This window comes from Centroberyx affinis, unplaced genomic scaffold, assembly GCF_046629955.1.
Source record: "Centroberyx affinis isolate AG114_WGS23_722 - 3 ecotype Tasmania unplaced genomic scaffold, CSIRO-AGI_Caff_v1 ptg000499l_1, whole genome shotgun sequence".
In the NCBI taxonomy this organism is placed as follows: Eukaryota; Metazoa; Chordata; class Actinopteri; order Beryciformes; family Berycidae; genus Centroberyx; species Centroberyx affinis.
In genome coordinates, this window is record NW_027279152.1 from 30001 (window position 1) to 155000 (window position 125000).

The following is a 125000-nucleotide window of genomic DNA, read 5'->3' on the forward strand; positions in this document are numbered from 1 at the left end:
ATGAATATCTGTATCTGTAAAAGTTAGTTTTAAACAAACTTTTGCAGAAACAGATATCACCAAATTAAATAAAACTAATTAAGGATACAAAAATGTCTTTATATTATCACAGTCTATGGAAAAGCCCAACTAAACTCCATGTGCAACATCTTTATCTTTCAAAAGTGAAGTGTAACTGCTCGTTACACATCCCCATATATCCAAATGAATATCTGTATCCATAAAAGTTAGTTTTACAGAGTGAAGGAAGGAAAGCTTATTTTCTCATTGACGACTATGCATTTTTGTCAACAGAGTTTTAATAATAATAATAATGATAGTAATAATAATAAATTCAATTCAAGAGCGCCTTTCTCAGACTCAAGGATGCTTTACATAGTTCAAAAATCTGAAAAATCAAGTTCAAAAAAATCAGGTAAGAAATGAAAACAGCTACTGGCATGAATCTGCCTCAACAGAAAGTTTCAGTTCAAGTCAGAAGAATAAAAGCAGCAGCAGAGAGTCGGATGAAATCTGCTGTGTATAATTCAGTAACTGTAGCAGACTGGACATCTGCCGCTTGAACTCAGTGACCGGCTCAGTCTCTAAAACACTTCAGACCCAAAACACCGACTCAACGCTGCAGCTCAACACTGAATAAACTCTCATCCATAATCTGTTATTTCTATATTCTGCATTAACCCAGTATTAAACCTGAAGAGTGTTTCCTTACCTCGCTGTAAAACACACATCGCTGCCAGGCTGAGGAGAGCAGTGAGCCGCTACTGTAGCAGTACATTAACCCTGACACTGACACACACACACACACACACACACACACACACACACACACACACACACCCACCCACACACCCCTCCCTCCAATAGGCTGTCACCACTATGTCTTCCTATTGGTGTGTATGGTGTCCCGGTATTGATTTTAACACACACACATGCACGCAGACACATGCACACACGCGCGCACACACACACACACACACACACACACACACACACACAGATGGTAGTGTACATATGTTAACATGGTGTTTTCTATGGTAACACCATATGTTCCATTGAAAAACTCATTTAAAATTCAATAAAAGTTATTTTCAAGGATTTGAAGCCATCTGAGGAAACTGTACTCCTGATTTAAAAATATATAATAATGATACAAAGCAAATATTTTATATTTATATAATTTGTATAATTTATTTATTTATTTAATTTAGTTGGTATATTTACTTACTTTATTTACTACTGCTAGTACTACTACTACTAGGCCTACTACTACTACTACTACTACTACTGCTACTGCTACTGCTACTTGGGTGGAGCATGAGGAAAACAAACAGTACAATAACAATAATAATAACATATAATAAATAACCATAATACAACAACAATAATATTTATTTCTACAGCACTTCAAAACAGCTTTAAAAGGTAAATAGAAATGTGAGCAGTAAATATGTTAACATACGTAAGATAAGATTGCACTTTATTGATCCCCTAGGTGAAACTGAGGTGTGACAGCAGTAATTGCATGTTAAATAGACAGTAAGAAGCCAGTATGTTCCATAAATTCATTTTACTTCCATGTTAACAGTCATCTTGTCACTTTTTCAAACAGATATCTCAATTTGGAATGAAATCTGACTCCTTCAGATTTACCAGTAACTGACTTTCGTTCACCACAATAAGAAAATGACTGAGTGACGAGCACATTTTAGTCATTAATTAACTGCTTTCTGGTGAAAAAAGGTGAAAACATCTCGGTAGCCTTGGTGTCGGAGTGGTTTCCTTATCAGGCAGCCGCTGGCCTTCCCATGTTCGGATGTTTGTGTCGAGTTTCAGCAGCAGCTGACGTCTTCCCAGCATGTCACCGCTGTCAGAGGGGAAACATGGAACTGAATGCTGCTTTTTCTATTTCTCTGCACTCAATTTGAAGTTTCCATGGGCGTTAATGTGCTGAGTGAGTTAAAACCACATTGTAGAATTAGAAATGACATGGCTGTCAGTGAGGAAACAATCCTTTTCTTCACTTCTGCAAAACTTTAGATGTGGAGATGCATGGTTTTTGTGTGACAACAACATAATAGTGGTGATGATAGCACTCTCTCCCCTTTCATATAAAGTATTTGGCTTTTGATGTTATTGGATAAAATAACATCCTCTAAAGTTGCAGTCAGACTTTGCACCAAAGTGCACAACAATCTGCTTCACCTCTCATTCACTTCCACTGAAAACCATCATTTCCAGTCATGAATTTCGCCCCTTGGTGTTCATACAAAGTTCACTCTGGCCGATAGAAACACTGCTTTGGGCATGTTGACCTCTGAAAGAAAATCCAACATGGAGGATTCTCTAATGATTTTAGTGTGACATCATCCAGTTTGATGCAACAGGAGTTGCAGCGAGGATTCACTCAGTCTGAAGGACCAGATAGCCTACTCATAAGAATCTAATAGATGTTTTTAAGTTATTGTAGCAATACTCGCTAGCATGGTAGCAGCTAATATCTGACAGATAACTAATTACCACTTGGCACTGAGCATAGCTAGTTAGCCATTAGCAGCCTCCTCAAGTTTTGAAACACCCTCCCTGTCACAGGAACTAATGAAGTAAGTAACCAACTAACATTAACTCACAGTAACTAACCAGTAACAATCTGAACATTTATACCAACATACTGACTTAATGACTGGTTAACTAACTGACCAGCTTTGGCGGCCAAAACTTCAAGGAATAGTTCACCCAAAAATGAAAATTCAGTCATTATGCGCGAGTTGAAACTCTAGTGAAGTTTGTTAGTCCATAAAACAATTCCGGAGCTTTCCAGCACAACTCTGAAGCAGCGTTCTCCAAAATAACTGAAGTCGTTAGGTAGCGATCTTTAGAGTTCCGAAAAGAGCAGAAAAAGAACAGAAAATGTCCATAAAATTACTCCATACAACTCTTGAAGCATAATCCAAGTCTCCTGAAGCCAACGATCACACAGTGTTGAGGAAAAAGTTCTGGAGTCAGGGGTTTGTCTTACTTGAGTATATATTTATTAAAAGGAGTCTCATGAGAGGAAGAGATGCACACAGCTCAGAGGCTACATACACTTCTTCGAAAAGGAATAGAAAGACCAGGCCTTTATGTACAGTATCTTCCAAGGACGTGCAGGATATGCTGACATTAGAACAGATAAGTTAGGGCTTCCGCAGACATCTCGGAGACATCCAGGAGCCACTCTGATAACAAGACCTCGGGCACAGAAAGTTATGGCACAAGGGTTACAGTGAGGTGACCATTCATCATGAAACTTTACATTCCCTGAGTGGGCCCCAGTTCAGCTGTTAGCACATGTAGGTTAAATTTTTTTACACACACAGTGAATGGAAAAGACTGATATTGACACCGTTATGAGTTATAATATATTTCTCACTGTGAAAAAATCTGTGAAAATAGGCACACACAGTATAGTACTAGTCACACATCATAACTCAAAAACTACATATCCCATGACTTAGATATTTACATTGTGAGTGACAGGAGAAGTAGCTGAACATTTTGATGTGTAATATGCGTTATGTAGTGTGAGGAATTGTGGGAACTATTACAGTTTAAATACTGTATGTGCAAAAAGAAAAAGCTGTTGAGAAGAGGCAAAATTACTCTAAAGCACTAGTGTTGAACGTCCAAACGTCCCTAACTCAAAAACTATAAATGCTATCACTTAGATATGTACATTGTGAGTGGCAGAATAGTAGCTGAACATTTTGATGTGTAAGATATATATATATGGAGTGTTAAAATTGATCACTGTTTAAAAATGTGTAAAGAGACAGAGGTAAAACTACTGTCCAACTCAGTTTTGCACTAGTGTTGAACAAACGTTCTTAACTCGAAAACTATAAATACTATGACTTAAATATTTACATTGTGAGTGGCACAAGAAGAAGCTGATATTGGTGAAATTGTGGGAACAATCACAGTTTAAAAACTTTGAATATTTAGTAAAAATCACAGCCTCTAGAGTGTGTAATGACATCATCCACTCTAGCAGGCTGAACATTCCTCCATTCATTTCTATGGGGCAAAAATATTATGTTTAAACATAAATTGCAAAAAAAAACTATGAATCAGAATGCTTAGAGAAGTAATAGCTCACAATTCCCGAACATGCTGAACATTTGAGAGTTGGAATGGCGCCGATAGCTCAATAATAATAAGATAATAAGATAAGATTATATATATATATATACTCCTTCACAAATTTAAGAGTTAATATCTTCAAAACTACAGTAGATATCAACAATCTATGAACAAAATTTAAAAAGTGTAGGACCATGGATGCTACTGACCGATTTTGGTGGCAATTGGTCAAACGGTGTAGGAGGAGACGTTAAAATGTGTTTTTCAAATAATTCAAAATATCTAAAAAAAAATTCCAGGCAAACCCTGAACGTCCTTATGGCAAAATACCGAGTTTCATATAAATCGGACAAACGGTGTGGGAGATACAGCCCTTTAAACTTTTTATTTTTGACCTTTAATTATAGCGCCACCATCAGGCAGACGGGGGTCATGTTTCTTTTGGGTCTAATTGAAGCCATACTAGACCAGGGTACAAAGTTTCATGGCTGTAGCATGTACCATGTCACAGGAAATTGAGCCCAAAGAGAAAAACAATAATAATTTAAAAAAAAGTAACAGTACAGAAATGTATTGATTAATTTATTAATAATAATCACAGAAAGTGCAAACTTCATACAAATCTCCATAATTGCCTGAACAATTCTCCTGACAAATTTCAATACAATATAATGCACCATTGGTGAAATATGGGTCCAAATAGCATGGAGATTAATCAGTTAATTAATAATAGTTATTATAATCATAAACATATAAAAATCAATACAGTTCTTCGTCTAGAGGTCATCAATGTCCATGCCAAATTTGAAAAGATTCTTATAAAAACTGTTCAAGTTGTCACATTCACACTAAGGATCTGCGGTGGATGTGGCGACGGCGGATGTGGCGACGGCGGATGTGGCGGCGGGTGGGGTGAATCCATAATATCCCTGAAACTCATTTTGGCGATATAATTATAAGTAAGACGAATAACAATAATGTTCTTGCTGTTGTGTTATTGATCACATGTCGTTTAACAGAAGGATATTTTTAATCTCATTGTGAATAAACTGGTTAAATAGGTTAAATAAATAAAAAAAGTCTTTATGCATCAGTTGGCTGAGAATAGATTTATTTAAACATAAACATGTGAATCTGAGTCTCTCACATCTTGGTTCAGCCTCTTTTCCTGTCAAGTGTTTCACTCAGATTTTATCTGGATCCATTTTTTTTCACCTAAGACCAGAATTCTGTTCTGGGGTGTCCTGGTGGCTCAGTTGTCTAACGTGTGCACAATGTAAAATATGATGTGGGTTTGACTCCGACCCAGGACCTTTGTCACATGTTATCCTCCTCTCTCCCTATCTTTCCTGTCAGTCTTTACTTTCAACTGTCAAATAAGATCTTACTTTAAGATGTGTATGTACGGGTGTATGTGTGTGTGAGAGTGAACTATCATTTCAGCAGCAGCAGCTTTAGTCAGCAGTGTGAGTGTTTCTCTCTCCCTCCTCTATCTGACACAGAGACACTGAGGAACCAGACTCAACCCCAAACGCAGGATAGAGTGGTTCAGTGAATGTGGAGTGGAAGGTGTGGATGTGGATCAGTGTGTCAGAGGAAACTCTGTAGAAGGACAGAGAGCCAGCAGGCTGGTCGAGATACACTGCTACTCTGTTAGAGACAGAGGAGAGGGGGGGTTGTATGACTGTTGATATACTACCGTGCCAGGCAAAGTAACTATCATCAGAGCAGAACAGACTCCAGGACTTTTCATTCCCTCCAAGCCTGCAGTCAGAACTGTCTCCTCTCCTTCTGATTTCTCTGTAAGTCACTCCTATAGAAAACTCTCCTTCCCCCTCGGCCTCCCAGTAACAGCGACCAGTCAGACGATTTCTACACAGCAGCTGTTTCCAGTAGTTAAATCTCTCTGGATCATCAGGATATGGCTGCTCCTCTCTCACTGCTGTCACCTTTCTGTTGTCTTCAGACAGGAAGAGCCTTCTGTTTGCTGTGTTTGTGTCCAGTGTGAGTTCACAGGCATCTGATGAGAGAACAAGACTCAATACAGCAGCAGCTTATCATCTAATACACCTGATCTGCTTATTTGTTGATTTATTGACAGTTTGAGAATTATTTTGCAGTTTCATTATAACAAATGATGCCAGCCATCATCCTGATTCACAGTAGGGTTTGAATTATTATTATTCAAATGTTTTTATTGTTTGTTTTTTTAGAAATGAAAACATACATAGACAATAGACATACAACATCAAACAATAAATAAAATAAAGAAAGAAAGAAAGAAAGAAAGAAAGAAAGAAAGAAAGACAAAAACAAAAGGTTATTACATGGATTTGGTTATGGTTGTACATCTCTAGAGGGAAATTCTAGGTCAAAGTAAATCAAAAATGGTTGCCAGACCTTGTGAAACTTCCTGAGTTTTAGGTGTGCCATCACATCCCCAACCTTGCACTTGTGTGATGGAGGGGCAGCTGCTTTCCAATTAAGTAGAATAAGGTGTCACGCCAAAAGAGAGGAAAAAGCTATGGCATCTGATTGTGCAACAGAGACCGTCACCCCGTCAGGGACCACACTGAATATGCCAATCATAGGATTTGGGCTGATGTCCTTATTACAAATATAAGAGAATGTCTCAAAGATGGCAGCCCAAAATGGAGCCAATGCTGGTCATAACCAGAACATATGGTATAGGCTGGCTGGGGCCTGATGACACCTGGAGGATCTACATCTGGATATATTCTGGCAAGCCTGCTCTTAGAGAGATGAAGTCTATGGAATACCTTGAATTGAAGTAAAGCATGTCTGATGCAAATCGAGGTTGAATATATTCTCTCAATCGCAAATTGCCAGGCTACATCCGAGAGCTCACAAACAAAGTCTTCCTCCCACAACACTTTGAGGTGGTTAAGGAATGGAGAGGCGAACATTTGAATAACCCCATACAACCTGCTCACAACTCCCCTTTGCTCAGGATTCCAATACACTACTCTATCCAGCCACTAGGTGGAAGCGATGGAAATGAAGGGAAATGTTTTCTAACAAAGGCATGGACCTGTAGATATCTGAAAAAATGTGAGCGTGGGATATTGTATCCTCTCACTAATTGGTCAAAGGACATGAACACATTGTTCTTAAAAAGTTCCTTTACCTGCTTAAGTCCATTCCGGTACCATAGCTTAAATGCAGCGTCTATGAGTGAGGGTGGAAAAAGTGCATTTGCTGTAACTGGCAGAGAGGGCAAGGCCTGTCCATGTTCAAAATGGGTTCTGATCTGGGACCATATTCTAAGTGAGCCTTTCACAAAGTGGTTACGTGTGAGGCATCATTTACTAAGTGGTAGTGGGGCACACAATACGGCAGGTAAGGACACAGGGTAACAGGAATGTTGCTCCATCTCGGCCCACACTGTTCCACCCCCTCATAGGATGCAGAGATCCAGTATAATAACTTATGAATGTTAGCTGCCCAACAGTATTGTAGGAAATTTGGTAGCCCTAAACCTCCCTCCTCTTTCTGTCTCTCCAGATATGCTTTCCTTATCCGAGGGAAAGTCTTATTCCAGATAAAGGTAGAAATACACTTATCTAACTCCTTAAAAAAAGACTTTGGGATGAAAACAGGCACTGTTTGAAAGAAAAATAAAAACCTGAGCACGATTGTCATCTTGACAGAGTTAATTCTACCAGCTAGTGATATAGGAAGCCTTGACCAACGGGTAAACTCCTGCTTGGCCTTTTCCAGGGCTGGCTTCAAGTTATGACTGAATAGATATCTGTATCTACGAGTGACGGTATCATGAGTGCACAAGCTCAAAGGCTGGTACACGCGCTACTAGCCGAGATCAATGAGAAGTTGCGATCTCTCCATTCCTCCGTGTTTACACTGCTACGCAGAAGCCAGTGTCACACACAACAGAGAGAGATCTGCTGAAATTGCAGCAACAAGTGCCTCTGTCGGATCTAACGTTCGATTTTTGGTCTTTGATCTGTTACGTAGACGTAGCATCTTTCTCTAGCGCCAATATATAAAAAATGGTTTGAGTGTGTGCTTTTCCTGGATGCTTCAACAGAGAGAAGCATGTGCGATTTCGTGTGCGTTCTTCATCGCGGGACGTATCGGTGACTTTTCACAAACTACCACTATATGACCCAGAAAAACTATGGCTGTGGCTAATTGCTCTTCGTCTGGATCTCAACTCCTCCGTTAAATCCCTCCGTGCAGTCTGTGTGTGTAGAACCCCTTTTCACCAGAGGATTACTGTCCAAAAATCCAGGGAAGAAAAACATAACTACTTCTACAGAAGTCCACCGCTGTGCTGGCCACGTCACTACAAAGCACTGAGGTATGTACAGTAATTTATTGTATAGTGTGTATTGTAGAGTGTCCAGACGGTCCGCGGATTTTGTGACAATGGCAGTAGCATAAGAGAGCAGATGGGGCAGAGAGGGAAATATGCGGCGATGGGCCACAGTCAACGTCTAACCAGTTCTACAATTGACTGGATGTGGATGTGGTAGCTTGCAGAAAAACTTTAGAGGTGTTTTTCTTGGTAACAGTACTCCCGCAGAGACTCATCACATGAATCACAAATAAATTTGATAGGGAAAGAGAATGAAATCAGTGTTTCATTCAGGTAAAAATACATTACCAGATGTCCTGCAAACGCTGTCCAGACAGGGTCTGTAAGCTCGGACGGTGCGTGCAAATGTGAACACCGCTTTCAATTCAATGGCTACAGTGACGATTTCGGCTAAAAACATGGTGTAAATGACGTCTTTTCAAGTCAACTTGGGATCTCTTGCCTTCCGGAGACTTGGATTACGCTGGACGAACTGTATGGAGTCATTTTATGGTTATTTTCTGTTATTTTTTTAAGTCTGAACTGAAGACAGGTCCCCGGCGACTTTGGTTGTTTTGGAGACTAACAAAATAATAAACTTCACCCGATGTTCCATTGGCATGGGGGTGAGTAGGTGACTGAATTTTCATTTTTGGGTGAACTATTCCTTTAAAGTCCCCCCCGAGAATCAATTGGTGGCTATTCAATTCTGGCAGCTTTGAGAAAAATAGACTGAAAAATTTTCATTCATCCCAGTTAGGGGCATAAATGCATGCAAGTACGACTGGTAAGTTGAACAGCTTCCCTTGGACAATAATAAAATATCCATCCTTATCCGTACTGGTCTTTGATTCCATAAAATGTACTATGTATGAGAATGGCTGTACCACGACATCTAGCGTTAAATTTGGAATGGAAAATCTGGGAAAAGCCCCATTTGAATGAATGGACGTCACATACTGTGGTGTAGATGGACTTTCTATCTCAGTAGTTGAATGTGTGTTGCTTTGTTTTCATGAATCAAACTAAATACACACTTACACTTCCTCAGACCTGGTTTCAGCCTCTGCACTCCACCATGGTCCACACTGGGGAATAAACAAAGTCAGTCACAGTTGATGATGGAAATATGGACATTTAATAACCTTCAATATGAAGGATTTCCACTCATATCCTCCATTAAACCTTAAACAGTATTCCTCATCTTCTCAGTGTGACAGAGAAAATGTGTGTGACTCTCAGCCTTCTAGCAGACGTTGTCTCTCCATACCTGAGAGAGTCCAGTCTCCAGTGTGGATCCTCCAGTCCAGCAGAGAGCAGCTTCACTCCTGAGGCTCCTGGATGATTGTAGCTCAGGTCCAGCTCTCTCAGATGGGAGGGGTTGGAGCTCAGAGCTGAGGCCAGAGAAGCACAGCCTTCCTCTGTGAGCAGACAGCCTGACAGCCTGCACGCACGCACACACACACACACACACACACACACACACACACACACAGACACACACACACACACAAGCAGCAGCTACATGTTGTTGCATTTTCTTCCAATGATAAAATGATGAAACAATATCAATAATTATCCGGGTTAAATTTTCCTTGATTTTGAAATAAAACCAGCTCCATAACTTTCAGTAACGACCACCGCAGCTTAAAGAGAGGCTTAAAGCTGCAATAAGTGATTTTCCGACCACTAGAGGGTGAGAGAAACCACAACACATTATGTAAATAAAGCACAGCAACGCTGCTGGACTGCTGAGGCCCGTAAGGGCAAAACTAGTGAAGGGCCGTGCATAAAGGCTAATAGCTAAGCTAAACATACCTACTGAGAAGTGTCGCCGGTTACCAGTCTCGCTTTGCCAGATTTTTTTCCCACTGAAGGTCACATGTCCCACAATGACAAGTGAATAGGCAGGTTGCAAGTTTACTAATCTAACAAGTTTACTTGCTCACTTCATCGATTCTGCCATTCATGTTTTTTCAGGAATGGGAAGCAGAGAGCGCTGCTTTTAAACAGCGAGGGAGGAGACAAGCTAGTTTTAAAAAAGCTTTAGAAAAGAGGTGAAAACAGCAACACAGCTGGATATTGGTTTATATCATTATGTCTCAAAAAAATCTCCATATAGCATACATTAGTTACAGGATTGGTTATAGGGTCTGAAATCACTTATTGCAGGTTTAAAGCATAATTCTGGTTATTTTCAACCTGGGCCTTATTACCTCTCCGCCAAGGAGGTCATGTTTTCACCTGCGTATGTGTATCTGTGTGTTTGTCCGTCAGTCTATCTGTTAGCAGGATATCTCAAAAAGTAGGGCACGGATTTGCACAAGACTTGAAGGTATGAAGGTTGGTTATGGAACAAGGAAGAACTGATTAACTTTTCATGTCAATTGGCCAAAAGGGGCCGTGGTGGTGGCCGTGGCATATCACCAAAAAGTGCATAACTTCTGAACAAATTCAAGTACTAAATTATATTTACAGCCTTGTCACAGGGCAAGGAACAACTGATTAGCTTTTAACACAGATTGGACAAAAGGGGGCATGGTGGTGGGCGTGGTCTTCCACAAAAAGGTGCATTTTTCTGCATTTCAGAACCGATTCACATAATATTACAACTTTGACAAAAGGTTGTGTAGGGAAGAACCACTGGGCCTTCTTATGGCTTTTGGAATGTCTCTGGATGAAGCCTTGCAGGGTGTTGTCAGATATGGAGGAGGTCTGTGCGCTACTGAGCACATTTTGTAGTTTTCCTAGTTTTTGCCATCGTGGCGATTGATTACCTCCACCAACAGATTTGGACGGGGGTTTGGTTTTCACCCCATTCCATCTGTTTGTCTGATTGTCTGTTGGTGTGTCTGTTAGCAGGATTTCTCAAAAATGTATCAATGGATTTGCATGAACATTTGTGGAAATTTTGGTCATGGGGCAAGCAAGAACTGATTAACTTTTCACACTGTTTGGCCAAAGGGGGTGTGGCAGTGGCCGTCTATCGAACAGTAACAGTGATCCTGACCTGAGAGTCTCCAGTCTACAGTGTGGACTCCCCAGTCCAGCAGAGAGCAGCTTCACTCCTGAATCCTGCAGGTCGTTGTTACTCAGGTCCAGCTCTCTCAGACTAGAGGACTGGGAGCTGAGAACTGAGGCCAGAGCTTCACAGCTTCTCTCTGACAGCTGACAGACACTCAGCCTGAGGAAGAATGTGACAGTGATGAGAAAAAAAACAACTTTGAAAATATTATTTTTTCTCTCCTGTATAAAACATCACATCATATATTGAATCTAATCAGTTTTCTATGCACTTACGCAGATTTATTGGAGGCTTTGACCACTGGCAGCAGCCTCAGAAGAGCCTCCTCTGAAGCAGAGTATTTCTTCAGGTCAAACACATTCAGCTCTTCTTCTGATGACAGTAAGATGAAGACCAGAGCCGACCACTGAGCAGGGGAGAGTTCGTCTGTGGAGAGACTTCCTGATCTCAGGTACTGTTGGATCTCCTCCACTAGAGAACAGTCATTCAGCTCATTCAGACAGTGGAACAGATTGATGCTTCTCTCTGGAGACGGATTCTCCCTGATCTTCTCCTGGACGTACTGGACTGTTTCCTGATTGATCTTTGAGCTACTTCCTGTCTGTGTCAGCAGGCCTTCTAGGAGAGTCTGATTGGTCTGCAGTGAAAGACCCAGGAGGAAGCGGAGGAACAAGTCCAGGTGTCCATTTGGACTCTGTAAGGCCTTGTCCACAGCACTCTGGTAGAGATGATTTAGTTTAGATTTGTCTCTGGAGGTTGATTGAGTTTCTGACAGCAGATCGACACCAGAATTGATGAATGAGACGATGACATGAACAGCAGCCAGAAACTCCTGAATGCTCAGATGGACAAAGCAGAAGACCTTGTCCTGGTACAGCCCACGCTCCTCTTTAAAGATCTGTGTGAACACTCCTGAGTACACTGAGGCTGCTCTGATGTCAATGCCACACTCTGTCAGGTCGGCTTCATAGAAGATCAGGTTGCCTTTCTCCAGCTGCTCAAAAGCCAGTTTTCCCAGAGAGCGAATCATCTTCCTGCTCTTTTTATTCCAGAGTGGATCTGTCTCAGCTCTCCCATGATACTTGACGTTCCCCACTTTGGACTGAACCACCAGGAAGTGGATGTACATCTCAGTCAGGGTCTTGGGCAGGTCTCCTCTCTCACTGGTTTTCAACACATGGTCCAGAACTGTAGCAGTGATCCAGCAGAAGACTGGGATGTGGCACATGATGTGGAAGCTTCGTGAAGTTTTGATGTGGGAGATGATTCTTCTGGCCTGCGTCTCATCTCTGAGTCTCTTCCTGAAGTACTCCTCCTTCTGTGGGTCAGTGAAGCCTCTCACCTCTGTCACCATGTCAACGCACTCAGGAGGGATCTGATTGGCTGCTGCAGGTCGTGTGGTTATCCAGAGGCGAGCAGAGGGAAGCAGTTTCCCCTTGATGAGGTTTGTCAGCAGCACATCCACTGAGGCTGACTCTGTAACATCAGTCAGGATCTCGTTCTTCTTGAAGTCCAGAGGAAGTCGACACTCATCCAGACCGTCAAAGATGAACACAACCTGGAACTTGTCAAACCTGCAGATTCCTGCTTCTTTGGTCTCAGTAAAGAAGTGATGAAGAAGTTCCACCAAGCTGTACTTTTTCCCTTTCAGCAGATTCAGCTCTCGGAAAGTGAATGGAAATGTGAACTGTACATCCTGGTTGGCTTTGTCTTCAGCCCAGTCCAGAGTGAACTTCTGTGTTAAGACTGTTTTCCCAATGCCAGCCACTCCCTTTGTCATCAGTGTTCTGGTTGGTTTCTCTCTTCCAGGTAAGGGTTTAAAGATGTCTTCACATCTGATTGTTGTTTCTGGTCTCACTGGTTTCTTGGATGCTGCTTCAATCTGTCTGACCTCATGTTCATCATTGACCTCTCCACTCCCTCCCTCTGTGATGTAAAGCTCTGTGTAGATCTGATTCAGAAGTGTTGGGTTTCCTGCTTTAGCAATCCCCTCAAACACACACTGAAACTTCTCCTTCAGATTGGATTTGAGTTCACATTGGCAGATTGCAGCAAGAGTTTCTGAAAGAACAAAGAACAAATAACATCAATGAGCAGATGTTTTGGTAAACATGAGAAATGTGAACATTTCCTGGTAAATTTATATCTCCACTCCATGGCATCTATTCAGCTCATCACTGGTGAGTGGACAAACAGGTCCTGACTGTGTGTGCAGGTCAATGTGGAAGGCAACTGGTGTGGTGCTGATTTTCCCATGGCGCAGTCGAGGGCGTCACAAAGCAAATTCACTTCAGGCAGGCAGTCAGTCAGTCAGGTAACGCTTAGTGAGATGATGCAGTTCGTGAGATGGCCTCTAGAGGGCGTCTTTGACTAAGGGATGCAGTGTTTCCATACAGAAGCACAAAATCAAAAGTTGGTCAATGGAGACAAATTTATCTAAATCGACCTCTAATGCGCCTGGTGTCACATCACGTCATGTCTGTAATTTGGAGATGCACAGGCAGCAGACCGGCAGCACTGAGCTCAATCCACAGAGTCTCCTGGTGTGAAAACAAAAGTGAAACTTAACATTCCACCATTTGCTGAACTCGCCTATTTTACTAATGAGATTTGTAAACAGTAATCATTTCCAACGTCTTCTGCTGCCCTTCAAACATTAATGCTAGGTAACGTATAGCCCATCTTGTGCTATTTAACTAACATTAGTGGAATTATTTAACTGATAACTGTGTCACAGTGCTTCAGTGCATTGTATTGAATTGAACTGAATTGAACTGAGCACGTGCCGTGTGTCTGTACAGGATCTGTGCTTGTTTTCCCAATGTGCACCACTGTGTAGTAACTGCACCCACATCATCATTGACTGTGTTTACATGGACTTGAGTATCCCGGTTATGAGGCTTATCCCGGTTTTGATCATATTCGGGATATGGCGTTTACATGGAACACAGAGAAATCTGGTTATTCATATCCCCGTATACGTGATAAATACTAGTATCCCGGTTACTGATTACTGCATGCTATTTGCGCAGGCGCCTGTGATGTTTACAACACAAACCGGCAATTTTGAAATCGTTAATCTGATATTCCTCTGTAACTGTTCACCTTAAATTAATTTGACTGTTTTGTTTTGATGTTTGGCTGTAGTATTATTTCTTTAGTATTTTCCACCGTGAGCTGACATGCTCCACTGTTGGGAAACCGGCGTCCTGTAGTCTCCCACTGAGCAAAAGACAACGTTGCATCTATGCTTTAGCTCTCTTATAGCCCAGGATAATTTTGTCTATGTATAGACAATAATAAACTTTCACTTTTAAACCCCATTTAAACTTAACATAGAGCAGCCAAGCTAGGTGACTAACGTTAGGCTATATGCCATTGTTCCAACGGCCCATTATTCCGAAACCCCAATAGTCCGAAAAATGTCCCACTGGACCGAAAGCCCATTTGTCCGTTATCCCGAAAACAAACGCCCATTGCTCCGAAAATACACACTCTCCCTGCAGTTAGAAAGATTCATGGCCTGCAATCAGTCGGCCCTGCTGCCTCCTAATGTTTCACACCCTCTTTCCCCCGGTTGATTGGGAGCATCTGTGTATATATAGGCTACTGTATATGGCTGTCAGAACTGACGTCCAGTAACTTACCAACTACACCACTCGGCTGCTCCAAACATCAGACCATGTGCTCCATGAAGAAAACGTGAGCAGCTCATTTCTCTTAGGGGATTAAGCCTCACTACCATTGTAATATCACTGCTGCATGGAACGCTGCATAATTCCAACCAGGGAAAAAAGATTGTTAGAGTAAATATCCGACCGCGAGGTCCGACAGCCAGCTTCCTCCGTTGCACCTGGCTAATTATTATGCAGATGACGTCATTCTGCATAATAATTAGCCATGTGCTTCTGTTTGTTTGACAAACGATGAAAGATTTAGTGTGAACAATGGACAGATAAAGAAAGATAAATTTGCCTAGATTAATTTCATTATAATTATTATTTGGAATGTTTGTTTAAATTATAGTTAACCTAATTTGTCTGTCGGATCTTGCGATCGGATATTTACTCTATCAAACCTTTTTTTTTTCTTTTCCTGCGACTAACTGACCAATGAAAACTTGGTCGACTAAGACTGTTTTGATGTTTGGCCACGTAATAATGATTCTTCAGTATTTTCCACCGTGACCTGACTTGCTCCACTGTACATGTTAGGAAACCGGCGTCCTGTAGTCTGTATACTACAGACTTGAATAGGTCAGCATTTCGATGCTTTCTCCCATCTAAACTGCCAAGTATATTTAATTCTTTCATCACCGAAAGACAAAACTCTGTTTCCTCATCGCAGAAGTGAGACGCTCTTGTTGCCGCCATTGTTTGTGTTTTTCTGTTACGTCACTTGGCTGAAGCCGCGCCTGTGCAGGTAGTCGGCAGCGATCAGAAACCGGGATCAGATGTTTATATGCAACAGTATCCCGGTTTCTTTCAGAGTACTCCAGCTAGCATAATCGGGTTTCTCAAAACCGGGATAAGGGCTTATCCAGGTTTCTGAAATCAGGATATGATGTTTACATGCGCAAACACAAAAACGGGATACTTCAAAAACCCGATCATAACCGGGATACTCAAGTCCATGTAAACGCAGTCATTGTCATCTCACATCTGGAAAGGCCCTGTGCATTTTTTGTGAGCCTCCTCCCTGATAACAGATCAGTATGGTGGGGGAAGACTGTGAGATCGAAAGGAAAGGGCACTGACCTCAACGTAAATTACCTAATTTCCACCCCTAAGAGCTGGTATCAAGGAACAGACCTGGTAAATAACCATAAAACTCCAACACTCAGCCCTGTCTTTGTTAAAAAAAGTTAGAGAGTCTGAGATGACACCCATTGGAATGTTGCCAAAATCAAGAGAAATCTTTGATAGACTCATGAAACCTTGGGTATCATATTGTGGTGGACTCTAATGTATATGACTAATTTTATGTGTAACTGTGATGTTTTATATAATAGTTATTTACGTTATTCAATTTCATTATCTTTACATAGGGCTTCGATAGCCATGTTTGATATTAAAGTGTTCAGGAATTTGTGCTGAGTTTAATAATGTTAATGTTACGATGGTCAATTATATTGGATAGATCTGGGAATGAAAAATTAGGGTTTCATGCATATGTAATGAGCCGTAAAACTAGACATGCCAGCCCACGCACACACCCCTCAACTGATCACAACAAAACCAAACACTCACATTTCCAAATTCAAATTATGTGATTCAAATTCAAATATAAATAATTCAATTTCAGTTTCTGGTGACACATATTTCTGCCCATACCCCGTTCTTAATTCTCATTGAAGCTAACTCTAAATTATATTGATATCAGACACCATTAATACCTACCACCACTACAACTGTATTCAGCATATTACACTCAAATTAAATAATCCGGAGGGATTGTTCTCATTTACCTTTCAATCTTGAATTGAATAGATCTTGTTAGGCAAAGTTTGGAAATACATTTCCCATTTTCCACCATCTCCTCTTTCCATCATGTTAAACCTGTTAAAAGCCTCTTACTGCTCTGCAGACAGTCAGCCAGCTCCTCCTGCTTCATTCTCCTCAGGAACTGCAGTGTGATCTTCAGAAAAGCCTTTCTGCTGCTCCTCCTCTGCTCTTCCTCCTCACCGTCCACCACCTCCTCATCCTCCCTCTGCCTCTCTAAGCATTCTGGGTAATCTGCACTCAGAACCCTCTGGAACCTTTTCAGCTCGTTCTTCACAAAGGTGACGATGTTCTCCTCCAGCAGCTGGAACAGAATAATATATGAATTAAACTTTCTGACTAAAATCATGGAACACAACGTCAGATCCATCACAGACTGAAAGTCCGCTGGTCTAAAGAGTGCAGCATGGAGACTGAATGTTTGTTTTGCATTTCACTTGTTGGTGAAGTAAAAGGTGTTGTTGTTCATTTACACACCATAAATATGGAGTCCAGGTCTGTCTGATGCTCCTGGGCAGCCTGACCACTGGGAACCTCTGACCTCTCCTGGTGAACTCTGGGAAAAAACAAAACATCAGATATTAGGTCATAGGTCATATTTTAAATACTATTTGAATTAGCTCATTCACATAGGAGCACAGGATTCAAATGTATCATTGTTCTACAGCGATGGACACTTACAAGTGATTTTCTCCTAGGTAATCACTTGTTCTAAGTCATGGTAGTAATAATGTATGGAGTGTCACGGAAAGGCTAAATGGAGAAGCTAAATGACGCAAATCAAATAGCTAATAGGAAAAGGAAAAGGAAAAGCAGCGGGGAAATGGAAACGCAAATGGAAAAGGAAATTGCCCTTTTAAATGCCTGATTAAAATCTGTATTTTTATTCAATTTGTGAATCCAGTTATTTATTTATCTTTTTAAACTGCATTTTCAAATAGTTTTTTAAGTTCCATTATTTATTTATGAATTCATTAATGTATTTTTAAATGATGTACTTATTGACTGTTTTATGTAAATCCCATTTTAATTTGAACTATTTATTGATGGATTAATATTTCATTTATAAATTCTTTTTATAATTCCTCTTTTTATTGCCCATTAAAATATCAAATAATGAATTACTTTGTAATTTAGTCTATTTATTCATAGATTAATAAATTAATTTGTAAACAAATTTATTAATGCCTATTTTTATTGCACAATTAGTTATTAATTAATGAAATGCTTTATTACTATTTCCGTGACACTTGTGGTCCTCCATAATAGCGCTCTAGTGGAGTATACCATTAAAAGTATAAATATGATGGAGTAGTGTTTTAGCAGAATATGCCTTTAAACATAGAGTAGCTGTAGTAATAATAGTGCTTTCACAGAAAATACCTTTAAAATTACAAGTAGTAGCAGAAGTATGTTCCTTTAAATGTTTACAGAGCAGTAGTAGGAGCAGCAGTGTTTTAGTGGAATAAACCTTTAAAAGTATGTGTTGTAGTAGAAACATGTTAGAATACAGTGAAAGTCTATGAAGTGCATTAAGCAGCATGTATCTCATCCTCCTGCTTTTATTGAAATATAAAGTAACTGGATGGAAAGATGATCAGATCACATATCAATATAATTTTGATAAATACAGGTCTTGACCTGAATAAACCTGAACAAACAGCTGATATAAAATAAAATCAGGATCAAAGTCCAATCTGAAGTCTGTGGCAGAGAATCAGGAAGTAGTTTTATGATGCGTCTATCAAATGGTGAAATTTAACCTCATCATCTACAGTGAACTAAAGAGCCTTCCTGCTCTGATTAAAACAGATTAAAAACATTACAACTAATTTACATGTTCAGGACGTTAACGTTAACACTCAAACACTGATGTGTTCACAAACTGTCGCAAAGTGTTTTATGTTTCCAACCGAAACAGAGTTTCACCCTCCTGATCACAAACAGAGGCTTCTTCTGTATGATCGTCTTATTACAGTTAAATCAGTCAACAGCAAGAATTAACAGATTGAAGAATCAAACACTATAAACTGTAATGTAAAGTGTTTGTACAATACCTGGGGGATAAATAAAGTTTTCTGAATTGAATTGAATCTTCACCAGTGTTTCAACTGACATGAGGGGGAGGAGATAATGGCCAAATTTTCATTTTCATGTGAACTATTCCTTTAAGGATACAGGTGGCCCCGCCTCCACCACACAGTGAGGCTACCAGTAACAGCCTAGATAGAGCAGTATCTTGCCAGCTGCTGTCCTCCTCCTGGCAGACCTGAAGTCCTCAAGCCTCTGACAGACAGCTCATGGACCTGACCAAGGCTGCCAAAAATCCAAACCACAGAGCGTCCCAGTGGCTCAACTGGTAGAGTGTGTCCCATTAAGGCTAAGTCCTAACTGCAGCGGCTCTGGTTTGAATGCAGCCTGTACCCTTTGCTGCATGTCATCCCCTCTCTCTGCCCTGTCTTTCTAACTGTGACTGTCCAATGAAGCACAAATGCCAAAAAAAATGTCTATAAATAAAAAACATGAGTCTACATGAGAACCCAAGTCCATATACAGGAGGCTAATGGCTGATATGTGAACAATTTTCTGGAAAAGGCCTGATCCATATAGGTCAGAGATGCAGGCTGTTTACATCAGGTGTGTTGTGGGCACACTGGAAAACACAGAAGATCAGACCAGTTTTACATCTCATGACTGAGAGTCTGATAACAACAAACCCATCTGTTTTTAGCATCAGCTTACTTTTTTTTTTACCTTTTATCAATAGAGTGGTGTCCATGTTTGAAGGTGATAAGACGATCAAAAGACCGGTCACTCTTCATGGACACACAGCTGGGTACAGGAGAGTCTGGTCTGTCCTGCTGGATCCTGATAGAAACACAGGATGGACAAAGCAGAGCTGATGGTAGAAAACAGTCAGACAGACCGGCTTTTGACCAGCAGGCTGACAGTTGCTGGAGAGAAAATGAGAAACACTCTTCCCTCCGTCCACAACTTCCTCCAAAGATCCTTTAGACAAGAAACTGAAGCCACAAATTGATCCGGTGGAGTTCTTAGTGTCCATCAGTAGAAGACTGTGGTTATACTGGGCAGCTCCCAGTGTCTAACAGGAACAGACTGGTTATACTGGGCAGCTCCCAGTATCTGACAGTAACAGACTGGTTATACTGGGGAGCTCCCAGGTGTGAATATATTACTTTATGTGAAGAAGAGTGATGCTGAAATAGATCAGGTATGCTCAACAAACCTCTACATAAGTAATAGTTGAAACATGAATACAGGAACATTTTAATGCTTGTAAAAACCTACGTCTTTTCAGAAGAATGCTGTTCATCTTTAAAATCATTAAGGCGACCCTTTGACCGGTCTCTCTTCATGGACACACAGCTGGGTTGAGGAGAGTCTGGTCTCTCCTGCTGGATCCTGGTAGACAGAGAAGAAGAACACTAAGGCAGGAAATTCACTTTTTAGTGAAGCAGCCACAGCAGCAGGTGGATACACAGAAACCACCAGCTAGGTCTAAACACAACAAGTATTAGCACACCAACATAATAATAATAATAATAATAATAATAATAATAATAAAGTTTCCCTCTTCCAACTGAGTGATTTCTCATCTCTCCTCATGCTATTTGCTCTCTAAATAAAATCCCCTCTCTCTCTCCTTAACTCTTATTCTACTCTCTCTTACATGATTGTTCCAGGCTAACAGGAATATTGTAAGGTCACAGCGGCCCTGACCTTTGACCTCCTTTATTTAGTTCTCTTGTAATTTTGGGTGATTGAAGCTTATTCTACTGATACACTCATAAGTGAAGGAAGTCACTCTGGATAAGAGTGTCAGTGAAATACCTCAAATAGAGCTAATTGTAAATGTAATACTGAGAGTATTTGAAAGGTTGAATGGCGTTGCAAGCTTCATGCATTTATGTCCTAAAATGTGAATGAAAGAATAATAATAACTAGAAAAGTTTAAATTTTCTGAATATTTTTTATAAGTGTGTTTGCTTCAGCGTGAGAGTTAAACAACTGAACTTATTAACTAAGTTAATCTTTTAAAGTTGTTTACAATTTGACCACCAGATTTCACTTTTGACTCTCCTACATTCAACTCCATAGATCAATATGTAGCAATAGAAGTACCTTAAAAAACAGTGTAGTAGTGACAGAGTTCTAGCAGAATATACCTTAAAAGTATGACTTGTAGTTGAAATAGTGTTTCAGTGCAGTACACCTTTAAAAATATGAGTAGTGGTAGTACTTGTCATAGTGCTTTAGTGGAGTAGCCTATACCATTAAAAGTAAGTATTGTTTAAGTGGAATGTTCCTTTAAATGTTTACAAAGCAGTAGTAGGAGCAGCAGTGTTTTAGTGGAATAAACCTTTAAAAGTATGTGTTGTAGTAGAAACAGAGTTAGAATACAGTGAAAGTCTATGAAGTGCATTAAGCAGCATGTATTTCATCTTCCTGCTTTTATTGAAATATAAAGTAACTGGATGGAAAGATGATCAGATGACATATCAATATAATTTTGGTAAATACAGGTCTTGACCTGAATAACATGAACAAACAGCCATATAAAATAACATCAGGATCAAAGTCCAATCTGAAGTCTGTGGCAGAGAATCAGGAAGTAGTTTTATGATGCGTCTATCAAATGGTGAAATTTAACCTCATCATCTACAGTGAACTAAAGAGCCTTCCTGCTCTGATTAAAACAGATTCAAAACTTTACAACTAATTTACATGTTCAGGACGTTAACGTTAACACTCAAACACTGATGTGTTCACAAACTGTCGCAAAGTGTTTTATGTTTCCAACCGAAACAGAGTTTCACCCTCCTGATCACAAACAGAGGCTTCTTCTGTATGATCGTCTTATTACAGTTAAATCAGTCAACACTAAGTGTTAACAGGTTGAAAAATAAAACACTATAAACTGTAATGTAAAGTGTTTGTACAATACCTTTTCATGTTGGAAACAACGTGCTGCCACACCGGTAAGAGAAAGTAGACTACTGAACTGATACTGTGTGTGTGTGTGTGAGAGAGTAAGAGAGAGAGAGAGAGAGAGAGAGGGAGAGAGAGACAGAGAGAGAGAGAGAGAGAGAAAGAAAGAGAAAGAGACAGAGAGAAAGAGGGAGAGCGATATAGAGACAGAGAGAGAGAGAGAAAGAGAGATTAATCATTAAATCATTTAAATCTAGACTTTGTCCACACATTACTGTCTCACAAACTCAAACTGGTTTATTGTGTGTTTCAAATTAAAATCCCATGACCAGGGTTTAGCTTTCCATATAAAAAAAACATGATACCCCTAAATGCAATTCAGTGATATATAGTCCATTTTTGTATCTACATTGTTGGGCAGGAGATGCAATGTAATTTTTCTTAGTTTCATTACTCATGAAGTTACTGCTCTTTGACTTCAGTTGGACCCAAGGAGGAAGAACCAGAGTACTACCAAACACTTTCTATCAAACTACTTTCATCATTTACATTTAATTTGATTTTCTCCTTTACATTTGAAGCAGCCGTGTCTAAATGTTAGACTTTATCTAGCAGATAGCTAGGTGATAACTGAATCTCCCTTCATAGGAATCCATAAAATAAGTCTACAAAAGACAATTGAAATCATGAAAAGTTAAGATTTATACAATCAATATTAAGTGATGTTCCCAGAATTAACTGCTGTCATATTTTCAATACAGCCCATATTTCCTATGAGTGAAAAGTGTAGTGGTCTCAGCTATAGTCCTATTTATGTATTTATATCAGAGCCTTACATTTTTCTAGACCAGACCCCTAAAGCTAGTTACCGATACCCCTGCTCTGACTTTCCCACAGAAATAAAAAAAAATAAACAAACACAAGGACCATAATAGCTTATGATTTCAATTACCCAGGTTCAATTCCCAACTCAAAACAAGTTTACTGGGAGGGAAATTTTCATTTATATAACCATCCCAACCTAACTTTAACCAAAGTTGTTGTATTTGCCTAGACTGATCCGTTAGCTAAACTTTTCACATGACAAACAGGTGAATGGTGAGTCCAATCCTAGCTGTTGTCACATAACCCAGTTTCTGGTGGAGGAACTGTGGAGCTCCAGGCCAGAGAGACAGATCCACTGTGTTTCAGCATCAGGGACAGCAACCATTCTCACACAGGAGACAACTGGGCAGAGTGTGGGAGGGTCAATACTTTCCCACCAGGTGTGGCAGAGGTAGAGAGCCCAGGTGTGGCTCATCAACAGTCAGGGAGCTCCCTACCTAAACCCTGCCAGTGCACACAGTGGAGAGGAAGGTGGTTACCCTGGAGATGATACAACAGAGGAGGGACGTGGCCCAGAAGAAAAGCTCCAGGGGCTGGAGTCGATGGCAGAACTGAGCTGATGGACCCCCACTGTCCCCGAGCCCGGCGCCCCCCCCCCCCCCGTCAACCAAGACGGCAGAAAACGCCACAGCCCAACGACCCCGACCGCACACCCCATCAGATACAGGACCTCCGAAACCTGACGCAGTTTGGGGATGTGATCTGACATACGGCACACCAATGCCATTGTGAGAGCCACTTAGGCACAGATCAATATTTGGTAAATTGTTTCTGTTGTAATCACATGCTATATATGTTCTAGCATTGTTTAAGTTCATTTAACAGTTAATCCACAGTATATGTACAGGTCAAGTGTATTTCGAGGATTATTGGTGTAAATACTTGCAATTTTTGTGTTCTTGGGAGCTAGAATGCAATAACACATTTATTTTTGTTGTTTGCGACAGTGGATTGTGCCGTAAGGTCATTTATTGCGCATGTGCAAGAATGCTGGCCCAGTTTGGTTTTAGCCTCCCAACAAAAAAAAAAACACTGAGGCGAAGCTGCAGGACTTGAACCTGAGACCTTCAGACTACAGGGCAGTCTAACAGCTGGACCAGTAAGACTCTGCAGGTTCTGTCACTGATCATCTCTGTTGAAAAGAGCTGGGTTCAATACCAAGACTGGAAAAGCAAATGAGCAGTTCAGACCTGATCTGTCAGCAGGCCGGTGGTGAACAGAGATTGTGTAGAGGTAAGACTCTCCACTCTGGAGTCACATGTGGCCCGGGAGCCTGGGATCCAATCCACCAGAGAGCAGCAGCAAGGAGAGTCAAGACACAAGGTGAGACCTTAACAAGACTTTAAAGAGTGATGAAAAAATCCAAAGAAATTACTGATAAATGGAAAAAAACCAACCGAAAACTTACAAAAGCACAAGACAATTCCAAAACAATAAACAAATACTAAACCTAGTTTAGTATTTTTAGTTAAATTTTTAAACAAATCTGTCATTATAACCAGGTATTTAAACCATTTCCAGAAATAAAGACTCAAATACCTTTTATATTAAATTTTCAGTTAAATTTTTCAGACTTTCAGTCTGGTAATGTGATAAAATATCTTCTTAATGGGGCAATTAGAACATTAGATTATTACATTAACAAGTTATTATTACTTCATAAGGGATGTAACATATTTTAATTGATGTGATAATATTGATGATAATGTTGACTAATATATAATATCTCATGTTATTACGTTCTTATAATTGTTACAATTGATTACAGTATGAGTCAGTCTTATATCATCAGTTAAAAATATGTTGAAGTAATATTCACCAGCTAATGTAATAATGTAATAATCTTATTACATTGTCCAGGAATTTGTCAAACTAGATTGTATTGAAATAGCAGATTTCACACAGCAGTATAAAAACATCATGAAGGAACAGGAGAACAGGATGAGTGTCGTTTAAAAAGTCTAAAATGAATTCATGTGTCTGTTAAAGGTCTGGTTACAAAATATAAACAACAAACTCCATGTTCAAAAGCAGCAGTAGAAAATGTGTTTTCTGAGTTCTGACATTTCCATCCCATTCAGAGATTTTATTATATTTGACCACTTATTACATTTATCACAAACATCAAAACATCATTATGAAAACACTACAGCTGGAAACATCAACACATAAATCAACAGAAGAAGAAGAAGAAGAAGAAGAACTATTAGACTACTATAGCTGAGAGTAAAAGTGTCATACTGTCTTGTTCTCTGGCCTTCAGTTTGTGTGTGTGTATTTGTTTATGCGTATGTATGTGTGTCCTTGTGTGTATCCACACTTGTGCGTTTGGATGGAGAGATTTTTTATTTTTGCGTGTGTGTGTGTGTGTGTGTGTGTGTGTGTGTGCGTGTGTGTGTGTGTTTTCTCTTTCTACCCGCTCTATCCAACAGACATATTAAGATTCAGAAGTGCAGCATTCATTAAAGTGATATAAACTCTTACTCTACACTTTCATGTAAAGTTCGATCTGTTTTTAATTGTATCTCTGTTTGTTTGTGTGTTTTTAGTTGTACCTGTCTCTCATATATTACCTTTTATGCCTATTTTCTTTTATTGCTGCTTTTGGATTTTATTGTATGTAAAGCACTTTGTAAACATTGTTTTTAGAAAAGTGCAATACAAATAAAGTTATTATTATTATTATTATTATAAAGGGAAGACAGGAGGATTTAGTTCAATGTAAAGCAAACATGAGCATTTAAATTCCCGGTCCAGTCATTGGGAGCGCAGTAACTTGCTTTACCTCCAGCTCGACCGCTCCGATCTGTTTTTCCGCGCCAGCCCCAGCGGCACAGGTGAGCGGTGCACGGCGGACGCACCTGAGCCTGTCACGTGGTTCAGGTGGTTCAGGTGTTTCAGGTGAACGGCAGGGGGCGCCGCCGCTCCGGAGACAGGCAGCACGCAGAGCTCCGCCTCCCTGCAGCGTCTCGACTCAATATTAAACATCAAACTGAGATAAAGTGCAGAGAGGCTCCGCGTGCAGCTGCTGCCGTCAGTCTGCAGGTAAGAAACAACAAACTGTGTTTTCCTGCAGAGACTGAGAGTGTCTGCCGCGCTGAATAACGAGTTTACAGTGAACTGATGGTTCTTCGTGGTGTTTTGATCTGCTGTATGACTGTAATACTTTATAATATTACTACACGGAGTTACAGTGTGTGCACGGTACTCAGTAATGAGTTTATAATGATATCATCGTACGTTATGGTGTTATTATCTTCTATGGTACCTCTGTAATACTCCTATAATATTACTATAGAACTTATATGGTTTCTGCGGTACTTAATAGTGAGTTTTTGGGTCCTTGTTGTACTTTATGGTGTATTCATCTCCTTTGAATTAATATAATATCACTATAACATTCCTATAATATTCTATGTTCTGTTATTCTATGTTCCATTCTATTCTAATGTGCATGTTACTCAGTAGTGAGTTTATAGTGACTTTATAGTAGGCTATTTAATGGTGTTTTTCCCTATGGCATCACTGTAATATCCCTATAGTATTACTATGATATTGAAAAATCTCTATAGTATTCCTACAATATTGCAACAAGGGCTCAACGTGTTTGAACACTGAACGGTATTTTTTTATGGAATCACTATAACATGCCTACAGTAGGCCTATTCATACTTATCGTTTTACTGTGATTTTATCCTTCTAAAGTTATTATAGGATCACTGTAGTTCTTTTCATGAAGGCTGTGTTGTTTTCTAAACAGATCCACAGACAGTAGCTGTATTATCTGGGTTTGCATCATTACATAATCTCATTACAGACTGGAAACTAATTGCTTTCTAACTGCAGAGCAGCAGATCCTCCATCGCCTTTTCTACTTTTTCTCTTCTTGTCTCACTGTGTTCTGTAAAATTGCTTTGTATCATTTTACACATTTTTCAAACTGAGCTTTTTAAAGTTCCCCACTAGAATATAAATGTGATTCAGTTTATTTCAATTCTCTAAGTGAGTTAGGAGATGATTGAAAGGTTCCATTTACAAAATGTATCATGGAAAAAAATACCTGACCAACAGGCTTCAGATGATTTAATAACTTTAAAAACTATTCAGTATAGTGAGTTTCTTTGTTTCTTTACCAGTAATCATTTAGTCAGAACTGGTGTCACATGTTTCACATGGAGGATTAGGAGCAGGAGTACATGGAGTAGAGCAAGGCACTGCTACTGCCAAGGTTGGGGGTTCAATTCCCTGTTTAGCTGAGGGTAACTGGAGAAAACTGGAGGTAGATAGAGGTAATTGAAGGTAACTGGAAGTGACTGAGGTGAGTTCCTGTGTTTCGTCTGCAGGAGAATGGCGATGCTCCAGGTCCTTGTCTGTCTCAGTGTTCTGGTCTCCACGGTTCTGTCCCAGCAGGTAGAAGAACCCGTCACCTACTCGGTAAGAACCAGCTGTACCTGAGGTTCTCCATCCTGGTCCTGAAGCTCCAGCAGTCTGACCAAACACTGCAGCAGCTCAGTTCACTGGTTTCAACCTTCTACAAGAGGAGGAGCTGGTTAGTGATGGTCTGCTGTGTTTGGTTGGAGTGAAACTTGCAGACTGTTGGAGCTTTGTGATCCAGGACTGAGAACATCTGGACTAGAAGAAACTGAACACAACATGCAGATACACCAGTCTGGCTAGTGATGGGTCAGTTTCAATCTGTGTCTATCTAGTTTGGGACAACACACACATTTGTGTTACTTTTCAACACAACATCAGTTAGAAGCTAATGCTGACTCGACAGATTGCTGCTGCTGGGTGGAAAAACCTTGTATCTCCTGTTCTCTCCCGTCCAGCTGTTTTGGAAAAACAGTTCCATAAACATACAGTAGTTTAAGACTAGTTTAAGCCAAGTATTAGTAGTAGTAACCTAGTAGTAGTAGTAGTAGCCTAGTATTAGTAGTAGTAGTAACCTAGTAGTAGTAGTAGTAGCCTAGTAGTAGTAGTAGCCTAGTAGTAGTAGTAGTAGTAGTACTTACTCTTGTTGTTCTCTCCTGACTAGATCCTTGTGTTGTATTAAAATCTCATGTGTACGTCGCTTTGGATAAAAGCATCTGCCAAATGGGAAATTGTAATTGTAATTGTAGTAGCAGTAGCAGTAGTAGAAGCAGTAGTACTACTAGTAGTACCAGTTGTAGTAGTAGTAGTAATAGTAGTAGTAGCAGTAGTAGTAGTAGTAGTAGTGGCAGTAGCAGTAGTAGTAGCAGTAGCAGTAGTAGTAGTAGTAGTAGTAGTAGTAGTAGTAGTCGAAGCAGCAGTAGTACTAATAGTACCAGTTGTAGAAGTAGCAATAGCAGTAGTAGTAGCAGTAGTAGTAGCAGTAGTAGAAGCAGTAGTAGTACTAATAGTACCAGTTGTAGTAGTAGCAATAGCAGTAGTAGTAGTAGTAGTAGCAGAAGTAGAAGCAGTAATAGTACTAGTGGTACCAGTTGTAGTAGTAGTAGCAGTAGTAGTACTAATAGTACCAGTTGTAGAAGTAGCAATAGCAGTAGTAGTAGTAGTAGTAGAAGCAGTAGTAGTACTAATAGTACCAGTTGTAGTAGTAGCAATAGCAGTAGTAGTAGTCGAAGCAGTAGTAGTACTAATAGTACCAGTTGTAGAAGTAGCAATAGCAGTAGTAGTAGTAGTAGTAGTAGTAGCAGTAGTAGAAGCAGTAGTAGTACTAATAGTACCAGTTGTAGTAGTAGCAATAGCAGTAGTAGTAGTAGTAGTAGCAGAAGTAGAAGCAGTAGTAGTACTAGTGGTACCAGCTGTAGTAGTAGTAGCAGTAGTAGTAGTTGAAGCAGTAGTAGTACTAATAGTACCAGTTGTAGAAGTAGCAATAGCAGTAGTAGTAGTAGTAGTAGTAGCAGTAGTAGAAGCAGTAGTAGTACTAATAGTACCAGTTGTAGTAGTAGCAATAGCAGTAGTAGTAGTCGAAGCAGTAGTAGTACTAATAGTACCAGTTGTAGAAGTAGCAATAGCAGTAGTAGTAGTAGTAGTAGTAGCAGTAGTAGAAGCAGTAGTAGTACTAATAGTACCAGTTGTAGTAGTAGCAATAGCAGTAGTAGTAGTAGTAGTAGCAGAAGTAGAAGCAGTAGTAGTACTAGTGGTACCAGTTATAGTAGTAGTAGCAGTAGTAGTAGTAGTAGTAGTAGCAGTAGTAGAAGCAGTAGTAGTACTAGTGGTACCAGTTGTAGTAGTAGTAGTAGTAGTAGTAGCAGTAGTAGTAGCAGTAGTAGAAGCAGTAGTAGTACTAGTGGTACCAGTTGTAGTAGTAGTAGCAGTAGTAGTAGTAGTAGTAGTAGCAGTAGTAGTAGTAGTAGTAGTAGTAGTAATACCATTTCTCTACAGGGAGAAACAGAGGAGCACAACACTGGAGAACTTTAGAGTATGACCGAAACAGAAGTGTTGCTCTGTCAGTGTTAGCAGTGGGAGCAGACAGTGTGTTTGGTGCAGTGAAGGAAAGCAGGTCAACGTGTCCAGACTTCCCCCGGCCCGCCTGCATGTCGTCAGGACAATAGCTTGTAAAAGAGCAGAAACGAAAGCAGCTAATGTAAGTAATGATTATGTAGCGGCTCTGTCTCCACAGGTAATGACAGTATATTAACTTCCTCATACAAACACTCTTATTACCGGATAGAAAATGTGCTGCTATGTGATCTGCTTGGCGGAGAGCGACTGTACTGAATGTGTTGAAGGACAGGCTTCGTGTAAAAATGCACGTCAGCACAGATTCGCACAGTAGAGCACGGCTGTGTGGGTTTCAGTGGTTCTGGAGGTTTGCAGTAAAAAGTTGTAGCTGTAGTCCCATAGCTCTGATGCAGAATTCTTTATTGTCTTATAACATAAAAAAAAAAAACATTTCGACAGCAGCACTGTCTTCATCAGGGTCTAAAGCAAGATGTCACTGTCGACGCCTTTAAATACAAGACAGGCATCAATAATCACCACAACACAGGTGTACTAGAATGTCCTACTCAAGTACTGTTACTTTACAGATATTTTACTCAAGTAGAGGTAAATGTACTGTAAAATGTCCTCAGAGTAAAAGTTCCTGAGTTCCTCTTTAGAACAGAGAACGTTGTCAGCTGTGATCTTTTCCATGTGATTCTAAAAGGAGAGAGGACAGAGTTCACACTAGATTCTTTTCACTGGAAACATTAGAAATGACAAAGTAAATGTAGTAAGTGGAGTAAATGTAATTAGTTACTCACATGGTCTAATTAGTAGAGAGTACCTGGACATAGAAATAGAGCACAAAGAAATATCATCCATAGTACCATCAATAAAAACAACAGAGAAACAATTATAGTATTTTATCAATACAAAAATCAAGCACCAGCACAATACATAAGAATTCAAAAACAAATATACTATATATATTAATATGTCTCTAATATATCTATGGTAGAGATACCCACACATAGAAAAAGGGGCACATAGAGAGGCCATCCATACACTGTCAGTAACAGACACAGCAGAGCCTTCATCCTCAGTCAGTTCTGTAGTGAAAACCTTTTATGACAAAACGTTCAGATTTTGAGGTGAATCCACTTCCTGAACGGACTCTGGATCCTTCATCTGATCAATCAGTCAAATGATCCGCTAACCTGAATGATCTTCCCTGACAGTGTACAGACGGCTACGAGTTCAACGTGGAAGAACAAGAATGCAAAGGTGAGGCAATGCATGCAAACGGCTCAAATTACATTTTAATATATAATCCGTCATGGCTGTATGGAACATGTTGATATCAAAGTCTGAAAAAGTCTTAAATCTAGAGCTCCAGTGGGCGGGGAGTTTTTATTACAAAGCAAAATTTGGGCAGGAAACTGATTTTCTAAAGCCAGAAATCTCAGCAGCTGGCCAAGTAATCAATGAGTCCTTGGTATTGATCAACAACCCTATCAACCTCCACAGATATATTATGGTCTGTAAATTCTGAATTATTGCCCCTTTCAATCTGTTTCTGAGTGCAAGTTTTTCAGGTGTTTCCTGATTCCAAGTCAGCTGAGGAATTAGAATTAGAATTTGAAAAAAACAAAAGGAAACAAATTGGAATTGAATTGGAATTTCAGGAAGTTTAATTTAATTCAATGAAATTCTGTGAAATTCTATGTTTTTTGTTTTTTCTTCCCACATATCTGAGATTACACACAGTGTTATATATTATCAATACTGAATATCATAAAATGTTAAAGGAACCTTTCAGGTTGGATTTGATAATGGTAATCCATACATTATGATTGAATGTGTTTGATTTGTTGAACTGTCTTGTATCTGATTCACAATGTTTGATTTATAATGAGATTATAATGAGATTTAGAGTTGAGACAAACTCTCTTAGAAGTGGAATTTCATGAAATTTAATGGACTCCTGTCGTTCCAGTTCAGTTCACATTCTGTTTCCTCACAGCCGGCTGACATTCACACTCACACTGCAGGAGCTGAACTGCAGTTTATCATGAATTCTCACTGAATGTTCATGACTGGCCTCAACCCTGATTTGAATCTTGTTGGACTACATTTCCCAGACATCAACGAGTGCGCCACGGTGCCGGACGCCTGTAAAGGAGGGATGAGGTGCATCAACCACTTCGGCGGCTACTTCTGCCTGCCGCAGAACGCCCAGATCACCTTGAACGACGGGGCGGAGGAGCCCACGGCGGCCCCCGTGGTGGAGGAGCGTCCCGCCGCCCGCCCGCCGCCGCCGCCCGTCCCGCCGAGCCGCCGCACCGCCCAGAGCCCCGGCCCCGGCCCCGGCGCCGGACTGACCATCGTCCAGAGCGTCGGCACCGGACTGACCGCCGTCCAGTGCGCTGTCGGATTCACGCCCGACGAGTTCAACTACTGCAGAGGTAAGGAGGGGGGGGGGGGGCGGGGTTAGAGAGACCAGGATCACAGGTTCAATCCACACATCAGTTACTGCGTCCTGTCCGAGTGTCTTTGAGCAAGGCACTGAACCCTACCTGCTCACCCAGAACAGACTTAAGGTCAAATTACACTGTTGGTGATTCTGAGCGTAAAAACAGAAGAAGAAGAACTGTTTCCGTTCTCTGAAGCTCATGTTGTGGATCTCTCAGCTCATCTGGTGTCTTTATAAGGCTCAGGGACGGCATGAAGCATGAACCGGCCTTCAGCCCACTGAGCCACCGGGACACACGGCTGTTAGGGGATTGAACCTGCGGCATTTCAGTTACAGGACAGTCTCCATGCCACCCAGTCAGTGTTTAGTAGGTTGAGAATCAAGGTTATTATAGTTTTGCATTTTTCATTAGTTTTTATTTTTATTTCGTTTTGACTTTTTGTTTTCAATTTCAGTTTAGTTTTAATTAGTTTTTAAAGCGGGTTTGCTAGTTTAGTTTAGTTTTTATTTTTTGAAAATGTTTAGTTTTAGTTTAGTTTTTATTAGTTTCAGTGTTAGTTTTAGTCTTTTTTTGTAATATGGGGTATTTGTCAGGGGCGAGATTCAAAAATTCAAAACACCAGGCTTATGTATGAAATAAATTGACAAAGACGAAAACTAAAGACATTTTCTCTATAATTTTAGTTTATTTTAGTTAGTTTTGTAAACACACAATACAGTTTCAGTTAGTTATCGTTTTTTTGTAAAGCCTCTTTTTATTTTTATTTCAGTTAACGAAAATGTTTTTTCACACCTAGTTTTCGTTATTTCGTTATTAACTATAATAACCTTGCTCTCTGCTCTGGTTGGTTTTGTAGGATCTGCAGTAAGCTCCACCCACTGAGGTTTAACTCAACCAATCAGATTATTTCTGCCTCCAGAGAAGCTCTGATTTTAGAACTAAATCGACAATCTGCTATTGAAAGGAACAGAGTCATAGAGTTAAACAGAGTTACTCCCACATGACTGAACAAGACAAACTAATCCAACTAATCCGATGTATGTTTCCCGACAGTCGGTTGTTCTGGCTCCTGTTCCTTCATGAGGAATCTGACTCCCACTGAGCACAGATGAGTCAGGGAGGTCAGTAAATTACTTTGGAAACAACCTGCTGGCTGGAATTTTTCCTCAACTTGATTCATCATCCACTCAGCAGTCATCAATCATGTTTCCATCAAAAGAATTTTGCACCAACTTTCTAAATGCCACCAAAACATAAATGTGTATTCAGTGTGTTTCTGTCAGCTAGAATGAAGTGAATCACAAGTACAGAGGAGCAGATGGTTATACAAACATTTCTCAGAGGTAGAAATAATCTGATTGGTTGAATCAAACCTCAGTGGGCGGAGCCAATGAGAGTTTTTCTGTCTAAGTAATGTTAGACTGAAGCTCAGTGAAAAAGACAAGAGGTAAGAGAGGAGGAAGCTTATATTATGAAGCCTAGTGCTCTGCTGCTAACTGAAACAATACAATCTACCATACTGAGTTAGCTAGGTTAGCTAAGTTTCAAGTTCTACGTATATCTTTTTTTTTTTTTTTTTTTTTTTTTTTAATAATGGTATATATCAAACAAATTTGACAAATATATCTTCTACGGACACACTCCTTATATGAGAGAATATAGAGTGATAATGGCTTCAAACTGCAGAGGAGGTTCTGTGTGGATGTCTGGATGTTTACATACTTCAGTCTGATGAGGTGAGACAGCAGCTCAGCTCCTCCGTCTGCCAGGAGATTTTTATCTTCTGCTGTGGTTTTACTGGTTTTAGCTGAATTGATTGAGGTTTAATGTGAATCACAAAATGCTTATTCACATTATAAAACCACCATAAACCAGATAAAAGCCATTCAGAGGAAGTGGACCAACACCAGTAAACCTGCTGTTTTCCCTCAGAGGATGAAGGGTTTTGGGGGCGGAGGTCTACAGGTTGGAGATTCGGGTTTGTGACCAGAAGGTCGGCGGTTCAAATCCCCGGACCGGCTGAGGAAATGTGGGTGAGGAAAGTGAACGAGGAACACTCTCATCTCCCTCAGTGCTGTTGAGCAAGCTGAGCATCCAAAGTGCCTCACAGTATCATGAGGACATACGGAATTGAACCGACAACCCTGGCAGTGTCAGTGCCTGGCTCTACTTTAGTCGGCACTATGGTAAAAAGTAGAGTAATCCACATAAACACACAGAAATTCACCATAAACTGATTTTAACCATGATTTTGGGACTCTAATGGACCTTTGCTGAGTGTGTATTTTGTCCTGGTTTGTGTTTCAGATCGACACGCTAAAGGCAAATCTTCTCACCAATAGTCTCTCGTTCATTTGTGATAATTAAACAGAAGTCTCAAAATGAATATGCTGCTGAGTGTTTTTTCTTCCTCATGTGTTTCACTGAGCTTCACAGATAACAGAGTGAGTTTGTTCCTGATGTGTTTCAGATGTGAACGAGTGTGAATCCAGTAACCCCTGCCAGCATCAGTGCTACAACATCCTGGGCTCCTTCATCTGTCAGTGTGAACAGGGCTACCAGCTGGCCTCAGACCAGCTGTCCTGCCAAGGTCTGAACACACACACACACGCACACACACACACACACACACACATATCCACACACACAACCACCCTTAAAGTTGGTCTAATGACTGTAAACCAATGAGAGCCCGGTCGATTGTTCTCCTCTAGCTCACAGCAGCAGTATTGTTAGTTCTAGTGTTTCTCCACATTAAGACTACATTTCCCATCAGCCCCGTTGCCTCCTGCCCCCCCCCTCCCCCTCCATGAAGAGGATCAACATGTTGGAAGTGATTTCTCCATCTTCCTTTCCCTCCTTCCACCATCTGCTGCCAGAAACTCTTTCAGCTTTAGCTCCGTTTGCTCTGAAGAACAGAACCTCTTCCTGTTTTGTGCCGTAAAGCGATCCAGCAGATTTCCCTCCAGATCCAAACATTTACTGTAATTATACGAATGTCTGAAATTAATGTGATGATGATTTATTGATGGGAGAATGACACACAGCCGACACAGAGCAGGAGAAGTGGAAGAACTCTGGATTTATGGAAATTAAACTGATTATGTTTATGTGATTATGTGTCTGTGTGTGTGTGTGTGTGTGTGTGTGTGTGTGTGTGTGTGTGTGTGTACTTAAGTCACTTTCAGGGACACACACCAGACTTCAGACCAGTTGATTGGGGACGGCTTGTGCAACTGGGGACAAAAGCCGTGTCCCCGATTGGTAAAAAGCTGATTTTTGGGTCAGCGGTTAAGGTTAGGGTTAGGGTAAGTCTCCAGGAAATTAACGTATGTCTATGTAAATACCCCAAAAGTGACTTAAGTAAGAATGTGTGTGTGTGTGTGTGTGTGTGTGTGTGTGTGACAGCACTAAAGAGGGCGGGGCCGTGAAGCTGTGGGACCAGGAGATGAAGCGATGCAGAGCGTTCTAAACACAAACAAACATTATGAACATCCATTAAAGCTGCTCTGTGTATCGTTTTAACATCAATAAATCATCATCACATTAATGTAGAGACATTAGCATAATGACAGTAAACATCCTCCATTGTTCCTCCACCTGGTGGATCTGGAGGATCCGGATCCACGCAAATAGGTACCGGAATGCAGGTAGTCCAAAACTGCGAGGTGTATACACTGCATACACAATACGTAATCTTAATGTGTAATAATTGAATCTGTATATCATCATAGTAATCGCCCTGGTGACCACATGTTATTGTATTGCTTTTCTAAATAAAAACAAAGTATAAAAAACAAAACAAAAGTTAGTAAACTGGATTTCGCCTCCTGGTCATCAGTATCTAACCCAGTGAAGGACTTTCTTCAGACTCCAGCCCGTCTGGGTTGGACCTGCAGCCTGTTGATGTTTGCTGATGTTCCTCCAGACGTGGACGAGTGCTCCTTCTCCAGCTACATGTGTCAGTGGCAGTGTGTCAACCAGCCTGGGGGCTACGCCTGCGTCTGTCCGGACGGATACCAGCTCCAGGGAACACGCATGTGCCAAGGTACAGCAGATCCACCGTCTATACCTGATGAGTCTCTTCCTCCTGTAGGTCTTGGACCCACAGACAGTCTTGTCTCCAGTCAGCTGTCACTTGAAGCTCCGCTGCCTCTTGAGTCCAAACTGTTTGTCAGAATATCTCCAGAAAAGCCGTTTGTGGCTCCACAGACTCGAGAGGAAACAGACTCAGTTCCTCCCACAGAACTAGAACAGATAGAACAGTCATTCTCATTAAAATCAACGGGGCAGGTCTACCCCTGAAATCTGATTGGCCACCCCAGGTGCCACCCAAAATCCTGAGTTGTGATTGGCTGATGGCCATGTTAGAGGCGGGACCGTCAAATCGGTGCATTTCTTTTTCCCCAAAAAACTACACTCCTGTGTTCCAAGAAACACTCCAAGGGGAGCAAAGAGAAAACCAAATTAGGGATCTTTTAATGTGGAAAAAAATATGTCTGACCAAACTGAATGGCAAAAATAAATGCAGCACACACCTGAAGATAAAAATGAAGAGGTGATGTGAGTAGCCTACATTTTTTTATATATCCTTCATAAAGTAGAAAGTGATGCCTGATAATTCTGGTTGTTTTCATCCTGGGCCTTGTATGGAAGAGGACTAGGGCCACATGAAAAATGTATTTGAGTTCTGAGATTAATCTTAGAATTCTGAGAATCCGAATCAGAAGTCAGAATACTGAGTTTAAAGTCAGACTTCTGAGAAAAAATTCTGAGATTAATCTCAGAACTCAAATTTTTCACATGGCCCTAATCCTCTTCCGTAGCCTTGTGTTCAAAAGCTTCCACACCTCCAGACAGCCGGAGCGCTGCTGTCCAACAGGTCGGCTGTAAACACACAAGACAAACACACTCTCCAACAGCTGAATCCAAAAAGCGATTAGAACACTTCATTTCAACAAAACACCCACACAGCAGTGGGACCTGCCTACATCCTTCCTAAATGCCACTCAGTGCCACCCTGGCTTAAGTCTGGGGCCACCCAGACTGTCAAAATGGCCACTGAGCAGCTTCTCTGTCTCCTTGCTGCCATGGATTGCTAACATGCTAATGTTGACTAGAAGAGCTAGAGAGAGAAGTCCAGTCTGTGATGAAGCTACGTTAGCCTCGTCGCTAACGTTAGCTGTCAGTTGAGTTTTGACAGTTTGCTAACAGACTCATCTGCTCAGTTCTCTCAGTGAGACAGACTGTACAGCCTTAATGTCCAGACTGTGTTGTCACCATAGCAACTAACATTTACATTTTAAGGCCTTAAAAAGTATTACATCCAGTTATTAAAGGTGATTAAAGGTTATTTTTTCATCATGTATTGTCAGGCTGCTTAGATGAATCCAGAGCAGAGTCAGTAGTGTCGTGGTTTCCCCAGGAGACAAAAGAATCTTCTCTCAAGGCATAAGAATGGTATAATATGAAGATCTTTATTGGCAACAAAGACCTGAGTTTTTCTGCAGAAGAACTGGCTTCATGCCAGATTACAATAGCTTTTATACACTTTGATCAGTATGACACCCCTTTAAGTTAACCACTCCTTCCCATGGGCTTTCTTCCATAAGATCTCTCTCTATTCAGTGTCCCTTCTGGGTGAGGGGGCATCATGTGAGGATCGTACCATATTGATAGACAGTCTTCTGACGCTCCTATCAAGGTCTCCTCGTACCCTCCCAGACGTCTAGCGGCCTTGTGGGTTATCTGGGGCCTACTTGGAGCTGTTCATTCTGTTAGTATATGGCTTCTGAGATCTCCTCTTTTACAGGCCTTTAACTTGATCTTATGCGTATTAGAATATATGTTTACTATATGTATTTATAAGCTATAAGCATGATTTTCCACTACAGTAGTCCAGTCTGCATCCTGTCTGCTTTACTAAACACAGTTGGACTTCGTGTCTCTTAACTATTAATTTCCTGCCGTCCTTTTTCTTATTCTGACCATTTATAGTTTCACAACTTTCAGTAACTATGTTCAGTCAGTAACAGGCTGGTTTTGTAAGCTGTTGTTTCTTTATTTTGGTCTTTATGTTGGTCCTAAATTCATTTCCAGGCAGCAAAGTAAAGGCCTTAAAACAGACTTAGCTGTTGCTGTAGAGCGGCGGGCGAGTTGGGACTGGCAGCCGACCGATCCGTCTGCTCACAGCGGAACTAAACATCCAGCTCAGGAACCAGCTGCAAGAACTGTTACTGATTCACCTGAACAAGAAAAAAGTTTTCCACAGCTCACTGAACAACAAGTATTATTATTATTAGTATTACTATCATTATTATTATTATTATTATTATTATTGGATAGCACTTTTACTGACAAAGTTATAAAAAGCTGTAAATAAATGAAACAAAACCAACAAACAAAACAAAGAGTTTGCTAAGGCCCAGAGTTCGTTAAGGCCCAGAGTTCGTTAAGGCCCAAAGCTTGTTAAGGCCCAGAGTTCGTTAAGGCCCAGAGTTCGTTAAGGCCCAGAGTTCGTTAAGGCCCAGAGTTCGTTAAGGCCCAGAGTTCGTTAAGGCCCATAGTTCATTAAGGCCCAGAGTTCGTTAAGGCCCAGGGTTCGTTAAGGCCCAGAGTTCGTTAAGGCCCAGAGTTCGTTAAGGCCCAGAGTTCGTTAAGGCCCATAGTTCGTTAAGGCCCAGAGTTCGTTAAGGCCCAGAGTTCATTAAGGCCCAGAGTTTGTTAAGGCCCAAAGCTCGCTAAGGCCCAGAGTTCGTTAAGGCCCAGAGTTCGTTAAGGCCCAGAGTTCGTTAAGGCCCAGAGTTCGTTAAGGCCCAGAGTTCATTAAGGCCCAGAGTTCGTTAAGGCCCAGAGTTCGTTAAGGCCCAGAGTTCGTTAAGGCCCATAGTTCGTTAAGGCCCAGAGTTCGTTAAGGCCCAGGGTTCGTTAAGGCCCAGAGTTCGTTAAGGCCCAGAGTTCGTTAAGGCCCAGAGTTCGTTAAGGCCCATAGTTCGTTAAGGCCCAGAGTTCGTTAAGGCCCAGAGTTCATTAAGGCCCAGAGTTTGTTAAGGCCCAAAGCTCGCTAAGGCCCAGAGTTCGTTAAGGCCCAGAGTTCGTTAAGGCCCAGAGTTCGTTAAGGCCCAGAGTTCGTTAAGGCCCAGAGTTCGTTAAGGCCCAGAGTTCGTTAAGGCCCAGAGTTCGTTAAGGCCCAGAGTTCGTTAAGGCCCATAGTTCGTTAAGGCCCATAGTTCGTTAAGGCCCAGGGTTCGTTAAGGCCCAGAGTTCGTTAAGGCCCAGAGTTCGTTAAGGCCCAGAGTTCGTTAAGGCCCAGAGTTCGTTAAGGCCCATAGTTCGTTAAGGCCCAGAGTTCGTTAAGGCCCAGAGTTCATTAAGGCCCAGAGTTCGTTAAGGCCCAAAGCTCGCTAAGGCCCAGAGTTCGTTAAGGCCCAGAGTTCGTTAAGGCCCAGAGTTCGTTAAGGCCCAGAGTTCATTAAGGCCCAGAGTTCGTTAAGGCCCAAAGCTCGCTAAGGCCCAGAGTTCGTTAAGGCCCAGAGTTCGTTAAGGCCCAGATCTTAGGGTTAAGTGCGTCTGTCTTCCTGTTTTCTTCAACTTACCTACTGCGACTTTAAGGTTCACAGTTCGTTAAGTTTCAGATTCAGAAACCTGACTGTCGGTTTGTATGTTAAAGTTGTCCTGGTTCTGAAGTGTTGTGCTTGTGAACAGACATAAACGAGTGTGAGACGGGACATAACTGCCGCGAGGACGAGACGTGCTGGAACTACTTCGGCGGTTTCCGCTGCTATCCCAGAAACCCCTGCCACGAGCCCTACGTCCAGACCGGAGAGGGGTGAGGCTCTCTGGGAAGTCTGGGAATGAGGGGAAATGGATTGGGTTGTTTCAGGAACAGTTTGGGAGGTAACACTTTACAATAAGGGTCACTAAGTTAAGGGTTAGTTAATGCTTAATAGTTAATTAGTTAATTTATTTAGTTAGTTAATGCCTTAATTAACACTTAACTAATGTGTAATTTACTAATGGTGTTCATGTTAACTAAGGTATTAATTTATACATTATTTAATAGTTCATAAAGATGACTATTAAATAATGTATAAATTAATACCTTAGTTAACATGAACACCATTAGTAAATGATTACCAGACACATTAGTTAACTGTTAATTAAGGGTTAGTTAATGCTTAATAAGCATTAACTTAACTTATTGACCCTTATTGTAAAGTGTTACTGTTTGGGAATTGCAGAAAAAGTTTGGAAAAGTATTGTTGCTCAGTCCCGAAAACTTTGTTTATATAGCACATTTCATACACAAGGCAAATTCAGTGTGCTTCACATAAAACACAAAAAATACACACATATTTAAAAAAAGATAAAATAGGTAAGTAAGGATAATATGACATTAAAGAGAAAGAAAGAAAGAAAGAAAGAAAGAAAGAAAGAAAGAGAAAGAAAGAAAGAATGAAAGATAAAATAGATAATTAAGGATAAAACATATATATTTATGCTACCAGTCAAAAGTTTGAACACCTGATTGAATGTTCTGTGTTCTTCATTCTCTTAAAGCATTCTGATCTAAAGTCTTCTGCTTAAATGCTTGAAATTTGTTTGACAAATATAAATAGTGAAGGTCGCTGCATAATTCCATTTGTGTTATTTCATAGTTTTGATAGTTTACTAGTATTCTAAAATGTGGAAAATAGTAAAAATAAAGAAAAATGTGTCCAAACTGTTGACTGAACACTGAGAAAAATTTTAAATCCAGTCAAGACATTAAGTTGTGGAAAGGTCTGGTGTGTTGAAATGGAAATTAAACTGAGAATGTAAAGAACTTGAATCTGATCTGCCGGTCCGTCCTCCACAGCCGCTGCAGCTGTCAGTCACTGAGCGCGTGCAGAGGCCTTCCTCCCTCCATCGTCTACAAATACATGAGCATCACGTCGGAGCGCTCGGTCCCGGCCGACATCTTCCAGATCCAGGCCACCAGCGTCTTCCCCAACATGCACAACACCTTCAGGATCAAAGCCGGCAACGAGGGGGGAGAGTTCTTCCTCAGGGTGAGAAACCTGGTCACAGGTCACAGGTCACAGGTCACAGGTCACAGGTCACAGGTCACAGGTCACAGGTCACAGGTCACAGTACTGAATCTGCTCTGTTCTTATTTATATTCTGTTTTTATTTTTCTGTTCATTCTGTTTCCTGTTTCCTGTTTCCTGCAAAGACACAATTTCTAACTAATCTAATGTAATGTAATCTAATATAATCTAAACTAAACTAAACTAAACAAGTCTAGTCTAAACTAAACCAATCCAATCAAAACTAAACTAATGTGATCTAATGTAATCTAATCTAAACAAATCTAATCAAATCTAGTCTAGACTAATCTAACCTAGTCTAGACTAATCTAAACTAAACTAATGGAATCTAATGGAATCTAATCTAAATTAATCTAATCAAATCTAATCTAGTCTAACCTAATCTAGACTAATCTAATCTAGTCTAGACTAATCTAAACTAAACTAATGGAATCTAATGTAATCTAATCTAAACAAATCTAATCTAATCTAATCTAGTTTCATCTAATTTGATCTAATCTAGTTTCATCTATTCTAATCTAATGTAATGTAATCCAATCAATTCAATCTAATGTAATCTAATTGAATCTAATGTAGTCTAGTGTAGTCTAATCTAATCTAATCTAATCTAATGTAGTCTAATCTAATCTAATTGCACCTAATCTAATCTAGTCTAGTCTAGTCTAGTCTAGTCTAGTCTAATCTAGTCTAGTCTAGTCTAGTCTAATCTAATCTTGTGAATTAGAGACCTCCATCATGTTTACATGTGGTCCCTGTTGCGTCCCCTGCAGCGCTCCAGTAACGTGAGCGGGATGCTGGTGATGACCCGGGCCCTGAGCGGGCCCCGGGAGCACGTCCTGGACCTGGAGATGGTGACGCAGAACGCCGGCCTCAGCTACCGATCCAGCTCCCTGCTCCGCCTCACCATCATCGTGGGACCGTACGCCTTCTAGAAAAACATCCACAGGATCCACCGCCTGGCCGCCTGTCCGTCTGCTTCAGGACAACACACACACAGCTGCTTTCCACACAGCAGAGGTTCACACACTGCAAACACTCACAGACCTGTTCAGTTATTTCATCTTGGATCCAGACTTATCAAGCTTATTTTTTTTTTTTTTTTTTTAGTGAAATTATCTTAACTTTACCGGTTTCAACAAATTTGACTTTTTTCAGAAGACAACTGTAACTTGTTTCAGGACTCTTGTTTACTTTCTTGTTAATTTGGTAAAATTGTCTTGGAGAAAGTTTCTGGGTTCAAGATTTTCTTCATTGTTTTATGATGATTTCTTGAAAGATGTCATATTGGCATGAATCAAGCGAAATGTATTGAAACCAGCAGATTATCTGCCAGTGTAGTGAGAGAATTTGACTAAAAATATCATGAAGTAAGCTGATAGGTCTGGAAACAAGATAAAATCACTGGACAGCTTGTCATTTTTTGCAGTGTAACAACATACTAACACAACATTTGAAGAGTTTGGTTCCAAAATGAGAAACAGTAAGAAAACAATAAAACAATACTCTGACAAAATGATTGACAGCAGGAAAGTAAACCAAATGAGGCTACATTTAAAGGATAGTATGGAACTTAAAGGAACTTAAAGGAAAAGAAACTTAAAGGAACTCAAAGGAAAACTCCCCTAAAACATTCCTGGGTCCATTCAGTAGTTTGTTGTATTGGATAACCGGCCAATCACAGACGAGGTGACGTCACCTCCAGATGTCTCCAGCAGCTCCAGTGGAGTTTGATATGAGAAAATGTTTCAGGATGTAAAACCTCAGCGGTAAACGTCAGGTTTTGGTGTCAGTCCCTCAGGATCAAAGAGCGAGGGCTTCTTTCTAGAGCCGCCATTTTGCACCGAGAGACGTTCAACAATCACACAGGGAGAGATCCATCAGAGAAGAGGAGAGAGACCAGTTTCTCCACCACAGGAGCAGGAGAGAGACCAGCATGCAATGCGGCAGGGAGACAGGTTGGGGTTTGAGTAAGAGGGGCGCAGTCCCCAATGTTCACAAACTAGTTGGATAGAAAGGTTTTCTGGGAAACATAGGAAATCACCAACTGCAGTAGAAGTAGATGAGGCCGATTGAGGGAAAGTGGGTTCACTGAAAAACTAAATGACAACTCTTCATCACTTAATAACTCGTGAATGAACTGAACATCACAGACTGAAGAGATCTGACAGAGGAAAGAGGATCTGAGGAGTTTTCCTTTCAGTCCTTGGTTGAATAGATGAGACACTTTTACACACTGAATGCTTTAGATCTGAATGATGAACTTATTTGTTTCCAGAGTAGATACGTAGTGTTTTGGACTTGAACTCTTCATACTTTATTCATAACAAATGTTGTGTCAATATGTGTTATTATCAACATCTGTGTGTGTGTGTGTGTGTGTGTGTGTGTGTGTGTGTGTGTGTGTGTGTGTGTGTGTGTGTGTTGTTCTGAACTAGACACACAGGGCGAGTTGAGAAAGACACTCGGCTCCACTGTGACTCAATCTGTTCCTAAAGTCAAGGGGAAACTTTGAGTTTCCTTAAAACTGGACCGGACTGCTGATGTGGAGTCAGTTTGGGATTTTGTGTCTGAATGGATGAAAGGTCAGGAGGAGCGAGGCAGAAATGTGAGATCAGAGCTCCTGCAGGATAAAGAAAGAGTGTCTAGATGTTACTTAAAGTCTGTTTTTCATCCTAAACGCTAAAGAAACTAATAGTCTGGACACACCCCAAATTATTCACTTTAGTTTGTTTCTGATTCTCTTTTAACAAACAGGCAAGTCATGAAGCTTTATAGAGAGCAAAGGAGACAAATATGAACAAAATCTAGACAAAATTCAGATAAAAACAGGTTTGGTTTTGCCTTAAAGCTTGTTTGGACCAGAAAACCTCAGAGAAGCATTGAACTCCTTTTTACTTTTATGTCAAAGAGGCAGAACTACCCCCCCCCCCTTCCAAACTTCCCAGCCAGGTCTGTGTGCTGGCTCGGCCCGGTCGGCCCGCTCTGGGGACGGTTACATCAGATCCTGTGGATTGGTAAAGGTCCCGCAGTTCATACAGGGAGGATCTGCTTCAGGAAGAGGGTGTGTCTGTTTCTCTTACATGCTCATTTTCTGTCTTGGAATGGATGGTTTGGTTTTTTTCCACTTTAGTCAATGAAAACAACAGATTACACGATATGAGACGATATGATGCAAACGACCCGACCCAACAGTCTGCAGGTTTTCACTCCAAACACTACAGCAGCTCAGCAGAAGGCTGGTTAAAGGTCCTGTATTATTGGTATTTCTTTAATTCTCCCACGCTCCTCTCACCTTGTACTCAGGTGTGCTAAAGCTCTGGTGTCTGACCTAACCGGAGCCGTCCCTTGCTGTTTGAAGGTCCTGAGCGATGTTACACACAGTGGCAACAAAACTATTAAACTTTTGTTTTTGTCATTCATGACATAAAAAGACTGTTCTGTTTTACACACACTGTATTCTTCCTTAGCACAATAACATGCCTTTAAGTTGAGCTTGTTCATCCTCTTTTATCTTTTCCTCTCTCTCTCTTCTCTTCACCTGGTAGCATCATTTGGACATTTTGCCGTTTGATTGTAAACTGCTTCATGATGATTGACAGTTTAGCGAGCCCTGTGATTGGCTGACTGGCCTGCTCCATCACCAAGTAAATAATGCAGATGGTGATGGGAGGTCGGATGCTATCAAGTCTATTTCTTACGGCGCGCTTACTTTCATACTGAGATACTCTCTCCATTCAACTTCGTTCCACAATTTTTTTAACCAATTTGTCCAAATGATGGGGGCCCAGAGGGAGGCGGGGCCCAGAGGGAGGCGGGGCCCAGATGGAGGCGGGGCCCAGAGGGAGGCGGGGCCCAGAGGGAGGCAGGGCCCAGAGGGAGGCGGGGCCAAGAGGGAGGCGGGGCCCAGATACAGCGACCAATCTGCCTGATGGTTCACCTATGGAGCTAGCTTAGTATAAAATAAAGTTTTTTCACCATAATAGTGAAAGGGGCAATTACATTAGGCCTAACTGCATGACTTTTACCCTGTTTAAACAGTTACACCACTAGATGTCACTATTATTGTCTGTATTAGTTACATCTGGTTGTATTCATAGATTTATGTCTCTGTAGTGTCTGTGGGAAACAAAATACATCTAATATATCTAATATAAATATATCTTTTTGTCTCGCTATTGTGTAATTTAGCTTATAAGCTATTAACGTTAATTGGGGCAGGAAACATTGATTATGTCTTGCATGTTAATGGCCACAGAAGCTGAAAGTGTCACTGTCTGAGAAAATGATTTGGTTCGTTTTCCCTTTAGTTCAGATGAACCTTCAGTCTCCATGGTGCAACTAAACAAAGACACAGAGTCACTGTCAGACTCAGTTTGACAGTAATCAGCTTAAGTCAGTCCAGTGGTCCAGCTTCCTCTGTGTCTCTGCACACAGTCAGCATAGTTCAGATGTCAGACTCGTTTTCCTCCTTCATTCATTCTTGTCCGGTATGAAAAACAAACTTCCACAGAAAGACAGAATCCATTACAGGAAACATGAAGCCAAACTTTGTTTTCTCCTGATTTCACTGAGCTGAGTCGAGTGTTTTCATCTCAGCGCTCCGCTCTGCTCTGCCTCCTTTTGTTGTTTTTTTTATCATGGGAGGAATTTCAGCCTTTATTTGAGAGTTCACAGTGGAGAGAGGATGACATACGACAAAGGTCCTGGGCCAGACTCGAACCCAGGACGCTGCAGCCACATGGTATGCGCCCCAGAGGCCTCCAGGACGCCCCACGCTCTGCTTCCTGTCAGTCAGCTGACACCCACAGGAGGAAATTGACGTCTCCTCCAGAATAATAATCCCTCCTTTCCGTTTGACACCAGAAAGTTTGGATTTTAAAAACGAGTAAATGTTAAAAAATGTAATTACATATGGCATGCATTGTGAAATGATTGAGGGAAATGTAAACTAGCCATAGACAGAAGTAAATGTACTATAACTGTAAATGACAGTTACAGTCTGTGGAACAGAGCAAAGTGAGTGTGTGAAGCCTTCAGCTCAGAGATGTTTCAGTTCTCTTGGTTTTCCAAACTGGCAACGCACCGCTGGCTTGTGTTTCCTCGTGTTCCAACAGCTAACACTGTGTTGTAACACTGTGTTGTAATACTGTGTTGTAATGTAATGGCAAACCGATGGAAACTGTATTATCACATCAAACTCCGCACGCGAGTTGCCAGGCAACCTCTGTCCAACGGGAAAAGAGCAGTTGTGTCGTTGAAGTGCAAGGCGGGGTTTTCAGGGAAGTGCTGTGTGTGTGTGTGTGTGTGTGTGTGTGTGTGTTTGTGTGTGTTTGTGTGTGTGTTACCTAACCAGTCTGAATGGGAGCCAGGATTCCTGTTTCCAGAGGCGAACATCACAGACTGACAGCAGAGGAGTTGCAACATCATGTAGTCAGACTCCAAGAAACACAGTTGTATCAAAGATTAGTACTACTGACAGATTAGCTATGATGTGATCCTGCCGGGGGGGGGAGGGGGGAGGAGGGGGGGGGGGGGGGTAATCTGAAACAGACCGAACCACAGCTGCCTGTTTCATGACTGAGCACTCCACAGCTGTTTACACTGTAATTTATTTTCTACATTGTTTCGAATGGCAGTGATGCAATGGAGACTGAACTGGATTGTTGCATTTATATCTGAGGATGCAGCAGAGGTCCTTCATGGGGTTAAAGGAGTCCGTCAGGGGTTCCAGGGGTCTTGGAGAGGACTCTCCAGGGGTCCTTAAGGAAGTTTTAGGACCTTGATGGGGTTCCAGGGATCCATGAGAAGATTCCAGGAGTCCGTAAGGAGGTTCCAGGGGTCCTTGATGGGGTTCCAGGGGTCCTTGAGGAGGTTTTAAGGGTCCTTTAAGGGTTCCTGGAGTCCTTGATGGGGTTCCAGGGGTCCTTGAGGAGGTTTTAAGGGTCCTTTAAGGGTTCCCGGAGTCCTTGATGGGGTTCCAGGGGTCCTTGAGGAGGTTTTAAGGGTCCTTTAAGGGTTCCTGGAGTCCTTGATGGGGTTCCAGGATTCTTGAGGGGGTGATTTATGATGTGAAAGTCATCCATCATCTAATTATCAGTTCTGACAGAGTCAGTCAGATCTTTACAATTAAAGAGCACACACACACACACACGCACGCATGCACGCACACACACACACACACACACACACACACACACTTCCTGTCCTGACTATTGGGTTCCTCCTGGTCTGTCTCCTCCTGTCTGGTCCAGTCCAGATCCTGATGGACTCCTGCTGCCTCCTGCTGGTCTGCTGAGGTTCTGCAGCAGGAACTTCAACCCAGAGGAGAAACACAGATATGAAGTTCTGATGATGATGTTCTGATGTTCTGATGATGATGTTCCGGTGTTCCTATGTTCTGGTGTTCTGGTGTTCTGATGTTCCGGTGTTCCGGTGTTCTGATGTTCCGGTGTTCCGATGTTCTGGTGTTCTGGTGTTCTGATGTTCCGGTGTTCCGGTGTTCTGATGTTCCGGTGTTCCTATGTTCTGGTGTTCTGGTGTTCTGATGTTCCGGTGTTCCGATGTTCTGGTGTTCCGGTGTTCTGATGTTCTGGTGTTCTGATGTTCCGGTGTTCCTATGTTCTGGTGTTCCGATGTTCTGATGTTCTGGTGTTCTGATGCGGTCACAGATCAGATCACTGGGTTCATATTCATCCTGCAGCTCATATCTTATATGTTTCAATTATTGTGTATTAATCTATCAATATTGTCATTATTGATAACCTTAATGTGTTTAACTTGTGTTTGTTTTTTACTGTCTATGTCATGCAACTGCTGGCTACTAATACTGAAGTCCCCTTCTGGGAAAATAAATGTTATTCTACTTTATTCTGTTCTATTCTGGCTGGTTAACACTGGGCTGCATGTACAGTTTGTGTCCCATGTGCCTGGAGCCAGTTACAGCAAACAGAAGCAGTGGGAGCTGATTCACTCGTCATGTGAGTGTTTTAATACTATCTGTTTCTGTATGTTAACTTGAAGTGTGTTTTTACAACTTTTAATAAATCTTAAATGAAAATGAAAGCTCAGCCCTCCTGCCTGTTATCATGCTGAGTGTTTGCTGAGCTGCATGTTTGCTCATAACTGGCCTGAAAAGCATGATCCAAATATGGGATTTGAATCAATAAGGGTCCAAACTTGATGTTTGCAAAAGCTGCAAGCATTTTGTTGGTTCCAGTCCCAGAGTTGGCGACTGAGAACAACCAACACCTGAATATGACATGGACAGGAGCTTCGGTCCATAAACTCGGAGCTGGAAAGTCCCTGCATCTGATGCCATTTACCACCAAAACTACCAGCTGACTGATGACAGACTAGATACTATTATCTGCTCAGTGTGATAAATTTTAGACACACAAAGGGGATCATTGGGCCTAATCGCCCTGGGGTGTTTGTTTGTGTGGTTTTTTTTTTTAGATATGGTTTCCAAATAGATTTCAGGTAGTTTCTGTTTGGTCTTTGCTCTCCATTATAGTGATAAAACCTACAAGATGACATTTGGACTCAGTCAGGCTGAGTATCACACTGCCACACCTTGCTGTAGTAAACAGACGGACCAGGCCTGAAGCCTGTGCAGGCCACACTGCCTCAAACACCACGCTGTGAATCTGACTCATGTCTTGTAAACATAAACGTATTCACATGTTAAATATATATTCATCCTGTATTTTGGCCCTCTGCCCTGCACGTGCACATAGTTTTTTCCCATATCTTAAGTTCGGCGCTGGAAGCAAATGATTGACCAAATAAGGAAAGTTATCGCCATAAAAGGAAATGCGTTTCTTTATATGGAGGAAAGTAGTTCCCCTGCATGTCCGCAAGAACATGTCGCCGTTTGGTATTACTGCGCACCATCTACCTTCATTTTACACATTTTATACATTATTTTATGTTGAATATATCTATATAGCGTTTTCAAAAAAACTATTTTATTTTCGAGAGGGAATCTGAATATAGGCCGTACAATGTGTAGAACTATATTTAACAGCGGATGGATAGAGACGGGTGCTATTCGTCATTTCCTTATGTGGAGAGGAGTAGTCGGAGGGGGTTGGGCCTCATTGATTACTGTTGGAAAACATAACTTTACAACTTTACATAGTTAGCGTTGGTAATATAGCATAATACTTTATGGAATTATCATTCCGTGCTGTTTTATCTGACGTGCGCCCACCTCCTCTGTCAGTGTCGGCTGTGTTTTATTGTGATTCCGATGGGCAGATAGGCTTTACTTGTTGCTAAAGTAACCGCTAACCGCTGTCACTCAGCTAGCCGTTGAGCTGCAGTTAGCTAGCTGGTTAGCCGTGCAGCTAGCGATCCAGTTAGCTGACTCTGCCCGGACTGGAAGCCCGGAGCGCTGGGACGAGGTCTGCTGTTCACACCGCTAGCACAGGAACTTTGCCTCGCCCGGAGGAGGTCTCGGGCCCGGGGGGACACGGTGGGGAATGCTGGGGGGAAACGGGGCCGGAATGGGCACCAGAGCAGGAACCGGGCGGACCGGACTGAGCAGCCTTCAGGTGAACACACCCGGACCGGGACCGACCGCAGCCACCGAGACGGATGGAGGCCGTTTTGAAGACAGGGAATACGCCACCGAGGTGGCCTACAGCGGCTCCGAACAGGAGTCTGATTCGGGGGATGACGAGGACACCGTGGGTTCAGGCGGGGACAGGAGAGGGGTGAAGCGGGAGCGGTCTGAGCGGGAGGTCGGTCAGTCGGCGGCCACCTCCGGGGGCCTGGCCGGGGGTTACGGCGGGGTCAGCGCCGGGGTCACAGGGGCCAAGCCGGGCAAGAAAACCAGAGGACGAGTCAAGATAAAAATGGAGTTCATAGACAACAAACTTCGGCGGTACACAACTTTTAGTAAAAGGAAGACCGGTATTATGAAGAAGGTGAGTATGGAATTTACACCATGTCAGCTCCTCCTGTGTCCCAAAGCTTTTCATGTCAAGGACCCAAAACACATCCACATCAGATCCACATCAGATCCACATCAGATCCACTTAAGATCCACATCAGATCCACTTCAGATCCACATCAGACCTCAGACCCCCATTTGATAAGATTTTGCCCCCAGGAAGCTCATCAGAGTTTGGTTCAATCTGGATGAAGGTGTTTTAGATCCGCAGGTAATCTTTGGTCCATGAATCAAAACCTTCCATCGGACTCAAATTCAGGAATCTGGTTGTTGTGTTTAAACAATTTTAAAGTTGTAAAAAAATGTATGACAAGAAAAACTTGATGATATGAATCGCTGTTTAAATCGCAATTGCAATATTCTCTCAAATAATCACGATTAGATTTTTTGTCAATATCTTTCAGCCATAATTAATACATAATTACATAACTGTCTATGGTGCAGATGGGAGTGGGAACACAATATCATCTTTATGCATTCTGTCATTTTACTAACCAGCAGCTGAATAACAGCAATATTATTCCTCATTTTACTGGAGAGGCTGTGACTCCATCTGGGACCCCTGTTGGTCCCCGAACCACACTGTGGGAACCGCTGATTTAACCTGCGATACATATCATCACAAGTTTATGTGTAAAGAAAAGTGATTTTGTTAAAAACGAGATGTGAGTGTGCAGATTTACTGAGTTTGAGTCTGATGAAGGTTTTGATTTTCTCTTTTGACCAAACTCTCTCTGAAGAAACTAACTGCAGCCTCTGAGATTTGGAAATTGCAGAAGTTCATATCTCCCCCCCCCCCTCGGCTCTAGTTTGTTTCCTGCAAAATGTAACTTGGTCCATGCAGGTCCAACAGTCTGCAGGACTGGACTGGACCTGTGACTCAGAGGACTGGGCTGAACACGGCTGGACACCACAGCTCAGTTCAGGCTCTTATTTGTCGATCAGAACTTCAGAACAGTGGAATTGAAAAGGAGGAAACGTGCCTTTGTTGTTCTGAGTGAGTCTGATCTGTGGAGTTCAGCAGAGTCTCAGTAGATTTGAATAGAGCCCAGCGTCCGGCCCGAGTCCTGATCAGCAGCAGGCTGTGTGTCCTGGATATGCAAAGCTTCTCCTCATCAGCTGTTGGGTAAGAAAGCTCTGTGTTTGCTTTGTGAGGTGAGGCGGTGTCAGGCCACAGACCGCCACTGTCACCTGCTCTTATCTCACCAGACATGTTTCATGGCTTTGTGTGTGGAGTTTCAGTTCCATATATTATATTGTTACATGGCTTAGCTGAATACTGAACCTGGATTGGCCATTGAAGGCATTCTGAGTAGGGCTGGGCGATAATTCAATATTATCCTTTATCGTCTTTCAGTGGAATCATATCGTGATGATATGAAGATATTTCAATATCGTGACACATTTCTGCTGTCTGAATTGATGATGACAAGCAAATTTTACTTAAAAACTCTGATAAAATGAGGTATGGTGGGAATATTATTTGAATATTTCTGTTTTGTTTGACATCACATCTAACATCACCATTCGGTTCAATGAGATGAACATTAATTTGATTATTTAACGTGATTTTGCATACATGAACCATATCGTGATATATATTGATATCGAGAAAATTCCATATGATTATCATGATATTGATTTCAACCATATGGCCCAGCCCTAATTCTGAGGTCTGTCATGTTGTTTTGATGAATCCTGTCACTCTGCAGTCTGGTCTGTTTTGTTGTTTAATAAAACAGCAGACAAACACTTGGCTAACCGAAGTTCGAAACATGGAAGATTTTTCCAAACTTTGGATTTCTGCTTAGAGGCTGAACGGCAGCCTGACTGGATTTGTTTATGTTGCTATGGTTACAGTCCTGCTACAGTGCAGCATGGATGCTAGCTGCAGATGTTGCTATGGTTACGGTCCTGCCACAGTGTAGCATAACTTTAGCTTGTAATAAAATGTTGTTTCAGATGCTGAGTGTCTCTGGTCAGCGGGATAACATCCGTTCAGTCTGTCAGAGTTGGTTCAGATCTTGCTGTGCAGTCTCTCCTCCTGTAACAGACTCCTGTAACACAGACTCCTGTAACACAGACTCCTGTAACACAGACTCCTGTAACACAGACTCCTGTAACACAGACTCCTGTAACAGACTCCTGTAACAGACTCCTGTAACAGACTCCTGTAACACAGACTCCTGTAACAGACTCCTGTAACACAGACTCCTGTAACACAGACTCCTGTAACACAGACTCCTGTAACACAGACTCCTGTAACACAGACTCCTGTAACAGACTCCTGTAACACAGACTCCTGTAACACAGACTCCTGTAACACAGACTCCTGTAACAGACTCCTGTAACACAGACTCCTGTAACACAGACTCCTGTAACACAGACTCCTGTAACACAGACTCCTGTAACACAGACTCCTGTAACAGACTCCTGTAACACAGACTCCTGTAACACAGACTCCTGTAACACAGACTCCTGTAACACAGACTCCTGTAACACAGACTCCTGTAACAGACTCCTGTAACACAGACTCCTGTAACACACTCCTGTAACACAGACTCCTGTAACACACTCCTGTAACACAGACTCCTGTAACACAGACTCCTGTAACACAGACTCCTGTAACAGACTCCTGTAACACAGACTCCTGTAACACAGACTCCTGTAACACAGACTCCTGTAACACAGACTCCTGTAACAGACTCCTGTAACACAGACTCCTGTAACACAGACTCCTGTAACACAGACTCCTGTAACACAGACTCCTGTAACACAGACTCCTGTAACAGACTCCTGTAACACAGACTCCTGTAACACAGACTCCTGTAACACAGACTCCTGTAACACAGACTCCTGTAACACAGACTCCTGTAACAGACTCCTGTAACAGACTCCTGTAACACAGACTCCTGTAACACAGACTCCTGTAACAGACTCCTGTAACAGACTCCTGTAACACAGACTCCTGTAACACAGACTCCTGTAACACAGACTCCTGTAACAGACTCCTGTAACACAGACTCCTGTAACAGACTCCTGTAACACAGACTCCTGTAACACAGACTCCTGTAACACAGACTCTTGTAACACAGACTCCTGTAACAGACTCCTGTAACACAGACTCCTGTAACACAGACTCCTGTAACACAGACTCCTGTAACAGACTCCTGTAACACAGACTCCTGTAACACAGACTCCTGTAACAGACTCCTGTAACAGACTCCTGTAACAGACTCCTGTAACACAGACTCCTGTAACACAGACTCCTGTAACACACTCCTGTAACACAGACTCCTGTAACACAGACTCCTGTAACAGACTCCTGTAACACAGACTCCTGTAACAGACTCCTGTAACACAGACTCCTGTAACACAGACTCCTGTAACACAGACTCTTGTAACACAGACTCCTGTAACAGACTCCTGTAACACAGACTCCTGTAACACAGACTCCTGTAACACAGACTCCTGTAACACAGACTCCTGTAACACAGACTCCTGTAACACAGACTCCTGTAACACAGACTCCTGTAACACAGACTCCTGTAACACAGACTCCTGTAACAGGCCCGGTGTCACAGCCTGGTTCTTCAGTCCAGCCGGGCCGCCTGGCGGGCTGCAGTCCACTAGCTGCCACAGCGTTCCTGCTCTAATCCCACAGGAACACGTTGCTGCCAGGGAACATGAAGAGTTCTCTGTTGGGAGAGCTGCCCGTCTACAGAACCTCTTATTATATCACTTGCCTTGAATAGCGTGAACTGGTCTAACACAGCAGCCTGGCTCAGCACAGCTCGCCTGCTGCTGATTGGTTCATAGGTAATCAGAAAGTGCAGCAGCGGTGTTTGGCTGGTTGGGAGCTGCTGAACCCGTCGTCATGACGACAGCAGTCATCGCTCACTCCTTCTTCTCTGGGAACAGGAGGGTTTAGGGTCAGGGGTCGGGTCGGGTCGGAGGGTTTGGTCTCAGTGTTCAGTTTCAGGAATCAGAAGGATCGACGAGCCTCAAAATATTTTCACCATCACACACACACACACGCACGCACACACACACACACACACACACACACACACACTCCACAACAGAGTAGGATGGTTGGCTGCCTAGCAACCAGCAGGATGTGCTGCCTAGAAAATAGTGATATTGAGTAATCGTGATACAGAACTCTACTGCCTAAATTAATGATAAAAAGCAAATATTAATTAAAATCTCTCACAAAATGAGCTCTGAAACAAATTATGGAATATTATTTGAAAAAAAAAATGTTCATACTATATATTACCATGAAGTAGTGCTGCACAATTAATTGAAATAAATTGTTGTTTCTTGTTTGCTGAAAAAAAGTCTGTCTACTGTGTTGCAATTTATATTGCAATTGCCGTAAAATTATTTCAATATGATTTGTCAGATATCGTGCAGCGATCAGTGTGATGAACATCAAATTAATTAATGTGTGATTTTGCATTTTAGCAAATCTCTTCATATATCGAAATAATGTAACTAGTACCTAGAATGATACTGCAACTCGTTTCAGACGAGTCATCTGATTGGTCAAAGATATGTTTGAACCGTGCTGATAATAAATCCCATAATGCACATCTTAAATAGCCATGCTTTAGTGGTTGCTATGGTAACTCAGCAGACAGCCAGGTAGAGACCTTCCCTCTCCTCCTCCAGGCGTACGAGCTGTCCACGCTGACGGGGACGCAGGTCCTGCTGCTGGTGGCGAGCGAGACGGGACACGTCTACACCTTCGCCACCCGCAAGCTGCAGCCCATGATCACCTCGGAGACCGGGAAGGCTCTGATCCAGACCTGCCTCAACTCCCCCGACTCCCCCCCGCGCTCCGACCCCTCCTCCGACCAGAGGATGAGCGCCACGGGCTTCGAGGAGACCGACCTCACCTACCAGGTCTCCGAGGCCGACGGGTGCTCCGAGGTCGCCAAGGTAACGGCCGAGTCGCCTCGGCGGCAACAGACTCTAACCCTAACCCTAACACTGATGTCACGGTACAGCACAGACCGACACACATGGTGCAGGACAGCAGGCTCTGTGGGGCCACACTGATCATCAGGAAACACACAGAATTACTGTAAAACTTCAGTTAACAGCCTGGACTTTTATTTGCTTCAAACACTGAACTCAACCGGCCGATATCTGGGACAGGCTCTGTATGGGACAGGCTCTGTATGGGACAGGCTCTGTATGGGACAGGCTCTGTATGGGACAGGCTCTGTATGGGACAGGCCTTTAATTCCTTTCACACAAAACTCTTGGGAAGATGGGAAATACTATCAAATTGTTTATTTAAACCAGTATGAATATTACTTGTATAAAAATTAGGCTATCGAATAACATATCAATTACGAATCATTCATTTGATCTCGCTCCGAGAGAGACAGCGCATCAAGGCCAACCTCAGAGAGAGAGAGAGACACAGAGAGAGAGAGACACAGAGACAGAGAGAGAGAGGGACAGAGAGAGAGAGAGAGACGAGAGAAAGTTTATGGCAGCAAGAGGTTGTACTTTTCATCTGTGCCGCCATGGCGATCAGTAAATGTGACTGACGTTTGAATGCAAGTAAAAAAAAATAAATAAACTGCTTCACAGCGTCAGTGGCAGCCGGCTTCTAATTGACACCGGCCGTTATCTGTCAGAACGTGCAGCCACACCTGGCCAGTGGAAGGGACTCGGTGTTTAATTGAAGCTTGACAGTATTGATGATAGATGTGTGTTGGATGTTCTGAGCGTCAACATGGCGGCGAGGCAGAAGAACAGGAAGCTTTGCTCATAACGGAGAAACCTGATCTGAAAACCTCCAGTCATCCCAACGCTCCACCAGGCGAACTCTGGTTTCTGTTTGTTCCGGTCGGACCGTCGTCTCTGTGTTCGCCGCTAGATCCTACAGAACAAACGCAGGAACGCTTCTGATTGGCCGAGCGGACGCTGACCAATCAAACCTCACAGCACAAAACCTTCAGCTGCTGTACTTTGGTTCAGCTTTTCTTTCCTTTTGTCCACATGGAGATGAAACCCCAAAGCCTTCTGCGGGTTGAGTCCGGTCCGCACGCTTCCCCCCCCCTCTGCTCCTCTTTCAAAATAAAAGCCCCCCGTATGCATCAGCTGGCGGTGACGCCTTCAGTGGAGTTTGAGGGTAAAAAGATTTGATTCTGCGGCTATAAATTTCATTCTGTACACAGTCGACCGTGAGCGAGTCCACCAGCCGGCTTCTGCAGCTCCTTATTCTGCTGTAAAAATAACATTTAGCTGGTAAACAGTGAAGCGGTTCGGTCTCGGTCTGTGTGGGCCGAGCAGGTTTTCGAACCCGACCGAAAAGCTTCATCACAGATTGATAAAAATAAGTTTGGGGTCTGTCTGTCCTTATATGGAGCGTTTCTCTGTAGTCGCTGTCTTGGCTCCGGACCGAAAACATTCCAGATCGGCTGCAGCTGCTGCCAGACGCCACACAACCTGATCTCCACTTCAGCACAGAGCCGGGGCTCAGCGTCCCATAAACAAAACCGTCCCGAAATCAAAAGGTCACAGGTTTGATTCCCGCAGCAGCCGCCGTGACGCGTCCCGTCAAAGAGATGAGAGTATCCACGACATCACTAAATGGACTGTGTGTAGAGATCCAGGAGTGTTTTATGAAGCGTATTTGATTTTGCCTGATGATAATAGATGGATGTTTTACTTGCCAATATTTAGACGGGTTTTGTGCTGCCAGAGGGTGAAGAAACAGTTTGAGCAGTCAGAGAAAATATCTTGTTTCCTGTGTACTTTACGGAGCGTTTCATTAGTCGTTTCCCCCGGCCCTCCTTCACTTCTCCTCGGGGGAATCCCCTCCTCCATCTTACAGTTTTTTTTCAGTTGCTAACAAGCATCGGTCAATACTGAAGCCACTTTTTCTAAACTCTTCATCCAGTCTGCATTCCCATCATGCATCTTGGCCAAACGGTTCATCTCACCTCCAAAACTCAAACCAACAAAACTCTTCATACAGTCTCAGAATAAACTCGTTCACCAGAACACTGTCACTCATAACACACTGAGCTAAAAACCACTGGGAGCATTACATATATGATTAACTTTGAAGTTTGAATGATTTTTCACATAAATCAGTATTTCATTATAGAATAAGAATAACACCTTTTCACTTTATTGACTGTACTAAAGTATATGTAACAAGAATGAATCAGCAATTTACTTCAGTATCCTTTATTTTTTCTATATCTTTGCATATAATACTTCCTGTGCGTTTCCCTCCAGTGTTTTATCATCACACCGCTGCTCAGAGTCTCTTGCTCAGTTGATGGTTTGTTGGAGCTTGGAAAGACAAACTGCAACACTAAGAGACATTAAAACAATGTTTTACCACAAGTCACATAGAGCTTTGCAGGCTGGTTGTTGGTTGTTTTGGTGTCGACTCTGAGGATTAGGGCTGCATGATATTGGAAAAAACTGACATTGCAATATTATTTTTTCTGCGATATATTTTGTGATATGAAAAAATACAGGAATTTTCACCAAATGACTTGAATAGCTCTATCAAGCCTTGCCCCTGTAAGAAGGAGGCCTTGTGGGTAACCTGCAGGGTGACGTAGCAGGAAGTGAGTGTTTTTAGCCGCAGTCAGAGTGAGCTGCAGGATGCTAAGTACAGTTAGCATCGTTAGCGGGAAAAGAGCTCAGAGCGTCACAGAGAGGCCGTGCATTATGTTCTGCTGTACTGAAATAAAGTGCCAGTTCTCCACTGCAGAGTTGGTCCAGACTCTTAGTAAAAAGCTTGTTAGCTACGAGCCAGGCTGAGCTAAAACAGGCTAACACAACACCAGAGGATCACAACTACGGTTCAGAGCTGTGAAAGCTGGAAAGATAACAAACACTCTGATAACAAACTTAAATCAGAGTAAATTATGTTATCAGACAGATTCTCTTGTACATTAGTCATGGAAAATAAAAACCGTGTGAGTTTTCCTTTTGTATCAAGCAGCAAAAAAGTTGCAGCATGACGTGTTTGAGTTAATTTGCCTTACATGACATCACACGTCCTGCGATGTGACTACTGAGCATGCTCACATCGTGATGACCATGCTGAAACCATATATCCTGCAGACCTACTGAGGAGCCGGCGGTCTGGTCGGCTCTGGGCTCTGGGCTCCGGGCAGCAAGTCGTCCATCAGTAGGCGACTGTTTCCACTGTAAGAGAAACCATTTAACAAAACAGAGTCATGTGATGTTAGATCTTTATCAGCCGGAGCCATGCTGATGGAAGGAGTGTGGTGATGGACGGCCTCTTAACGCTCTCAGTGCTCAACAGCATTAAATCTTTTTTTATGAAGTCCATCCAGCAGAACCAGCAGCTTCGTGCGTCACGGCACTGAAAATAAATCCAGAACAGAACTCCCCTTGGAGGTTGTTGGCTCGCCTGGCAGCCGCCCAGCAGAGCAGAACCAGGGTTTAGGAACCAGGTCTGGAGTTTGTAACACTGAAAAACTGATAAACTCTGCAGGAAAAACCCACTGGTGTGAAGTAACTGATTCTTCATGTTGGAGTCATGATTTGCATAAAGTAGACTAGATCTCAGCCTCATTTTTTTTTTTTTCAATCTTTATTGAAAAAACATTCAAATATACAAACAATGCAGACCTGTGCTCAGCATAGTAATATACAAAGAAACAAGAATGTGATTTTAAATAACAAATAAATTCATAATATCAATTATTCATTCAAAAACAAAACAAAAAAACAGTTGGGATAAATAAACTTCATTAATATAAAATTATGATAAAAAAAATGAAAAAGAAACATCATATTCCTCTTTAAAGAGTTCATCATACAATTTAAGAGTTTTATTACTTTTTTTTGTGTTTATATGTTTAAGGGTCTTAATATATTCATTAAATTCACACAAAAATCTAATTCAGTTGGGGGTAACTTTTGTTACCATACATTTATGGATATGAAATTTACCATACAAAATCAACAAGTTTACAGTGAACTCAATGCTATATACATCCAGTTCAAAATGTGTAATGACATTTTTACACTCAATTTTAATATTATAATTAGTTTTACACAATATATAATCTTCTATTCGAGTCCAAAAAGTAATTGAATGTATACAATGGTAAAATAAATGCGTTAAGGTCTAAAAATTTTGAGAAATATAGATTTGTTGGATATATATTGTGTAAAATCTTGATGTGTACTTCTTTAATCTTATTGGTAATACAGAATTTATATGGTAATAGCCATGACCTCTGCCAATCAGTACCTGTAAAAATGTCCCAAAAGACTAGACTAGACCTCAGCTTCATGTGAAACGTGACTCGGCGCCTCTGGAAGCTCTCCGTGTCGGTACCAGAATGCATTGCACCGCCGCGTGGAAATGACGGGAGCGGCTCGGACGGCTGCTGCTTCCCCTCTAAGCCCCGCCTCTTCCTGTCTGTCTCCACGCAGGACCTGATCAAACCGACCTTCACCATGGCCAGCCTGCCGGGCGGCGCCGCCACACAGCCCTCCTCCTCCTCCTCCTCCTCTTCCTCCTCCTCCTCCTCCTCGGTCATGCAGGTGCAGAGCGGCGCCCCCTCCTGGCAGGTCTCCTCGGCCGTCTCCTCCACCAACGGGACGGTCCTGAAGACGTCGGCCGGCGTCGTCCTGCCCGGAGGATTCACCCTCATGTCCGGTGGGAAAAACCTTTCTCTGCTCCCTTTCTGTCGCTCCTTTTGAAATTGTTTTGTGTGTTATTTATCCGTCTGTCTGTCTGTCTGTCTGTCTGTCTGTCTGTCTGTCTGTCTGTCTGTCTGTCTGTCTGTCTGTCTGTCTGTCTGTCTGTCTGTCTGTCTGTCTGTCTGTCTGTCTGTCTGTTACTTTGACAAACTGTTTTTTATTTTTGTCATTTTTTTAATCCCGCTGAATTGGGTTTTTTTGGGCCGTTAGTTTTTCTTTTTCTTTTTTTTTAATCCCGTTTTATTAAAAAATTGTATCCATTATTTTCATTCCTCTTCATTTTTTATTCCCTTCCCTCCGCTGTATTGTGAGTCAGCTGTGTCACAGTGTGTGTGTGTGTGTGTCTTGCTCTGCCATCGACTCGTCATGTCTGCTGTGTTCGGCTGCTTCAGTCTGTCCAGCTGGGCTTCAGCTAGAGCTGCACCGATACGATCCATCACAGCCCACACACTGGTTTCTGATTATGGCCCGTTCTGTTCTCTTATGGCTACACTGTGCTCACTGGTGAGTCTACAGCCAGCTGATAGAAGCTTTTCTGTAGATATGAACGCAGTAATAATTCATGAGACTAACAGTCACCACACTGCACAAAGAGCAGTTTTATATCAAAGCACCGCTCATTAAAGTGTCAGGAAGCTTTACTCTCTGATCTGAGTAAGGCTGCGTTCCCTCCTTCATGTTCAGATCAGTTTATCTTCTTCCTTCAGTTCAGTTGGTTTGTCCAGGTGACTGATGACCTTTGACCTCTGGTGGCACCAAATAACGGCAGCGAGAGTCTCAGTCCTCTAACAAGAGAACTGACACTCCAACTACAGGAAACCACCCCGAAACGCAAGGGATTATGGGTAGCAGGAGACTAGGGCTGGGTGATATGGACCAAAAATCATATCTCGGTATTTTTAGGCTGAGTGGCGATACACGATATATATCTCGGTATTTTCTACGAAGTGGGCTAAATGTTCAGTTGTAAGTAGGGCTGGGTGATATGGACAAAATCAAATTTTTTACCCAATATTGTAGGGATGACTATTGGTGCTTTCACAAAATATTTACACAATGAGATTTTTGATAAATAATCATCAGTAATGTGGATATAATGACTAAGTGGGTAAAGGCAAATAATAGAACAGCTAGAACAGTCTGGTAAGTTCAGAAAATGACATCACTTTACTGTAATGCAGCCTTTAAAACCAGGAAAAGACACTTATGCCATATCACCATATTACCATATCCAACATCTAAGACGATATCTAGTCTCATATCATGATATCGATATAATATCGATATATCGCCCAGCCCTACAGGAGACGGAAAGCCTAGCAGAACAAAGTGAAGTCTGGCCTGATGCTCATATTCAGCTGTTTCTTCATGTGTTCTGAACTGGAGTGAACACCACAGAAGAAGAGACAGACGAGTCCACCATGTTAGATAAAGTGACAGGAAGTCTAGTCTCTAACCTGCAGGATGACAGGTTCACACTGTCCAATCAACAAGCTGCTTGTGAGTCATGTGACTTTTGTCTACAAGCCCTGGCTGGCTGTGATTGGTCCGTTTGAAGCTGAACGAACCAAATATCAAACTACAACAGTAAAGCTCTGGTTCAGATCAGAGAGTCAGCTGGACGGATGCTGGTTTCTTATTGGTGCAGCTCTAGTTCGCGTTGTGCTCAGTGAGTCCGCGGGCTGACCTCTCTCTGCCCCGCCCCCCACACCCCCCCCCCCACCCCCCCACCCCCCCACAGGTGCCCCGCTCCCCCCCGGCACCCACACCATCCCCCTCAGCCAGCTGCAGGGCCAGCCCCTGGCCATCCAGGGCCCCGTGGGTTCGAGCCCCGCCGGCCCCCACGCCCCGCCCCCCCAGCCGGCCACGCTGCTCCGCCTGCCCGCCACTGTGTCTCTGTCAGGTCAGCTGCTGCACCGCTGTGTGTGTGTGTGTGTGTGTGTGTGTGTGTGTGTGTGTGTGTGTGTGTGTGTGTGTGTGTGTGCATAGTATTCTAGGTTTCTGCTCTCATTCTGACTGGGTGTTGAAAGCTTCAGTCCTGCTTCTTAAAGGTAACTTCTGTATTTTTCAGCCTGGACCCTGTTTTCCCAACTTTTTGTGTCTAAGTGACTAAAGGGGACGACAGTTTTTGAAGTCGGTCCAGTACTGAGCGAGATCTCTTCACCCAGCAGCTGAAACAGGCTGCAGGGGGATCTGACAGAGCAAACTGTCAGTGTCCGTCCACTAAAAGAGTTTGTTTTGTTTTTCCACTGACAGCCTCAGATTATTATAAGAGTCTGACAGCATTATGGAAAAGACCCTACAGAGAAATGAAACGTTTTTCTTGACCTTTCGCTTGATCCGGTCTGTTTGTTATTGTGTGTAAACGAGTCTTATCGGCTTATAGCCTATTTCACAATAAAGCCTACGCTTAAAAAACACAACACACCAGCCTATAGAAAGGTTGAAAAATACCGAAGTTACCCTTTAATGCTGAAACAATTAGTCGAGAAAATCAATCAATTACAAATTTTATATTTTAAACGTCATTTATCAGTAAAAACATCAAACATTTCCTGGTTCCAGATTCACAGATTTGCTGCTTTTCTCTGTTTCATCTCATTATTAAATGAATCCTTTGTTTTTTTGCTGCTGGTCAGACTGAGGAAGAAATCTGAAGAATCACTTTGGACTCTGGGAACTGTGAAGGGGATTTGTCTTTATTTTTGACATTTTATAGACTAAATGATCGATCATTTAATCAATAATGAAAATAATTGTTACTTGCAGCCATACTCCTTCCCTTCCAAAGCACATTACGGCCGGTCTGTTAACCAGCGTTGGCTTTATTACACATTTATTACTCATTAATCATTACTCACTTCAAAAGTAATATAATTATTTGAAGTATTCCTGTCTGCAGCAGTAATCGTTCCTCCAGCCGTTCCTCCTCTTCTTCTAAATTCAGATCAGGAGTCGATGTTCCTGTCGTCTTACTGAGGAACTCAAAGTCAATGGAAAACTTTTCTCCTGTTTCTCATCAAAGTTGCTCAGTGTGAGAGGAAGATGACTTACTGTGAGGAGTTAGCTTTTGGATAATTCAACTTTAATGATACTTAGAAGGGCTGATAGAAAAAGTAAGTTTGCAAAAATGTCTAAAAACATTTTCACGATATCATTATGTACTGGAGCTGGAAAATCTTTTGAGTATGCGGATGCCTTTTTCATGTCATGAAGATTATTGATAAAAAAAAAAACGTGGAAAAGTCCAGTGGTTTGAATACTTTGAACTACTTACTACTTACTGAAGGTGTTGTGGTTACAAACATTCTGACAAACTGAAAATCAAAACAAAAAGGACATGTCACCATTTCATTTTCAGAAGCTTGCCCCGCCTTAGGCTTAATATTCAACTGTTAACTAACTGACTAACTACCTGTCTGTGTGTCAGGAGGCGGAGTGTCGCAGCAGCTCCAGACCATCCAGGTTCAGGCCAGCAGCCAGCAGGCCTCCACCAATCAGAGCAGCTCTGAGATCCACAACCCCGCCTCCTCCACAGGTGAGAACATAGCTCCGCCTCCTTTTTAAATGTTTCTGTGGATCAAAAGGTGAGAGGTGAAGAGATGTGGTGTGTTTGGTTACATACATGACAACATGCTAGCAGTCCCGTGTTGTGTGTCACGTGAGTAAACATGTCAACAGTAATCAAGTCGTCTCCCCCCCCCGTCTGGACCAATCAGGAACAGACATGTCTTGTTTTGAGCTGTAACTGTATTTTCCTCTTGGGCTGAAAGCTGAATGCAGCGGTGAGATGCAGTTTTGTTAAAATCAGATCGGTGACGTCTTTAGATTTTTTTACGCAGCTCATGGATGAGCGAACACATGGCGTTTTGAACATGAGAACTCAGTGCATCGTTCTTCCAAGTTTCATCTAAATCCAGCAAGTAAACAAACATTGCAGCGCCCCCCTCAGGCCGGTTAGTGCAGTTTTTTTAAACACCAGAGTGGAGCGATGAGACCGGTTTTTCCCCAAAGTTTGGTCAGAATGTGATCAGAGAGCTGGAGTGACGGACAGGACAGACGGGACGGTCCGTCCTGAGGAGTAACACCAGAGTAACACCAGAGTAACACCAGAGTAACACCAGAGTAACACCAGAGTAACACCAGAGTAACACCAGAGTAACACCAGAGTAACACCAGAGTAACACCAGAGTAACACCACTGCATCCAGCTGCTCTGCACAGGCTGCTGCTGAATATAAGAGTTTTTAATTTAAAAAAAAAGTGAGAATTATCTCTAGAAAAGTGTTTCATCGAGAAGAAGCAACATGTTTAAGTCGTCTTAAACATTAAGTCCTGTCTCTCTCTCTCTCTCCCTCTGTCTCTCTCTGTGTCTCTCTCTCCTCCTCTCCCTCTGTCTCTCTGTCTCTCTCTCCTCCTCTCCCTCTCTCTCTACCTCTCTCTCTCTCTTTCTCCTCCCCCTCCCCGTCTCTCCCCCCCCCCCCCCTCTCTCTCTCTCTCTCTCCCTCCCCCTCTCTCTCTCTCTCTCTAGCCAGTCTTCCTGCCTCCATCGTGTCCTCCTCCTCTTCCTCGGTGGCGGGTCACATGATGTACCCGGGCGGTCACACGGTCATGTACGCCACGCCGACGCCCTCGCTGGGCGACGGCGGCCTCACCGTGCTCAACACCTTCCCCCCCGCCGGCCACGCCCAGCCGCACGACCCCGGTAAGCCCCGCCCCCTCCCCCTGGTCTATAAAATGTCAGAAAATGGTGAAAAATGTGGATCAGTGTTTCCCAAAGCCCAAGATGACGTCCTCAAATGTCTTGTTTTGTCCACAACCCAAAGATATTCAGTTTACTGTCATAGAGGAGGAAAGAAACCAGAAAATATTCACATTTAAGAAGCTGGAAGCAGAGAATTTTGACTTATTTTTCTTAAAAAATTACTCAAACCGATTAATCGATTATCAAAATAGTTGGCGATTAATTTAATAGTTGACAACTAATCGATTAATCGATTAATCGATTAATTGTTGCAGCTCTATTTTTATCAGTAAAAATACCAAAAATGTTCTGGTTGCAGCTTCATGGTTTCATCTCATTATGAAATGAATCTGCTGAAGAATCACTTTGGACTCTGGGAACTGTGATGGACATTTGTCATTATTTTTTATATTTTATAGACTAAATGATTAACTGACAAAATTGATAGATTAATCGATGATGAAAATGATCATTAGTCGCAGCACTAGTCAGATGTTTGTTGCTGTACTGAACTTCACCACGCAGGATAAAACCAGCAAGAACTCTCACTGATCCTGAGAACTGATGATGTTCTGAAACAGTTTGTGCACTTTTGTAGTTTTTGCACCTTATTATGTTAATAAATGTCAGTCCTCCTGTGTCAGGAGGCCTGTTTTAGACTTTCATCAGTGTTTGAGTTCTTGTTGGATTCTTTTTGTGTCTGAAACAAAAACTCTTAAACTATTCATAGTTTTCTGTTGCATCAGCACTCGGCCGTCTTGGTAGGAAAATAACAGCTGATTGTAATAAATGAACAGGTGATTACAATCAAATGACAAACAGCCAATGAGCTGTGTGTGTTGTAAGGCGCCGTATTGGTGCATACATGGGAATACTATGAATAGGACTTTTCCTTAGAGCGCACACACTCTGAAATATGAACGTTTTGTTTTTTTTATCAACGCAATAAAAATAATATAATAAAATGTGGGTTTTATATGAACATATGCAGACAATCCCAGCAGTGTGGGAGAGAGAATCCAAACTGACATTATGGATTTACTGTCAGTTGTTTTTGTCTTTTTTTTAAAAGATAATTCAGATTCATATCAGCAACAGACGAAACATTGCAGATGTTGATTTGTTTTTTAACTCAAGCAAACGGTCGCTCACTGTGAGGCTCCGGTCCGCTGGTGGGCTGGAGGACAGGAAGTGATGTAACACGGACAGGAAGTGATGCAACACAGGCTGGAGGACAGGAAGTGATGCAACACGGACAGGCGTCTCGTTGTAACGGGTCTCTTGTGTCCTCAGGCTCGGTGCCGCAGGTCTTCCTCACCTCCCTTCCTCCGGTCGGCGCTCAGATCCCGGTGTCGGCGGTCCAGCTCCACTCGGTACGCTCCCTGCCTCTGACCCCGCCTCTGACTCTGACCCCGCCTCTGACTCTGACCCCCCTCTGACTCTGACCCCGCCTCTGACTCTGACTCCGCCTCTGACTCTGACTCCGCCTCTGACTCTGACTCTGACCCCGCCTCTGACTCTGACCCCGCCTCTGACTCTGACTCCGCCTCTGACTCTGACTCTGACCCCGCCTCTGACTCTGACCCCGCCTCTGACTCTGACCCCCCTCTGACTCTGACCCCCCTCTGACTCTGACCCCGCCTCTGACTCTGACTCCGCCTCTGACTCTGACTCCGCCTCTGACTCTGACTCTGACCCCGCCTCTGACTCTGACCCCGCCTCTGACTCTGACCCCCCTCTGACTCTGACCCCCCTCTGACTCTGACCCCGCCTCTGACTCTGACTCCGCCTCTGACTCTGACTCCGCCTCTGACTCTGACTCTGACCCCGCCTCTGACTCTGACCCCCCTCTGACTCTGACCTCGCCTCTGACTCTGACTCAGTACTGAGCGCTGCTGCAGAAAGTAACCCCGCCTCTGACTCTGACTCCGCCTCTGACTCTGACTCCGCCTCTGACTCTGACCCCGCCTCTGACCCCGCCTCTGACTCTGACTCCGCCTCAGTACTGAGCGCTGCTGCAGAAAGTAACCCCGCCTCTTCTTCTCTCTGCAGATGGTGATTGGCCAGCAGGCCGGGGGGGGCGGGAGCAACCTGACGGAGCTGCAGGTCGTCAACCTGGACGGCCATCAGTCTAAAGACGACTGACCGCATCACACACACACACACACACACACACACACACACACACACACACACACACACACACACACACTGAGAGACTGCTGCACACACACACACACACACACACACACACACACACACACACACCGAGAGACTGCTGCACACACACACACACACACACACACACACACACACACACCGAGAGACTGCTGCACACACACACACACACACACACACACACACACCGAGAGACTGCTGCACACACACACACACACACACACACTCACACACACACACACACACACACATTTCCTCTGGTCTCGGCTGATGGCTCTGTCACTTCCTGTCTTCTCTCTTGTGAACACACTGGTGTCACAACAAATGCTGGAAAACTGAATCCTCAGCAGTAAAATGAAATGAAACCTGATCATGTGACAAACTGCCAGACTGACGCTGTTATCATTTAAAAAGTAAAGTAACTGCTGGTTAATGTAATGATCAGGAAAGCCACATTACAGTGTCAGTCTGAAGGTGTTTTACTACGTTACAACACAGTTAGATCAGTTTGACCAGTTATTACATTATCAGCTACACACTCATATGTGTGTGTGTGTGTGTGTGTGTGTGTGTACACAATGTATTGTATTTTTCATATGAATGTATTAATTTTTATGCCCACTGCCTGTTTAAGGTAATTTTTTTCTTTATGGTATAAATGGTTTTACAGAATCAGAATTATAAGAGTAGAAAGCTTTTGGTTTGGTTTCTAGTTAAAGTGCCAAATGTTCTGCCGAGCTCAGGGTCCAGGAGTCGCTCTTTAAAGGAACAGTTCACCCCAAAGTAAAGTCATTATCTACCCCCCCCCCTACCCCCCCGCCCCCCCCAAACACACAGTTCGCCCATCTGAGCCTTCTAACCAACTCCTGACGTTAGCAGCTGTCTTCTTCCAGCTCTTTAAAAGCATCAAATGTCCATCAGATTTCTCCAAACGGCTCCTTCAGCACTTCGGCTCCAAAAGTCCAGAATTGACCTTTTACATTTTCCTCACTGACTACGTTTACCTGGACAGCAATAATCTGATATGAACCAGATTACGTCAACAGTCTGAATAAGAAATCGGCATGTGATCAGCATTTTCTGAGTCCCTGAACCTGATTAAGGTCACAGTCAGTAAGCAGAAGCACATTAAGACATGTGGAGGATTCTGATTCCAGTCTCATTACTCAAGCATTTCAGTCTGTAAACTCCTGAACCAGCAGGACTCTGTCGGAGCATCGGAGCGGCGAGCCGACCGCCTGCAGCCTTCAGGCTTCAGGACTTCCTGCCACAAACTGTTCCCCTACAAACTTCTATCTGCTGCACAGTGTCGGCTAAATCCCAGAATCCACCAGACTCTTTGATGGTTCAGCAGCAAACTGATGTTTGGACCGGAGCAGGCCGGGACAGGGAGCAGGCCGGGTCGGAGAGCCCAGAGTCTGCAGGACTGAACACTACAGCAGATCGTTACTCTAACACAGACATGTGCACATTTCTTGGTCAAGTCAAGTCACTTTTTCCCCCAAGATCCTGCAGTCTTACCAAACAAACTTAACAGAGTTTGATGTTGTAGTCTGGCTGTCAGAAGTCTTTGATGAGCAGGTCTTCACCTTTTTCCTTCACGTGAAATTTCTGAATCGGAAAGTGTTGATGATGATCTGATCTGATCCATAGAGCGTATGAAGATCTGATCATACTGTGTGTGTGTGTGTGTGTGTGTGTGTGTGTGTGTGTGTGTGTGTGTGTGTGTGTGTATGTGTGTGTGTGTGTGTGTGTAGCCACCAGAAATACAAACAGTCTAGAGCAGGAGGGAGTGACGACTAACGAGAGCTTCTGTTTGAAAAACCATCAGGTAGCGAGGAGCTTGACTGACAGGCTCGTCATCCAATCAGGACGATGCCATTCCCAGTGTGCGCTCGCAATTTAATATTTAAACTGAAAACATAAAATGAACACAAGTCATTTGAGTCATCGAGTCTCAAGTCAAGTCACGAGTCTTTAACTTCCAAGTCCAAGTCGAGTCTCAAGTCATTTATTTTCTGTCAAGTCAAGTGTCAAGTCATCAAAACAGTGACTCGAGTCGACTGGAGTCCAAGTCACACTGACTCCAGTCCACATCTCTGCTCCACTGCTCCTCCGCCCAGACAGGAGGAACCAGCTGATCTGCTGTAGAAACCCTGCAGACCGCTGGACCTTCGTGGACCCGGGTCTCTGGTCTGGAGTCTGGTCTTTGGATTCCTGTGTGTTTCAGACTGATCCGCGTCGCTCCGCTGCGTTCCTGTTTTCAGAATGATCCTGATCGGGTCTGGAGGCCGAGTCCTGCAGGGGAACAGAGAGCCGCTGCTTCTTCTTCTTCTTCTGTTTGTGTCTCTTCCTGTCAGACACCTGGGGAGACTCTGCAGTGTCAATATTACACTGATTCACACAGAGGGTCTGAGGCTTGACCTGTTCTTTACAGCACAGGCCAACCAGTGTGACTAGCTGGATGTTCAGTCAGGTCAGTTGTAGGAGTTGGGGGAGTTTCCATGTTAGAAATGTTAATTGTAGAAATGAATTGTGGCGCCCCCATGAGGCCAAACAGTGTGTTGTGTGGTGTATTTAAACACTGGAACACGTGAAGGTGAAGATCAGACCAGCTGGCCTGATGGCCTTAAGAATACTGGATTTTTCTAAATTTAAATTTTGCACCCAGACTCATCAGTATCCCTCGGCTCTGAGCAGAAACCTGTGATGATTTCCTGATTTCACCAGGATTCTTTGAAGATTATGAATACAAGATGACACTCCATGAGTTTTGACCAGTGTCATGTTGGTCCAAACATGGCAATTTTGACTCCTTCAATTTCACCTTTAAATCATTGAAAGGTTCTGGAATCTGATGTCCAACGCTGCAGTAATCAATACACTTTGGATTTCATGCCAAATCAATCACATTGCATATCAGATTGATCACCTGCGATACTGGCTCTGATACATGTGGATTCAGTTTTTTCTTTGTAATTTCTGATGATTCGTATCAGAATTGACCGAGTTTGAATAAAATGAAAGGTTTTATTGATCCAGGGATTCTCCACAGAACCAGAATATCTGATTTTATCTGGAAAAACTTTAACTCTTGAGAAAATACAGAGAGTTCAGAAATCTCAGCAGTCTGGAGTGTGAACAGCTGATCTTCAGTCTGCTGAGCGTTATCATGCTAATTATTAGTAATTTATACACCTGAATAGCTGTCACATGTATATTTCCCAGTGATGAATGTCACCTACTGTACATCAGTTATTATTTGGTACCAGTGTGGGCTGTTTACTGTACAGAGCTGCAGAAATGTGGAATAAATAAATAAATAAATAAATGTACTTTTGGAGAAAACAGCTGTCAGCCTGTTGTTTGGCCACCAGGGGGCGCTGATGCTCATATGAGGAGTTTGGTTACAAAATACTAAATATCCATTTTAGTGATGTAAACAATTATCCAGGTACTCGGTTTGAAATTTAAAACTCAGATAATGCAAACGAACAGTGAATAGCTAATTTCCATAGAAATATTATTCCCATGCGTTAATGAATGTATTGTTTTATTATCATTATTATTATTATTATTATTATTATTATTATTATTATTATTATACACACAGAACACGGAAACACTAAACCAGAAGAAAACCTCGTAAGAAGACAGTTGAACATTTGAACAGTGAAATCAAATTGTAAAGACACGCACATACATACATACATACATATATATATATACACACACACACACACACACACACACACACACTCACGGAGTCTCACTGAGAGTGTGTGTGTGTGTGTGTGTGTGAGTGTGTGACCTCGTTTGGACCAGAGCTTCTTCACCAAGGCTTTGATCTTGGTGACGTAGTGCGGCAGGTATCCCAGCAGCAGCAGGGTTGCCATGGCGATGGCGACCATCCACCTGGAGTGGTGGGTGGCGGAGTCCAACACGTAGACCCGCACCTCCTCCTCCTCCTCCTCCTCCTCCTCTTCCTCCTCTTCCTCCTCCTCCTCCAGGGGGCAGAGCGCGCGCCGGACAGGCAGACAAGGACAAAAGTTTGACTTTTTCTAGCAGTCAGCAAGTTGATAACTGAATGTCCCTCTATAGGAATAAATAACATGTTTCTACATCTTTATGTAGAGGCTTGATATTTATTTTATTTATTTTTATTTGTGTTTATTTTTTATTCCTTGTTTCGTAGTTCTATTTTTTTTTTTACTTCATTGTTCTTGTTGCTGTAGTTGTTTTTAACTATACTACTTTATTTACATTTTTACTATTTGTTGTAAAGCACTTTGTACCAATTGTTTTGTATGGTAGTGTGATGAAAAAAAAAGATCCTGTAAGTCATTATAATGAGAAACTTTCTAAAAAATAATGAGTTAGTATCTCAAAGATAGTAACTCGTTATTTTGAGAAAGTTTCTCATGACTTACAGGACCGTTTTTTCATCACACTGGCGGAAATGGGCTTCATAGTAAAAGTTCAGCTTTATGCAGTCAATATTATGTGATGTTCCCAGAATTAACTGCTGTCAGCTATATATTTTCTATACAGCCCGTATTTCCTATGTGTGAAAACCTCAGGGGTTTTTTTATGTCTATTTATGTATTTATATCAGAGCTTTACATTTTTCTACACCCCTAAAGCTAATTACTGAAACCCCGCTGTGACTTTCCCACAGGAAAAGATCCATAATAGCAAATGATTTCAGTTGTCTTTTGAACACTTACTTTATCTTTACTATGAAGGGAAAATCACTTATTAAGTAATCAGTGTAACTGATCACTGAAAAATGATTGATTTTGTTTTCAATCATGCCTTGATCATCACATGACATTAACACGTCTGAGTACAGTAGGCTATATGTAAAATAACACATATTACATTTGACTTATGTTTAGGTTATGTAAATAGTATTTTGCTTAAATATATCGATTGAGAAATAGATCTGCATTTTCTTTATTAAAACTGGTAGAACGAAGTAAGCAAGTCTTCACATTTAAAAACAACTTGTGTAAAAACCATGGATGTATTGGTAACGGGATAAAAACGGGATCATCCTTTTATCTTATTTTCCCAGGTGTGACGTAGGCGGTACGCTGCGTCGCTCGCTTAACACGTCATCGACGCGACACATGCGGCGGTCTTTTCTCTGTTTCCCGTACTATCAGGATCCGACGGTACCGGAGCAGCGGTCGTGTTTTGAGCCGTTATTTTCGGGATTTTAAACAACGCAGGAGAGATGGCTGTGGCCTCGGTGCCCGGGAGGAAGAGGCTGCTGAAGGAGGAGGACATGACGAAGGTGGAGTTCGAGACCAGCGAGGAGGTGGACGTCACGCCGACCTTCGACACCATGGGCCTGAGAGAGGACCTGCTGCGCGGGATCTACGCTTACGGTAGGCCGGGGATCCGCGCGGCCTCCGGGGAGTTAGCTCATAATGCTAAAGCTAACTTTTTTATTGCTGTGACCGTTTAAATCACGCCCTAAAAACCTTTTATATGGTTGTATCTACTCTGCTATGTAGTTTATAAGTAGTAGTTAGTATTCTCATTATTACTATTATCATTATTGTTATTATTATTAGAACTTCCACCGCAGACCGGGATCACACCGGGCCTTTAGCTTGCTACGTTCAGTTTTCTGTTGTGTGAAGAGACGCTGTGCTAAGCTCGCAGTTTAGTTTGGCCTAAACTTTACTTATCGGCCTGCATACATAAAAGGTAAAACATGATTTTCAGACCTCCTTCCCTCGGGTCTTACGGTAAATTCGACATATAGATAAATAATCCACCAGCTGAGTTCAGATATAAACTTTCAGAGCTGCTGCCGTGTGTTTTGGTGGAGGAGGATGGGAGTAAAGAGACGAATCACTTCGCTGTAAAGTTGTAAATGTTATTGAAATAAGTGCTGCATGGTGTATTGGAGGTGTGCCGAATTGAGGACTGGGTCGTAACAAATAGTAAAAAAAAAAAAAAGTATAAATCCTGGTCTACCTGCTGTTAACCTGAGCCGATATGCAAAGCAGCATGAAACTGCTGGAGTCTGGTGTGAAGCTGAAGCTCTCCGCAGTGGTGGAAAGAGTACTGGGATGTCCCACTCAAGCAGAAGTATTGTTACTGATATCTGAAGTAGGAGTGAGAGTATCGGTGTAAAAAAGAGAACGTTGTTAGCTGTGATGTTTTCCATGTGATTCTAAAAGGAGAGAGGACAGAGTTCAGACTAGATTCTTTACACTGGAAACTTTAGAAATGAGAAAATAAAGTGCAGAAACAAAGTAAAGTCAGATTCCTCTTCTCACTGTGAATGGATCCACAGTCAGTTTACGTTGATCCAGTTTCTGATGGAGAGACACACAATCTGTTCTGTGATGGATGGATTTAAAATGGACTGAAGGACAAAACTGCAGGAGAGATGGACTGAAGGGAAAGTCACATTACTGACTTTAAAGTACAAGAACACAAAAAGCTGCTCAATTACAGTAACTGAGTGAGTCTGAGGTCTTAATGTAGATTACAAAGTCATTAAAGTCAAGTCTCAAGTCTAAATGTAGAACAGCAAGTCAAGTCAGAACAAATCAAGAGTCCAGTATCAATTTAATATCTTAAAGAAAACTAAATATCTAGGACTTTTCAATGCAATATGGTTTTAATAGGATAAAAACTTGGTAAGAGCATCATGAGTTTGGTTTCAACTTCAATAAATTCAATCATTCCATACAAATTCAGAAAACAGAATTTAAATTCAGTCGTCTGCTGGAACAAATCTCATCACTTTCAATCTAAGTCATTTACACAAACACAAGATCTCAAGTCAAGACTTTAGAAACCTTTTCAAGTCATCAGAGTACAAGTCAGAGTCAAGTCACCAGAACCCAAGTCAAGTCCAGTCTCAAGTCTGCTCTTCATGCTTCAAGTGGAGGATGAACTCATTTAAACTGACTTTGCCCAGTTTTGTACTGCTGACATGAATTCATAGTATACATTAGAGCTGCGACTAATGATTATTTTCATGACTGATTAAAAAGCAATGAGGATATTTTTTCATTCATTATTTTGTCTATAAAAAGTAATGACAGATGCCCATCACGAGTTACCAGAACCCAAAGTGATTCTTAAAATTGCTTACTTAAAACCCAAAAAGTATTAATTTATAATGATGATAATATATAATTATAATAACATTTGTGAAGCTTTAACCAGTAAATGTTTGGTATTCTTACTTAATAAATGACTAAAATGATTAATCGATTGCTGACGATCGTCTAATTGTTGCGGCACTAGTAGAGCTGCAGCGATAATCGATTAGTTGTCAACTATTAAATTAATCGCCAACTATTTTGATAATCGATTAATCGGTTTGAGTAATTTTGTAAGAAAAATAAGTCAAAATTCTCTGATTCCAGCTTCTTAAATGTGAATATTTTCTGGTTTCTTTCCTCCTCTATGACAGTAAACTGAATATCTTTGGGTTGTGGACAAAACAAGACATTTGAGGACGTCATCTTGGGCTTTGGGAAACACTGATCCACATTTTTCACCATTTTCTGACATTTTATAGACCAAACAACTAATCCATTAATCGAGAAAATAATCAACAGATTAATCGACAATGAAAGTAATCGTTAGTTGCAGCCCTAGGCTCTAGTAAACATCACAGTGTTGTAGCTTCAAACTGCTGTAAGTCTTAAGAGGACAGTGTGTTTTACAGAAACAAAAAGCATAAATGAATACTCTTCTGAAGCTGGTTGTGTTCTGTCTGTAGGGAAACACTCCATGCTGCAGGTTTCTTTCTTTTTTTTAATTTTAATACTTTTTATTGAACTGCAGTTTTGTGAGTTCCTGAGCCTCAACAGATCTTTTCTTCCTCCAGGCTTCGAGAAGCCGTCGGCCATCCAGCAGAGAGCCATCAAACAGATCATCAAAGGCCGAGACGTCATCGCTCAGTAAGCTCTCTGTGGTTTCTCACTGAACTGTTGCTTCCTCTGACAGACAGAGAATCTGAACTCTCCCGTCTCTGCAGGTCTCAGTCTGGAACAGGAAAGACGGCGACGTTCTGCGTCTCCGTGCTGCAGTGTCTCGACATCCAGGTATTTATATATAAAAGTGCCAGTAAAAAGTTTGGACACACCGCATTTCTTTATTTTTACTATTTTCCACATTTTAGAATAACAGTAAAGACTCAGAACTATGAAATAACACAAATGGAATTATGCAGCGACTAAAAAAGTGTTAAACAAATCAAAACTATCTTATATTTTAGATTCTTTGCCTTGATGGAAAGGCAACGGCTTTGGAAAGAAATTCATACATAGGATCAACTTCACTATTTATATTTGACTAAGAAACTCATTTCAAGACTTTAAGCAGAAGACTGAAGATCAGAATGAAACAGAACATTCAGTCAGGAGTCAGACTGGACTGTAGTGTTTGTGTGATTTCTCTTTATTCATCTGTGTTTTCAGTGTCCAGCTGATCACAAATGTATTCAACGCAGCATCATAAGAAATGTGAAAATATAAAATACCAAAGGGAGGGGGAGCGTTTCTGAGACGCTTCTTCCTGTCTTCTTTCAAAATAAAAGTTGTAGAGAACTGGGAAGCTTTGAACGGCTGGACTCTGTTTCCAGAACAGAGCATCAGCAGGGAAACAAAGAAGCCTTGACATGTGATTGGCTGTTGACTAGTCTTGGCTAGTGACAGTCTGACCAACACACTGGGTCAAAGGCGCAATGAATTCTGGTCATTGTAGTTCACTAACATGCTTTTGGTGCTTGAAGCATTAAATCCTTTTTTTTAAAACTAAATTGACAATAAGCAGCTTCACGCATCACAGCAGCTAAAACAGAAATGATCTTGGACGGCTGCTAATTTTTCACATTATATGGGAAATACTGCGACTTACACACACACACACACACACACACACACACACACACACACACCCTCTGAGCTGCTGTGTCGTCCTGCAGGTGAGGGAGACCCAGGCGCTGATCCTCGCCCCGACCAGGGAGCTGGCCGGACAGATCCAGAAGGTAACCACACCCACACGCCTCGCCCAGCCAATCACAACCAGCGGTTGGTACCATGTGCTGAGCTGTGTCTGTTCTGGTTGGTTACGTGTGTGTGTGTGTGTGTGTGTGTGTGTGTGTGTGTGTGTGTGTGTGTGTGTGTGTGTGTGTGTGTGCGTGTGCAGGTCCTCCTGGCCCTGGGGGACTACATGAGTGTCCAGTGCCACGCCTGCATCGGAGGAACCAACGTGGGCGAAGACATCAGGAAGCTGGACTACGGCCAGCATGTGGTGGCCGGGACGCCGGGGCGCGTGTTCGGTCAGTCACACTACCAATCAATTAATCAATCAATCAATCAATCAATCAGTCAGTCTAGCTTTAGTTATTATCACTGGAATGAGTCTGGAGCTCCACATGGGGAAAGTTGGGTCACTGCAGGAATACAGCAGGCTGTGTTTTCTTGTTTGGGTTCAACACATTTTTTTATTAGATTGTATTCAGGTTTTTATTTTATTTTTTTTAGTTGTTTTTTTTATACTACTTATTTTGGCTAACAGCTTATGGAAGCCCGTTTTCGCCATCTGTTAAAATAAATCTGCCGCATGTTATTGAAATGTTAGTGAAAAATTTTTTTCAATAGTGTGACTTAGCATCTCATAATTATGAGATACAAAGTCATACTGTTGAGAAAAAATCTCACTTGATGATGAAAAAAAAATAACATGCGCCAGATTTATTAACAGATGGCGGAAACGGGAAACGGGACTCTGAAAGCCAAATTTAGGATTTTGTTGATGATGGGACCGCTGATGAAGATGAAGATGCTGCTGCTGGTGTGCTGTGTGTCAGTGTGACTGAGGCAGCCAATAGGAAGCTGAGCTGTGTTTGTGTTTCCTCAGATATGATTCGTCGCAGGAGTCTGAGGACGAGAGCCATCAAGATGCTGGTGCTGGACGAAGCCGACGAGATGCTCAACAAAGGTCAGAGCCACTTCCTGTTCTGCAGGTTTGAAGGAATCTTCCTCTAACATGATAAAACAATAATAACTGAATAAAATCATCTGGAGCAGAGGAGACGAGGAAACTTTCTACCACTGATCCGCTGCTTCATCAACTCTGCTGAAGTCTTCATAGGATCTAATAGTTTGTAAAACACTCTTTTCTGTGGATTTTACCTTTAAAGTCCAGTACCTGGTTTTCCATCCAAGTATTTTTCTTGCAAAATGGGATTTATTGAATTAGAAAGGATGAATGAATGAGTCCAGTTTGATGAAAATTCCCTCAGTATGGTAAAAAAGCTAGTTTGCTCGTTTGAGGCAGAAAAGGTTTTTGTCAATAAACATTTCGTGGTGAAAAGCGACAGAAACTCGTCTTTCATGAAGAAGAGTGAAGAAGACTTCCTGTTCTGAAGCCGATCCATTTGCTTTAATCCAGCTGATGGAAACAAGACTTTTAACCCCGTGAAAATGCTCATTTTCTTCTTCAGTATCTCTTGAGTTCTGTGTTCACCATCCACCAACATCTGACCTTCCTAACATTCAGTTCACTGTAATAAAGTGGAGCTTCTGGCTGCTGCGTTTTCTATAGTGATACAGGTCAGAGAGCTGCTGGGCGAGAGAGAGAGAGAGAGAGAGAGAGATCTGATCGTATTTCCCTCTCTGACATGTGAAAGTCGTTTTTAATCCGCAGCAAAATGAGAAATCAACCAATAGAAACTAATTCAGGTTGTCAGTTTCCTGTTGTTTTTTACACCAACAACAACAACAAAAAACATGTTAATGAGAACCTGGATGTTTTGGGGTCTGTGCTCAGGTTTTAAGGAGCAGATCTACGATGTGTACCGCTACCTGCCGCCCGCCACCCAGGTGTGTCTGATCAGCGCCACGCTGCCACACGAGATCCTGGAGATGACCAACAAGTTCATGACAGACCCGATCCGCATCCTGGTCAAACGGTCAGTCAGCTGCTGCTCTGTGGGACACTGAACCCAACAGGAACCTGAACCATGACAGATCAAAACCAGTAAAGCAGCATTACATGAAACCAGATCTATAGAAGGAGTTTCAAGTAGAGATTTAAAAGATTCTACAGATTTCTCAGCAGGTCGATCCAAAGCCAAACCAATCTATAATCTATATATCTAGAATCTAATATAATATGCAACATTTGATAATAGATCTATCTATCTATCTATATCTATCTAAAAACACACCACACTATGTAGGGGTTTCCAAATTGATAATTAGATGAATACATGTCCGTCATGTTTCTGCTTTTGATGATGTCATTAAGTGACAGCCAATAGGATGTCCCTGTGTACGAGGTTTGAGCTCTCAGCTTTCTCTCTCTCTCTCTTTCTGTCTCTCTCTCTCTCTCTCTCTCTCTCTCTCTCTCTCTGTGTCTCTCTCTCAATTCAATTCAATGAGCTTTATTAGCATGACATGTATGTGTTGCTAAAGCGTTTAAATTGCAAAAAAAAAACAAGAATAAAAACAAATGGTACATCAAACAGGAACAATAATAATACTTGATAGTAATAGTGAGAGTAGGAAGGATAATGAATAAACAGTATAATGATTATAATAACAACAATAACCACAACAGCAGATAATAATTGTAATGTAATGGGATCATAACAGTAAAAAGATGATGTTAAAACAGGAAAAGGGATGACAGTGTGAAGTGGTTTTGACAGGATTCAGGTTCAGGGGTTTTGGGGGTGGATGCATGCAGCTCCAGGTTTTCTCTCTTTTCTCCAAGGAGAACAGACTTTTTTTTCTTAGTTTTCAAGATCATTAAATCAAATCATTAAAGATAATTTTTTCTTGTATTTTGGGAAAAAAAATCATCTCTCAAACGCTCATATTTTTTGCAGAATATGAGGAAATGCTCTTCACTTTCAATGTCTCCTGAGTCACAGTTTGGGCAGATTCTTCTTTCTCTGGGAAGCCATGTTTGTTTGTGGCGTCCTGTCTCTGTGGTCAGCTGCTGGTCGCTCAGTCTGTACAGAGTTCATATTTTTTCCTTTGTTTGGGGTCTTTAATTACAGTGAGATATTCTGCATAATTGTAATCCTTATGTAATGCTTGTAGCACTTAAGCTTGTTTATTTGTTTAATTTCATTTTTCCAATAGTGAATGTATGTTTGTTGTGTCTCTCTCTCTCTCTCTCTCTCTCTCTCTCTCTCTCTCTCTCTCTCTCTCTCTCTCTCTCTCTCTCTCTCTCTCTCAGTGATGAGTTGACTCTGGAGGGCATCAAGCAGTTCTTCGTGGCGGTGGAGAGGGAGGAGTGGAAGTTCGACACTCTGTGTGATCTGTACGACACGCTGACCATCACCCAGGCCGTCATCTTCTGCAACACCAAGAGGAAGGTGAGCTGAGGCTGTGAGCTCCATCTGAGTGACTGACAGCTGACTGACTGACAGCTGAGTGACTGACAGCTGAGTGACCGACAGCTGAGTGACTGACAGCTGACTGACTGACAGCTGACTGACTGACAGCTGGTCGTCAACAGCAACAACAGTTTTAGTTTGGAGCTGGTAGAGTCTGGTCTGCTACAGGAAGTCTGTTCTAAAGCTCAGGTCCACTTCCTGTTTCAGGTGGACTGGCTGACAGAGAAGATGCGCGAGGCGAACTTCACCGTCTCCTCCATGCATGGAGACATGCCCCAGAAGGAGAGGGAGTCCATCATGAAGGAGTTCAGATCCGGAGCCAGGTACCAGAACCAGAACCCTGTAGACCAGAACCACCTGAAGCACAGCCTTGTTTTGCTGTAGTCCTGACTTCATATCATTTCTGTTAGCTGATTGGTTATTGTCAGAAAGCTAGGGCTGTCCTGAATACCATTTTTGGGGCTTCGAAGCTTCTCACTGAAGGGGGGGGGGGGTAGGAAAGCCCTGTGTTCCACGAACTTTTCAGGCAAACATACACTGATGTGGGCGGAGGTAATCGGTCTTGTGTGCAGGTGCACAGAGATTCCCGGTGAGTGCACAGTGATATCTGGTAATGTGACACTATAGGGAGTGAGCTGACATTTAAGGAGGCGCGGACAGTGACACAAATCTCCGGTTCACAAAAGTTGTGCGTTCTCAGGGAATTACGAACGTGTGGCGGCCCGAAAATCTCCCGAACATCCCCAGACATCCGGGTTCAGTGTGTTTCCGTACGCGTGTTCAGAGATGTACAGGATGGAAACGTAACTTTTCGCCTAATGAATAAAAAAAAAACCCAAAACAAAACGCAGCATTCGAATACTGATTTGGACGTCGATCACCATGGCGACGGTAGAAGCTTCGAAGCATTCGGGTCGGTAAACACCGACTCTGTTTTCAAAAGTGCCAAACGAGTAGCAATATTAGTAGCAGTAGTAGTACTAGTAGCAGTATTTGATCATTTATCTGATGTATTGCTGTGTGACTGTTCACTTCAGTGTTGATTGAATGCATTACTCTTTGTCTTTGTGTGTGTGTGTGTGCGTGTGTGTGTGTGACTGTGTGTGTGTGTGTGTGTGTGTGTGTGTGTGTGTATGTGTGTGTAGTCGTGTGTTGATCTCTACAGATGTGTGGGCCAGAGGTCTGGATGTTCCTCAAGTTTCCCTCATCATCAACTACGACCTGCCAAACAACAGAGAGCTGTACATCCACAGGTACACACACACACACTCTCACACACACACACACACACACACACACACACACACACACACACACTCACACACACCTTTATGTAGTGCGTGTTCAAAGTAACCCCCCCTCCCCTCTCCTGTCACAGGATTGGCCGGTCCGGTCGTTATGGGAGGAAGGGTGTGGCCATCAACTTTGTGAAGAACGACGACATCCGGATCCTGAGAGACATCGAGCAGTACTACTCCACCCAGATCGACGAGATGCCCATGAACGGTACCAGACCCACTCTGCTGTCTCTGGGCTCTCTGGGCTCTCTGGGCTCTCTGGGCTCACTGAGCTCTCTGGGCTCTCTGGGCTCACTGAGCTCTCTGGGCTCACTGAGCTCTCTGGGCTCTCTGGGCTCACTGGGCTCACTGGGCTCTCTGAGCTCACTGGGCTCTCTGGGCTCACTGGGCTCACTGGGCTCTCTGGGCTCTCGCTAATTGATCATTAACATTAAACAGTAACTAAACTCCGAACCCAAATCTGTGGTGAAGCCTGATATCTAATGGTGAAGAGCAGGAAACTGAACTGGCCTTCTGCTCCTAACAGTTTCCTGCTTCTCACCACTAGATGTCAGGCTTCACCCCAGACCAGGTTCAGGGTTTAGTTGCTTGTTAAAGTGAGACTTGTTGACAGTCTGCCTCCTGTCTGTTCAGCTTCAGTTCCCGGACTGAACTTTCTCCAGATACGTTCACAACTTCCATGTAATTTACCTCCACTGTTTATTTCCTCTGTTGTTTATTATTGTTTGTTTGTTTCCTCTGCAGTGGCCGACCTGATCTAGACGATGAAGCCGCTGAACCGCGGCTCCTTCACCCCTTTACTTCCTGTTATTTCCTGGACTTCCTGTTTCATTTGTTGTTTTTTTTAATAGTTTTAGGCCAGAGTCTGAATTTGTGGTGACTGTTGCTGCCGCTTTTTTGTAAATAAAGATCCTTTGGTTCCACATCCAAGTCTCACTTCATTTAGAAAACACATAAAAACTCCTTCAGCTGTTGCATCCTGCTGCTGCTTTGATCTCAAGCTCTCAGCACCGCTCACACTCCCAGAACCAAGACACACACACACACACACACACACACACACACACACACACACACACAGACAGAGACAGAGACAGAGACACACACACACACACACACACACACACACACAGACACACACACACACACACACACACACACAGACACACACACACACACACACAGACACACACACACACACACACACAGACACACAGACAGAGACACACACACACACACACACACACACACACACACAGACAGAGACACACACACACACACACACACACTGCTGCTGCTGACAGCTGATATTTTGTGCCACTGTTCTTTAAATTTGACCATTTTCATGTTAAAAAACTCCCCAAAATGTAAACATTCAGTGTAGAGCTGCAACGATTAATCTATTAATCGATTAGTTGTCAACTATTAAATTAATTGCCAACTATTTTGATAATCGATTAATCGGTTTGAGTAATTTTTTAAGAAAAATAAGTCAAAATTCTCTGATTCCAGCTTCTTAAATGTGAATATTTTCTGGTTTCTTTCCTCCTCTATGACAGTAAACTGAATATCTTTGGGTTGTGGACAAAACAAGACATTTGAGGACGTCATCTTGGGCTTTGGGAAACACTGATCCACATTTTTCACCATTTTCTGACATTTTATAGATAAACAACTAATCGATTAATCGAGAAAATAATCGACAGATTAATTGATGATGAAAATAATCGTTAGTTGCAGCCCTAGTTCAGTGTTTCCTGCAGAGTTTTCTTCTCATCAGGAGGAAAAGCCTCTGAAACATTTAGACACTAAAACTCTCCACTGAAACCAGGAGGAGGAGAATAATTTGTTCAGCTGAAGATTGAATATAAAGGTATGTGAGGCTTTATTTCTGGATGTTTTAGATACCTGGTTATAAAGCAGATTTGTTTATAGATTTCTTTTAAAATGTTATTGACCTCAGCTGAGATTTTTTTGGGGGGGCTTTATTAGTTGCTTTTGTTCCCCTTATAATATTTTTTTCTTTTTTTTTTTTCAAGTTTTCAGTTTTGTTTTTTCCATTTACTCAAAATGTCATTTTGGTTGATGCATTCTGTGATTCTGGTTGGTGCTTTTCTTTAGAAGGTTTGAGGCATCAGGCAGTGCAGCATGTCCCTGTTTTCCTTTGATGTTTTCAGCTCTCTCCTTGTTAAAGTCTCACATTGTGTCTCGACTCTCCTTGCCGCTGCTCTCTGGTGGATTGGATCCCAGGCTCCCGGCCCACATGTGACTCCAGAGTGGAGAGTCTTACCTCTACACAATCTCTGTTCACCACCGGCCTGCTGGAGGCTGCAGGTCTGAACTGATCTGAGGTCTGAACTCTGCTCACTTGCTTTTCCAGTCTTGGTACTGAACCCAGCTCATTTCAACAGAGTTTATCAGCTGGTCCAGCTCTTAGACTGTCCTGTAGTCTGAAGGTCTCAGGTTCAAGTCCAGCAGCTTCCTCTCAGTGTTTTTACTGTCAGTAAAGTGTAGAAATGTCCTGAGGCTTCAGGCTGCAGATCAGAGCTTCTATGTGTTCATCAGTGAGCTGCTGTTATTATTTCAACCAGCTGACATGGTGGATTTCTTTCAGCAACAGGATGTCAGATACAGGCCAGTAGGTAGGGAAGCCACTCGGCCAAGCTGGTCCAGGCAGTCAGACCTTAGGCAGGTTCCACTGCTCCATACTGATCGCTTTACTCTCCGTAACTTCAAAACACATTTTGGGCTCAGTTCTGCTGTTCTGGGGGTTTGTTCTCCTTCACTAAAGTCTAACGCTGAGCAGCAGCGAGCCATAAAAGCAGATCTATTCCTCCAAAGCCAAACTTATTGCTGTCATAACATTTATAAACTTATTAATATTAATATGTGAGTTGTCCTGACTGAAATGAGCAACACAAGTTCAGGCAGGAAACTCGAGCTGGCTGTCAGGTGGTATGGAGAGAGACGACACTGCGGGGGGACAGGAGGAACCACTGAGTTATATCTGGGACATGAGTTTACATCACTGAACTGACGAATAACAAGTCTACAACTTTATTTAGCCATCAGTAATGGTTACTGAGGGGGAAATGCCTAACTTTTGCTCCGTTGAAAATGACGGTTAAACCGCTTGATGTTGTCTAACGTTATATTAATTCTAGTCTAGTTGTAGGCTGCTATCTAGGCTAGACTGGTACAGGAGGCAAACTAACATGAATCCTAACAGCCTACTTTATACTCAATAACCTACCTGTTTGTTGATGTGTTTGTAGAGGTTTGCAAATTTCCAAGGTTTCTAATCTTTTTCTGTTGCGATCACATAGCCATGATTAGATGATAGTCGTTGATTTTAGCTCTAGGTGCGGCCCAAGGAGGTTCTATCAAGGAGGTTCTATATTAACATGTTCTTTTTTTTTTTTTTTTTTTTTTATTTTATTGTCAGCATCAGATATACAAAGTTATCCAAAAGCATAAATGGAGTAACAGAACAGTAATAACGAATAACAGACATTAAAATATACAACGCCTGGGGTTACAAACAAAGTTTGACACAAAAAGATACAAAATGAAAATAGTGCAGTACAAATTATATTAAGATGTTAAATTTGGAGCACAAACTTAAAGTTTTCACAGCTTTACTATTGCATGAGGTAGATAATGTTCTAATATAGGACTCTGCTTCTTTTTTAAAGGTAGAGAAAAAGGGTTTAGTTTTCAACACCTTACATTTATGGATATAAAACTTGGCCAGCAATATGATGAGATTACACAGGAAAAATTCATTATCCAATTCTTTCCTGTAATTTGTATTAACATGTTCTATATTAACGGGTTCTATATTAACATGTTCTATATTAACATGTTCTATATTAACATGTTCTATATTAACGGGTTCTATATTAACGGGTTCTATATTAACGGTGCGGCAGGAGAAAACGTCACTGTCTGCGACAATGTTTTGGTTAGTGGTCTGTTTACGCTCTACTAGTTCAGATGTACCTGAAGTCTCATGGTGCAACTAAACAAAGACACAACTTTAGTGTCAAACTAACTAGTTTCAGGACCAGTTAGTGTGACTTTACACCCTGACTTACGATAGAGCTTACGGTCAGCTGGGGCACCTGGCTGCAGATGTGTTTTCATATCAATATCAGCATCAACCCAGCTGGATAATATTCAAACTGTAACGAACCGAAGACTTTGAGTCAACTACGTTTCAAAGCAAATATCCTGTGAATTTATTTATATTTTGGTTTGATTTATTTATTTATTTCTGAATGTTGCTGCCTGTCTCATGGTCTTGTAGATTTATGATACAGCCTGATGTTTCCTATGGTTCATCTGCATGGTAGTTTATCATTCTGTTAAACTCTGAGTTGGGCCTCTATGTGAATGTTGAACTTGGATTATGGCACAAGGGACAGTGACATCATATCCTGTGTATTGATAAAATATTACTCCATGTATCAGACACATGCAGTTAATGGTAATTTTGATGGAAACATTTAGTGTAAAAAATGTGAGCAGTTGGTATAAACTGTGTCAAAGTTAACTCAGAGAGAGCAGTGGGGGGAGCAGAGCTGCAGCTGATCCTCAGATGAACCTACAGAGGTTAATGCTCTGAAGATGGAAAACCTCCTGGCTGTGAGTCACAAAGACACGACACTTAACACGGACTTTTACTGTTGATGCTTAAAGTGCATTTAATGCCGATACCTGAATCCATTCACTTGAGAAAAAGTTTGGATAGAGAACTTTTATTTTGATCTTCTGAGTCCTGTTGTGTCAGGATTGTTCTGTTTTTATTTAAACTACAGGATTTGTGTTCTTCTCCAACCAGTGTCTTTAATCTGCTGCTTCACTTTGGTAGAAACATTTCCACTGTTCAGTAAACACTCCTCCATATCAGTTCAGCTCAGTTCATATGATCTGAATCTGCTTTGCCCTGTTTGTGGGATTTTTACACTCTCATTTAGGACTTGGGGCTCACAGCAGGAAACACTGACGCTCTTCAGCCTGAAAGAGCTTCATCAGAGCTTTAAGAAGAGTTACTGTGAGTGCAAGGTGAGCTTATAGGCAAGGAGACAGACCAATCACAAGCCAGCATAACAACACAACAACCAATCAGAGAACAGAGCTCATCATTTTGTGTTGAACATATTGTAATTCCCAATGGTAATAATAACACTTTATTTTTATAGCACCTTTCATACATTACGCATATATGCAGCTCAAGGTGTAAGCAACAAATTAAAAACATAACTAAATAAAAAAAAGGAATAACAAAACAAGGGGTACAATTAGTGATAAAAGAGCAATAAACAATTTAATTAAGAAGAAAGGAAAGTAAAAAAAAAAAAAAGAGTTAAAATAATTATGATCGCAAAGATTGAAAATTATTAATAATGGTGTACAGACTGCTGCTAGTTGTAAGGTAGATTAGAAAGATGTTTTCAGTTGTTTAAAAATGTCCGATACAGGCTAAGTGCAGGTTTGCCTTTTATATTGACTTGTAATAAATGATAATATAAAAAAAAAAAAACTGCAGGACGCCCTGATTATATGTCGTATTTTGCAGGTCAAGTTTACAATGTGATTCTAACATCCCGCACAATAAATCCTGGTTTGTCAGATCAGAAAACAGCGACACAGAGCATCCGAGGAAACACTGAAGCTCTCTGCTGAAGCACCACCTGGCTCACATGCTAACACACCGAAAGATCAGATCCAACACCCGCTGGACAGCTGAGAGAGCAGCTGACAGGGAGAAAAACTTTATTTTACCAGTGGAAAAAATATCATGTTGGTCAGACATCCGGTAGACTTCAGATCAGACTAAACAAACACAGAAGCAGCATAAAACGTGGAGATATCAGCTCTCCTGTAGCTCCTGTAGTGAGCACAAGGTGGAGAAACTAAAATGTTTTGGGATTGAAAAAGTGTCAAAACCTCAGAGGAGGCGATACTGAAACAAGGACACAGAGTCAGAGATGAGAAGCAGATCTGCAGAGAGGAGGAGAGTGAAGGATCCTGGTTCAGTGAGTCTCTGGAGACACTGACATGTCTCCTAACGGCCACTAGGGGGCAGAGAGACTAACAGAATGAATGAATGACTGAATGAATGAATGAATCGATGAATGAATGAATGAATGAATTAATGAATGAAAAGGTGAGTGAGTTACTTCTTTAGTAATACTACTAACTGGAGCTTAGCAGAGTAAAAAATTTGCCCCCAATGTTATGCAACATGGGCGACAGTAGTTTTATGTCATATAGTGCCATTCACAATCACTGAAAATGAGCCAAGTGAGACAGTGAGAAATGAGAAAGTGTAGTATTTCTATTTAAAACTCATTATTCTAACTTATGTTATATGTTTATGTATTGTTATTACTAACCTATAGACAACCTATTTTACAGCAGTCCTGTTTGATCATCTTTGATCATCTTTGATCATCAGTTACCATCTTCACAGGCTTCATATTCATATTTTCTGTAATAAATCCACGTCTTTAACATTGTTTTTTGTCTTTTACACTTTTTAAACATTTACAAGAAGCATAATAAAATGATTATTAGCAATCCAACCCAGTCAAATTGCCAAAATGACAGCAGACCACAGTATCACATCAAATGGTGATGAATGTGTCGACATAACCAAGGTCTCGATTTTTATATATACCAATGTGACATTGATATTTCCTGAGTCAAACCTCTCTCCTCTCTCTCTCTCTCTCTCTCTCTCTCTCTCTCTCTCTCTCTCTCTCTCTCTCTCTCTCTCTCTCTCTCTCTCTCTCTCTCTCTCTCTCTCTCTCTCTCTCTCTCTCTCTCTCTCTCTCTCTCACAGTATCAGTTCAGTAGTCCACTTTCTCTTACCGGTGTGGCAGCATGTTGTTTCCAACATGAAAAGGTATTGTACAAACACTTTTCATTACAGTTTATAGTGTTTTATTCTTCAACCGGTTAATTCTTACTGTTGACTGATTTAACTGTAATAAGACGATCATACAGAAGAAGCCTCTGTTTGTGATCAGGAGGGTGAAACTCTGTTTCGGTTGGAAACATAAAACACTTTGCGACAGTTTGTGAACACATCAGTGTTTGAGTGTTAACGTTAACGTCCTGAACATGTAAATTAGTTGTAATGTTTTGAATCTGTTCTAATCAGAGCAGGAAGGCTCTTTAGTTCACTGTAGATGAGGTTAAATTTCACCATTTGATGGACGCATCATAAAACTACTTCCTGATTCTCTGCCACAGACTTCAGATTGGACTTTGATCCTGATGTTATTTTATATCAGCTGTTTGTTCATGTTATTCAGGTCAAGACCTGTATTTACCAAAATTATATTGATATGTCATCTGATCACTTTATATTTCAGTAAAAGCAGGACTGATGAAATACATGCTGCTTAATGCACTTCATAGACTTTCACTGTATTCTAACTCTGTTTCTACTACGACACACTTTTAAAGGCATATTCCGCTAAAGCATATTATACATTTTGATTCTTTAATGGTATACTCCACTAACTATTACTAATAGTTCTAACTATTGCTAATAGTTAGTGCACTATAAACACTATTTCAACTACAAGTAATACTTTTAAGGTATATTCTGCTAGAACTCTCTCGTTTTTAAGATACTTTTATTGCTATATATTGATCTATGGAGTTGAATGTAGAAGAGTCCAAAGTGAAGTCTGGTGGTCAAATTGTAAACAACTTTAAAAAAGCAACTCAGCTAAAAAAAATAAGTTGATAAACCCGTCATGCTTAAGCAAGCAACTTCCTACACTTATGAGTGTATCAGTAGAATAAGCTTCAATCACCCAAAATTAAAAAGGTAATTGCCACGGTGACCTTACATTATTCCTGTTAGCCTGGAACAACCATGTAACATAAAGCAGAATAAGATTTAAGGAGGGGTGGTATTTAGAGAGCAAATAGCATGAGGAGAGAGGAGAAATTCAATGGGAAGAGGTCAACTTTCTTCTTCTTTTTCCTATTACTGTTATTATTATTATTATTACTATGTTGGTGTTCTAATACTTGTTGTTTAGACCTAGCTGGTAGTTTCTGGGTATCCACCTGCTGCTGTGGCTGCTTCACTAAAAAGTGAATTTCCTGCCTTAGTGTTCTTCTTCTCTGTCTACCAGGATCCAGCAGGAGAGACCAGACTCTCCTCAACCCAGCTGTGTGTCCATGAAGAGTGACCGGTCAAAGGGTCGCCTTAATGATTTTAAAGATGAACACCATTCTTCTGAAAAGAAGTAAGTTGTTCCTAGCATTAAAATGTTACTGTATTCATGTTTTAACTATTACTCATGTAGAAGTTTGCTGAGCATGCATGATCTATTTCAGCATCACTCTTCTTCACATACATACAGTAATATATTCAAACCTGGGAGCTGCTCAGTATAACTAGTCTGTTACTGTTAGATACTGGGAGCTGCCCAGTATAACCACACTCTTCTACTGGATCAATTTGTGGCTTCAGTTTCTTGTATAAAGGATCTTTGGAGGAAGTTGTGGAGGGAGGGAAGAGTGTTTCTCATTTTCTCTCCAGCAACTGTCAGCCTGCTGGTCAAAAGCCGGTCTGTCTGACTGTTTTCTACCAGCAGCTCTGCTTTGTCCATCCTGTGTTTCTATCAGGATCCAGCAGGACAGACCAGACTCTCCTGCACCCAGCTGTGTGTCCATGAAGAGTGACCAGTCTATGGGTCCTCCTCTTAACTTCAAACATGGACACCACTCTATTGATAAAAGGTAAAAAATATAAACTGGTGATGAAAGCAGTTGGGTTTGTTGCTGTCAGTCATGAGATATAAAATTGGTCTAACCCTCCATACTGTTAGACAGTAAACACTCCTGTGTGATGTTGAGGAGCTTTGATCCTCTGTGTTTTCCAATGTTCCTACAACACCCCAGTGTATTGTATTGTATGTCAATATAACACACAGTGAGTCAGCTAGAGCAGCTTCATATCAGCCTTCTCCAAAACAACTGGATGGAGACCATTTCTCCATCCGCTACTTCCTCCGCTTTTTCCTTTGGCCTATGGAATTGTCAGTCCGCTGTAAACAAAACAGAATTTATCCAAGCACTTGCAAACCTATCTGACATTCAGATACTAGCCCTGACTGAAACCTGGATCCGTCCAGAGAACACAGCCACACCAGCTGCGCTTTCAGCTGACTCCAATTTCTCTCACACACCCCGTTCCGTTGGGCGTGGAGGTGGCACAGGTGCCCTCATTTCCAAAGACTGGAAATTCTCTAAGCTTTCTCCTCTAAGCAATAACTCATCCTTTGAATACCATGCAATCATGGTTACCGCTCCTATCAAATTATTTGTGGTTATCATATATCACCCACCAGGGCTACTGGGGAACTTTGTTGTTGAACTGGACATGCTACTCTCAGCCATTCCTGAAGATGGCACCCCACTGATTGTCATGGGGGACATGAATATCTACCTAGACAAACCCCAAGCGGCTGACTTCCTGTCACTACTGTCCTCATTTGACCTCAAACTGGTCTCCACCGCTCCCACACACAAAGCGGGCAATACACTTGATTTGATTGTAACTCGAAATTGTTCCACGGCAAATCTGACTGTCACCCCTTTACATCTGTCAGACCACTTCCTTGTTCAATTCACGGTTTCCTTGCCGAAACATCCTCACGTTCCGCCGCAAATGGTCTCCTTCAGACTGAACCTCCGGTCCCTCACACCGGCTCGGCTCTCCGATGAGGTCTCGGCTCTCCGATGAGGTCTCGGCTACCATGCCCCCTCATAAAGAGTTCTCCTCACTCCATGTCAATGAGGCTACAGACACACTCTGCTCCTCACTAGCCGTCTCTCTAGACAATCTCTGCCCACTCTCATCCAAACCTGCTCATAAAACCCCCACTAGTCCATGGCTCACCGGTGTCATCAGAGAGCAACGGGCGGGGCTCAGAGCAGCTGAGAGAAAATGGCGTAAATCCTGTGATCCCACTGACCTCACTGGCTACCAAACTCTCTTATCGGCATTTTCCTCCCATCTAAAAAGTGCCAAGACCACTTACTATCAGGAGAAAATCAGCAGTGCCAAAGACGCTCTGAAATTATTTTCAGCTTTTAATTCACTCCTCAAACCTCCACCACCTCCACCCTCAAGCTTGCTCACGGCTGACCACTTCGCATCCTTCTTTACTGATAAGGTTTCTACCATCAGTAATCAGTTCTCTGAGCCTGACCAACTCAGTATGCTGCCACCAGCTAACAGGAACCCACTCCTGTCTTTTTCCCATCTCACTGAGGAGCAAGTCTCCAAACTTATGCTTGACTCTCGTCCCACTACCTGTCCATTGGACCCCATACCCTCCAACCTCCTGCAGGCCATCTCGCCCACACTTATCCCTGCAGTCACGCACATCATCAACTCCTCACTTACAGCGGGTGTGTTCCCCACTGCTTTTAAGCAAGCACGGGTTACCCCGCTGCTAAAGAAACCTACACTCAGCCCATCTCAGGTTGATAATTACAGGCCGGTTTCACTACTCACCTTCCTCTCAAAGACACTTGAGTGTGCAGTCTTTAATCAGGTCTCTGAATTCCTCTCTGAGAACAACCTCTATGATCCTAACCAGTCTGGCTTCAAACGAGACTGCGCTCTTGTCTGTTGTGGAAACACTGCGATCAGCTTGAGCTGCCGGTCAGTCCTCTGTCCTGCTCTTACTTGACCTATCAGCCGCCTTTGACATGGTTAACCACCAAATCCTCCTCTCCACACTCGCTGAGCTTGGCTTCTCAGGATCGGCTCTCCGCTGGTTTGAGTCCTGCCTCTCAGGGAGATCCTTTAGAGTGTCTTGGAGAGGGGAAGTGTCTAAATCCCACTGCTTGTCCACAGGGGTACCTCAAGGGTCAGTGCTCGGACCCCTTCTCTTTTCTATATACACCACCTCACTGGGTGCAGTGATCCGCTCACATGGCTTCTCATACCATTCATATGCTGACGATACCCAGCTCCTCCTGTCGTTCCCGCCAGATGACCCCACAGTCTCGGCGCGGATATCGGCATGCCTTGCCGATATCTCGGCTTGGATGAAGGAACGCCACCTTCAGCTTAACTTGTCAAAGACTGAGCTCCTTGTCATCCCAGCCAGTCCCTCTGTACAACAACACATCAGTGTCCAGCTCGAATCAACTCAGCTCATGCCCACAAAGACCGCCAGAAACTTGGGTGTCATGATTGATGACCAGCTGACCTTCAAGGAGCATGTGGCTTCTGTTGCTCGGTCATGCCGATTTGCTCTGTACAACATCAGGAAGATCAGACCCTACCTGTCTGAGCATGCAGCACAACTCCTGGTTCAGGCTCTTGTAATATCACGCCTTGACTACTGCAACTCCTTACTGGCAGGGCTCCCGGCTTGTACGATCAAACCTCTGCAGATGATCCAGAACGCGGCGGCGCGTCTGGTCTTCAACCAGCCCAAAAGAGCTCATGTCACTCCGCTGTTCATCTCCCTCCACTGGCTCCCAGTTGCTGCCCTCATCAAGTTCAAATCCTTGATGCTGGCCTACAAAACAGCAACCAAAGCAGCTCCGACCTACCTGAACTCCCTCATTCAGGTCTATGCTCCCTCCCGCTCACTACGCTCTGCCAAGGAGCGACGCCTGATGCTGCCACCACAGCAAGGCGCTAAATCTCTAGCTAGACTCTTCTTCTGTGGTTCCTCGGTGGTGGAACGAGCTACCAAACTCCATTCGATCCGCAGAGTCCCTCCCAATCCTTAAGAAAAGACTAAAGACCCAGCTCTTTAGCGAATACCTTCTAACCTAATGGCCCGGGAAACAAAAAAATAAATAAATAAAAAAATAAATACTCTATGCACTTCCTCATAGCACTGCCTTGTAGCACTGCCTCGTAGCACCTATGTCCTGTTGGACCAGAGCTTAGCTTTATAGCACTTACTCTTGTTGTTCTCTCCTAACTAGAACCTTGCTTGTGTTGTATAAAATCTCATGTGTAAGTCGTTGGATAAAAGCGTCTGCCAAATGTGAAATTGTAAATTGTCTTCAGAGTTCCAAAAAGGTAAAAAAAAATACCATAAAATTACTCCAAACAGCATGATCCAAGTGTTGTGAAGCCAAACGATCACACTGTGGGTCCAAAAGTCCAATATTCACATCATTATCTCCTAGATTATCTCTTCTGCACTGCACCAACTGTCAAAACAGTAGCAAGCAGATGCTGCCTTCAGATGCTGTTGAGAATCTTGTAATTATGTGTAGAGTGTGCTTGATAAAATGATAAATACAAATGGAAAAGAATTTTACATGATACCCAAGATGTGACTTGCAGCACATAGTAGATTTGTACCACTTGGTTTCTAAAATAGTCAATAAAAAGTAACTTTTGTTTCACAGTCCATGTGTTATTTCTGTTTAAAACATACAACAAGTTGTATTTATGACTGTAAAACTCAGAAGTATGAGTTGACGAGGAGCACCTGAGGCAGGAATCTGCAGGGCTCTGAGACTGAAGAGAATCTAGGAGATAATGAGGTGAATATTGGACTTTTGGACCGACAGTGCAGTTTTGCTTGAAGTAATTTTCTACCTTTTTGGAGCTCTAAAGAAATGTTCTCCATTCACTCCAGTTGTTTAGCAGAAGGCTGATATGAAGCTGTGCCAGCTAACTCACTGTGTGTTATACTGACATACAAACTTCACCAGTGTTTCAACTGACATGAGGGGAGGAGATGATGACGACAATTTAAGTTGTGGGTGAACTATTCCTTTAAGTGTCCATAACTGTAGAACCTTGAAACATTTGAATCCTGTGCTGTGAATGAGCGAATTGAAATAAAGTATTTAAAATGTGTGTGTGTGTGTGTGTGTGTGAGAGAGAGATAATATGACCTAATATCTGATGTTTTGTTTTTTCCCAGAGTGCACCAGGAGAGGACAGAGGTTCGCAGTGGTCAGTCTGCCCAGGAGCATCAAACAGACCTGGACTCCATATTTACGGTGTGTAAATGTACAACAACACATTTTACTTCACCAACAAGTGAAATGCAAAACAAACATTCAGTCTCCATGCTGCACTCTTTAGACCAGCGGGCTTTCAGTCTATGATGGATCTGATATTGTGTTCCATGACTTTAGTAAGAAAGTTTAATTCATATATTATTCTGTTCCAGCTGCTTGAGGAGAACATCGTCACCTTTGTGAAGAACGAGCTGAAAAGGTTCCAGAGGGCTCTGAGTCCAGATTACCCAGAATGCTTAGAGAGGCAGAGGGAGGATGAGGAGGTGGTGGACGGTGAGGAGGAAGAGCAGAGGAGGAGCAGCAGAAAGGCTTTTCTGAAGATCACACTGCAGTTCCTGAGGAGAATGAAGCAGGAGGAGCTGGCTGACTCTCTGCAGAGCAGTAAGAGGCTTTTAACAGGTTTAACATGAAGGAAAGGGGAGATGGTGGAAAATGTGAGATGTATTTCCAAACTCTGCTGTAAATCTAAATATTTACAGACGAGGCAAACGAGATCTATTCAGTTCAAGATTGAAAGGTAAATGAGCAGAATCCCTGTGGATAATCTGGTAAAATTATGAATTTATTAATGTGAGTGTAATACGCTGAACACAGTGGTGCACACTGGGAAAAAAACAGCACCACACCAGTTGCCTTCCACATTGACCTGCACACACAGTCAGGACCTGTTTGTCCACTCACCAGTGATGAGCTGAATAGATGCCATGGAGTGGAGATATATATACATTTACCAGGAAATGTTCACATTTCTCATGTTTACTGAAACATCTGATCATTGATGATATTTGTTCTTTCAGAAACTCTTGGTGCCATCTGCCAATGTGAACTCAAATCCAGTCTGAAGGAGAAGTTTCAGTGTGTGTTTGAGGGGATTGCTAAAGCAGGAAACCCAACACTTCTGAATCAGATCTACACAGAGCTTTACATCACAGAGGGAGGGAGTGGAGAGGTCAATGATGAACATGAGGTCAGACAGATTGAAGCAGCATCCAGGAAACCAGCGAGACCAGAAACACCAATCAGATGTGAAGACATCTTTAAACCCTTACCTGGAAGAGAGAAACCAACCAGAACATTGATGACAAAGGGAGTGGCTGGCATTGGGAAAACAGTCTTAACACAGAAGTTCACTCTGGACTGGGCTGAAGACAAAGTCAACCAGGATATACAGTTCACATTTCCATTCACTTTCCGAGAGCTGAATCTGCTGAAAGGGAAAAAGTACAGCTTGGTGGAACTTCTTCATCACTTCTTTACTGAGACCAAAGAAGCAGAAATCTGCAGGTTTGAGAAGTTCCAGGTTGTGTTCATCTTTGACGGTCTGGATGAGTGTCGACTTCCTCTAGACTTCCAGAACAACGAGATCCTGACTGATGTTACAGAGTCAACCTCAGTGGATGTGCTGCTGACAAACCTCATCAAGGGGAAACTGCTTCCCTCTGCTCACCTCTGGATAACCACACGACCTGCAGCAGCCAATCAGATCCCTCCTGAGTGCGTTGACTTGGTGACAGAGGTGAGAGGCTTCACTGACCTACAGAAGGAGGAGTACTTCAGGAAGAGACTCAGAGATGAGACGCAGGCCAGCAGAATCATCTCCCACATCAAGACTTCACGAAGCCTCCACATCATGTGCCACATCCCAGTCTTCTGCTGGATCACTGCTACAGTTCTGGACCATGTGTTGAAAACCAGTGAGAGAGGAGACCTGCCCAAGACCCTGACTGAGATGTACATCCACTTCCTGGTGGTTCAGTCCAAACAGCAGAACGTCAAGTATCATGGGAGAGCTGAGACAGATCCACACTGGAACACAGAGAGCAGGAAGATGATTCTCTCTCTGGGAAAACTGGCTTTTGAGCAGATGGAGAAAGGCAACCTGATCTTCTATGAAGCCGACCTGACAGAGTGTGGCATTGATATCAGAGCAGCCTCAGTGTACTCAGGAGTGTTCACACAGATCTTTAAAGAGGAGCGACTGGGGAGTCCACACTGTAGACTGGAGACTCTCAGGTCAGGATCACTGTTACTGTTCAACAGACCATTTAAATTCTGCTTTATATGCACATTAATGTCAGAGAAAATACCTGACCTCTCATTTTCCTGCTGATGTGATTTTTGAAACCAGCTGAGAAACCAACTTTTAGCTTTATTAAATTGAGATAATTACTGATATTGTTTTATTACCCAGCACTACAAACTATACATCACGGGAAGAAAATGCTATGTCGCTGTTTGCTGCTTGTGTGTGTGTGTAGGCTGTCAGGCTGTCTGCTCACAGAGGAAGGCTGTGCTTCTCTGGCCTCAGCTCTGAGCTCCAATCCCTCCCATCTGAGAGAGCTGGACCTGAGCTACAATCATCCAGGAGCCTCAGGAGTGAAGCTGCTCTCTGCTGGACTGGAGGATCCACACTGGAGACTGGACTCTCTCAGGTATGGAGAGGCAACCTCTGCTAGAAGGCTGAGAGTCATACACATTTTCTCTGTCACACTGAGAAGAGGAGGAATACTGTTTCATGTTTAATGGAGGATATGAGTGGAAATCCTTCATATTGAAGGTTATTAAATGTCCATGTTTCCATCATCAAAGAGAATCTGCTGGTCTGACTTTGTTTATTCCCCAGTGTGGACCATGTTGGAGTGCAGTGGTTGAAACCAGGTCTGAGGAAGTGTAAGTAATTAGTTTGATTCATGAAAACAAAGAAACACACATTCAGCTACTGAGATAGAAAGTCCATCTACACCACAGTATGTGACGTCCATTCATTCAGATCCTACTGTGAATCAGGATGATGGCTGACATCATAAAGAGAGCAGGTGTATTAGATGAGAAGCTGCTGCTGTATTGAGTCTTGTTCTCTCATCAGATGCCTGTGAACTCACACTGGACCCAAACACAGCACACAGAAAGCTCTTCCTGTCTGAAGACAACAGAAAGGTGACAGCAGTGAGAGAGGAGCAGCCATATCCTGATCACCTAGAGAGATTTGACTACTGGAAACAGCTGCTGTGTAGAAATGGTCTGACTGGTCGCTGTTACTGGGAGGTCGAGTGGAAAGGACGGGTTTTTATGGGAGTGACTTATAGAGGAATCAGAAGGAGAGGAGAGGGTGATGACTGCGGGCTTGGATGGAATGAAAAGTCCTGGAGTCTGTTCTGCTATGATGATTGTTACTATGTCTGTCACAATAACAGATCAACATTCATACCTTACCCCTCCTCCTCTGGCTCTAACAGAGTAGCAGTGTATCTGGACTGGCCTGCTGGCTCTCTGTCCTTCTACAGAGTTTCCTCTGACACACTGATCCACATCCACACCTTCCACTCCACATTCACTGAACCACTCTATCCTGGGTTTAGGTCTGAGTTTGGTTCCTCAGTGTCTCTTGTCAGGTAGAGGAGGGAGAGAGAAACACTCACACTGCTGACCAAAGACAGCTGCTGAGATGACAGGATCACACACACTTATATCTTAAAGTGAGACTATTAACATTTTCATATTTACTGCTCATTTCGTTGTAAACAAACATAATCCATCAGTCTTCCATGTGTAAACAGAGTGGATTGTATGTGAACGGTAACTGAACAGAGTTTTAACATCACATGGACAAGAACAGACATTTTGTTTGAAAAATGAAATTAATCTGATATTTAACTAGTGTGACGATGTCACTCCTCACGGTCATCGCACATATACATTTGCTGTGTATACATATTTCCCTATTCATATGCACATTTCCTTTTCCATCTCCAGATTCTATATGTTTTAGGTTAATCACTTCCATCAGAGCAGTCCTGACAACATCAAACATTTGGAGTAACCTATGCTAGCTAGGTTTACACAAATTGTTTGTTACCAATTTCACCACCTTGATACTGCACCATTGAATTAACCACTTTAATGTCACAAACAACACAGACACATAGAATACTGGTCCAGCACTAAACATTAAATACACCACAGAATAATTACACAGACCATACATACCTCCTCTTGGTTTTCCCACAACTCACAGAGTGCTGCCGGGTGTCGGCACAGTATTTATGGGTGACTGATGTCATTAGGCGCTACCATTATGTGGGAAGGTTTCTGTTCTTGAGTGTGTGCTTATCCTTTGTTGTTATTGTTAATGGAGTATAATGATGATTAGAAACCTACATATAGTAGTATATTGTAGGGGTAACGTGATATTTTGATTTCTGTCTAAAAGTTTACCTGTGTTTTACGTGAAACTTCATACCACCCTGGACTAGTAAAGTGGTATGGTCCTGGGAGTGGAGGCTTGATTGAGGCCTGTATTTAAGCGGTCTGTGCTCAGACATGGTAGAGAGAGGTTGTGGGCACAATGCTGAATGCTCTGTCCCAACTACCAGTTTGTTGTTTTGAGCAAACCTAAAGCTGTCTGTTTGTTATATCGAGTTTGACTTGACAAAGTCTAACTCTATGTTTTTCTTTTCATTTTTGTATTGAATTATTCATTTTTGTACGCCATCTTGACATTTTCCATTTTTTGATTTTCATCCTAAATAAACCTGTAAAGACTGATCATTCTGGTTTGTCATCGTTCCTGTTGCCTAGGCCCTCATCAAAGCCACCCATTTACAACTAGACAGAATCAAATAATTGTTTTTCATCAGTCACTTATTGATGATTGGCAGGTTAAACTATTTTTCCTTTGAATCTTTGTTTTATTTGATCAATCTCTCTTCTCCAAGCTGAACATCCATCTTGTTTTCTACAGGAATAAAGGTTAAATGAAGATTGTCTGATCTCCTTTTGAGGATCAAAATGTGTTTTCTCAAGATAATGACATGAATAATGTGATATCTCAAGAAAACGAAGAAAATAAATTGTAAATAAATAAAATCTATCAAAATGTCCTCAGTGGGCTTCTGTACCCTGCTCTATTTCCCAGACAGAGAGGCTTCATCATTATCCTCCTCCTCCTCCTCCCGCTCACACAGCAGCAGGCCGGATTCGGTTTTCTCTCGTTTCTCTGCATCATCCTTCTCTTCTTGTCGTCTTCTTCTTGTTCTTTCTCTTTTCTCCTCTGATGGATTATCAAGGCAAGGCAAACTTTATTTATACAGCACATTTCATACACAAGGCAAATACAATGTGCTTCACATGTAACAGAAAAAATACATACACACTCCACAACTATTTAAAATGAGATTAAAAAGAAATAAAGATAGAGATAAAATAGGTAAAACATAAATAAAATAAATAAGATAAATAAATAAATAAATAAAGATAATAACACCTGTTACATCTACATACAGATGATTTAGCAGAAGGCCACAGAGAAAAGGAATGTTTTGAGCGACTTTTAAAAGAGCTGACAGTGGGAGCACATCTCAGTGCTTCTGGAAGTTTATTCCAGTAATTGGGAGCATAATTACTAAAAGCAGCTTCATCTGATTTAGTTTTCACCCTGGGAACAACTAACAGACTGGTCCCAGAGGACCTCAGAGGTCTGGGTGGCTCATATCCTAAGAGCAGGTCAGAAATGTAGTTTGGAGCTAAGCCATTTAGCGCTTTATAGACGAGCAGCAGAATTTTAAAATAAATTATATGGCACACTGGAAGCCAATGCAGTGACCTAAGAACTGGTGTAATGTGTTCTGTTTTCTTAGTCTTAGTCAGAACTCTGACTAAGACCCCCAGAGTTTTTTTTGGGGAGACCAGAGAAAAGACCACTGCAGTAGTCTAACCTGCTGGTAATGAAAGTATGTATCAGCTTTTCGAAATCAGGTTTTGACATAAGACCCCTTACTTTGGTTATATTTTTAAGGTGATAAAAAGCTGATCTTGTAATGGTATTGATATGTTTGTTAAAATTGAGATTGGAATCCATAATAACACCAAGATTCCTAGCTTGGTCTTTACTCTTGAGAGACAGGGAGTCAAGGTGTATGGAGAGCATCAAGAGTTGCATCAATTATTATAGGCTATAGGCAAGCTGGGAAACTGCTCTTTGCTGCCCCCTTTGGTCAATATCCCCCTGGAAACAAACACACACGTTGCATCTGTGGTTCCAGCAGCCAAAGGGGGCAGCAAAGAGGTTTTCCAGCTCGCCGCACAGGGAAGAGCGTAGAAGAAGAGTGGCAGCCATGACACCCGAATGAAAACAACTCAGACAAGCCACACAAAGGTGAGATTTTGTACTTTATTACAAATGCTTTCAAACAATATGTTTTACTTGTGTAACAGAAAAGTGTTCAAGGATGTCAAAAAGCTTGTCAGAATGGCAAAATTTGGTGTGGAAACCTTACCTAACGGACGACAAAGTGCTGCCAGCAAGGATTTGGAGGTAAAGACTTGGGACTGACATCCACGCAGTGTGGTGTCAGTCCCAACGGGGCTAGGTGACAGAAGTTTATACTTGGTCTAAAACAGTCTATTTAACCGTTTTATTTCCCCTTCTCTCTCACAGATTCTGAGCCTTCTGACCAATCAGCAGAGAGACACTTTGTATTTTATACCAAAACATTTTATTAACATCATGTACCTCATGGGTTGCTGTTTAAACAACAAATTCCTACAGTTCTCTAGAAAAAATATTAAATTGTGTTTAATAAAAAAAATATTAGCAAGTTTTTTTTTCATGAAACACAGCACACACACATAATGTATAAAAAGATTCAAGTAAAAAATAAAATAAAAACCAATACAAAGTCAGATATACAAAGTCCTTCATACAGCAGGCACTTGAGATGTTTCAGAAAATAAATCAGTTTCTGTCAGCTGCTCTTTGCATAAAAACGGCTAAAGAAACGCCGTACCGTTCTGTCAGGGTCGCAGGTTCGAACCCTGCAGCAGCGTGAAGTGAAGCCATCAGAGCTTCAGCTAAATGAACAGCTGTGGGTTCGATCAATACGGGATCTGAAGGCCAATACTATTTTCTGTGAATATTCAGTATCTTTACATTTGTCCAGTTTTGTGACCAAAAAATCCCAATATTCAGTGTTTCCTCCAGAATTGTATTCTTGATCCAAATCTCACACTGAAGACCAAAACCTTCCCATCCTGTCTGGAAAAGTCTGGAATTTGGAATCGGGTTCGACTGATATCAGTTTCTGCAGGCTGATACCGACCGGACTGAAGCTGCTGACAGACGATATTTTCTGCTGATATTCAAAATCTTTAGATTTGACCATTTTCATGCCAAAAAAAATCCATTGAAACTGAACCTGAGCTCCTCTGAACCCAGGATGATGATGATGATGAATTCATGCATCCTTGTGTCTCATTAGAATCAGTTGAGGTTCAGGACGTCCTATAAAGAACCATTGTTCTCTATAGGACGTTGCTATTGATCAATTCTACAATCAATATCGAATCAATCAACCTGCATCACATCAGATCAGACTGGACTAGAGTTGCCAATAAATCAGTATTATCGTTTATCGTCTTTCAGTAGAATCATATGCTGATGAAATAATGACATGGAGTCATCATGATACATAAATCTGTTAAATTAATGATAAAAAGCAAAAGCTTATCAAAAAATCTCATGAAGTGAGATCTGGAACAAATTAGGGAATGATCAGATTTGTTTTATTGAACTTCATATTACCATTCAGTTCATTGTGATGAACATCAATTTGATTATTTAACGTGATTTGGCATTTCATCGCTGTCAGCTGAAAACCTCAAACCAGTCAGCTTTTCAGAAACTGTTTTCAGTTTGACCACCATGACTTTTATTTTTTTTTCATCAGACCAAGGTTAAAAAATTTTCTCAGCCCGATCAGGGGATGGAAATAAAAACATGTAAATCACCAAAATTGGAGGTTGGAGGTTTTTACGTTAACAATATGTTAACCGATGTCTATATATATCGCTATCGAAATTTTGAATTTCTTATGTTAATGGTGATATAAACTCTGTTCATATCAGCCAGATCAGTCTGATCCTGGATCAGCTGATTAGACTGCAGCGGCTCTGAAGTCCCTCTGTCTCTCTGCTCTTTGTCTGGGTCGATCGCCCAGGCTGAAGTCACTAGAGGCATTAAAACACACACACACACCCGGCGTGTCAGATGGCGGTCAGATGGCGGTGTCAGTCAGACGGCGGTGTCGGCTGGCAGGTCGCTCAGAACCGTCTGCACGTCGCTGAAACTCGGCCGCTCTTTTGGACTGACTGAGCAACAACGAAGAATCAACTTATAAACCCTGGAGGGACAGAGAGGAAGGGGGGGGAGGAGGAGGGAGCCGGACTGCAGGTCTGGGGAGGGGAGGGGAGGGTGGGGAGGGTGGGGAGGGTGGGGAGGGAGGCGGGGGGCGGGGGGTTTCATTAAAATCAAATGTAAATTTCCTTTGTGCTGCTGTCTTCAGGTTAATGACTTGGAGCTTAAGTAATTAAATGAAGTGTAATGAAATCTTTAGGTTACTTGCACAACCCCGGTTCTCTGAGCAGCATGAGTGAGATGTCTCACTATGGGATGCACTCCCTCGAGTATCTTCCAGAAGCATATCTTACACTGCGCCAGCCCTGAGTGGCAGTTGTGACGTGTGTGTCAGGACCCTCCTCCTATCCTCCTATATATAGGACTGACGCTGTCTCACCTCTCATTCAAGTAAGCACACCTCTTCTCGCTTCACCCCAGCAGCAAGAAGGGTGGTCTGGTGACACATCTCACTCATGCTACTCAGAGAACCAGGGTTATGCAAGTAACCTAAAGTTCTCTTTCATAGCATTCGTTTTGATGTCTCACTATGGGATATATGGAAACTCCCATATTGCTTATCTCGAAAAACAGCATGAGCAATAGTCGGGCCGTGACATCCAACTTATAAAACCTCACAAACGTGAGAGGCGAGGATGAGCTAGCTGCAGCACATATGTCCTGGGCCCTGCTTAGAGACCCTTCTAAACAGGGCAGGTAGCCAAACCTCTGGTAGAATGTGCATGTAAACCAGCCAGGGCCTGAAGACCCATGCTTGAATAGGCCAGTGCAATGGCCCCCACAATCCAATGAGAAAGCCTCTGCTTTGTGATAGGCTTACCCTTGCAGGGTGCAGCCCAAGACAAAAAACAACTGGTCATCTTTCCTGAAACCACCAGTTCTATCCAGATATGCGTGTAAAACGCGCACCGGACACAACAAGTGCAGCCATCGCTGCTCCGGAGAGCTGAACAGCGGAGAATGGAAACGGAAAGCAACGAGCTCCACAGGCGAGCATGAGTTGATTACCTTAGGGACAAAAGCAGGGTTAGGCCGTAAGGCAGGGCTATTCAATTATATTGTTCGGGGGGCCACATTGTCAGAAAGCTAAGGGCCTGGGGGCCGGACATTTCATTTCATTATGTATGTACACTTGACACAACGTGCCACCACATTTTCAAAACTTTTATTTCGCTACATTGCAAAAGTAGCCTAATCATAAATTAAAAAAGAAAATAAATAGGCATTCTTTAAGTAATTAGGCCAAGTGCTTAATTTCTTTTTCTTTATTTACACATATTTCTCAGTCCAGTCGCTGTTGAATTGACGATTTTCGGCATCAACTTTTCTTTTCTTCAGCATTGATAGATGATGTCATACGATAATTTGCATATCAATATATAATGCTGCACTTGTTATGCACACTGCGCCGTAGCCCATTTTAATATAAGTACTGACTCCGCCCACCCGGGTCAGTTTCGGCGTACGCCGGTAGCAATTACAAGTGGACCCTATCCTACAGTCCCTGCTCTCAGCAGAGGGAGGAGCTACGCTGTGATCATCAGACCTCTCTGGATTAGACAGGCAAGTAGAGAAAATCAGCATCAGCCGTACCAATTTAGGCCAAATGCTTTGGGATTCAACACATTAACATTGCTTCCCATGGTCAGAAAAAGTCGCCAGATTTGTCGCTAGTCACTTTTGAGAAATAAAGTCGCCAGGGAGATTTGAAAAGTCACTAAGTCTAGCGACAAAGTCGCCAAGTTGGCAACACTGCACCTACCGTACCGGAGTATGTAGAACAGAATCTAGTTTACATTACACAGGAGCACTCTGCTAGTTTGAAGGATTTATTGTGGCAAAAATGGCCGTTATTCGCGTGATTTTTTTTTTCTTCAGGTTTATTTATTTGTAAACAGAACTGATTGGCGGGCCAGTGTGACTTGATTGGCGGGCCGGAGTTGGCCCAACCCCCAAATTCCCGGGGGGGGGCACGTTCTCCGATCACAACGTTAACTGCGCAACTGTGAGTGGAAACTTTCGAACACATGACGTGAAGAAAATAGGCTACACAATTATAGTAATTATTATTATTATTTAAAATATAGTATTGCGTTTATTTCAGATCACATAACTTTTACAAGCAAAAATTGGAACATAAACAATAGGCCTAAAATAAACGAAAAAGAAAACCCAGCGGTGAAGCGGTGATCAGCTTGACTTGCGGTGGGCGTGGCGTGATTGCGTTAGCGCGGTAATGCGGTAACCGTGGCAGCTCTACCGACCGCACGTGAATATCACCCACATGCTTTGCTGATGCCAGAGCCAACAATGAAGTCGTCTTAACAATGGCTTCATGTCAACCTGCTCAATAGGCTCAAATGGACTCACCAGAGCCTCCAATACAACAGCCAAATCCCACGAAGGCGAAACAGTCTAGAAACTGGGAGTAGCCTCCGTGCCCCCCCCCCCCCCCCTCCATGTGAACAGTGGAGAAAACTCTCCACTTATCGATTAAATCCTGAAGGAAGGATAAAATCACCCCCAAGAACACTGGAAAGCGCTAGCAGCTCCAGGCAGTTGATATGGGCATGACGGAGACAGCTGTCCCAGACCCCATTTACCGACCTGCCTTTGTGTACCCTGCCCCCAGCCCAACAAGCTTACGTCGGTGGTAACCACCTTTCTGAACAGGACCATGCCCACGGCATGCCCATTATCAGAAAAGACTAAGTCGATAAACCCCAACAGTCGCAGGCACAATGTGAAGGAGACCGTCCTCCCCACGGCGAAGTAGGCCAACTTGGCTCTGTATGCGCTCACAAGCTACAGATGGGACGAAAAGCGCACCGAGTCCATAGACAGACCCAGAAAGGCAACGGTTGGCTAATATCTAGTGTGATAAGAGCCCATGCTAACCCAGGTGGGGCAAGACTCGCGAGCCGAGCTGGAGCCAGCTTTCAGGTAAACCGCAAATCTCTCTTAACGACTTGCCTTACATCTCCGAAGGAGATGCGGAAAAACTAGCGCTCGGCAATGGAGTTGTGAGCTCCGTCTGTGAACAGTTAAGCTAGTTAGCTGTAGCAACAGGCGAGAGATACACTTTTGAAGCGAAAAGACGTGATTGAATGACGGGTGATGCAGTGTCAGTCCTGTATATAGGAGGAGGGTCCTGATGCACACGTCATGACTGCCAAACACTTAGGACTGGCGTAGTGGAATATATGCTTCTGGAAGATACGCGAGGGAGGGTATCCCACAGTGAGACATCAAAACAAATGTTATGAAATAGAACTGATTTTTATAAATACAGTGAAATGAAAGTGTCATGTTCTACAGCTCTTACAGTTGCTAGGTAGTTGCTAGGTAATTAACAGTTGTTCTTAGGGTGGTACCCTAAGAACAACTGTTACTAGCGGTTACTAGGTGATTACAAATGGTTGCTAGGGTGTTACCAGTTGGTTACTAGGTAATTAACAGCTGTTACTAGGTGGTTGCTAGGTAATTAACAGTTCTTAGGGTGTTACTAGGTGGTTGCTAGGTAATTAACAGTTCTTAGGGTGCTACTAGGTGGTTGCTAGGCAATTAACAGTGGTTGCTAAGGTGTTACTAGGTGGTTGCTGTAGTGTTCTATTTCTGCAGCAGTTTTAAGTTTAATTTGAATCATGAAAGGCTGCAGAGCGGACGGATGGCTTCTGTCTGACAGCGCCACTTTCACTGGACGTGGATCAGTTCCTCACTGCAGTGAGCTACCCAAAGCTCCACCAAACCAGAAATGTAGCTGTAGTTGTGGTTTTGGATGTTTTTATAGTTTTATCGTTATGGGAACACAGAGCAATGTAAATCCTTTAGTAGTATAGTATAGTTCTAGTTTTATAGTTCTCCTGCTATATGTGATTGGGCCTGTAGTGTGTGTTACCTTGCAGCACCCTGGGGTGCTCCAGCGTGGCGTAGGGCAGCTCTCCCAGGCTGAACACCTCCCACATCAACACACCGAACGACCAGACGTCCGACTTGGCGGAGAAATCGTCCTCAAACACCGACTCAGCAGGCAGCCAGCGCACCGGGACCAGAGCCTGCCGGTGCTGGTGGTACTCACTGGAGGAGGTGGGGGGATCAGATTAAACAGATCAGATTAGAGTAGATCAGATTAGATAGATCAGATTATATTTCAGTCATTTCAGTAGCAAATGGTAACAGGATACAGCAGAAAAGAACATAACAGAAATAAGAATAGAGCTCATGAGAGTACTAACACAACTGACAGTTACAACAGTATAACATGTCAAGTAGAAGTATATGAATAACAATTATATATATAAAATATATGTAATATATTTATTACAGCATGATGAAGGTGTGTAAAATAATAGCATAATAACATAATGAGATGCAGAATATATGAAAATACACTCAACAATATGAGATATATGTGGTAAGAAATAAATACAGACACCAAGTACTGTGGATCTAATTCCTTACAGAATGAGTTTCATAAGCGTGGATATAGTCTTAAAGAGAGGTTCCTGGTGGAGAACCAGCCTTAAAGAGAGGTTCCTAATGGAGAACCAGCCTTAAAGAGAGGTTCCTGGTGGAGAACCAGCCTTAAAGAGAGGTTCTGCTGTCTCCTACCTGCTGTAGATGTCCTTGCTGAGTCCCAGTGATGACACCTTCACCGTCTTCCGACCGCTGACTATACAGTTTCGTGCTGCCAGGTCGCGATGGACAAAACGCTGATTGGACAGATGCTCCATCGCCCTGGCAACCTGGAGACACACACCCACCTGGGAAGGGGGGGGGGGGTTATTTAACAGTTTAAACATCTAGTTTGAGGATTACATTAACTTAGAGAATAAAAGAGATTTCAGTGTCTAGATAAATTTCAAGACCAAGTGAATGTTGCTGATTACTGTTCCACCTCTAGGGGGAGCTACTGGCCTTTTGGCACTTTGAAACTGTGTGCGTGCGTGCGTGTGTGTGTGTGTGTGTGTGTGTGTGTGTGCGTTTGTGTGTGTTTGTGTGTGTGTGGACCTTCTGCTTGGTGCTGAGGCGGTGGGTCTTTGGTTTCTCCTCTTTACTCCTGGTCATCCTGAGGTACTGCTTCAGGTCGCCCTGGAGACGGGAGGAGAGAGGAGGATGGAAAATCTCTGGTGACATTGCAGTGACAACAAACAACATTTCTGTTGTTGGATTTCTGTTTGCCATAGAAAGCGGATTGATAATGTTATCACTTCTCCTTAAACTACACTCTTCAGTGTATTTCTTCACACAGGATAACTGACTTGGCCTTTACATGATGATGTGAACAGTTCATGTTATTTTCCTCAGTACTGTCGTCTTCCTCATCCATGATGCGCGGGTCAATCTGCAGGTTTATCCATGGATGGGGCGGATTAGGGTCGGGCGGGTGCGGGTCAAATAGGCTACACACAGTACACACACAGACTAAATTTCAATGAAATTTCAATGAAAGATCAACGGAGAAATGTCTTGCTGCTGCTTCTCCTGAGTTTTGTTCAGCAAATTTGACAACTGACAGCTTGAATTTCAGGTCGTAGACTATTTTTTTCTCTGTGCCGCCATGGCGATCAACAAATGCGATTGATGTTTGAGTGCAAGTAAAAAAAATAAAAATAAAACTGCTTCGCAGTGTCAATGGCAACCGGCTTCTAATTGAGACCGGCCTTTATTTGTCAAAACGTGTAGCCACACCCAGCCAGTGAAAGGGACTCAGCGTTTAATTGGGACTCTGCTTTTAATTGAAGTTTTACGGTAAATCTATTCTGCGCAGGCTCATACTAGACGTTCTTCTGGAAAGGGCTCCTCCCAGACTCTCGCCGCCTCCATGGATAGGCTTTGCTGTGAAGACTGTCTGCCCAACAAGCTCCCGGTATCAGCAGTAGGCATCAATGAAGGGCTGATTACACGGCGCATTCCCCTGACCCGAGGACGACACACCAAAATCATCAGTGCATACGCTCCAACCTTGGATGCCAGTGAACAAAGGACTGTTTCTACAGCACTTCGGACTCCATCATCCATCATCCGGTGACAAGCTCTTACTACTGGGTGACTTCAGTGCCATTGTGGGCTCAGACTGCGGGCTCTGGGAAGGCATACTAGGCAAACATGGCATCAGCAACCTGAATGACAACGACTATTAATGCTCTGCTCGGAGCTCCGCCTTGTCATTACCAACACCCTGTTCCAGTTAAAAAACAAACTGAAGACCTCCTGGCAGCATCCTAGGTCCAAACATTGGCACCTATGTAATCACCAGACCGGACGACCAGAGAGAAATACAAATCACTCTTCCCATGGGCCATGTGTGGGGCGGAGTGCTGGATGGACCACAGGATGATAACAACAAAGCTCTATATGGAGGTCTGCTCACAACGGCGCAAGCAGGCTTCCACAAGAATCTTGACTGCAATGGCCTCCAATCCCTCACAGTCACCCATCAACTTAGAAACACACAACAACATCCCAGAATGCTCTGCCACGAGGACGCTGGATGCCGGGGACGCTGTGCCCGGCATCCACAACCTTCTCAAGGAAAAGCACAAGGCACACATCACCTCTCTAACCAACTCTCAATCTACCCACAGAAACCAACTATCTACCATCAAAGCAGAGACACAAAGCTCTATGGAACATGGAAAACGACTGGTGGATCAAGAAAGCCTCTGAAATTCAATCTCTCACAGACTCCTTTCTCGAGACGGCCTCAGAGAAGGAATGTCACACCAGTAAAGTCTGCAGACGGCACCACTCTTATGTAGGACACAGTCTATGGACAGGTGGGACTAACTTACGGTTTGGGGTCCCACCTAAATTCCTCTCCACCCTCCAGCAATATCATGATGGTATGCAAGCCCATGTCCGAACAGGTGGACAACAATCTGAGCCTTTTGATGTTAAGATCAGAGTGAAACAAGGATGTGTCTTAGCCCCTGTAATCTTTAACATCGTTTTCACAGCCGTCACCGTCGTCTCCCACAAACAGTTACACAGCACAGATGGAGTCAGCATTCAATTCCGTCTGGATGGCAACCTAATCTGTAGGCTTCAGTATGCAGATGACTGCACACTGATTGCCCTTCAGCATGCCCTCGATGTGGTAGAGCTGTCCGCCAACAGGTCAACATCAAAAAGACACAAATAATCAACCAACAGAGCTCTTCCCAGAACACACCTGTCTTCCATATCGACAACATCCCTCTGGAAAACATACCACATTTCAAATACCTTGGCAGTATCTTCTCGGACAGCTGCAACATCGATGAAGTCTTGCCTCTGCCATGTTTGGTCGCCTAAGGTCAAAGGTCGTCAGTAACAAAAACCTGAAAACAACACCCAAGGCAGCAGTGTACCAGGCAGTATGTATGTCCACACTGTTGTATGGCTCTGAAGCCTGAACACCATACAGACACCACATCAGATCCCTGCAGGCATTTCATATCCGCTGTCTGCGATTCTGGGAATCACATGGGAGCCCCGGATCCCCTATGCTGAGAGGTACGAACGTACCAAGTTGTCCAGCATAGAGCTGACTGTGGCATGCAGGCAGCTCCGCTGGCTAGGAACCAGCTGGCGTTCCTCCTGCCTCTCAGGCTCCTCTCACCTGGAGGACATGCATCCCTGAGATGTGCAGAAAGGTGCAAACGACAACAGGGACTGATCACCCAGATCCAACACATACTTGCCCCACATGTGGGAAAGTGTGTGCTTCTAGAATAGGTCTACACAGCCACATGAGATGGCATGAGTGCACCAGGCGCTGGGAGTCATCATCAACTAGCAGGGCACTCAGAGAGCGCAGACCTCCGCCAAGGTTCGTGCTATTATTGTTTGTTTGTGAGTCGGATCCGGATCCGCTCCAAAATTTAATGGGTTCTTCCTTGGCCCATGCTACACCCTTCCACGAAGTGTCATGAAAATCGGTCCAGTAGTTTTTCCGTAATCCTGCTAACAGACAAACAAACGGCACCGAAAACATAACCTCCTTGGCGGAGGTAATAACAATGGACTGCCTTAAGCAAGTAAGTAAGTGTAAGTGTGTGTGTGTGTGTGTGTTTGTGTGTGTGTGTGTACGTACCATCTCAGCATACTCCAGTATGAAGCTCTGTGGTTGTGTGCTGCGGTTCACTGCCAGCAGTCTGCTCATGTTCTGGTGGCTCAGCTTGGAGAACATCTCAACCTGCCGCCAGAACTCCTGCTGCACCGCCTCCTCTCTGGACTGGAGCTCCTTCACCACCACCACCGCCTCCTGCTCTTCCTCTGCTGCTCCTCGTCCTCCTCCTCCTCCTGCACCTCCTCCTCTGCCCAGGCCTTTGGCTTTAGCAATGAAGACCTCTCCAAACTCTCCTCTACCTGTTGGAGGAGGCGAGGGTGACAGCTAGCAAGACCAACTCTACCATGCTAACATAATAGGATAACACTACCATGCTAACATAATAGGATAACACTACCATGCTAAGACTAACACTATGCTAACATGCTAACACTAACTTCAGACCACAGTCAGCTCGATCAGCAAATCACCAGAAGTCCTTTCTGTCTCTACTGAGCCGATCAACCTGACAGACTCGGCTGACATTCCAGCCGTCAGCTAGCTGGCAGAGAGAAGTTGACCAAAGCTAAACTTCATCAACAGTCAGTCAGATTTCAGTGTCTTATAAAAAATAAAACACTTCAAACACTTAAAAATGATGCGCTGAGATCAGTGGCCTCCATTGTTGGTGCTAATGTTAAATTCTTGTGTACTGTTTAATGAATTTCCTCACTAGATGCAAGTTAGCTAGCAAAACTTGGAACTTGGAACTCCAGCTCCGCCCACAGTGTATCGACAGGCTAAAGCTAACACTCTAACATGCTAAAGCTAACACTCCAACATGCTAACACACTAACATTCACATAACATACCCAGGGTGGTGATGCAGCTGAGGTTGGAGCGGGGGAAGCTCAGTCTGTCCTGGTTGCCGTGGTGATGGGCTGCAGAGCCCAGACTGCTGAGGGCCACTTCCTGCTGGCCTACACACACACACACACACACACACACACACACACACACACACACACACACACACACACACACACACACACACACACACACACACACACACACACACACACACACACACACAGGTTAGTTTATGGTGGAGTTGACACAAGTTTTATTTCTGCTTAAAGATGTCAAGCCGGAGAAAAGGAGGGTTAAACTAAGCCGGCTCTGACCCACCCTACCAAAACCCCACCTGACCCGACCCGTGTGTTCTGGGTAAAAATAATTGGGTAAATTCCTGGTAAACATGGTAACCATCTGACCACTACAAGCCTCCATCACCTAAGCTGAGGATCAGCTGCTGCCTACTCAGGGTGAAGAGCAGCTGTAAAACATCAGATTTAGCTTACCTGCCAACAGCCTGAAACCACTGACCTAAAAGATAAAGATTTAACCTCCCTGTCCACCAAGCTGCTGCCAGTCACCTCCGAGAGCAAACTGTTGGTTTTCTCTGACATGGGGTGAGGAGCCAAATTCAAGAAAAGTTCCTTTCTCATACGCAGGCTGCTCCGATCTTTTCCATCGCTCTGCCAGATCAGCCGGTCTGTCTCAGTCCAGACCAGAGCAGTTAGCATCAGCGCTCGTTTCCTAACAGGTTCTTCAACCTCCTGACCTTTTCTCATCTTTGCTGAATTCTTGTCAATCTTTAAAGACCCTATAGACAACTTTTTTGCTTTAACTTATCACTATGAAGTAAATGTTGATTGCCCAGTGTAATGTCTATAGAATAATGACACCATCGGTGTTTAGATTGGTTCCTATAAGCCTCGCTTTCACTATGCAATTCTGGACCCTATCCTACAGTCCCTGCTCTCAGCAGGGAGGAGCTACGCTGTGATCATCAGACCTCTCTGGATTAGACAGGCAAGTAGAGAAAAACGGCATCAGCCGTACCAATTTATTGCCAAATGCTTTGGGATTCAACACATTAACATTGCTTCCCATGGTCAGAAAAAGTCGCCAGATTTGTCGCTAGTCACTTTTGAGAAATAAAGTCGCCAGGGGGTCTGAAAAGTCACTAGCAACAGTCTAGCAACAAAGTTGCCAAGTTGAGTCCCCATTCATTGTCAATGCCGCCCCCTAGCGGCACAAAGTCAACATTACAGTGTGACTAACTAACGAAAGAACTAACGGACGGAGACCGATCCATAGTCCCCCTTTGGTGGGGGACAAAAATGACAGGGAGTGAATGGGGCTACAATGCAATTCATGTGAATCTGAAGCTTTCAGATGTTTTCGAGGTTTTGAAATGAGCTCAGTCCAACATCCTAATGTTGGCTGCTGCTGCTCCTGCTCCTGCTCCTGCTCCTCCTCCTCCTCCTCACCATTGAGGCGTTGCGCCTCCTCCTCCTCCTCTTCCTCCTCGCTCTTCTTCTTGGCCTGTCGTCTCCTCTTGCAGTAGAACATGAGGCCGAGGACGATGATGATGTAAGCGACAGCGGCGCCCACCGACAGGCCGACCGTCTGGATCAGCCTGTAGGGAGCTTTGTCTCCGTCCTCCAGGGAGTGATGGACAGGACGCTCTGTGGTCACACACACACACACACACACACACACACACACACACACACACTTCTTAGATCCACAGTTTTCTAATACTGCTGCTACTACTACTGCTGCTCCTCCTCTTCATTACCTACGACGTAGAGGTGCGCCATCTTGTGGCCGATGTTGCAGCTGTTCCCAGCGATGCAGGTGTAACTTCCTGTATCCTCCATGGTGACATCAGAGATAACCAGAGAGCCATTGGCTAGCTTCTGGAACCTGGAGGAGGAGAGGAGAGGAGAGGAGGAGAGAGGAGAGGAGAGGAAGAGAAGGGGAAGAGAAGAGGAGATGAGAAGAGAGGAGGAGAGGAAGAGAGGAGAAGAGGTGAGGAGATGAGAAGAGAGGAGGAGAGGAAGAGCGGGGAAGAGGAGGAGAAGAAGGGAAGAGAAGAGGAGATGAGAAGACAGGAGGAGGAAGAGAAGGGAAGAGAAGAGAGGAGAGGAAGAGAAGAGGAGAGGAAGGGAAGAGAAGAGGAGATGAGAAGAGAGAAGGAAGAGAAGGGAAAAGAGGAGGAGAGGAAGAGAAGAGAAGAGAGGAGGAGAGGAAGGGAAGAGGAGAGAAGAGAGGAAGAGAAGAGAGGAGGAGAGGAAGAGATGAGAGGATGAGAGGAGAGGAGGAAGATAAAACCTTCTTCAGTAATGGGAATTGTGCTGAACTGGGATCAGTATTCATGCAGGAAAAACAGATGAAGCGTCCAGATGCTGGTGGAGGTTGGTAGTTTGACGCCGGGCCTCGATCAGCTGACCCTTAACCTCTCGTTGTGTTGGGAAGACATTTTGTGAAGTTATTCTGTTTATTTGTCTTCTTTCAGCAACGCTCCCACTGGAGCTCAGGATTCAGTTACATTCACTCCTGAACCTGATCAGCAGCCTCAGGCATTCAGTTCAGTTCAGTTTGTTAAAGGGGTCAGAAACACTAAAGCCTGTTTTCTGACATGTTACCTGATACCCAGGTGTTGTTTGAGACAGAAGAGGAGCACCAGGCATTAACTCCACATAGAAGAGTTTCAACTGCTGATGCGTTAGGCGCTAAATCAATTCTCTTTGTCCAGGGTTAAAAATCCAAAAGTAGGTGAACGTTTGGTCGTGTCTTACTTCACTTCGACTCTACGTAATCAGACTGATTTGAGGGTCAGAGTTCAGGGTCAGAGTTCAGGGTCAGAGTTCAGGGTCAGAGTTCAGGGGTCGACCCTCCACACAGACCTGCTCCAGTGCGGCTCCAGGAACTTGTCTCTCTTCTTCCACTGGATGAAAGGCGGCGGGTCCCCGGCGGCCTGGCAGTGCAGCACGGCGGTGAGGCCCTGGTACACCGTGGTGTTCTCCGGCTCCAGCCTGAACACGATGTAGACTGGAGAGACACACACATTCACAACCTGGTTTACAGAGCAGCTCAGACCTGGTTACAGAGAGCCCAAGCCTTCCTGTGGTTGACTAGCAGCTAACGTGATTTTCCATCGACCACAAAGTGTTACAGTCTGTCTTCTGCAGCTAAACAAAGCAACGAATGGAGCTGAGATTCATTTCCGCCAGTGTGATGAAAAAAACGGTCCTGTACGTCTTTATAATGAGAAAATTTCTCAAAATAATGACTTAGTATCTCAAAATAATGACTTAGTATCTCAGAATAATGAGATACTAAGTCATTTTTTTGAGAAAGTTTCTCATTATAATGACTTACAGGATCTTTTTTTTTCATCACACTGGCGGAAATGGGCTTCCATACGACTCTCTATGCAGTTTAAGCTTTTAGAAGATTTGTACGTTTCTGTTATTCTCATGGCAGGTTTTCACCAGTTCAGAGTCAGTCTGGATTCACTAAAGTCTGAGTTCAGCCTCATGACAGGAAGACATTTTGTCTCTGGAGCTGTGAAGCTGCAGCTAGCTAGCTACCGGAGCCTGTTCCCTTTGCAGATGGAACGTTCTAACTAGCTTAAAGCATGCTGGGTAGTGTAGTTCGCTAACCAATTTTGTCGTTCATGTAAATAATACTGAATGAATTTTTCTGAAACTAAGCCAAACGAGATGTGTTGATGCTTCCTACAACATCTCAAAATAAAAGCCATCTGCTTTTCAGATTGCTGATATGAAGTAATTACTGACAGAGGAGGAAGTCAACCAGAGGGTTGAAGGAAATGACATCAGCTTGGGCTCCAGATACAGTCTGACCACTGTAGACTAGAGTCAGACAGGAAGAGGGTCTACATTCACAACCTGGTTTAGGAGGAGCTCACACCTGAAACCACAAGTTTAGGGCTGCAACTAACGATTATTTTCATTGTCGATTAATCTGTCGATTATTTTCTTAGATTATTAGTTGTTTGGTCTATAAAATGTCAGAAAATGGTGAAAAATGTGGATCAGTGTTTCCCAAAGCCCAAGATGACGTCCTCAAATGTCTTGTTTTGTCCACAACCCAAAGATATTCAGTTTACTGTCATAGAGGAGGAAAGAAACCAGAAAATATTCACATTTAAGAAGCTGGAATCAGAGAATTTTCACTTATTTTTCTTAAAAAATTACTCAAACCGATTAATCGATTATCAAAACAGTTGCCCCCACCCCCCCCCCCCCCCCCACCCCCGGCGCTACGCTAGCTCGCCCGGTTAGCTAGCTACCTGCCACAGTCAGCTGGACGGCGGCGGTGATCCGTCCCTGCAGGCTGTTGGAGGCGTGGCAGCTGTAGTTTCCGGCGTCGGAGCGAGTCACCTTGGAGAAATGCAACCCGCCTCCCATCTGGAGGACATGAGGAGGAAGATCACTACCGTCTGGAGGAGAGAGAGAGAGAGAGAGAGGGAGAGGGAGGGAGAGAGAGCGAGAGAGAGAGGGAGAGAGAGAAAGAGGGGAGAAGAGAGAGAGAGGTCAGACTGGTTTGATTCAGGAAATATCAATGTCACATTGGTAAAAAAAAAAAAAAAAAGAGTTTAAATCTTGGCTAAGTTGAGGTTGAGCGAGGTGAAAAACAGACCAGGAGTTTCATTCTGGAAACTAAACTACAGCTGGTTTGCTATAGTTTAGTTGTCATGTGACCAAACAAACTGAACTGAACTAAACGGTTCCAGGGTCAGACTATCTGCTGTGAACTAAACTGTTCCAGGGTCAGACTATCTGCTGTGAACTAAACTGTTCCGGGGTCAGACTATCAGACTATCTGCTGTGTGAGCCTGTGTTGCAGGTTTCCTCAGCACCTGCTCTGGTCCAGAGGATGGAGGGTTTCTGTCTTCCTTTAGCAGAGCACTGGACCACAGCCTCTGTATCCAGCTCCAGACACTGGGAGGGCTGGGGGGGCGGGGTGAACTTCAGCCTCTCTGGAACACACACACACACACACACACACACACACACACACACACACATGCAGGTGAATCAGACTCCACACAGCAGACTGAGAAACTCACAGAAAAGATTCACAAATGTGCAAATTACTTTGTGAACAAATGTAATAATTAACAATACTAAACAATGTTTCCATATGCACTTCAACATGTTTGGAGATCACAGCACCTTGTGTCCAGTCTGTGCTCTGCAAACCTGTTCATCTGACCAATCACAGCAGCTGCTTTCACCAAACAGATGAAAGCTGTTGGAGCTTCATGACTTTTAACAAACCAACGCTGTCGTTTGAAAACCTCATAACTCCAGAACTGTCAACTGTCCAGAACGAAGACAAACTCTGAACCACGCAGTGTAGAGTTTATCCAGTGAGTTTCATAAATCTGAAGGGTTTGTAGAGTTTTCTCGGCCCATAGAGGAGCGTGTGATCCTTCATGTGAAGTTAAAACATGAAAACCACCCAACTTAACCGTTTCAATTGGGAATCCAGTTTCAGATGCCACTTCCTGGTCTCTGGTTTCCACATTTTCCTCTCCAAAATAAATCTTTCAACCAAAAGCGAACGTTCTCTGTGGTTACATGTGGACCTTAGGAGTTGTGAGGTTTTCACATGACAACAGGTTAAAAGCGCTAAACGTGACTCATGTGTTCGTGCAGGACAGTAAACAGGTGAAGCTCCTCACCCAGCACCTGGACCCGCGCCCGGCCCTCCAGACGGCCTCCGGGGTTCTGGCTCTGGCAGATGTAGACGATGGAGTCGTAAACCTCCACGCTGTTGATCCTCAGAGTCCCGTTAGGAAACAGACGGAAACGAGCGTCCTGCAGGAGCCAAGGGACGAGTCAGACCAGCAAGCCTCACAGAGTCCAACAGTCCAACCAAACACAGCAGCTGGTTTCACCGACTAACACGTCAACCAGAGGAGGAACCAGAGGAGGAACCAGAGGAGGAACCAGAGGAGGAACCAGGTGGCGTTCGGTTGCCGTGTTTTAAGAATAAATGAAGACGTGTCAGGCGGCGGCCACACTGACCATCAGAAAACAGACAGAATTATTGCTGATAGATGTGTGTGTTGGTTTGTTCTGAGCGTCAACATGGCGGCGAGGCAGAAGAACAGGAAGCTTTGCTCATAACGAAGAACCAGACTCTACAGTATAAACTCAATCAGAAGCTGATCTGAAAACCTCCACCAGGCTTTCTCTGTTTCATCTTTGCTCCGGTCGGACCGTCGTCTCTGTGTTTTTACAAGACAAACGTAGGAAGCCTCTGATTGGCTGAACGGATGCTGACGAATCCGTCCGGCCAGAAAAAGTTCAGCTGGTTGAACTTTCTGTCAGAACGGATGGAAATCTGACAGACGGAGCGTCATCAGTCTGTCTGACAACAGACAGACAACAGACAGCTGTCAGTGGGAGCCTGTCCTCCCCCAAGAAACGAGCCCATAGGTCGTTTGTACAAGCAGCTTATTACGACCTTTAGTTACGTTTTAAAGTTAAGCGACCTCTAGTGGTCATGTGACGTCAAGTTTCTCTGTCAGGTTTCTCTGTCAGGTTTCTCTGTCAGGTTTCTCTGTCAGGTTTCTCTGTCAGGTTTCTCTCTCAACACTGAAGCAGCTCGGTGGACAGTCAGGGCGTTGTGGTCTGGATGGTGGATCAGCGATACGTTTGCCTTCCATGTCGGTGACCGGGGTTTGATTCCCAGAGTTTCCAAAGGACAAACAACCGTGAGGCACATTTTAATTTTTTTTTATTTAACCATGACCAAACCATTTTCCTAACCTTAAGCTGTTTTAGTTGCCTAACCATAACCCAAGTTCTTCTATTTGCCTAAACCTTACCCTAACCTTAACCATAACCTTAACCCTAACCTTAACCAAACTTGTTTTAATTGCCTAAATTTAACCCTAACCCACCTTTGGGATGTAATTCAATTTGTGGCGGAGGAACGTTTTCAAATTCATCAAGGTCGTGTTCATTTCACGTATTTTTGCGAGATCAGGCTGGAAACGCTCCTGTGGGTCGTATCAGAGGAGAGGAACAAACTAAACAAACCACCTGTGTGGTCGTGTGGGCTGGAGGATTTGTTGGTCAGTGGAGAGGAAGTGACATGAAGGAACAGGACAGAGACGGATCAGACCGCCGCCTGCAGGTCGGACCTCACTCCGGTCTGAGATTTATTCTTTAACATTTGAACCTTTCTGAGTCGACCCTGTTTCCTGATCTCTGGTTGGAGCGAAAACCTGCAGACTCAGAACACAAACTGTCCAGTCCAACAAACATTTTAAAACAGATAAGAACACCCTGCTAGAAAATCCCCCTCGGCATTATGGGAAAACTACAGATATGACAGTTCATTCAACAACATGATTATATATATTTTCTACTGGAGCAAAAACTGAGCTCCTGCAGCTTTGTGTCCCGCTGAAAAACACATCAGAACCTGCTGTCTGCTTTGACCTTTGACCCGGACAGACGACGCCCACTGACCTCGTTGGTGATGGGCAGGAAGTTGCGGTACCATGTGACCTCGGCGGGGGGCGTGGCTCGGGCGAGGCAGTGCAGGAAGCCGGGCCGGCCCTCGTCCAGCTCGCTGTCCTGAGGCGGCGTCAGCCACTCGGGAGGAGCTAGCAGGAGGGGTTAGCGTTAGCCGTTAGCATCATTACATCACATTACGTCATTTAGCACAGTGGTTCTCAACGTGGGGTCCGGGGACCGCCAGAGGTCCTTGAGGGGGTTTCCAGGGGTCCCCAACAAATTGATAAATCAAGTGAACACAATCACAGAATGTAGAAGAATGACTATTTTGATCATAGTTTCTCTGTTATCTCTCTACCTACAATAAAGACAGTCATGGAGTTCTGGACAAAATCATATCTGACAATAAAAATATTCTCAGATTTGGGTTTGAGAGACGAAATCTCATCAAAATGGGGGTCCGTGGCCCTAATGTGGACTAGATTAGGGTCCTTGATATGATATTGAGAATCACAGATTTAGCAGACGCTTTTGTCCAAAGCGACTTACAACAGTTCATTTTGTCAACAGTAGTGGAACCAACTGTATCACAGTCTTCATCAGCTAAGACTTCTAATAGGAGTAAGTAGCAGTCGTTGAATTTTTTTTATTTATTTTTTTAGTTTAAAGAAGGGTGAGAAGATGAGGTTAGTTCAAGAGGAGTCCAGGTGTAACCTGAAGAGATGACATCACTCTGCTTTTCAACACGTTTTAGGGAAGAGAAGCTTTAACACTCGCATGGACATTAGACAATAGATTAAAAACAAGAGGTTCCTATTGGCTGCTCCAAAATCTAGATTATAGATTACAGACTGGCTCCTGGATTTTGGATCGAATCTGTGGCATCTTTTAAATCTCTTCTTAAAACTCATTTTTATTTGATTTGATTTTATATAATAATAATACATTTTATTTGTAAAGCGCTTTTCAAAGATGCTTCCCAGCAAGAGGCAAAATTACTATTAAAACATTAAACCGCAAGAAGAAAGATCAAGTGACTCAGCAATACTGAGAAAACAGTAAGAACAATGAGATAAAAAAAAACTAAAATAAAAAACAACAACAATCAATCAACTAGCAAACAGATGCAGACTTAAAGGACAGAACAAAATAACTGAAGGAAATGTTGGAGAACAAGGTAGAAACTGATGTCAGTGAACTTCTCCTTTAAAGGCAGAAATGATCCTTTATTGTCTCGGACCTTTTATGGTTTACTTGTTTCTTACCTTGCTTTTATATTTCTTATCTTTCTTTCATTGTTCTTACTGTCAGTTTCATCAGTTTCTCTGTTTCACTCCTTCACAAAGAGCTCCCAGCTGTGTGTATGGGATGTGTGTGTGTGTGTGTGTGTGTGTGTGATGTGTGTGTGTGTGTGTGTGTGTGTGTGTGTGTATGTGTGTGTGTGTGTGTGTATGTGTGTGTGTGTGTGTGTGTATGTGTGTGTGTGTGTGTGTGTGTGTGTGTGTGTGTGTGTGTGTGTGTGATGTGTGTGTGTGTGTGTGTGTGAAGTGACTCACTGGCCACGCTCACAGCCACCTCCTGGCGCCGGGTGCCGGCCTGGTTCTGCACCACGCAGCTGTAGGAGCCGGCGTCCTGCCGCAGCACGGGGGCGAACACCAGGCTCAGCCCGTCCTGGAACACCCGGCCAGGCTCCGCCCCCAGCCGCCGCCCGCCCAGCTCCCACCACACCTGGGGGGGGGGGAACGCCCGGGGGGGGCTGCAGGCGATGCGCTGCGGCGTGCCGTCCTCAAACACCCGCGGGAAGCCGGGGCCGAAATCCTCCAGCTCTGATTGGACGACAGGACGGGACAGGGAGGGGGGCAGGGGGGTCACACCAGGGTTCAGTCTGGATACTTTGTGCTGATATTCAATATGTTTTATTTTTCCATTTTCATGCAGATATTCCCAGTCTTCAAAGTTTCTAAAATCTTGGAATCGTGGAAAAAACCTCTGAAACATTTAGACACTAAAACTAAACTAAAACTCTCCACTGAAACCTGGAGAAAAATAATGATGCTACAAACTACTGCTGCTAATAATCATCATCCATGCATACTGATTATACTGTAATCAAATAAAGTGAATCATATTGGAGGTGGAAAATGCTGAGCGGCCAATTTTTTATAAAAGGACAATATCGGTCCCTTATGTCAGTGGGTCTCAAAGTGGGGTCCGGGGGCCCCCAGGGGTCCTTGAGGGGGTTCCACGGGGTCCCCAGCAAAAAGGGGAATAATTTATTTTCACTATAATTCCATCCATAAGTAACACAATGACAGAATGTATCACTGTTTTGGTCAAAGGTTTCATTCACTTTCTGTAATAAAACATCTAAAAGCAAAAAATCTTATCAGATGGGGGTCTGTGGTCTAATCTGTGTCAGCTTAGGGGTCTGTGACGTGAAAAAGTCTGAGAACCACTGGCTTATGTTACTCTAACCCTACTTTCTTATTGTGTGTGTGTGTGTGTGTGTGTGCGTGTGTGTGTGTGTGTGTGTGTGTGTGTGTGTGTGTCTGTGTGTGTGTGTGTGTGTGTGTGTGTGTGTGTGTGTGTGTGTGTGTGTGTGTGTGTGTACCTGCCAGGCTGACCGTGGCCTCCACAGTGGCCGGCGGGCCCCGGAGCCCGGTCGCCTCACAGCGGTAGCGGCCGGTGTTTCTGGGTTTGACCTGAGTGATGAGCAGCGAGCCGTTGGACAGCAGCAGCACCCTGAGCATGATGGGAAATACACACCTCAAAGGTCAAAGGTCAATATTTTTCCTTCGTCTTCATAAATATTCTGAAACAAACTGTCTAAATATTCTGAGTTCCTCCCAGTGAAGAAGAGCAGACAGACAGACAGACAGACAGGTTAACAGACAGACAGACAGACAGACAGACAGACAGACAGGTTAACAGACAGACAGTCAGACAGACAGGTTAACAGACAGACAGACAGACAGACAGGTTAACAGACAGACAGACAGACAGACAGGTTAACAGACAGACAGGTTAACAGACAGACAGACAGACAGACAGGTTAACAGACAGACAGTCAGACAGACAGGTTAACAGATAGATAGACAGACAGACAGACAGGTTAACAGACAGACAGGTTAACAGACAGACAGGTTAACAGACAGACAGTCAGACAGACAGGTTAACAGATAGATAGACAGACAGACAGACAGGTTAACAGACAGACAGACAGACAGGTTAACAGACAGACAGGTTAACAGACAGACAGGTTAACAGACAGACAGACAGACAGGTTAACAGACAGACAGGTTAACAGACAGACAGGTTAACAGACAGACAGGTTAACAGACAGACAGTCAGTACCTGGACTTGTTGCTGAGCGGCTCCTGCTCATGGTACCACCTCAGGGTGGGGGGGGGCGAGGCTGTGAAGCTGCAGTGCAGCAGAGCCGGCTGGTTCCTCAAAACCACCACACTGTCCGGGACCAGCAGGGGGCGGGGCCAGCTGTCATCTGGACAGAGACAAGACCAGGACCAGACTGAGACCACAACAGACCGGACAGACAGTAACCTGGCAGTGACCTCACCAGGGGACCAAACTCAGTATATCTCTATATAGACTCTTGACCATCACAGTTTCACAAGCTCTCCATCCAAATTATATTATTGTCACTTTGTAACGACATTTTTAAATTGTTGTTTACATTCTAGCAGCCAATGGCATCGCTGGAAAGATCTGAGTCTCAGAAATAAACAGAATTCTGCACAGTCAGACTTTGTTTGTCACTGAACTTTTATTGATCACATCGGATCCTGGCTGTATTGATCCTGAACCTCAGATCGTGTATCGAGTATCAGGAGAGAAACACGTCGTCTCGTCCCTACAGGGGTCTGAGGTTACCATGGTGATGTGTAGTGACGGAGTTTTCTCCAAAATTGTGAACGAACAGAAGAATAAAAGAGAGAGATCGTTCAAAACTAGCTCCCTGGTCACAATAGAGTTACCATAGCAACCAGTCTTATAGTCCAATGCCTTCTCTAATGTCCAAACTGTCTCATATTTGTAGTTTATTTTTAATCAATAGACGATAATCTATTGATTGATTGGGAGTCTGAAGTGACGACACCCAGCTGGTCTGTTGTGAGTCTGATGATGAATCTGATCTGTAATGAACTGAAGAACAGATTCAGACTGAACTGGAACATTAACAACAGGAAATTAAACTGAATGTAGTTTTCTGATGTTGGTCAGAGGAGAGACCAAGTCAGCTTCACTCAAGTCCCAAGTCAGTCTCAAGTCTTGAGGCACAAGTCCCAAGTCTAAATGTAGATTACCAAGTCAAATCCAAGTCAAGTCCATGTCATTAAAGTCAAGTCTCAAGTCTAAATGTAGAACATCAAGTCAAGTCAGAACAAATCAAGAGTCCAGTATCAATTTAATATCTTAAAGAAAACTAAATATCTAGGACTTTTCAATGCAATATGGTTTTAATAGGATAAAAACTTGGTAAGAGCATCATGAGTTTGATTTCTATAATCAGTTTCAACTTCAATAAATTCAATCATTCCATACAAATTCAGAAAACAGAATTTAAATTCAGTCGTCTGCTGGAACAAATCTCATCACTTTCAATCTAAGTCATTTACACAAACACAAGATCTCAAGTCAAGACTTTAGAAACCTTTTCAAGTCATCAGAGTACAAGTCAGAGTCAAGTCCCAAGTCACCAGAACCCAAGTCAAGTCAAGTCCCAAGTCACCAGAACCCAAGTCAAGTCCAGTCTCAAGTCTTCTCTTCATGCATCAAGTCTCAAGCGATTCAAACTGAGACTCGAGTCCAAGTCCACCTCTGGTTATTAGATGATGAGAAGCTGATTTCTAACCTGCTGGTGTTGTTAAACTCACCGATGACATTGAGGCTGAAGTTGCGGTTGCTGCAGGTCTGTCCGGCGGCGTTGCTGCCGCAGCAGCTGTACAGGCCGCTGTCGCCGGGGGCAACGCTGGGCAGGGTCAGCGTCCGATCCCGGCTGTTCATCTGGTGAGCTTCCTCCTGCAGGGGGACGCCATCACGAAACCACACACACACCGGTCTGACAGAGAGAGAGACGGGTGGAGAGAGGAGAGGGAGAGAGAGAGAGAGAGAGAGAGGGGGAGAGAGAGAGAGAGAGGAGAGAGAGAGAGAGGGGGAGAGAGAGAGAGAGAGAGGAGAGGGAGAGAGAGAGAGAGACGGGTGGAGAGAGGAGAGGGAGAGAGGGGGAGAGAGAGGAGAGAGAGAGAGGGAGAGAGAGCGAGAGAGAGAGAGAGAGAGAGAGAGAGAGAGAGAGAGAGACGGGTGGAGAGAGAGAGGGAGAGAGAGAGAGAGAGAGAGAGACAGAGAGAAAGAGAGAGAGGGAGAGAGAGAGAGAGAGACAGGCAGAGAGAGAGAAAGAGAGATAGACAGAAAGAGAGAGACAGATAGCATATTTAATTTTTAAAATCACACTTTCACAAACTTGATCCTGCCCACTTTTATTTATGTCTGATTTCACTCATGTCTTTTATTTATTCTTCTTTTCTCTTGCTGCTTCTTATTTTTTATTTATTATTTATTTATTGTTTATTTATTGTACTATTGTTGTTTTTCTGTCTTCCTGTAAAACACTTTGTAAACTCTGTTTTTACATAAGTGACAGATTATCTTACAAATTCTGCATGTGTTGGAAATTCACATTAGTTTTCTTCATATTCCCACATTCTGTCTCATGTGTATATACAGTAATGCATATAGCTAAGTATTTATTTATTATTTTTCACTCATTTCAATACTCAACTGACAGATCAGTACTGTCTGCTGCGTGCGTGCGTGTGTGTGTGTGTGTGTGTGTGTGTGTGTGTGTGTGTGTGTGTGTGTGTGTGTGTGTGTGTGTGTGTGTGTGTGTGTGTGTGTGTGTGTGTGTGTGTGTGTGTCTGACCTGGGGTGTCCGTCGATGTGACACCTCAGGGTGACGGAGGAGGAAGTGTTGATCTGCTGCTCAGACTGAGGCTCCTGCAGGGACACGCCCCCACTCTCCAGCCCTGCAGGGTCAGAGGTCACAGGTCAGGGGTCACAGGTCAGGGGTCAGGGGTCACAGGTCAGGAGCAGGAAAACAGGACAAACAGAATCAGGGAAATATAATGTAGTAACTGGTATAATTTTCCCACTGACCTCACACTGTGAAGCAAAATAGACCAAACCTTGGTGTGTTGGGATGTTGAGCGCTCTAAATGATGCTATGATATAATGATATGATGATGATGATGATGATATGATATAATGTTGGAGTGTCCTGTTGTGGTTGAGGTGTTGAGGTGTGTTGTTGTTGTTGTTGTTGTTGTTGTTGTTGTTGTCGTTGTCGTTGTCGTTGTCGTTGTCGTTGTCGTTGTCGTTGTCGTTGTCGTTGTCGGTCTGTTTATGTACCTGACAACTGCTGTATGGCACACGACGAATTTCCGAAAGGACCAGTAAATACATCTATCTATCTATCTATCTATCTATCTATCTATCTATCTATCTATCTATCTATCTATCTATCTATCTATCTAAATACCTATCTGTTTATCTATCGATCTATCTATCTATCTATCCATCCATCTGTCTATCTAATATTTCTAGTAGATTTTCACATCACATGTTTTTCACTCATCATATTTTCCTTCATCTCAGTGTGTTCAGTCTGTCTTCACATGCAGAATTTGCATAAAGCAGATTGTTCACAGCTGTACATATCAGAGCAGTGGGAGCAGTGCTCTGAAAAGAGATCTGAGCCAGAGGGCAAAGATCTCCATCTACCAGGTGATCTTCATCCCGACCCTCACCTGTGGTCATGAACTATGGGTCATGACCGAAAGGACGAGATCGCGGATACGAGCGGCTGGAACGGGTTTCCTCAGGAGGGCGGCTGGCCTCTCCCTCAGGAGGGCGGCTGGCCTCGCCCTCAGGGAGACCTCAGGGAGAGGGTGAGGAGCTCTCAGCTCAGTCACCTGAGGGACTCAGAGAGCTGCTGCTCCTTCACATAGAAAGGAGCCAGCTGAGGTGGTTCAGGCATCTAGTCAGGATCCTGCCTCCTGGTCGCCTCCCTAGGGAGGTTTTCCAGGCAGGTCCAGCTGGGAGGAGGCCACGGGGCAGACCAGGACCAGGTGTTGGGATTACACCTCCACGCTGGCCTGGGAACGCCTTGGGATCCCCCGGTCAGAGCTGGTTAATGTGGCCGGGGAGAGGGAAGTCTGGGGCTCCCTGCTGGAACCACTACCTCCAAGACCAGACCTCGGAT

The 125000-nt window shown here is 43.0% G+C and overlaps 4 protein-coding genes across 7 annotated transcripts in view; 3 read left to right on the plus strand and 1 right to left on the minus strand.

The window, feature by feature from the left end:
• Positions 1–25842: 25842 nt before the first annotated feature.
• Positions 25843–44211, plus strand: LOC139642603 (EGF-containing fibulin-like extracellular matrix protein 1). Of its 3 annotated transcripts, none has more exons than XM_071517515.1 (9): positions 25843–25867; positions 27166–27256; positions 30472–30517; positions 31375–31698; positions 34178–34297; positions 35636–35755; positions 39412–39535; positions 40565–40757; positions 41567–44211. In XM_071517515.1, the coding sequence occupies exons 2-9, from the start codon at positions 27170–27172 to the stop codon at positions 41726–41728; spliced, it is 1176 nt and encodes a 391-aa protein (XP_071373616.1). In that variant the 5' UTR covers positions 25843–25867; positions 27166–27169; the 3' UTR covers positions 41729–44211. The 3 variants fall into 3 exon arrangements, with proteins under 3 accessions (XP_071373616.1, XP_071373615.1, XP_071373617.1); XM_071517514.1 differs by lacking the exon at positions 25843–25867 and adding an exon at positions 25879–25981 and having other exon boundaries at positions 27169–27256; XM_071517516.1 differs by lacking the exon at positions 25843–25867 and adding an exon at positions 25889–25973.
• Positions 44212–48877: 4666 nt separating this feature from the next.
• LOC139642602 (serum response factor-like) lies at positions 48878–66402 on the plus strand. Of its 2 annotated transcripts, XM_071517512.1 has the most exons (8): positions 48878–49726; positions 54430–54699; positions 59212–59437; positions 61223–61384; positions 62912–63019; positions 64012–64185; positions 65518–65597; positions 66277–66402. In XM_071517512.1, the coding sequence occupies exons 1-8, from the start codon at positions 49280–49282 to the stop codon at positions 66367–66369; spliced, it is 1560 nt and encodes a 519-aa protein (XP_071373613.1). In that variant the 5' UTR covers positions 48878–49279; the 3' UTR covers positions 66370–66402. The 2 variants fall into 2 exon arrangements, with proteins under 2 accessions (XP_071373613.1, XP_071373614.1); XM_071517513.1 differs by lacking the exon at positions 61223–61384.
• A 5125-nt stretch (positions 66403–71527) lies between these two features.
• On the plus strand, positions 71528–81019 carry eif4a3 (eukaryotic translation initiation factor 4A3). The gene is made up of 12 exons (XM_071517507.1): positions 71528–71795; positions 74270–74342; positions 74420–74486; positions 75368–75430; positions 75592–75724; positions 76306–76386; positions 77218–77359; positions 78637–78775; positions 79004–79119; positions 79942–80049; positions 80175–80302; positions 80839–81019. The coding sequence occupies exons 1-12, from the start codon at positions 71642–71644 to the stop codon at positions 80853–80855; spliced, it is 1221 nt and encodes a 406-aa protein (XP_071373608.1). The 5' UTR covers positions 71528–71641; the 3' UTR covers positions 80856–81019.
• Positions 81020–99306: 18287 nt separating this feature from the next.
• LOC139642599 (inactive tyrosine-protein kinase 7-like) overlaps positions 99307–125000 on the minus strand; it is a 37592-nt gene continuing 11898 nt past the window's right edge. The window contains exons 3-20 of the mRNA XM_071517508.1: positions 123663–123765; positions 122617–122801; positions 121076–121223; positions 120333–120463; positions 119278–119547; positions 117734–117870; positions 115933–116068; positions 115105–115224; positions 114535–114684; positions 113123–113267; positions 112012–112139; positions 111641–111898; positions 110237–110344; positions 109410–109684; positions 106343–106423; positions 105944–106095; positions 105231–105409; positions 99307–101370 (exon numbers count right to left, since the gene is read on the minus strand). Coding sequence (XP_071373609.1) covers positions 101210–101370; positions 105231–105409; positions 105944–106095; positions 106343–106423; positions 109410–109684; positions 110237–110344; positions 111641–111898; positions 112012–112139; positions 113123–113267; positions 114535–114684; positions 115105–115224; positions 115933–116068; positions 117734–117870; positions 119278–119547; positions 120333–120463; positions 121076–121223; positions 122617–122801; positions 123663–123765 — 2867 coding nt within the window. The 3' untranslated portion in view covers positions 99307–101209. The remainder of the gene's footprint in view (positions 101371–105230; positions 105410–105943; positions 106096–106342; positions 106424–109409; positions 109685–110236; positions 110345–111640; positions 111899–112011; positions 112140–113122; positions 113268–114534; positions 114685–115104; positions 115225–115932; positions 116069–117733; positions 117871–119277; positions 119548–120332; positions 120464–121075; positions 121224–122616; positions 122802–123662; positions 123766–125000) is intronic.

Bases quoted from the DNA above. Each gene is read 5' to 3' on its own strand.
- LOC139642603 (XM_071517515.1), top strand. From the start codon at position 27,170: ATGGCGATGCTCCAGGTCCTTGTCTGTCTCAGTGTTCTGGTCTCCACG. The intron at 31,699-34,177 runs GTAAGGAGGGGG...GATGTGTTTCAG, and splicing joins CGAGTTCAACTACTGCAGAG to ATGTGAACGAGTGTGAATCC. The intron at 34,298-35,635 runs GTCTGAACACAC...ATGTTCCTCCAG, and splicing joins AGACCAGCTGTCCTGCCAAG to ACGTGGACGAGTGCTCCTTC.
- eif4a3 (XM_071517507.1), top strand. From the start codon at position 71,642: ATGGCTGTGGCCTCGGTGCCCGGGAGGAAGAGGCTGCTGAAGGAGGAG. The intron at 75,431-75,591 runs GTAACCACACCC...GTGCGTGTGCAG, and splicing joins TGGCCGGACAGATCCAGAAG to GTCCTCCTGGCCCTGGGGGA. The intron at 80,050-80,174 runs GTACACACACAC...CTCCTGTCACAG, and splicing joins AGAGAGCTGTACATCCACAG to GATTGGCCGGTCCGGTCGTT.
- LOC139642602 (XM_071517512.1), top strand. From the start codon at position 49,280: ATGCTGGGGGGAAACGGGGCCGGAATGGGCACCAGAGCAGGAACCGGG. The intron at 61,385-62,911 runs GTCAGCTGCTGC...TCTGTGTGTCAG, and splicing joins CGCCACTGTGTCTCTGTCAG to GAGGCGGAGTGTCGCAGCAG. The intron at 64,186-65,517 runs GTAAGCCCCGCC...TTGTGTCCTCAG, and splicing joins CGCCCAGCCGCACGACCCCG to GCTCGGTGCCGCAGGTCTTC.